This window comes from Chionomys nivalis, chromosome X (assembly GCF_950005125.1).
Source record: "Chionomys nivalis chromosome X, mChiNiv1.1, whole genome shotgun sequence".
Taxonomy (NCBI): Eukaryota; Metazoa; Chordata; class Mammalia; order Rodentia; family Cricetidae; genus Chionomys; species Chionomys nivalis.
Genome location: NC_080112.1, coordinates 20,083,814 through 20,227,992, shown reverse-complemented (window position 1 = coordinate 20,227,992; position 144,179 = coordinate 20,083,814). Strand labels below are relative to the sequence as shown.

The 144,179-nt window shown below is 44.5% G+C and overlaps 1 protein-coding gene across 3 annotated transcripts; it reads left to right on the top strand.

Moving 5' to 3' along the window:
• The first annotated feature begins 64,425 nt into the window (after positions 1-64,425).
• Positions 64,426-143,413, top strand: Iqsec2 (IQ motif and Sec7 domain ArfGEF 2). Of its 3 annotated transcripts, XM_057759015.1 has the most exons (15): positions 64,426-65,379; positions 84,541-84,570; positions 119,209-119,470; positions 120,254-120,655; positions 125,587-126,482; positions 128,019-128,180; positions 128,626-128,748; positions 129,981-130,147; positions 133,588-133,727; positions 134,641-134,766; positions 137,086-137,185; positions 137,891-138,052; positions 139,885-140,058; positions 140,510-140,559; positions 141,133-143,413. In XM_057759015.1, the coding sequence occupies exons 1-15, from the start codon at positions 64,673-64,675 to the stop codon at positions 142,096-142,098; spliced, it is 4,467 nt and encodes a 1,488-aa protein (XP_057614998.1). In that variant the 5' UTR covers positions 64,426-64,672; the 3' UTR covers positions 142,099-143,413. The 3 variants fall into 3 exon arrangements, with proteins under 3 accessions (XP_057614998.1, XP_057615001.1, XP_057614999.1); XM_057759018.1 differs by lacking the exon at positions 140,510-140,559 and having other exon boundaries at positions 141,133-141,290; XM_057759016.1 differs by lacking the exons at positions 64,426-65,379; positions 84,541-84,570 and adding an exon at positions 95,954-96,042.
• The last annotated feature ends 766 nt before the right edge of the window (positions 143,414-144,179 follow it).

The window sequence follows — 144,179 nt, the reverse complement described above, 5'->3', positions numbered from 1 at the left end:
CCCTCATGGTCCTGAGTTTCTTGCTCGTGCTCTCTCTCTCCTTCTGCTCCTGATTTGGACCTTGAGATTTCAGTCCGGTGCTCCAATGTGGGTCTCTGTCTCTGTCTCCTTTCATCGCCTGATGAAGTTTAATATTCAGGAGGATGCCTATATGTTTTTCTTTGGGTTCACCTTCTTATTTAGCTTCTCTAGGATCACGAATTATAGGCTCAATGTCCTTTATTTATGGCTAGGAACCAATTATGAGTGAATACATCCCATGTTCCTCTTTTTGGGTTTGGCTCACCTCACTCAGGATAGTGTTTTCTATTTCCGTCCATTTGCATGCAAAATTCAAGAAGTCATTGTTTTTTACTGCTGAGTAGTACTCTGATATGTATATATTCCATACTTTCTTCATCCATTCTTCCATTGAAGGACATCTAGGTTGTTTCCAGGTTCTGGCTATTACAAACAATGCTGCTATGAACATAGTTGAGCATATACTTTTGTTGTATGATAAGGCATCTCTTGGGTATATTCCCAAGAGTGGTATTGCTGGGTCCAGAGGTAGGTTGATCCCGAATTTCCTGAGAAACTGCCACACTGCTTTCCAAAGTGGTTGCACAAGTTTGCATTCCCACCAGCAATGGATGAGTGTACCCCTTTCTCCACAACCTCTCCAGCAGAGGCTATCATTGGTGTTTTTGATTTTATCCATTCTGACAGGTGTAAGATGGTATCTTAAAGTTGTCTTGATTTGCATTTCCCTGATCACTAAGGAAGTTGAGCATGACCTTAAGTGTCTTTTGGCCATTTGAACTTCTTCTGTTGAGAATTCTCTGTTCATCTCAGTGCCCTATTTTATAATTGGGTTGATTAGCCTTTTACGGTCTAGTGTCTTGAGTTCTCTATAAATTTTGGAGATCAGACCTTTGTCAGTTGCGGGGTTGGTGAAGATCTTCTCCCAGTCAGTGGGTTGCCTTTTTGTCTTAATGACAGTGTCCTTTGCTTTACAGAAGCTTCTCAGTCTCAGGAGGTCCCATTTATTCAATGATGCCCTTAATGTCTGTGCTGCAGATATTTTTCTTTAATGTAGCAATGGCTCTTAGCATTAATCAGAGAAGCCTCTCTGTGGTGGTTTGGGTGAAAATAACCCTCATGGACTCATATGGAGTGTGGCACTATTAGAAGGTGTGACCTTGTCAGAGTAGGTGTGGCCTTGTGGAAAGAAGTGTGCCATTGTGGGTGGGTTTTGAGGTCTCAGAAGCCCAAATTAGGCCTAGTGTCAACTTGCTCTTCCTGATGCTTGCCAATCTGAATGTAGAACTCTCAGCCGCCTCTCCAGCATCGTGTCTGTCTTCGTGACACCATCCTTCCCACCATGACAATACTGAACTAAACCTCTGAACTGTAAGCCAGCCCCAATAAAGTGTTTTTCTTTATAAGGGTTGCCATTATCATGGTGTCTCTTCACAGCAATAGAAACCTTAACTAAACCAGAAGCTGGTGCCAGGGACTGAATGGGGTATTGTTGTGATTGGCCTGACCGTGTTTTCGTTTGGAGGAATATGGAACACTTTGGAATTTTGGACAAGAAAGGCCTTTGAATGCTTTAAGTGGAGCACATAAGATAGTGGGGACTTGAACTGTGGGGGCCTGAATCAAGATGTTTCAGAGGAGAATAATATTGGTATGTGGCCTAGACATCAATCTTGTGATATTTTGGTGAAGAATGTGGCTGCTTTCTGTCCTCATCCAAAAAAAATCTTCCTGAGGCTAAATTGAAGAGTTATGGATTAATAGCTTTGGCAGAGAACATTTCGAAACAGCCTAGCATTGACTGTGTCATGCGGCCAGTCTTATGTGGGTCTATAATGAAAAGGAGCAAGCTGAGCAAGGAAAAATATAACATGTAAAATTCGAGGAGAAAAGGGGCACCAGGAGGTTTAATGGAACTAAATCCTGTGTTCAAAGGGATAAAAAGATTAAAGAAAAGCCTGGTGATAGACGAAGTAAAGGGTCTTGACTTCAGGGCAAGACCACACCCCCGTTAAGCTTCCAATTTGTGAAAAAGAATTAAAGAAAAGCTTGGACTGGATGTGGTGGCAGACATATTTAATCCCATGATTTGGGAGGCAGAGGCAGGAAGATTTTCAAGAGTTCAAGGACAGCCTGGTCTACAGAGCTAAGCTTAGAGAGTGAAGGAAACCATTGATGAGAGAAGACTGATGGAAATATAACTGGACAAGGGAGCCACGTTCCAGCCTCAGCAAGCAGAACTTGACAGCTTCGGCCATACAGTTCTGAGTTTAAGTCAAGGATAGAAGAGAGGCGTTCTGGAATCTCCCTCTGCAACTAAGGGAAGCTGCTGAGGCGTATGCCAGGGCTGTCCCTACATAGAGACCTTAGGGACGCCATTGTGTGAAGCTGTGAAGGTGAAGCTTGCATGCCCAAGACAATGGAAATACCGGAGCAGTGGGATACCTGCCAAGGAAAGCTGCTGATAGGGAGTGGGAACCAGCTCAAGAGAAAGAAGTGTTTTTCAGTCAACAAAGATGAAAGGAGTTGGAGATCTGAAGAGTGTTTTGACATCAGACATGGAGATATAGAGTTTGGAGTTTGTTCAGCTGGTTTTTGTTCTTGCTTAGGTCCAATATTTCCTGACTATGCTCCCTTCCCACCCTTCTGGAATGGTAAGATATATTCTGTGCCATTATATGTTGGAAGTACGTGATCTGCTTTTTCATTTTGATTTTACAGAGGATTACAGTTAAAAGATTAAAAGGTCAAAGTCTCTTCTGAGACTCACGTCAAACAGTGCTGAGACTGTGATAGACCATGGGAACTTTTGAAGTTGGACTAAATGTGTTTTGCATTATGATATGGCTACAAGCCTATAGGAGCCAGGAAGTGAAGTGTGGTGGTTTGAATGAAAATGGCCTCCATAGGCCCATAGGGAGTGGCACTATTAGGAGGTGTGGAGTAGATGTGGCTTTGTTGGAGTAATTGTGTCACTGAGGAAATGGCCTTTGAAGTCTCAGATACTCAAGCCAGACCCAGTGTCCCAGTCTTTTCCTGTTGCTTGCAGATCAAGATGTAGAACTCCCAACTGCCTCTCCAGCATCAAGTCTGTCTGCATGTTGCCTTGCTTCTTGCCATGACAATAATGGGCTAAACTTCTGAACTGCAAGTCAGCCACCATAATTAAATGTCTTCCTTTATAAGAGTTGCTGTAGCCATGGTGTCTCTTCACAGCAAAAGAAACCCTAAGACGGTCTCTTTCCAGTGAACTATGGTGGGTGCAGAGATTATACCACCATCTCTAAAGCTCAGGGAGTCTTGTGGAAGAAGGGATGGAAGGAATATAATAGTCAGAAAATAAAGAGAAGAACTATAAAATGTCATTTTCTGGGCAAGGCACAACCATTGCGGTTACAAACTCCCAGCTGCTGAAGCTGCCGTCACTGATTCTGCACAAATCACAAAAGGAGGAACTCAAGAGGGCCTCAGCCTACACTGCTGGACTATTTCTGACTGATTGATTCAGGGGAAATCACTGCCTTCACTTGTATACCCACTAAAACCTCATCAGACTCCAATGAATAGTTTGAATGCAATGGCCACATAAATGGTCCTGGTTAAAATGAGTCACAAAGAGTTCAAGGCCAGTCTGGTCTACAAAGTGTGTTCCAGGACAGCCAGGACTGTTACACAAAGAAACCCTGTCTTGAAAAAAAAATCAAAATAAAAAAAAAGAGTCACAAAACCAAACCAAGATTCTTGAATCTGGGAAAGGACTAGCGTGGGTTGGAGAGGGTGTTGACAGGGATGGAAGGGAGGTAAGAAAGTGTGTGAGGGGAGCAATCAGAATAGATATATGAAATAGTCAAATAAACAAAATGAACCAGTACAAGTTTTAAAAAATATATTGCAATGAAAATCGTATTGCAAGTTTGGGATGGGGAGTGACTAGGCACACTGACAGTCCCTGTAGGATGAGAAGACAAGTTCTGACTCTTAAGCTGTGGTCCCCAGTTACCAGAACACCAAGATCCTGTCTCTGAGATGGTTCAGTTCCTTCAAAGAGCCCCGTCTTTGTCTAATGAGTAAGACACCCATCTGCTGGACATTGCATAGGGGTAGATAGTTGGGTATACAGTCTTCCCATTACCTCCTTGTTTTCAGCCACACATCTCCCTCCCACCTTTCACCATACCTGGCATTGTCAAGACCCCAAGCTCTTCAAACTTCCTGCAAAGAAAGGGCAACTTCTTTCTCAGAGGCACCACCTTCACACAAGTTCCGGGCTGTTGCTTCGTCTGCCATGCTTCATCAATCACCAACTGTCCTAGGGTTCCCACTGTTGTGAAGAGACACCATAACCATGACAACTCTTATAAAGGAAAACAGTTCACTGGGGTGGCTTGCTTACAGTTTCAGAGGTTCAGTCTGTTATCATCATGGTGGGAGCATGGCAGATATGGTATTGGAGTAGTAGTTGAGAGGCCTACAGCTTGTAGGCAACAGGAAGTTGACTGAGACACTAGGTGGTATTCTGAGCCCAGGAAACCTCAAAGCCCACCCTCACAGTTACACACTTCCTCTAACAAGGCCATACCCACTCCAACAAAGACACACCTCTTAATAGTGCCACTCCCTATGAGATTGTGGAGGCCACTACAAGTCAAACTACCACACCAATTCTCCACTTGATCCCTATCTTCCAGAAATTTATTGAAACCTCTGTTTTGTTGACAGATGTTCTCTTGGACTCTTCCTCATAGTAGTTTATATAGTATCAAGGTGTTTTATACCTTTATAATTCCTTTACTACCATTTTAACAGGCTCTCAGTATAAACACATGGTAAATCTGTCATCTTGACTTAGAAATCTACTTACTAATCCTACCTGTTTTCCTTTTTTCTGATAATTAGCTTCACATCTCCAAATAATGCTGTTTTTCTATTTATCAATTTATAATCAATTTTAGTCATTATCTATAGTCATGTCACCAATTATATATATATATATATATATATATATATATATATATATATATATATATATATATATAAAACCTCTGTACCTCTTCTGTCATCTGTATTTTGTTGTTTGACATAGGTGTCACTTGACTGGCCTGGAGTTGCCTTTGTAGACCAGGCTGGCCTTGCATTCATAGAGATCCACCTGCCTCTGCCTCCAAATGTTGGAATTAAAGTTATGCACTGACAAACCTGGCTTCTATTTTATTTTTATTAACAAGATTGATAAAACTTACAGTCTATTTGTGACCATAATTAACTCATCCATGCTTTGCTGATTGATCGTTCTAAAGAGTACTTAGCTGTCCGTGCTATGTACATAATTTTGTGTGTGCATGTTCGTGTTTGGGTGCATATGTGTGTGTACTTGTGTGTAGAGAGAATAAAATAACCTTTGGTGCTGTCCTCCAGGTACCATCCACTTTTTTTTTTTAACTTTTTTTTTTAAAGACAAAGTTTCTCCCCAGCCTGGAACTCAGAAAATAGGTTAGGCCTACTAGCTCAGGGATCTTCCTGTCTCTACTTTCCAAGCAGTGGAAATGAGCACATCACCAAGCCTAGCTTTTTCTTTAATGTGGTCTTTAGTGATCTAACTCGGATCTGCATGCTTGCAAGGCAAGCACTTTACTGACTGAGCTGTTCTCTCGGGCCACATTTCTTTTCTTATACAGTCCCCGACCTTTGGAGTGCCTTCCAGTTTTTTGTTTTGTTTTAAGACAGGGTAGCCACGCCTGTGCTGGACTCACTACTTAGACCAGGCCGGCCTTGAACTCAGAGATCCACCTGCCTCTGAGTACTGGGATTAAATGTGTGTGCTACCACTGCTTGACCTCTTGGGGTTTCTAATTGCTTTCTTTTCTTTGCATTGTCTGATTTTGGAACCTTATTAAGTTATTCCAAGTTCCCAGGAAAGCATAATAATCATTTGGAGCCCTCCTTTTCTGTAGAAATCCTTCCTCCTGGAGCCTTTCTTCTTTCTGCTCTCGTGCGGACGGTTGCTCTATAGGACTGCTGCAAAGCCGACATCCTGGGATAATTCTTCATTGCTCTTCTAGGTTAGACAAAATCTTTCTTGGACCCCATAGCTTCCTGTTTCTTCCTTACACCTTTATAGTGTATATTGTGGTTATTCTCCAGCATTTATTCCATCTGTCCACTTTATAACATCTGTAGAATTTGGATTGACCCCAGCGCCAGATCTAGGTATCGCTCTTTATAGGTATACCGGCCTGAGTAATTTCGTTCCCCAGTCACAGTGATGATTGGTTCAGAGATGGTCCAGTCACAGTGAGTCTTAGGACTACATTCAGCTCTTGAGGGGCAAAATGGCTCATCTTCCCTGAATAGGAACAAAAAAGCATATAGTCCCTCTGCCACTGCTAGCCTTCTCCTGAACACATGGAATACTTACCTGAGGGTGGTGCTGACAAGCAGAGGTGGCAAAAGTAAGAGAGCCGCAGAGAAATGGCACCATAATCCAGATCGTACCATCCCGATGTCTTCCCGTCTGTGGTCCATCAAGTGAAGCAATAATTTGCATTTACCATTTGAGCCCGAGTGAGTTTTCTGCTGTTTCTGCCTGAAAACATCCTAATTTTTGTTTTTGATTGCCTTCCTTCGGGAAGGAGGCGAAGTGCAATTTTGGTGCTATCAAGTGTAGTTGTACTATATTAATAAGAGAGGTTTTTTTTAGGGTGTAAGTACAGGGAAAAGACTATATATGGATGGTGGAGAACTGAATGAGTCAATTCTAGCAGCTGCCCAACATATAAATTAAGGTACCCTCTAATGGATGGCTTGGTGGGGGCCCCTACTTACTACTATGCAAAGATGGTCAATACTTTCTCTCCCTGCCCATCAGTCAACAAATCCTGAATATTATCTTCATAAATTTGATTCTGGTGCCAGCAATACAGAGGAGCCATGAACATATGAAGTGGGCTAATAATAGACTGGAAAGTGTATTTGTAGTGTATAAAACAGAGGATTAATCAGCAGGCAGTAAAACTAGACATGGTGGTGTATCCTGTAATCCCTGCACTCTGGAGGCTGAAATAGGATGATCTCTATGAGTTCAAGGCGAGCCTGGGTCGCAAAGTGAGAGTTTGCATCAAAATAAGTAGAAAAATAAATTAAAACAAAGAAAATGAAAAAGAAAATTGTCAGCTCAATAGATATATGAATTCAGATAGTGTATTCAGATAGTAATTTACACAACAGGAAACTTGAACATGTTGAGATTTTCAGCTTCACTGATAGATAAATGAAAATGAAAATAGCAGTGAGAAATGACTACAGAGTTGGTAGAAGTGTAAAAGCTTGCGATGCTCTCACGTGCTGGTAAAGGAAAAGGCAACTGTGAGTGCATTGAGAACTGTTCAGTAGTTTTGGAGAGTCCTTTGCTTATCTCTTGTGGAAACATTGTATAACCTGGTGCTCCAAATCCTGGCATATACTCTGAGACATTAACTCCAAATCCTGGCATATACTCTGAGACATTATCACACGTGTCCTAAGGAAATACATATGACCTTTTCATTGTATCAGTTTCTGAGGTGGTAAGTCCTTGGAATCACCCTAGGTGTCCATTGAAATGGAGCTAGAGAAGCAAACTATAGAGGTTCCATAGGATAGAAAGGCATAAAACAAAAATAGTGGCTAGATTTACATGTAATAACATGGACAAATAGTCTCCCAAACTTAGTGTTGAAGGAAAAAAGTAAGAAACAGAATGAGATTTATACCATGATATCATTTATGTAAGTGTTTATATGGTGTATATTTCCACAGGTATTCATATGTTTAAATAAACATAAGAAAGGAAGGATAGATAGACTCACTAACATGATCAAGAAAATGATAACAATAGGGAAAGGAAGATGAGAAAAGAAGGCTATCTTTACTGGATTCGTGTTCTGACTTGATCGTTATGAGTAAGGAATCCCTGATGTCCACAACAGCAGACTTGGGTATGCAGAATTCATTTGCTATGGTGTGAGGTGTAACATCACACACACCGTGACCAACTGTGAGAAGCTGTACCAATGACTGCTTTCCATCCAGTAAGGACCTTAGCTGTGATTCCTCCTGCTGGGCCTTTCTAATTCATATCCTATTGTCAGATTCTTTACACTTGCATCAGCTAATGTCATAACAAGCCTCCCTTTCCTCCTTAACTTTATTGAATTCTATTTCTGTTATTCATATTCAAGAGTCCTGACTGGTCTAAGAATCCTGCGTTTTGTTGGTGATGTCTTGAAGTAACTTTCATTTTGTGTTTGGAGACAGGGTCTCTCTGTGTAACCCTGGCTGTCCTGTTACTCACTCTGTAGCCCAGGCTGGCCTCTAACTCATATAGATCTGACTGCCTCTGCCTCATGAGTGTTGCTACCACAACCCTGCTTTGAAGTAACTTAAGAAAGGTAAATTTTGGGGATCTTTGGGAATCTGAAAATGTAGTTGTTACATTTACCTTCATATTTCAGTTATACTTTGACTTTAGAATTCTGTGTTAGAAATAATTTTCTCTGATTTTTGAAAGTACTACTATTGGCAGAGACTGCTCATTCATTCCTGGCCACCCAGATCCAAAATAATCACACAGAAACTGTATTATTTGCAATACTGTTTGATCAATAGCTTAGCATATTTCTAGCTAGCTCTTACATCTTAAATTAACCCATTTATGTTATTTTATATTTTACCACAAGGCTCGTGGTTTACTGGCAAGGTTCTAGCACATCTGTCTCCTGTGGTGGCTCCATGGCTTCTCCCTGACTCTGCCTACTTTCTCCTCCTCTATCTGCTTGAAATTCCCCACTTGCTCTACTCTGTTAAGCCACTTGCGGAAACAGCTTTATTCATTAATGAATAAAAGCAACATATATGCAGAAGGACTTCCCACACCATTTCCCCTTTTCCATTGAAATAAAAAGGAAGGTTTTTAACTTTAACATAGTAAAATTGCATATAACAAAACAGGTATCAAACCAGAATTACAGTTACAATATGTATATCTACTTTATCTTTAATTATACCTAAGAGAAACTCTATCTATTCTTAACTCGATTAAAGACACCAGAAGAATATAATATTACCTAAGTAAAGAGGAAGTTTATTGTGAGCAACTTCCAAAACTCTAGAATTGACAGAGACATCTTGTTGCCTGGACAGTCACCCAAAGTTCTTTTGTAACATTGGGGCATCCATCTTCAGCCTACGTGCCCATAGTATCCAGCAGACTTTTCTATGAAGCAGGAAATTTCAATGACAGTTCCACCTGCATTGGCAGTTTGTCTGTGGGTTCTGCATGTCCAGTTCATACAGCATAACATTAAGCAGTCCAAGAAAAAGCAGTTTCTTGCCCAAATGGCTAACAAACTCCATAAGGAGCCGCTTTGATGCCCATCATCTTCTTGAAGTAGCTGGTGCTGCTAGGAGCAGATGTGTCTCATTGTCATGAAAAGTCCTAAGTTCTTAGAACATTTTAAATGCCATATTCTGTTAGTCTTTGAAAGGTTTGAAACAAACCTATCCACCTGAAATATATCTCTGTACATCTAGAAAATTAACTAACATGACTATTATAGATGACTATCTATTAAACTGTATTTCTTAATTATGCATTGCATTTTTAAAGGAGCTGTACAAACACAATACCTTAATCAAGAGCAGAAATATACATATAACAAAATTGACCTTAAATTTGTATAAATAAACCAAGATCCATACCAATGCAAAGTATTTATCTCTATATCATATCCCCCTTTAAATGTAAACAAACATTTAGGGAATTTTGGCATAGTTCTCTCCAAACCAGTTCCTGCTTTTTGTTAGGCAAAGGATTTTCTTTTTGGGGGGTTCATGGAGACTTTTCGGGGGGTCTCGTTCCATCAAACCACATTAGTCTGGAAGGAATTCACAGGTTCTCATCCTCTGTGGAAACAAAAGCAGAACTTCTTTTCCAAAGCAATATTTATATGCTTATCTTAGCAGTCCCCAGAATTAAGTGTCTCTCTACAGTCAAAAAATTCAAAGAAAACACAATAATATACACAATCCAGACTCTCTGTGTATATTCCATCTTTACGTGGTTTATTTTTCTTTACTCCTTTAATCTATGACTGTCTGTACTTTGTCTCTTTAAAGACTTTACTTAAAAAAAAATTTACTTCTTTTTATAACTATTTCTCTCTCTTAAGTCCATGTACATTTATCCAACACTTTGTTCCTTTTAGAGGTCTTTTTAATTGAATCTGTCTTTATTGCATATCTGTAATTATTTTTCTGACCAGGAGTGCTTTTTTGTCATTCTAAGTGGGCATGGCTAAGACCAAGGCTTCTTCTTTGCCTTTTGGTTCTGCCCAGACCAACATGGCAAAGGCATGTTCATCACCTCTGCAAGTGGTGTACACCTCCCCAGTTCCAGGTATGCAGCACATCTATGTTGCACCATTAAGCAGTTTGTAACACGCTGCTCACAAACCCCATTTAAGGGCTCAGCCTCCTGAAAGAGTCAGAGTTCATGCTGCCAGCACAAACCAGGAAGCCATCACTACATGTTTTTTTGCTGCTAATGCTGAATCAGGAAGACCTCTTTTTTTGGTTTTTTGAGACAAGGTTTCTCTGTAGCTTTGGTGCCTGTCCTGGAACTAGCTCTTGTAGACCAAGCTAGCCTCGAACTCCCAGAAACCTGCCTGCCTCTGCCTCCTGAGTGTTGGGATTAAAGGCAGGTACCACCACCATCAGGCAAGGAAGACCTCTCTTAAAGGAGCTGCAGCACCTCTGCTTGTTGCCAGCAAACAGAGCCCATCTGAAAAAAAAAATGCAGGCTACCAAGAAGTCCTGCTTAACTCTGTTCTTTTGTGTCTAGAACTTCTTTCCAAGCTTTCTCAGGTTTTATGTGGATTTAGCTAGTACATGTTAGCATGCCAGTCTGTTGGCAAAGACTGCTCATTCATTCCAGCCACCTAGATCCAAAATAATCACACAGAAACTATATTATTTGCAATATTGTTTGGCCAATAGCTTAAGAGTCTTTCTAGCTAGCTCTTACATCTTTTTTATTTATTTTTTATTGCTTTATAAATAATACCAATCAAAATTTCTACTTCCTCCCCTGCTCCCACTTCCCTCCCATTCCCTCTCCCCCCTCCAATCTGAAGAGAGGGCAGGGTACCCTGATCTGTGGGAAGTCCAAGGCCCTCCCCCACTCCATCCAGGCTTAGGAAGGTGAGCATCCGAATAGACTAGGATCCCAAAAGGCCAGTACATGCAGTAGAGACAAATCCCAGTGCCATTATCACTGGCTTCTCAGTCTGCCCCAATTGTCAGCCACATTCAGAGGGTCCAGTCTGACCCATGCTCGTTCAGTCCCAGTCCAGCTCGCTTTGGTGTAGCTCTTACATCTTAAATTAACTCATTTATATTATTTTATATTTTACCATGAGGCTCATGGTTTACTGGCAAGATTCCTGTGAGTCTGTCTCCTATGGTAGCTACATTGTTGCTCCCTAACTCCGCCTACACTCTCCTCTATCTGCTTGGAATTCTTGCCTTGCTCTATTCTGCTAACCCACTGGCCAAAACAGCTTTATTCATTAATGAATAAAAACAATACATATGCAGAAGGACTTCCCACACCATATTACTTTTTAAAACACAGTTACTGATTAAGTCATATGCTAATATTATTATCATACCTTTGATTCTGACCTGTTTTCCCCACTTCTAGGAGCCTAAAGGCTTAAAAACTCTATTGTTTTTTTTTCCTTTTTGAAATGTCACAATAATATGTGCAGACACATTCTTTCCTGCATCTATTTTTCTGGTCACCTGCTGTACTGATGGAGCGCTTTTGTCTGAAGACTCAGTCAAGTTCCTCTTGGGTAATTTTCTCCTTCCCTGTGCTTTATAGATCTGCCATTTGGCTGATGAATCTCCTACATAGTATACTGTCTGTTCTCTCTCCCTTGCTCTTCCAGTCAAAATATTTCTAATTGATACATAATAATTGTACACATTTCTGTATAGAAATTCTTGGTTTATAGTGTGCTGAAGCACTGCATGTACATTATCATTTCTTTCTGTTAAGAACATTAAAAATCTCTTATTTGCAAATTTTAAGCATACAACCGAACGCTATTCTCCGTAGTTCCCCTACTGAACTTTCCCCTACTGAAAATTCTTCCTGCTTCTTTCCCGAATTCTTGTATACGTTCCTTCATCCTTTTCACACATCCCCACCTTCCAGCCTCTGCTAACCCAAAGTGCTTTTTACAGACAATACTTTTTTTTTTTTTTTTTTGAGTTTTTCGAGACAGGGTTTCTCCGTAGCTTTTTGGTTCCTGTCCTGGAACTAGCTCTTCTAGACCAGGCTGGCCTCGAACTCACAGAGATCTGCCTGCCTCTGCCTCCCGAGTGCTGGGATTAAAGGCGTGTGCCACCACCGCCCGGCTGAGAATACTTTTATTATTTTGGAAATAGGTGCAACATCTTCTGTGTATGTATGTGTGTTTAGTAGAACTTTACTAGCGTCTTGGTGATAACAGAAGATAACAGTCAAGAAAAAAATTCTTTTCTTTTTTTTTTTTAGACAGGGTTTCTCCATGTAGCCCTGGCTGCCCCAAAATTTACTTGTAGACTAGGCTGCAATCAAACTCAGAGATCTGCCTGCCTCTACTTCCCGAGTTCTGGAATTAAAGGCATGTGTCACTATGCTTAGTGGAAAAAATTAATTTATGACAGATATTACCTTTATCATCCCCTAAAAGAACTCCACCCAGCCATGTCCGAGGGACACTATCGCCACAAACTCCTCAGCATGGGAGTAAGTTCCAGGACAGGCTACACAGACAAACCTTGTCTCAAAAAACAAACAAAAAATGATACCAGTAATATTTTAATGGTATCAACAGTCAAGTCTCACCCCTCTCTACCTCCAGCAGGCATTGACAGCAATTTTAACCTGTAGGGCTGCTGATGCGGCCCCCCTCTGAGCATCTTCTGTGAGTAATGGTCTGGGCAAAAATATGTATGTACCCTCTCTCAGAGAATAGGAAATTTTCAGGATACTCAGCTCTAAATGGGACATCTGTACCACATCCTATCCTCCCAAGGCTAAGGCATCATTGTGGGAGAGGATACGGAAAGACTGTAAGAGCGAGAAGCGGTGGATGAATAGAAGCAAAGAGTGTCCTTCGTATATAACAGGGCATATGAGCTCACAGCAGTTGAGAAACATGCATAAGCTCCATGCAACCTCAAGGCACACCAAATCTCAACATGGAAAAGGGAGGTGCACAGAGTTCCATGCCCAGCAAGGCGCTATTGTCGATTGATAGGTGCTGAGAGACAGAGAGTCAGTTTTCTTTAAGAATGTTGCCCCTTGTAGGGGCAGTGGTGACACAGGCCTTTAATCCTTACACTCGGGAGGCAGAGGCAGGGGGATCTCTGAGTGCAAGGCCAGCCTGGTCTACAGAGCAAGTTCCAGGACAGGTTCCAAAGCTACACAGAGAAAACCAATAAACAAACAAACAAACAAATAAATAAATAAGAATGCTGGTCCTTGTAAGTTGACCATGCTCTAGGAGGCCAAACATCTAAGAGAGATGGGCAGCAAAATTGGACTTGATGCATGGAAACAAAACAAAAATGAAAGCAAAAACAAAAATTATAAAAGAGGGTACAAAGTTGGGTAGGCAGGAAAGAGTGGATCTGTGAGGAACTGGACAAGGACGATATAATCAAAGCACACTGCATGGAATTCTCAAAGAAATGATTTAAAAGGACCATGAAAATACCCAAAGGTATTTTAAAATAAAATTTGTTTTACCATACAACCTAGTCATTGTTTTTTTTTGCTGTGACGAGACACCATCACCACGGCAATTATTATAAAGGAAAGCAATTAATTGGGGCTGGCTCACAGTTTCAGAGGTTTAGTCCATTATCATCATGGTGGGTAGCATGGCAGCGTGCAGGCAGACATGGTTCTGGAGAAGGAGTTGAAAGTCCTATATCTTGATATGAAGGCACAGAGAGAGGGGTAGGAGCTGGAGTGGGCAAAGCCCACACTCAGTGACACACCTCCTCCAATATGGCTGTACCTCCTAATCCTTTCAAACGGTTCATCAACCAGGGACTAAGTGTGCAAATATATGAACTTATGGGGCCATTCTTTTTCAAACCTCCACAACCATGTGTGAGGAAAGACGGTCATAGCCATGAAGTTAAGATATTTTTATTTATAAATGTAAACTTGTACTCATAAAATAAAAATGTGTTCAGGGGATCCAATGTCCTCTCCCTGCCATTTCAGGTACTGCATGCCTGGGGTGTACAGACACAGGCAGGCAAACACCCATGCCTGGCTCTATGCAGTGCTATATCAATCCCAGAAATTTATGCTTGCCAAGCAGGTCTTGACCAACTGAATTACATACCCAGCCCACATGCCAAATAGCATTTTAAATCAGTGGATAATCTATGCCACAGATTTGAATTGGCATTCATCGAGATGGAAAGAGAGCTGCCAGAGTTCATGGGGCTCACATGCTATTGTATAGGGAAGGTTTAGCAACAGTCAACCTCGAAACTGCTCTGCAGAACCACACTGATTTGCATTGGCCACATTCACGCTAGCGATGACTCACAGGTGAAACCCTGAGATAGCTTAGTCTACATGAAGGGCCTATTCTGCTAAGTTTCCTTCCACAGTGAAGTGACATCCATTGTTCTAGAGACATAGAAATAAAATAGTCCAGCTTTTACTTTTTCAATGTTTTCTTAATCAGAAACCCTACATTATATGTTTCTTTTTCTGAATCAAAGTAATCCAACGCACACAGCTTTTTTGTTGTTGTTGGGATTTTTTTCATTTTTTTAATTGATATTTATTGAGCTCTACATTTTTCTCTGCTCTCCTCCCTGCCTCTCCCCTCCCCCTTCAGCCCTCCTCCAAGGTCCCCATGCTCCCAATTTACTCAGGAGAGCTTGTCTTTTTCTACTTCCCATGTAGATTAAATCCATGTATGACTCTCTTAGGATCCTCATTGTTGTCTAAGTTCTCTGAGAGTTGTTGGGATTTTTTTTGGAGTGTTTTGGGTTTGATCTGCCTTCCTCTGCCTCCCAAATGCTGGGATTAAAGGCATGCACCCCCACAGCCATTGCTTTTGTTTGTTTGTTTTAAGGTTTATTTATATTTTATGTGTATAAGTATTTTTGCTTGTATGTGTGTATGTGTGTATGTATGTATGTATGTGTACCATTTGTGTGTTTGATACCTGTGGAGGCCAGAAGAGGGTGTTGGAGCCCCTGGAGTTGCAGCTTCAGAGAGTTGTTAGCCGTTATGTAGGTGCTGGGAACTGAACACAGGTCCTCTACAAGAACAGCAAGTGTTCTTAACTACTGAGTCGTCTCTCCTGTCAACACACATACTTTTAAAAAGCAAAGTAGTGCTTAAAGATACGGGATAGCAACGTCCCGTTGCACTCACTTCCACTACTAGTCTAGCAGTAACTATTAGTAGAACTACTTTCAACCATGTTACTTGGTTTGACCACTTTTCTGTCACTTACAAGGCCCAATTCCATCCTCTGTGCCAGCTGCCATTCAGAGACGGAAGAGCTAGGTACTTTATTAGCTTCCTTTGCAGCCAAGAATGGCTATATGACATACCTATGACCAACAAGTTATTTTCTTGGGGCTTTCTGCAAAAACCCTTTGATATCCGGACAAAAGAGATAAATGATTGATTCTGTTCTCTTCCTCATGATTTGAATATAATCATATGGCCTAGACACATGACAGCCATCTTGGGACCATGAGGAGATGAGCCTGAACATGAAGACATTATAAAAATGTTCATGTCCTGGTCATGCCACTGAACCCATGACACACTTACAGTTGGAAAAATAACAACAACAACAAAAAAAGCTGTATGTGTTTAAGCCACTGTCAGTCAGGATTTTTGTTACTTGAAACGGAAAGGAGTTTCTATATTTATTTTTATTATTTTTAATTATGTATGTGGGGGTGTGGTGTGTGCGACTGAAGAGGCCAGAGTGTTAAATCCCCTGGAGCTGGAGTTACAGGTGGCTGTGAACCGCCTCATGTGGGTGCTGGTGCTGGGAATTGAACTTGAGAACGGAAAGAACAGTACATGCTCTTAACTCTGAGCCAATTCTCCAGCCCTGAAAAGACTTTTAACGAATGACTCACTGTGATTCCTCATAATGTGTTCATACTATCTGAGCAATTTGAAGCAACATTAGCTGATATATCTCAATATGGTAGAAGCTTTCACACACACACACACACACACACACACACACACACACACACACCTCTTTCTCTTGAGTTAAAACAGTGGATTGATTTGGGGCTCAGTGCAGGTGGCAGGGGTCTTTCAGGTCCACCAATAGAGCTCCTTTTGAAGTGACTTGGTGGGGACCTACACAATCTATTAGGGGACTTTTCAGCATAACTAGTGGGGGCCTTTGCTGTATAATTGGAAAGTCCTTGGTACTTGCTGGCGTTTAGGTGCGGGGTTCTTGTCATGTCTACCGAGGCCATGAGAACATAATAAAGGGAAGGTGCAGGATGGTCAAGAGCCCCAACACGTATCAGTGGTCCAGCGCTTTAACCACTTGGCCACCTTATCCCACTACAGCAATACTTTAAACTAGCCTCCTTGGGACTTGACATCCAGCTCCTGCTGTCAGGGAACCTTTCTGTCCTGTTGGATGTGGCAGGGTAGATCAGCTCTCTCCTTATGGATTCTTACCCAGGTATGGATAAAGCTCACGCCTTTCCCTGCCCTGGCTCTCAGTTACCACTCCTCCAACCCACCTTCTGCTTGCCAGAACGTTGTTGAAATTTCTCTCCCATTGATGGGAACTTTGGAGCTGTGACTTCTTTCCTCATTCTACAACTTTTTGTAGCCAAAAAGCTGAGGCGTGATCTTCTATCCCGGTTTCTCTACTTTTATTTTCTGGAGCCTTGGAAAGTAATCATATAAACTCATCGCATCTTTTTTTTTTTTTTTTTTTTTTTTTTTTTTTTTTTTTTTGGTTTTTTGAGACAGGGTTTCTCTGTGGTTTTGGAGCCTGTCCTGGAACTAGCTCTTGTAGACCAGGCTGGTCTCGAACTCACAGAGATCCGCCTGCCTCTGCCTCCCGAGTGCTGGGATTAAAGGCGTGCGCCACCACCGCCCGGCTCATCGCATCTTTTAAAAATGTGTTTATTTTTATTTTATGTATATGAATGCTTTTGTCTCCAAGTATGTAAGTGTACTGCAAGCATGCCTGGTGCCCATGAAGCCCAGAAGATAATGTCTGATCCCCTGAAACTGGAGTTACAGAGAGTTGTGAATTATCATGCGGGTGCTGGGAGTTGAGCATGAATCCTTTGAAAGAACAGCAAGTCTTTTTACTGCTGAGCCATCTCCTCAGGTACCCCCCCTTTTTCTTTAGATATTTTGAGACAGGCTCTCACTTTGTAGCTCTGTCTGGCCTGGAACTCTATAAATAAACCAAGCTGACCTTGAACTCACAGAGATCCTCCTGCCTCTGCCTCCCAAGTGCTGGGATTAAAGGTGTGTGCCACCATCGCCAAACACACTTTTCTTCTTCTTCTTTCTTCTTCTTCTTCTTCTTCTTCTTCTTCTTCTTCTTCTTCTTCTTCTTCTTCTTCTTCTTCTTCTTCTTCTTCTTCTTCTTCTTCTTCTTCTTCTTCTTCTTCTTCTTCCACTATCTCACTAAATTTTCTAGGCTGGCTTGAAACTCTTGATCTCTCTGTCTCTCTGTCTCATCCTCCTGAGTAGTTAGGATTACAGACATGTATCCCTGTGCCCGGTTGTATTTTACCTTTTTGGGGGGGGGTTCAAGACAAGATGGGGTTTTTCTATGTTGCCTTGGCTGTCCTAGAACTAGCTCTGTAGACCAGGCTGTCCTCGAACTCACAGAGATCAGCTTGCCTCTGCCTCCTGAGTGCTGGAATTAAAGGTGTGCACCACCACCGCCCGGTGTATTTCACCTTTTGACTAAATGTTAAAATTTAGAGTTTTAATTGCCCACAGTTGATCTGTATATGTCAGGTATGTAGACCGACATATGTGTACCATGAGCAAGACAATATGTCTGAGTTTGGGAATCTTATGGGTTTGAGTTTGAATTCCACCTCTAACAGCCATATATCCGTGAACTTCAGTTCTTACCTCTATAGCATACACAATGTCTCAGGCAGCATATAGTCTTAGGTGGGACAATAGCTTCCACCTAATAGAAGTTTGGGGAAGATTTTCATAGATATTGCATATAAAGCATCCAGCGCCAGGCTTGTCAGACAGCAGGTGTCAAAAATAGGAGCGATCATTTCTTAATAGGGGCGAGTGGGAAATAAGACTGGAAAGATTTGAATCAGGTTTTCAGAGGACCTGGAATGCCAGTCTTATTCTTGTGACACTGAGGAACCTTGGCAGGCTTGTCAGCAGGAGAGTAAATTGATCCTAAAAAATTCGTGGCATGGTTCCCTTAGTCTGGTCTGGGAAAGGAACTAGAAGCCCTTGGCCCAGCAGCTCTTGGGTTAAAATCTTTGCCTGCATCTGAGTTATTTGTAACCCGTTGCCATGGCAACAAGTTTGGCAAGCGAGCGAGCCAGTGCTGCAAGCTCCTGACAGTGGGGCGGGGAGGGCAGTGGGAGAAGACAGAAGATTTGGAAAGGGGTTCATCTGTGACCAGTGTCTCACTTTCCTCTGATTTGCTCAAAGCTTTTCAGCTGAAGATGAGGGTGAGCATCCTCTAGGGAGAATTATTGGATGTTAAGGGCTTTTCCTCCCCAATCTCCTGATATTTCAGACGTGAAAATAGGCCGAGGGAGGTCCAGCAGCTGGCTCAAGGCCACAAAGCAAGTCAGGGACAGAGAGAGTAGTAGCCCCCACCCCCTTTTTAAAAGCACTTCATATCATGGAACTGAAGCACCTGGAGTAAGCCCTTGAGAACAATTCATCCACTATCCCCACAACACAACACAACACAACACACACACACACCTGTCTCTTTGTTGTTCTTTTTCAAATGGGAAACTAGGACCCAGAGTGGTTTACAACTGACTGGACAACACACAGCACTTCTGAGATTGAGATTGGTGATCTCTTAGCCCTCTATGCTGACTGCCAACATAGAGCCTCCCATAGTAATATTGGTTCATCGGCTTTGGACTTTGACGGCCTTCAAAGGCATTGTGTGTTCTGGTCACATATCCCCTTCCCCATAGTCTCTTCAATTGAACACAGGGATGTCAAGATTAGCCACTTTTCTCATTGCTATGGCGAAATACCCAACAGAAGCAACTTAAGGTGAGAGGGTTTATTGTGGCTCACGGTCTGAGGGTACAGTCCATCATGGCAGGGAAAGCATGGCGGCAAAGCAGGAGGTGCTGGGTCTCATTGTAGCCACAGTCATGATCCAGGAGAGATGAATGCTGAGATCCCTCCCTTTTCATTCAGTCTCGAACTCCAGCCCATAGGACAGTATCCTCACATTCAGGATGCATCTTCCCCTCCTCAGTTATTCCTCTCTGGAAATGTCCTCACAGATAAACCCAGAGGTGTGTCTCCTAGGCGATTCCAAATCCAGTCAAGTGTGTGAGGGTGATTTACTGTCAACGCACCCTCCTACCTGCAGCAAGGTCAGCACTGTTGTGTAAATATCATGCAATCCCACTCACTCTGACCCAAGTCACCCGCAGGGCTAGGCACTTCCTGAACCCTGAGCATTCTTTCTGTGTGTGGTTGCATGTGTGCCATGGAGCACATGTGGACTTCAGAGGACAATTTCTGGTCTTGGCTCTCTCCTTCTGTCATGTTGATCCCGAGCTCGAGCTCAGATCATCAGGCTTGGTGGTGGCACATGCATGTGCTGAGCCATCTTGCCAGCCCTTGGCATCATCTTATGTAGTGCAGTCCTCACAGTTTTTCTCTGTCTTTGGATTTAGCAGGTGGAAGCCCAAAGGCCCAGAAAAATACAAGGTGACTGGCCCAAAGTCACACAGTGAGTCTTAGCCTGAATCCCTCCTTCTCCAGAAAGGTCTTTCTGCCTGTCCTATTCCATGGCCCACAGAGTTCCTCTGGTGTTTATCTTTATGTTTACACTCGTGCAACACACCCCACTCTCGGTCCTCTGTCTTATGTTCACTACAAATGCCTGTCTCCTCATCGCTGATCCCACTAGATCCAGCGAGTTTCCTCCTGTCTGTCAAATCTACCTCTTATCCTCTGTCACTGCCCTGGTCTAGTTGTAATGTCCCTCACGGAAATGACACTAATTCTGCACCCTAGCTTCTAGACTCTCCATTTTTAGATGAATGCGCTGCACACTTGCAATGAGAGGACGTTGGCCCAGAGCCAGTGCATTCTTTCCATCTATCGTGCCTCATTTGCCGCAGGATGAAGTTCTAGCTCCTTCTTTGGTAGTTAAGGCCATCCAGTTTTTCTATTCTAGGTATCTTTGCAACCTAAGTTTTTAATTAAAGGCCTTTTACGCTGACTCCTCTGACCCAGTGAACTCAGCTGTCCAAGTACAACTTCATCTAGCAGCCAACTTTGATTCCTCCGTTGGATCAGGTTCTTGCCTTTGGGCTCTCAAAGTCTGACAAGTTCCTCTTTACTGCCTACATAGTCCGGCTCTAACAGCCTATCACATTGAAAGCTCTTTGGGGCAATGGCCCTGTTTCTACTGAAACTCGGGGCCTGACTCTATCCAGAGGAATGGTCAATGAATATTCACTGAATGAATTAAAATATGCCAATGATTTGATGACCGGTAAAATTCACATTAAGTTTCATGATTGCTTGCTCCTACTCGAGAGAACCCAGGGTGGTGTCACTTGGTACCTGACAATTTCTCCACTACTCCATGCCCTGGTTTATCTGGAAAAAGGTGTGAAGAGGTGGTGGCGCACGCCTTTAATCCCAGCACTCAGGAGGCAGAGGCAGGCGGATCTCTGTGAGTTCGAGACCAGCCTGGTCTACAAGAACTAGCTCCAGGACAGGCTCCAAAACCACAGAGAAACCCTGTCTCGAAAAACCAAAAGAAAAAAAAAAAAGAAAGAGGTGTGTCTTGGGTCTTCTGATCCAGGGTGGGATGGCTCAGTAACCCAAATCAATTAGATCATAACCAAAACATATTAATGTTTGTCTTTTAAGGAATTAAGAGGGGAATGAGATGTAGGGACACTGCAGGAGAATAAATGACAAAATAAATAAACAGAATGAATTAAAGCAGAAGACACAGGTCAGGCATAGTGTCGCATGCTTGTAATCTGAGCATTTGGCAGAAGGTTGGGGGGGACTGAGAGTTTGAAGCCAGCCTGGTCTTAAAAAAAAAAGAACAAACTCTCAAGAATCCAAGGGCTAAAATATAGATTGATAGTATAGCTCTTGTTTAGTATGCACAATGCCCTTTATTGGGTCCCCAGCACCACCATCTATACTGTCACCACCATCTATACTGCCACCGCCACAACAGAAACAGGTCAAGAATCTTAAACTCATGTGACTAATTGGAGGATCATTAGTAACTGAGCCCTCTGCCCCAAAGTCCCAAAACAACAAAATACCCCATTCTCTATAGAGCTAACATATGTTCATTGGTGAAAACAAATTCTACACCCAAATACAACCAATGCTAGAATTTTGATTGATTTATTTAGTCTTTATTTTAAGCATAAAAAAGTTTGAGACCATGCTGTGTGTTCAATTCTATGCTCCCATTGTCTCACAGACATTTCCAGTTAAATTTCTTTAACTTTTTAAAAAACATTTATTAGTTCATTCTGTGTGTATGGGGCATGCATAGAGAGAGGTCAGGGGACAACTTGTCGAAGTCTGTTTTTTCCCTCCACCATGTGGATTCCTGGAAACAAACTCAGGTCATCATGCTTGCCACCTTTGCCTGGTGAGCCATCTTTCCAGGTTCCAATTCGAATTCCTTATAAAAGCTGGGCGTGGGTGGGGCACGCCTTTAATCCCTGCACTCGAGAGGCAGAGGCAGGCGGATCTCTGTGAGTTCGAGGCCAGCCTGGTCTACAAGAGCTAGTTCCAGGACAGGCTCCAAAGCTACAGAGAAACCTTGTCTTGGAAAAAAAAAAACCCAGAGTTCTTTATAAACATTTAATGAGCACAAAACATTCCATTGAATGGATACAGAATTTATTTCTGTAATGGTTTTGTTATAGTCATATTTTTTGCTATGTTTTTATTTTTCGGAGGAATGAGAAGTTGAGATAAGGGCTCACATAGCCCAGAGTTGCCTTGAACTCAGTACATAGTCGAAACTGGCCTTGATCTCATCTGCCAGCCTTCACTTCCCAAGTGCTGGGGTTAGGGTTTACATCACCACACCTGGCTTTCCCTTGCTTTTCCCTTCTTTCTAAAGAAGATTTGTTTGGCTATGTTTAGGGCTTTTTTTCTTGTATCTTATTTTAGGAGATAGTGCAGAGATTATTGTTTAAGAGAAGGCAGGAAAACCAGTAGTATTTGGAGTATGTAATAAATGCACAAGAGAAGAGTCTTGATTGGCACAAGAAGGTATTCAGTGGCAAACAAGTGCCAGCTTTCATCCTCAGTTCCCCAGTTCTACAGCCAGGATCTCCACGGTTAGCACTTCCTTGTGCCGCTGTTATGTAGATAGGCTAAGCCTACACAGTCATCCCTCAATAGCCAATAGGAACCGGTTCCAGGACTCTCCTTGGATACCAAAACCCACAGACATTCAAGTCCCTTATGTAAAATGATGTAGTATTTGCATAATAGCCTACACACATCCTCCCTATGCTTTAAGTCATCTCTAGATTATAATACCTAATAGAATGTAAATGCTATGTAAATAGTTATTATACTCTGTTATTTAGGGAACAATGACAAGGAAAATTTTTTATATGTACAGTAAAGATACAGTTTAAAAAATTATTTTCAATTTTTTGTTGAAACTGCAGATGTGGGAGTCATGGAGTCCAGTTGCATTTCCAGGTTCTGGGACCTAGAATGAGGACACAGGCTTTTGCGCTTGTGCACATATAAGGAGTTCTTTGGTCTTTTTGGCTTCTTTTTGGTTAGCATTTCTGTTTTTGAACAGGATTTCACTATGCAGCCCTGGCTGGCCCCAGGTTGCTCTTGAATTTACAGCAATCATCCTGTTTCAGCCCCCAGAGTGCTGGGGTTACAAGTGTGAGTCACCACACATTAGCCTGTAAGTTCTTGTAAGATTTTGTAAAAGTAAATATTACATCATTTCCCCCTCCATCTTCTCCTTCAGACTCCTCTCATTTCCTTTCCTACTCCCTCTCCAATTTATGGCTTCTTTTTCATTAATTATTGTTGGTCCACTTGTATATAAATATGACCTGCTGAGTCATTTAGTATTGCTTGTATGCGATTTCAGGGCTGAGCAATTGGTATTGGATAACCAATTAGGCCCTCATCCTGGGGCATTGTACGGCTTCCTTTTTTGTCAGAAGAAAATCGTTTGTATCTCTTCATCTACATTGGGATGCTAACTATTGTTGAGGTTGTTCCGGTTTTGTTTTTTCAACCACGTTGCTGAGATGTCATGGGTATAGCTTCCTGTTATAGCTAGAAGATAGAATGTCACAGCAGACATCCTGGCCTTCTGGATCGTATAATCTTTCTACCTCTTTCCCTGCTCCTTAGATGCCTTGCAGATGTTTCTGTCTATTGGGCTGGGAGCCCCTTCATCAGTTTCTCTCTGCATTCTGACCAGTTGTGCTTTTCCTGAACCAGGCTCCGTGTCTTGCAAAAGTAAGTTTCTTTAATGAGGGCTGAGAGCTACACTTACCTCTGGGTAAAAGAATACATATTTAGCCTGCAGTTAGGGATTCTGCTGGTTTACTAAACTGGTGGTAGTAGGTTCTCATCTGAGATCCATGACCTCACTAGCAGGGGTAGTTGGCTAGGTTTCTGTTGTGCAACAGGGTCTTCTGAGATCAAAACATTTCATTTCGCAGGGGCGCTTCCGAAGCAGGGAGGCGAACAACTGAAAAATAGCTTCAAGAACTCCCTGAAACTGAACAGAGTCATCAGGCTCCTCGCTACCAGAGTAAACAATAAAAGCTGTTAGTCTTTCGCAGAGGAACAACAAGCTGAGCTGCGCGGAAGACTCTCAGATGAGCTGAGCTTCCAAAAGACTCAGCGAACTGAAAACCGCAAACACTCCGAGACCAGACTTTCTACTGAGCTGCCTGGAAGAGGTTTAGACCAACTGAGTTACTTGGAAGGGACACTTTTGAGCTTCCTGAAGACTGTGCAGTGTGCTCCAGGTTTCTCAGCTTTTGTGAACTGTCACCCGTGCTGGCGTGGGACTTGGTGATGCAGTTATCTTTGAGTCATTTCTACTCCTGTAATTAGCACCTTGGGGCCTGGAGAGATGGCTCAGAGGTGAAGAACACTAACTGTTGTTCCAGAGGCTCTGAGTTCAGTTCCCAGCTACCACATTGTGGCTCACAACCATCTGTAATGAGATCTGATGCCCTCTTGAGGAAGAGAACTAGTCCTGGTCAATTGCCCTCATCAACTTAGACTGTGAAACCCAATACAGTTGAGTTCAACAGAACCACTCCCCATATACGGGCTGCCCATGTGTGCTTCAGCATTGCCAGGGCATAAATGTCATTTCAATTTCAAGTAACTCCTCACCTATTATGCTGGCTAGTTTCATGTCAACATGACCCAAGCTAGAATTATCTGAAAGAAAGGAGCTTCAGTTGAGGAAATGCCTCCATGAGATCCAGCTGTAAGGCATTTTCTCAACTAGTGATCAATGAGGGAGGGCCCAGGCCATGGTGGGTGCTGCCATCCCTGGTCCTGGGTTCTATAAGAAAGCAGGCTGAGCACGCGGGAAGCAAGCCAGGAAGCAGCACCCCTCCATGGCCTCTGTATTAGTTCCTGCCTCCAGGATCCCGCCCTGTTTGAGTTCCTGTCCTGACTCTGATGATAAACTGTGAAATGGAAGTGTAAGCCAGATAACCCGCCCCCATTTGCTTTTTCAACTTGTTTCATCCGGCAATAGAAACCCTAACACCCATGTTTCTGTAAGTAACTCCAAGAAAACTTACTGGTTCACCAAGTTGGACTTTGGTGATACCCATACTTTGGTCTCTGGTGGGTTCCCTATCTGGGGTGAGTAGACAGCCGTGTTTCCTATTCCCAGAAAAAGTATTGTCACACAACAATTTCTAGTACCAAATATGATTTCCCTCCAGTTGAGGTGGCCTTACGTCCCATCAGACAGCTGTTAGTAAGCACCAAGATACGAGAGTCACTATGGCACCTTGGGGATATCTTGCCACGCTGATCATTGTTGTGGTTCGTAGCTATTCCAGTGGGGTAGGACTATTGATTACTTTCTTCCCTTGGCAGCTAGCATAGCAACTTCTTTAGGGAAGATGCTACTGGGTCACACCCAGCTGGTTTGTTCCATGTCCTGTATCCAAAGTGTGTGGTTTCTTCAGCAGTAGGGAATTACCTTCAACTTCTGGGCAACAACCACGGTCAAAAGTCATACCCTACTCGGGAGGCAGAGGCAGGCGGATCTCTGTGAGTTCGAGACCAGCCTGGTCTACAAGAGCTAGTTCCAGGACAGGCTCCAAAACCACAGAGAAACCCTGTCTCGAAAAACCAAAAAAAAAAAAAAAAGAAAGAAAGAAAAAGTCATACCCTATATTGTTTCGGGAGTTGCTTGAATTCCCCTGACCAATAACTCAACCAAAGGTTCCTCATACCTGGCAGCGGGGATTCAGTTAGATAGTCTATGGTTCTTAATTAGCTTATTGAGATATAATTCAAATTACTCTTTACAGTATAGAATACCATGGCTCTTAGTATATCCATATAGTTATCTAACCATCACTACAATGTATTTTAAGATATTTTCATATTTCCATTAAGCTATCCTATACTCCACAGATATCACCCATCAGTATCCTCATTCCCCTACCCCAATGTAACCATTACTTTACTGTCTGTCTCTATAGGTTTATTAAAATTTTATATGAAATAGAATAATACAGAATATGACCTCCTGTGACCAACTTCTTTCACTTAGTGTGTTTCCAAGGTTCATCCATATTGTAACATATAGTAGTATATTATTCATTTTTAAAATACATGGAATTGCCGAGGACATAGCTCTTAAGTCAATGGCAGAGTGCTTTCCTGAGGACTGTGAAGAAATGTACTCAACTTCTAGTACTGTGTGTGTGCTACGCATGCACATGCATATATGTAAGTCTACATATATTTTTCAGAGAATTTTCATATTTACAAAAAACTTGAGTTGAAAATACAGAGTTCAAAGTTCACATGTCCTCGCATCCTATCTTAGTGTATATCCCATGGCTCTTTTAGGTTAGGGTCTCACTGTGGTGCCCAGGAAGGTCTCAAACTGCCTCAGTCTGCCATGCGCTGGGACTTCAGTTGTCAACCACCATGCCTAGCTCCTTCTACGAGTTTTGAAAATGCATGGCATAAATGCTCTTTGGTTTCATACACAGTAACTTCAGTGCCTTGAAATTTCTCTGGGTTTGTCAGGTGGTGGTGGCACATACCTTCAATCCCAGCACTTGGGAGGCAGATGCAGGAGAATCTCTGTGGATTAGAGGCCAGCCTGGTCTATAGAGGGTGTTTCAGGATAGCCAGGCCTGTTCCACAGAGAAACCCTGTCTGGAAAAACAATTCTTTGTGCTCAGAGCTTCCTCCTGCAGCAGATGGCAACAATAGAGACCCACAGTCAGATAGTGTGCAGACAGTGAGAGACCTTGGAACGCTCGGGCCTAAATGAGATGTCTCCAGCAAATCCCTCCCTCAGAGCTCAAGAAACCCCATGGAAGCCATGGAAGAGGAGGTGGAAAGAGTGTAAGAGATAGACGGGATGGAGGACACCAGGAGAACACAGTCCTCGGAATCAACTGAGCAAGGCTTGTATGAACGCACAGAGACTGAAGCAGCAGGCACAGCACAGGTCCTGTGCAGGTCTGCACCAAGCCCTCTATATATGTAATGTGGCTTCCAGTTTATTGTTTTATGGGACTCCAGAATGTGCAAATGAGTGGGTCTTTAATTCTTGGGCCTTTGCATGGTTTCTTTTCCTTCTGTTCATTTGTCTTGTCTAACTTTGATGTGATAGCTTTTGTTTTGTCTTACAATATTTTACTTAGTTCTATTTAGAAATGAATGAATGAATGAAAACTTAGCTTCTAGGGTAAAGGTTAATAACTCAATTATTCTTTTATACCTTCTGGGAAAGGGAAAATCAGTTTTCTATAATGGAATGATGACACTCCAGGACAGGCCTCATGCTCAGGGGTAGTTAACCAATATACAATGGACGCCACAGTTTTTTGTGTGCTTTTATTCAGCTACAATTGGTGTTTTGTTTTAGGTGGTGTTTTATCTTGTTTCCTTTGTTTTGTTGTTGTATTGGCTTTTTGTTTGTTTGGTTTTTTTTGGAAGAACTTAAACTTGTGTGGGGGAGAAGATCAGGAAGGACTTGGAAAAGGGGAAGAATATGACCAAAATTTATTTAAAGCTAAAAATTGTTTGAAATAATCAAAATATAATAAAAATTCTCTATGCTCTATTTATCCCTTTTGCCTCCAACCCTCAGTAACCACTAATTTAGAATTTACTACTATTATTATTATTAATTATTTTATGTGCTTGTGTTTTGAGTTGAGAAGACAGCTTTTTTTTTCCCCCCTGAGACAGGGTTTCTCTGTAGCTCTGGTGCCTGTCCTGGCATTTACTCTGTAGACCAGGCTGGCCTCAGACTCACAGAGATCCACCTGCTTCTGCCTCCTGAGTACTGGGATTAAAGGCTGCGCCACCACCGCCCGGTGAGAAGACAACTTCCTATAGCTGGTTCTCTCCTTCCACCTTTATGTGGATTCCAGGGATCAAAACTCAGGTAACCAGGGTTTCACAGCCGAGCTTTCATCCACTGAGGCATCTCACCAGTCCTAATCATGAATTTTTAAAGACAAGGCTGGCCTGGACCTTTGCATCTTGCTGTTTCAACCTCTCAAATGTCCAGATTAAGGGCATGGATTACTCACCAACCACTGATCTTTCTCTGGTGTCACCATAGTTTTGCCTTTTGCATGTTGGAATCATACAGCATGTAGCCACCTTAGGTTGACCTCCTTTGCTTCACAATGCATCTTTAATTTTTTATTTTATGTGCATTGGGGTTTTGCCATGGATGTTGGGTCCCCTGGAAGTGGAGTTACAGACGGTTGTGAGCTACTATGTGGGTGCTGGGAATTGAACCCGGGTCCTCTGCAAGAGTAGCCACTACTGTTAATCTCTCCAGTTCCCCACCTTTAAGGTTTATCCATGCCTTTTTATGACTTGGCCAGCCATTTCTTTTTATTGTTGAATTAATACTCTATTGTACGGTTTATTCTAGTACTTCAGCAGGTGAAGCACATTTTGGTTGTTTCCAATTATGGGCAGTTATAAAAAAAGCTGTTATAAATGTTTATATGCAGATTTTTGTATGGATTTATTTTTAAGTCATTTGGGTGAATACCCAGAAATACAATTATTGGATTATGTGGGAAGATGATGTTTATCTTTGAAGCAACTCTTAAACCATATCCCGAAATGATTGTTCTGGTTTGCATTCCTATTAGCGCTTAATGAATTCCTCTTCCCACATCCTCATCAGCATTTGGTGTTGTCAGTGTTTGGAATGCAACATTTCTAATAAGTGTGTGTTGATAATCATTTTAATTTCCAATTTCCTAATGACACATGATGTTGAACATCTTTTAATGTCCTTCTTCACTGTCTGTATATTTTCTTTGCTGAGGATCTGTTCAGGAATTTTGCCCATTTTAAAGCTGGTTTGTTTCTTTTTTGCCTTTGAAAGGATTTTTTGTTGCCGGGTGGTGGTGGTGCACGTCTTTAATTCCAGAGGCAGAGGCAGAGGCAGGCAGATCTCTGTGAGTTCAAGGCCAGCCTGGTCTACAGAGTGAGTTCTAGGCCAGCCAGGGCTACACAGAGAAACCCTGTCTTAAAAAAACAAAAAAGGTAAGGTTCTTTGTTGCATGGGGGTGTGTCTCTGTGGTGGAGTCCATACTTACTGGGTGTGACACCCTAGTTTGTTTGGTCCCCAGCACCAAAAAAGCTCATTGTATGTTTTGAATACCAGGTCTTCCTGTATTAGAGATGTGTTTTGCCTTATACATGTGTTCATGTGCATGTATGTGTGGGGGTGCAAATGTACATGTATGTGGATGCTAAAGGTAAACCTATTGTTATTCCTCAGGCGCCATCCACCTTCTCCCTTGAGGTGGAGTCTTTCATTGGGGCCTGGGTGGGCTGACTGGCCAGTGAACCCAAGGGACCATTGTTTCTCCACCTCCCAATACTGGAATTACAAGGGCATGCTTTCTCCATGGGTGCTGGAGATTGAACTTGGGTTCTCATGCTTGCATGCCAAATACGTTGCCAACTGAGCTCTTTCCCTAGCCCCCAGCAATGTTCCTTATAGCGAAAGATTCCTCTGAATTCTTTGTATTTAGTTATTACGTCTCTTTAGTCTCACTATGGTAGAATTCTTCAGTCTTTCTTTGTGTTTCGTGGCACTGATATTTTTCAAGAGTACAGTCTAGTTATATTTAGACTGTCCCTCAATTTGAGTTTTTTGAGCAATTTTCATCATTCCATTTGGGTTATGCATTTTGGTCGGAAGATCACAGGAATGATGATGTGTTCTTTTTGGTACATGGTATCACGAGGCAGGCGATGTCTATTTGTTTCAATAATGGTGATCGCACAGTTAAAGAATGCCTTCCAGATTTTGCCACAGAAAACTTCCTGTTCTTAATAGTATCTTGTGGAAAGATGTGCTTACTGTAATTATGTCTTTACTCAGACTTGAACCTACTAGTTTTTACATTCACCTGTAACAATTATCATTACTGGGATTGTCAAATGGTGATTTTCAAATGGCAATTTTCAAATGGCATCATTCTTTTGGCATTTTTTTTCTAATGTAGAGGATAATGGTCGTTACACCTGGGTAAGGATATGTATGTATATATATATATATATGTGTGTGTGTGTGTGTGTATAAATAAATATATATGGATATATATATGAATATATATATGGATATATAGAACTCAGTTAGTTATAGCATATTAGTATCATTCTTTTTGTTTTGTTTGGTTTTGTTTCTTTGAGACAGAGTTTCTCCATGTAGTCCTGGCTGTCCTGGAACTCACTCTATAGACCAGGCTGGCCTCGAACTTAGAGATCTACCTGCCTTTGCCTCCAAGTGCTGGGATTAAAAGCATGCACCACCACTACCCAGCTCATTCTTTATATTAACATTCAAATGTCCCATACTGAACTAGGAGGAAACCTTTTGTATTAGGCAGGATCCTCCATAGGAAAAAAAATTAATAAAACACATATAGGGAGTTTTAATTAGATTGGCTGACAACACCATAGAGGCTGAAAAGTGGTCATTTTTGGGTAGCAGAGTGGAAACTCTAAAAACAAGAAAAGCTCATGATATAACCCTTCAACCTTGGCCCAGACCAAAGAACCAAGAACCCACCAGTACATAGACATGTGCTGTACCCAGAGTTCAAACACCTGGAGCTCAAAGTACACGGAATCCAATGTCCAAGGGCAGCAATCACAGGAAACATGTTCATTCTAGAAGGAAGAACTGGAGAGACAAAGATTGTTCCCCTCCTCCTCTCCATTCCATTTGGGTTCTTATCTAATTAGATACATGATTCTCAATCTTATTTAGAGTGGGTCTTCCTTCCTTATTCAGTTTGCTGACCTTCTCTGGAAGCACATACCTGGAAGCGGCGATTTCCCGCTTCCCTAGCATCCGCCAGTCTAATCAAGTTGATGGACAAATTTAACCAATACTCCATTCAAGCTGGTACCTGCATGCTTTTAGTCTTTGTGACTCCATCATTTTTTGAGCTGTTCTTTATTTTCTCCCACCAGAAGATGTTCCAGACCTTTTCATTTCCTCAGCCCTGTAATCAGCCAACTTTCCAAGAAGCCTAGCTGTTTCGGCCAGATAATGACATTTAGAAACAAAGACTTGGATGCTTGGTGTTTATTATAATATTTAAGAGTCTTCTTTTTCTATTTGGGAAGAAATGCTGAAGCCACACTGCTGACAACTAAATGCACTTGGTTGGAAGTGATGGGAGATTGACAGTGTCTTCCTGTTTTGATATTTTCTAAAAGCAGCTTATACCTGGTGACATTACCATAGAGATTAAGGTGGCATTTGAAGTGTTTGGCAATGAGGTTGAAAGGATGCTAACACCTGATAACTTCCATTTAGAGAGAATTTGCTGAGTGTCATACAGTGTGCTGGGAGCCTTATAAACATTTGCTCAGATTCCCTATGGGAATTATGGAATGAGACCAGCCTTATTGACAAGTTAGAACTGAGTCAGAAAAGAACTCCGAAAAATCAAGCTACATAAACTGTCACACACTTGGTCTACTTGGGGGACTCCTAGAATTGGGAGTGGGGCCTGTTCCCTAGTGCTTTGGCTGGCTTTGGGGAACCTATTTCTCATGTTGGGTTGCCTTGTCCAGCCTGAATAGGGTGAGGAGAGGGGAGAATCTTGGTCCTGCCTCAACTTGATATGCCATGCTTTGTTGACACTCTTGGGGGGGGGCTGCCCCTTTCTGAGCAGAAACAGGAAGGGTGGGTTGGGGATGGAGGGGAGGTGCTGGGGAGAGTGGGAGAGAGGAAGGGAGAGGCTACAGTTAGTATGTGAAATAGACAAACAAATTTTAAAAAAGCTCAGAAAGATCAGGTGGTAAAAGACCGTATGTACTGTGGGGGAGAAGCAATGTATCTTTGGTATTTGGAAAAGGCACTCTAGTGTAATAAACTGCGAACTAAAACCTTGACATTCTCAGACTAATTTTACCACCCACTGATTGGGAGAGTTGAGGTAGCTATATATTCCTTTTAAACATTAGTGTTCCTATCTGGCTACATCTTATGTTTGTTAAGGAAATCAAATTCAAACAAGACTGGAGAGCAGTTTCATAAGCTCTGAGATGCTACAAAAATGGATGTAGCCACTATTTATCAGGCTATATGAGCCTGGAGTCTCTTTTGCCAGAGATCATAATTTTCACAGAAATCAAAATTGGGCTGCACATAGTGGCACATGCCTGTCATCCCGGGACTTAGAAAGTGGACACAGGAAGATGTTCCATATGGTATAGAGAATGGCCTGTGACAGCCGCATTTTAGGGTCTGAATGAAGTTTATAGTATAGAGCAAGCCAAAGTAAAAGCAAATCATTGATGGATAGATAGATAACAAAATAGCATCCAATTAGATACACAAAACATTATAGAGATCAACCGAGGAAGCCTCTCCAAGGCAGTCAGCTGAACTTCGCCATAAAGAGATTCCCCTTGGAAAAAGAATAGAAAGAGGTAATAACACCAAATTGGCTCATGACATTCAGCAGAAAATGACCGCAAAATCAGGCAGTCAACTGAAGCTCCTCATTGCGCTTTCTCTCCGTGGCTGTGCATGGCTGAATCACAGCTTCACTCTTCCGCTGTCGGCACATTAATACCGCGGGATGGATAATAGTCACATCTGTTGACACATGGCTCACCCTGTAGCTGTTTTTAAGGGCACAATATATTTTGTTTGTTTGTTTTTCAAGACAGGTTTTCTCTGTGTAATCCTAGCTGTTCTAGAATTCAATCTGTAAACCAGGCTGGCCTTGAACTCAGAGAAATTCACCTACTTCTGCCTCCCTAGTTCTGAGATTAAAGGTCTGTGTCACCACCGCCTGGCAAGGGCACAGAATTTTAACTCTTTGGATGTTTTGTTGTTGCCCCTCTCTGTCATAGAGTTGGCCAGGGGAGCCCATCCCCAATCAAGTGAACGTGGAGGACACTTTGAGACAAACATGAAATGGGTTGAGGAAAGTCCCAATTTAAAAATTAGCTTCTCAGTGAACTCAAACAAATAACACATGACAATTTAATAATGTACATTATAGAAGGTAGAGAATTTGAGGACGCTCTGAACTATATAGTGAATTCCAGGTCAACCTAGGATGAATAGTGAGACCTTGCCTCAAAAAAAAAAAATCAAAGAAAGCTGCCTGTGGTGCAATCTTAGTACTAGGTAGGTGAGGGCAGGATGATCAGGAGTTCAAGGTCACCATTGGCTAAACAGAGCTGGGGCCAGCCTGAGCTACAGGACTTTGTCACAATAAAGAAAGGGAAGTATAATTTTGGCTTCTTTATTGAAAATCAAGTGTCTGTAGGTGTTCGAATTTATGTCAGGGTCTTCGATTCAATTCCATTGATCCACCTGTCTGTTTTTAATGCCAATACCAAGCTGTTTTTATTACTATAGTTCTGTAGTAGAATTGAAGTCAGGGATGGTGATACCTCTGAAAGTTCCTCTGTTGCACAGGATTGTTTTAGCTATCTTGTGTTTTTTGTTTTTTCCCCCATATGAATGTGAGTATTATCTTTTCAAGGTCTGTTGGAATTTTAATGTGGATTGCACTGAACCTGTAGATTGCTTTTGGTAAAATGGGTTTTTCACTATGTTAATCTTACTGATCCATGAGCATGGGGAATTTTCCATATATTGATAGCTTCTCCAATTTCTTTCCTCAATGATTTGAAGTTTTTATCACACAGGTCTTTCACTTGCTTGATTAGAGTTACACCAGGATATTTTATATGACTTGAGACTATTGTAAAGGGTGCTGATTCTCTGAATTTTTCCTCAGCCCATTTATTGTTTATATAGAGGAGGACTACTGACTATTTTTTAGTTATTCCAGTCACTTGGCTAAAGATGTTTATCAGCTCTAGGAGTTCCATGGTAGAGTTTTTGGGGTCACTTGTGTATCCTATCATATCATCTGTGAATAATGATACTTTGACTTATATAATGGAGAAAAAAAATCTTCCAACAAATGGTACTGGTCCAACTGGATGTTAGCATGTAGAAGAATACAAATAGATCCATATCTATCACCCTGCACAAAACTCAAGTCCAAATGGATCAGAGACATCAGCACAAATCTAGATACACTGAAGCTGACAGAAAAGAAAATGGAAAGTAGCCTTGAATGCCTCTGCACAGGAGACCACTTCCTGAAAAGAACATCAATAGCACAGGCACTAAGATCAACAATTAATAAATGGAACCTCTTGAAATTGGAAAGTTTCTGTAAGGCAAAGGACATCATCTATGGGACAAAATTTCAGCCTACAAAATGGGAAAAAGATCTTCACCAACCCCACATCAAACAGAGAACTACTAAAATACAGAAAAACTCAAGAAAGTAGACATGAAAAAAATAATCCAATTAAAAAATGGGGTACAGATCTAAACAGAGAATTCTCAACAGAAGAATGTCAAATGGTTGAGAAACACTTAAGGAGATATTCAACATCCTTAGCATCTGGGAAATGTAAATCAAAACAACTCTGAGATACTGTCTTATACCAGTCAGAATGGTTAAGATCAAAAACAGTAATGATAGCTTATGCTGGAGAGGATGTGGAGTAAGGAGAACACTCCTCCACTGCTGGTGGGAGTGCAAACTAGTACAGCCACTTTGGAAATCAATATGACAGTTTCTCAGAAAACTGAGAATTGATCTACCTCAAGACCCAGCTAGCCCTTTCTTGGGCATATACACAAAGGATGCTCAATCATAACAAAAGGGCACTTGCTCACCTCTGTTCATAGCAGCTTTATTTGTAATAGTCAGAACCTGGAAACAACCTAGATGTCCTTCAACCAAGGAATGATAAAGGAAATGTGACACATTTATACAAGAGAATTACTCAGCTGTTAAAAACAAGGACACAAAGAAATTTGCAGGCAAATGGATAGACCTAGAAAAAAAAATCATTCTGAGTGAGGTAACCCAGACCCAGAAAGAGAAACATGGTATGTCCTCACTTATAAGTGGATATTAGCTGTAAAATAAAGGATAACTATGCTGTAATCCACAGACACAAGGAAGGCTCGGGGGAGGGGGAACACCTGGATCTCCCTGGGAAGGGGAAATAGAAGAGATTTCGCTAGTGGACTGAGGGCAGCTGGGGACTGGAACATAATCAGGCTGTAGGGGATGGGAGGATGGAGGGAGAGTACTGAAAGAGGCCACTGCAAAAGAGGTCAGGTAAAGACCTGGTACAAGGAAACCTCCCAGGAATCTCTGAGGAAGACCTCAGCTCAGACTCCTAGCAATAGCGGATATGTAGCCTGAACTGGCCACCTCCTGTGACTACATTAGTGCTTAGCCCAATTGTCATCAGAGAGGCTTCATCCAGCAAGGGATGGAAACAGATGCAGCCCCACAGCCAAATATTAGGCTGAGCATAGGGAATCCTGCAGCAGAGGGGAGAAAGGATTGTAGGAGCCAGAGGGGTCAAGAACATCACAAGAAAACTCACAAAATCAACTGACCTGGGTTCATAGGGGCTCACAGGGACTGAATTGACAACCAGGGAGCCTGCATGGGACTGATCTAGCACTCTGTATGTGTGTTACAGTTGCATAACTTGGTTTTCTTGTGGGACTCCTAACAGTGGGAGCAGGGGCTGTCTCTGACTCGCTTACTGATTTTTGGGACTCTACACCTCATGCTGGGTCGCCTTGCCCAGCTCTAATGCAAAGGAAGGTGCTTAATTTTACTGCAGCTTGATATACTATGCTTTGCTGATACTCATGGGAGGCCTGCCCCTTTCTGAAAAGAAGTGGGGGAGGGACCGAGAGGAGGGGAGGGAGGGAAAACTTTACCCAGGATGTAAAACAAACAAACAAATAAATAAATAAATAAATTCATTTAAAAAAGAAGAAAGTAAAGTAAGAAAAGAAAGATGAAAGAAACCTGGCCGCTGGTGGCGCACACTTTTAATCCCAGCACTTGAGAGGCAGAGGCAGGCAGATCTCTGTGAGTTCAAGGTCAGTCTGGTCTACAGAGTGAGTTCCAGGACAGTCCAGGCTACACAGAGAAACAAAACAAACAAAAATCCCCAAAGAAATTAAAGTTTATATTGAGAAACTTGTGTTTTTTTTTTTCTCCATGTATCAGGGATCTCTAGAAAATTCTTTTGGCAAATTTTGAATTAGCTAATGATTTTAAAGTTACCAAACCTTATATTTCTTAGTAACTGTGATAAGTAGCCTTTAGGATGACCCTCAATGAGTCTTACTTTACAGATTGATGTGTAATGCTTCCCTTTGGGTATGGGTTGACATACAGATTTGTGTACAATTCATGTATATGATAAAGGTGATGGGATTTAATTTAAGTGTTTAGATTACCTAGGATTGAGACTTCTATCTTGCTAAACAATGATCCATTACATTGTTGGGTGTGTGTGTGTGTGTGTGTGTGTGTGCGCGCACACGCGTGCATGCATGTGTGTATGTCTGCATGTGTTAATGGATATCAAACCCAGGGCCCTGCACATTCCATCAATTACTTCAGCTGTGATTTACAGTTCTAGTCCCTTTGTTGGCTTTGATGAAACAAGTTGCCATGTTAGAGAGGTCATGTGTCAGGAAATTAAAGTCCAGAAACTGAGGGCTTCTCAGTCCAACAGTCACTGAAAAAGGATTGAAAATTTGACAATAACCACGTGATCTTGGGTGTGGGCCCTTCCTCTGGCACCTTTATTGTGGTCTTGTGAGGCCCTGAAGCAAAGGACTTGAGCTAAGTTGTGCTTAGATTTCTGGCCCATAGATACTAGGAGATGAATAAGGTTGTTATTCTAAACCACTACATTTGTGGATGCTACTCAGCCACAGATAGCTGCCACTACTCCAGTAACTTCTGCTCTGTTCCCTCCTGTGCTTCCTACAGTTCTGTATTTCCCCTTCCTTGAGCCATACTTGAATTTCTGCACTTCCTTCTAAACCTTGTCATTGTATCTTTCTGGAAACCCCGCTGTACAGTTAAGGGGCTCCCTTATAGGTTCTAAAATCTGTTCACAAGGCTGGTGAGATGACTCAGCAGGTAAAGGCATTTGCCACCGAGCTTAGCAATCTGAGCTCAGTGCCCGGTGCACAACATGAAGGGAAAAAATCAACTCGTACAAATTGTCCTCTGGCCATCACTGTGGCACATGCACACACTTACACAACAATAAATGGGTAAATACTGTAATAGAATAGAAATGTGGGAAATGGTCAGTACTTATAAAAATGTTAAGACTCTTCAAATTGATTCATACATTTCACAAAATTAAAATAAGTTTAAATTGATCTTGCATCTATAAATTGTATTCCTTTAGAACAATAAAGATCCAGAAATAACAAGGAAAATTCTGAGATGACTAATGAGTAATGAGTAACCACAAGTCTTAGCACTTAATGAAAGAAATTGTGAGGCTGTAGGAGTTGGAATATAGTGGTACTGGTTCAAAACTGAAAACTAGATTAATGGAATATAGCAGAATGCTTTTTAAAACTAGGTTCATGAAATTTCACATATTAACAATGACAGATTTATTTGTGAAAAGATGAGTTGTTCAATTCCCTTGTGATTTGGCAAAAATAAGGTCATGTCTCCATCTTATTGCTTATGCCCAAATAAATTTCAACTACTCAAAAAAGTATAAATACTAGGGACTGGAGAGATGGTTCAGCACTTATGAGCATTTATTGCTCTTGCTGAGGACTCAGGTTAGTTCTCAGCACTCACATGCTGGTTCAAAACCATCCGTAACAACAGTTCCAGCAGGTACAACACCCATTTCTGGCCTCGGTTCATGGTGCACACAAACTTAGGTGGGCTCACACATATACATAGAAATAAAAAAATTGAGTAAGAAATATTTGTAAGCACTCTCATTTTATTGAAAAGGGGAAATGGAAACCCCAAATACCCACCAGGTGAGTGGATAAGCAAATGAAGACACAAACATGCGCACACGAGGGAACTGCTCAGCGGGAGACGCGTGGATTCCTGATGCAAACATCTGGGATGGATCTCAGAGGATTGCGCTGACCGAGTGAAGCCAGACAGCAGCCCCCAAGCACATCCTGGTTGACGCAATTTATTTTATTTATTTATTTATTAAAAATTTCTACCTCCTCCCATCCTCTTATTTCCCTCTCACTCCCCACACTCCCCCTCCCCCTTGCTCTCCAGTCCTAAGAAAAGTCAGGGTGCCCTGCCCTGTGGGAAGTCAAAGCCCCCCCCCCATCCAGGTCTAGGAAGGTGAGCATCCAAACAGACTAGGCTCCCACACAGTCAGTACACGCAGTAGGATCAAAACCCTGTGTCATTATCATTGGCTTCTCAGTCAGCCCTCATTGTCAGCCACATTCAGAGGGTCCGGTTTGATCACATGCTCCATCAGTCCCAGTCCGGCTGGCCTTGGTGAGCTCCCATTAGATCAGCCCCACCGTCTCCGTGGGTGGACGCACACCTCTAGGTCCTGACTTCCTTGCTCATGTTCTCCCTCCTTCTGCTCTTCATCTGGGCCTTGGGAGCTCAGTCCAGTGCTCAACGTGGGTCTCTGTCTCTATACTCACTCATAAGTGGATTCTAGCCATAAACAAAGGACTTTGAGCCTCTAGTTCGTGATCCTAGAGAAGCTAAATAAGAAGGTGAACCCAAAGAAAACCTTCATCTGGCGATGACTCAATTTTTGTAGTTTTCAGGATAACATGGAACATTGGAGAGAAGAAAGAACAATAGCAGTTTGGAAAGAAGGCTGATTTTGAAGGGTCATTAGGAGGATGGAAATAGTATGTATCTTGATAAAGATGTGAATTACAATGGGTTCGTGTTTTTGTTGAAACCGATTGAACTTTTCACTAAGGTCTGAGCATTTCATCTTATTTAAATTATACCCCAATAAGAATTAATGTTACTATTATTAGTTATAGCAGTGCTCAAAGTTTCAAAAGAAAGTATGAATAGATGTTTTATAGTCTAGAGTGGGAAAGGGCTTTTTCATGACTTAAAACCCAGAAACTCTAAAGGAAAAGATGATGTTTTCAGCATACTTAGTTTTGTTATTTTATTGAATAGGTAATTTATTTATATAGTGTGGAATGCTAAAGAATTACCTTTCAAGATTGTGCATATCATTCTCAATTACTTGAAAATACATACTTTGCATGGCCTCCTAACTATTTCAGGTGCTATAAGAACATGCTTTGCGCCAGTAGTTCTCAATCTTCCTAATGTTGCCACCCTCTTAATGCACTTCCTCATGTTGTGCTGACTTCAGGCTATAAAATTACTCCATTGCTACTTCATAACTAATTTCGCTGCTATAATGAATTGTAATGTAAATATCTGATATGCAGAATATCTGAAATGTGACCTCTGCAGGGGTCATGAAACACAGGTTGCGAACAGCTTGCTTTAGATGGTTAATTTTTTTAACATTTTTAAAATTAAAATATAATTGCATCATTTTCTCCATCCCTTTCCTTCTTCCAGTCATTCTCATGTATGTTCTTGCTCTCTTTTAAATTTGTGGCCTCTATTTTTTTAGTACATACACACACACATACACACACACCTAAATGTATAAATGCAATACGCTCAGTCCATATAAAGTTACTTGTATGTATATGATTTCAAGGCTGACCATTTGGTATTAGACAACCAGTTTGGAGGGTCTTCCCTGGGGAAGACTATTTCTCCTGCTCTCAGCATTCCTTACTTACCTATAGTTCTTTGTCTAGAATTAAGGCCCCATGCGTTTTTCCCAGTCCATAGTAGCACAGCTATTACAAGGCTATTGTCCTTGTCCAGGTCGTGTTTAGGAAGCTATCCTGTTGAGGCGTCATGGATGTGGCTTGTCTGACATTTCTAGCAGACACAGCCGCACAGTAAGCTTCCTGTTCTTAACAGTCTTTCCACCTCCTCGTGTGAAGGAGTTATGCTGTAGATGTACCAGTGAGCTTCCCCATGTGAAGGAGTTATGCTGTAGATGTACCAGTGAGCTTCCTCATGTGAAGAAGTACCAGTGAGCTTCCTCATGTGGAGGAGTTATGTTGTAGATGTACCAGTGAGCTTCCCCATGTGAAGGAGTTATGCTGTAGATGTACCAGTGAGCTTCCTCATGTGAAGAAGTACCAGTGAGCTTCCTCATGTGGAGGAGTTATGTTGTAGATGTACCAGTGAGCTTCCCCATGTGAAGGAGTTATGCTGTAGATGTACCAGTGAGCTTCCTCATGTGAAGAAGTACCAGTGAGCTTCCTCATGTGGAGGAGTTATGTTGTAGATGTACCAGTGAGCTTCACAGCTCTGCATGTTGTTTGCTTGTGGTTTTCTGCAATGCTCTCCATCTGTTGTAGAAATGTTTCTTCGATGAGGGATGAGACTTAAACTTCTCTGTGAGTATAAGGACAAGTATTTAAATGTAGCTCAGAATTATGCTGGTTTCATAAAGTCGTGGTAACACGTTCTCTTTCAAGATCCATGACCTCATTAACTCAAGGCAGTTGAGCAGGTTTCCAGTGCCAGGCATGATTTCCTTCTTATTGAGCAGGCCTTAAGTCCAATTAGCCAGTGATGTTGGTTACTGCCAAGGTGTGCAAGCCAGTCCTGCACTCTTACAGATAATGTGCCATGCTGGTGATTGTTTAGTTCATAGGCTAGATGGGTACCGTAAACAACGCAATTATGTCTCATACTTCTGAAGGCTGAAAAGTCTGAGCTCAAGGCACTAGCCGACCCAGTGTCTAATGACAGTCTGTTCTTGATATGTGATGCTTTTTAAAAATGGATCCCTACATGATTGATAGGCAGAAAGGAACTAACAAGATTTCTCAGTCCTCTCTTGTAATATCACTAATCCCATTCATGAAGGTTGAGCCTCCAAAAGCCTTACTTCTTTATACTAACACAATGTCGGTTAGGGATCAACCCAGGAACTTTGTGAGAACATATACATATAGACTGTAGCCCATTGCGGAAGGAACTTTGTACATGTTAAGGATCTTGATAATAGGAATAATACTCTGGATTGATTATGTAGAATCAATCTAATTATAAGGGTACTTACAAGTGAAAGAAGAAATAAGAAGGAGAATCAGAGAAGTGTAACAACTTGTTCCAAAAATGAGAGAGGAGAAAGTAGGAAAAGAGGAGAAAGAAAAGAAACAAACACTATATTTCTGACTTTGAAAGCTGTGGTCATAAACCAAGGAACGTGAAAAGCCTTTAGAAGTTGGAAATGACAGGGAAAGAAATACCGAAATACTCCCCTTAGCACTAAAGAACATGTCTTTTGCTTTTGGCCCTGTAAAACCCATTTCAGACTTCTGACCTCAAAAAGTAAGGATTGAACCCATGGCCTTCTGCAAGCTGAACATGTTATTTTTTAACATCGATTTATTTAGTGTGTGTGCACGTGTGTGCATGTGCCACGGTGCACATGTGAAGGTCAAAGGACAACTTGTAGGAGTGGGTTCTCTTCTTCCATTATGTGGATCCCAAGGATTGAACTCAGGTTGCTAGGTTTGGTGGCAAATGCTTTTACCTGCTAAGCCATATTACTAACCCCCAAGTATGTTACTTTAGCCATGGTTGTGGTAATTTGTTATACCAGAAACAGGAAGCTAATACAAAAAAATTAAAAAGTGAAACTGTATGTGAAGCATACCCTGGAAATTATTGTCAACAATCTGTCTTCACCCAGATATTCCCCTTGAACTCTATATAGTAACTAGTTTATTAACTTCCAGTGTGTTCATTCCTTCTTCTTTTCCTATTGGACTTATATATGTATGCATCTGTGTATATGTATGTACTTGGAGGCCATAGGAAAACCTTTGGTGTCATCCTCAGGAGAGTCACCCACCTTTTTCAAGGCAGTTACTCATTGACTCAGAACTCATCAATTGCTGGGCAGAGGTGCACACCTTTAATTCCAACACTCGGGAGGCAGAGGCAGGCAGATCTCTGTAAGTTGGAGGATAGTCTGGTCTGCAGAACTAGTTCCAGGACAGACTCCAAAGCTACAGAGAAACTGTGTCTCAAAAAATCAGAAAAAAAAAAAAAGAAGAAAGAAAGTGAACTCTGTAATTACCCAGGCAGTGATGGTGCACGCCTTTAATCCCCGCACTTGGGCAGCAGAGGCAGGAGGATCTCTGTGAGTTTAAGGCTAGCCTGGTCTACAGAGTGAGATCCAGGATAGCCAGGACTATGCAGAGAAATACTGTCTCAAAAAACAAACAAACAGAAAAGAATGTGTCAATTAGGCTAGACTGGTTGGTCAGTGAATCTCAGGGGTTCACACATGTCCTGCAGCACTGGGATTAAAAGTGTAGGCTACCATATCTGCCATTTTATGTGGGCTCTAAGGATTGAATTCAGGTGGTCATGCTTGTAAGGCATACACTCCGGCAACTGAGTAGTTCTTCACCACCATTGTTTCTTTATGTAAACATATTTTCTTACTTATTTTTCTTTTGAGGCAGGGTTTCTCTGTGTTGCTTTGAAGCCAGTCCTGGAACTTGCTCTTGTAGACCAGGCTGGCCTCGAACTCACAAAGATCCGCCTGCCTCTGCCTCCCGAGTACTGGGATTAGAGGCGTGCACCTCCTCTGCCCAGCTTACTCTCTCTTTTTGTATATACAGACTTCTGCTCACTTTTTTTTTCAGCTAACAATACAAGGTAGATAAATTCAACTGTGTAAAGTTAAACATTTGTTAAATAACATTCCAAGGGAAATCAAGGGAGAAACTTGGGAAAATATTTGCATAAATCCCACACTAAAAATCAGAAGCTGATTATTCATTGATAGAGAATTGCTCAAGTAAATTATGTTGTATTCATAGGATGATTTCAATACACAGTAGCAAGTAAACAAGCCACTTGCAAAATACTTTGAATATACAAGTCTTTTGTTTGTATAGCATAGAAAATAGAAAGAATATGTAACAAGCTATAAATAATAGTTATCTTAGCGTGCGAGAATATAAGGGACTTTTCATTTTCTTCATTAAATATTTGTGTAATATTCAGTTTTTAGCATGTGTTATCACTTTAATTATCAGAAAAGGTTAACTCCAATATTCTTGTGTCCAAATCCTTTACAAGTCATGGATCTATTTTGCAGTTGTATAAGCAATGTCTCTGGTTAACTGTAACAGAAAATGAATTTGGACGTGTTGGAATTTCACTATTGAGACTGGAACTATTGGAATTAGAAGTCTGGCCAATAGGTTGTGCATTTAATAGCTGGTACTCAACCCACCTACTCTCTCTTCCTCTATTGTGGCAACCAAAAAAGCTAGATGAGTCATCCACAAGATGGTGGGACATTCATCTGCCTGTACCTCTGAGTTACCATGTGGAAAGGAACTATTCCAAAAAGCTGCTAGATCTGCAGTAAATCTTGTGTAAACAAGAAATATATTTGATTAGGTATGATAGGGCATGCCTATAATCCTCGCATTCAGGAGGCTGGATCAGGGAGATGATGAGTTTAAGGCCAGTCTGGGCTGTGGAGAAGACCCTGTTGAAGTAAGGGGGTAGGGACCTGTATGTATGAAGTCATTTCAAGATTTTGCTATGTTTTTTTTTCTTGGCTTTGGAGCCTGTCCTGGAACTAGCTCTGTAGACCAGGCTGGTCTCAACTCACAGAGATCCACCTGCCTCTGCCTCCCAAATGCTGGGATTAAAGGCGTGCGCCACCATCGCCCGGCTGATTTTGTTACGTTTTAAAAGCTTAAGGCAGCCTACCTCAGCTAATAGAAAATAATGTCCTGCAATCCACATGGTCCATCAAGGTCCTGGAGAAAAAGGCGAGGTCATAAACCAAGCATATCATGATGTAAACCTAAGAATAGCATGGATTGGTAGAATAATTCTTTCTCATCCATGAGGAACATAACACTTGCCCATACAGCTCTGGGCCCTGATATCCCCACAGATTTTGTTTTGAGACCAGGTCTCTTTGTTGCTCAAACTGGCCTTAAATTCATGATTATGCCTCAACTTCCTGGGGGCTAGGATTTTATGTGTGTGCCACCATGCTTAACTTTTATGAAGATTCTTGACTTCGGTAGCTGCCTTGAAAAATCACTAAATGACCCTGCACACTTTTGTGTTATTCCTTCAGCATTCAGAGTTGTAGGCAATATCATGTAATTGGCCATGTAGAGTCCCCAGGGAATGGAAGGAAGAAATATTTCGTGAATTAGAAGCTTCATTAGGAAAATTACAAGAGGGCTTGGGATACACCTCAGTGCTTCTAGAATTCCCACGTGCCTGGGTTCGATCCCAGCCACTACCCCCTCCGAGCCACAAAACAACCTACAAACTAGAAGAAAACAATACAAATAATATGTCTGATAAGGGGCCTGAAGCCAGAATATTTAAAGAACTCCTACAACTCAGTGTGAATAAGACGCACAATCCAATTGAAAAATGAGCAAAGGACTTGAACAGAAAATGAATGCATAGAAATGACCTTGAAGTACCTGGAAAAATAAATTCATAGCTGGATGTGATAACACACACCTTTAATCCCAGCACTTAGGAAGCAGAGGCAGGTGGATCTCTGTGAGTTCAAGGCCAGCCTAGTCTACCTACTGATTCCCAGCAAGCCGTGGCTACGGTAGTAGTTTGAATGTATTTGGCCCCATAATTCCAAAGGGAGTGGCACTACTAAGAGGGGTGGCCTTTTGGAGGAAATGTGTCCCTGAGAGGGCAGGCTTTGGGGTCTCTTTATTGCTTCACTCAGTATCCCAGCCCACTTCCTATTTATCGCCTTCTGATTAAGATGTAGCCAACACCACGTCTGCTTGCACACCATCGTGCTCTCTGCCATGATGCTAATGAGCTGAACCTCTGAAATTGTAAGCGAGCCACCTCAATTAAATGTTTCCTTATGGGAGTTGCTGTGGTCATGGTGTCTCTTCACAGCAATAGAAACCCTAACTAAGACAGCTACCTAGAAAAACCCTGATTCAACAAAGAAACAAAGAAATTCATAGTACCATTAGGAAAATGCAAATCAAAGTCACTTCACACCTACTAGGGTATGTATAATTTTTAAAAGGGAAGTGTTGACAACTGGAATTGTTATACATTGCTCATGTGGATGCAAAATTATGAAGCCCTTGTGAAAAATTGTTTGATATTTCTTTTTAAGGGGTAAACAGGATTACCATATAAGTCAGTAATTCCACTCTTAGGCATGTACTTGAAGCAACTGAAGGCAAGAATTCAAACAAATATACATACGCAAACATTCCTAGGAGAGTTATTTACAATAATAAAAATCAGAAAATGCACAAATGGCCATAAATTGATGGATGTATAAATTAAATGTGATATATGCAGTAAAATTTAATATTTTCAGCCATAAAATGGGACGAAATCCTGCTATAGACTACAATGCAGATGAACCTTGAAAACACAATGCTAAGTGAAAGAATCCTGACACAACAGGCCTCCTATTCCATGGTTACATTTATATGACTATTCACACAAAGTCAATGCATCTAAACACAAAGCCCACTAGTCGCTGCTTATAGGCTGGGATTGGGGAGCAGCGAAGAATGACTGCTAATGAGCAAGAATGGGAGTTTCTTTGGGAAGTGATGAAAGTGATTTAGAACCACTACGAGATGATGCTTGCACATTCTATGTGTACTAGATACCATTAAATTATACGATTTTGCGGCTTTTAATCAAGTAATGAAAGCATTGTCTGGGCCAGAGAGATGGCTCCCTGGATAAAGATCTTGTTGCAAGTTTGATGGCCTGAGTTCAGTCCCTAGAACCCAAGTGATGGGAGGAGAGACCTGACCCCGCAAGTTGTCCTTTGATCTCCAGTGTGGAGATCACACGTGCACACGCCCCACCCCAATAAAAATGTAAGTTAAAAAGTTTGAAAGCATTGCCTCCTAATCTTTTAAGAATCTAATCACAGTTTACCTCACAATCCCATAGTCGTGCCTCTAAATACCCAAGAAAATGAAAACGTTAATGTGTAAAAGAAAATTATATTCAGAGGTTTTAAAGCCCTTTTGTTCAAACCAGCCAAAATGTAGAAACAGCCCAATTTTCTACCAACTGGTGAATGCCTAAGCAAAACACGGTGGAATCATGTTATTCAGAAATGGAGCAGTGATACATGGGACAGCATATATGAACCCCCAAAACATTTTCTCTGTCAGAAAACTCAGGCACAACTCCCCATACACATCCTATCATTCTGTCTATAGAAACGTTGCGTGAAACACAAATATATAGTAACACTAAGTAGATAAGCAATTGACGAGGGATGAGGTGGGGATAGGAGGCAGCTGAATGGGCAGGAGCGATTCTTTTGGAAGAAATAGAAATGCTTAAAAAAATGGATTTTGGGTTGGAAATGGTGGTTTGTGCCTTTACTTCCAGCTATTAGGATACCGATGCAGGATGATTATTTGAACCCAGGAGTTCAGGCCAGTATGAACAACTCCTATCTCAAGGGGAAAAAAAGGTGAATTGTGATGCTCGCACAATTTTGTAAACAAGGTAAAACTAATTTAAGTGTGTACTTAAATCACATGAAGTTTATCCTCTGTAATTCTGTGTCAGTAAAGGTCCATAGAAACCAAAGCACTGCTCAGGGCTCATTGCTCTCCAGCCTCTGCCCTATTCCTCTCCTCCCTGTCGCAGACAAACAGCTGGAGGACGGTGTTAGCACAACTGTCCCACCTCCTCACCTCCCCTTCACTTTTTAATCTTTTCTCCCCAGTCACTTCTTAACCCCTTTTCATTTTGCCGTCGACTCTTTCCTTCTTAGCCCATTGTAATTTGCCATCCACGCCCACTACTCCATGGAAACTGCTCTCTGCATGCCTGCCAATGGTCGTGTTTCTAAATCTAGTTGATTCAGACCTTGTTTTGTGTAATACTTGGCACCATAGACCCCTCCCTCCATTTGGTTTTGGTGACACGAACTCTTCGTGGGTTTGCTCTTTATTCCTTGATCCCTACCCCTGTCACTTGTGGATCCTTCTTTCTCTGTTCCTTTATTAAATGCTTTTGTTTAATAAAGCTATGTTCAAGCCCTATTCTCATTCTTGGGAGGGGGAGGGCAGAGACAAGCCAAATGAGAAGAGTAAAAGCTATTATTTAGAGCTTGCTATAACAAGGAAATTCACCACCGTTTTGTTTTGGTAGAGACTTGGAGGCAGGTAGAGGAGGAGCGGTTCAGAGTAGAAAAGAGACAGCTATTTGACCTGGGAAGCCATCAGCAGCTAGAAGCAGCTATGTGATCAGTTAGGAGTACATATTTGCCTTTATGGGGTCGTTAGTTCTAAGTTGAAAAGGGGAGAGGGGACGACAAAAACTCGGGAAAATGTCAGTCCTAATCACTTTGAATCAGTTGTTATGGAAGTTGTTTATTTAGCTTCCTAGAAGGTCACTAGAGGTAACCATCTAGCTTCTTAAAAATCTCACTTAAAAATCTCACCGGGAAGCTTGCTTCCCAGGCTGTTTACTGGAGGTGGCGGGTGAGTTTCCTAGGCAGGTTGCTGCAGATTGTATAGCAGAGTTCTGCTTTATATGGAGCCCTGCATTGCCCATCTGGATGTTCAGTGGCTCGCTCTGTGCAGCTTTTGCAGGTGATCCATCCATCCCTTTGTACTTACTAATCACCTACAAGATGGCTCCCAGTTCTGTAGCATCTGTCTTTCCTGAACACCAGATCCTATATCCATCTCATGGATGCCTTCCCAAAGGCAGAGAAGACATAGCAGGCCATTTGATAGTTTTTCTTCAGACACCTGTTCCTGTTTGGGTGTTCTCCTTCTCAGTGAAATGTTTCATCATCCATCTAGTCACCTCAGCCATAAACCTGGGCTTCCTCTTTGACCAAGCAGATTGCATACCATTATAATCCACTTGTTGGTCATGCTGCTCCCTTTTATTTTATTTACATGGGTCCCTGCTATTTTGTACAGGCTAACCTCGAACTCCTCTAGCCAAGAGCTCCTCCTGTTTGAGATTCTTGTTGCAGCTGGGACTACAGGCATTTACGGCTGCACTTGGCACTCATGCAGATATTCAAAATCTCTATGTTCTCTAACTCAGAGATCCCACACAGATGTTCATGGACTGAATGGTTCGGAACACACTCAAATATGCTGAATTAAAGGCAAAATTTGGTATGCTGTGTGATTTGCAATTTTCTGGGGACAGTATGTAGGCTGGAGCCTTTACCACATTCTCAGACAGATGAGTAACTCAACAAAGAATTAAGAAGCAGCTCTCTGCATTTATTCACTTTACTTATTCACCTTTCCGATCCGACAAGGTGTACTCCCCATATGGGTCATTTCCCCATACAGCACCTTTCCCTTTCCCTTACAGCTGCAAATCAAGAGATTTTGCTGAGATCAAGGATCAAAGTGTTGGGTATAGTCTGCCCAAGGGGGCTCCAGATCCTGGCCTTTCTATTAATAGATCATTCACTTGGTTTCTGTTTCCTCTCCTCCCCCATCAATCTTCTCTTTTTCTCTTTCAGTTTATTCTCTTCCCCTTTTTCAATTTCTGTCTCACGCTTCATTAACACCCAAATTATGGGGCAAAGAGATCTTTAGCACACAAAGCTTGGAACTTTTCTCTTTTTAAAAAAAACTTTCATGTTATGTACGTGAATAGTCTTGCCTACATATATGTTCATGTACCACATGTATGCAGTGTACATGGAGGCTAGAAGTGGATATCAGGCCCCCTGAACTGGAGTTACAGAGGGTTGTTAGCCACCATTTAGGTACTGGGAACTGAACCCAGATCTGGAAGAATAACCAATGCTCTTAATCACTGAGGCATCTCAGCCCTGGAACTATTCTCCTCTCCCCCATTCTCTTTTTCCTTTTAGGTAGATAGGATTTCACTATGTATTCCAGGCTGGTCTTGAACTTATTATATATCCTAGGCTGGCCATCAACTCTCCCCTGCCTCAGTCTCCCAAGTACTGGGATGAAATGAACGCACCACTATGCCTGGCAGTACTTACTAACCATGCCCCATCCCGCTTAACTTCCGAGATGATGGGGTGAGGAACATTCAGGGTGCTATAGCCATAGATTTGTAGCCTCTTAAAATTAATGCAGCATTTAACTTCCTCGTGGACTTTCACTTACAGAGTCTCTGGCATCCCCTCCACAGAGTAGGAAAAAGGAGTAAGGTTTTGATTGTATGTGATGCATCTTTGATCTAGCCTGAACCCATTCTGTTTTATAACATATCCCCCATTGCTCACTTGTATGGGCTGTGTAACAAGAAGCGTGTTTTAAACAGGAAATGTGAAATGTGAGACTGTATCAGCAACCTTCTAGTTTACAGAGAAGTTTGTGTAAGATCTTGACTTGATTCTTCTTTTTTCTTCAATTCCTATTTCCTGTAAATTCTGTTGCATGTGACTCAGAATTTGTTCTAGTCTGCTTTATTGATCTATATATGTATTCCTTCTTTAGCTCTTTTGTGTGCTGTAACTCACTTCTATTGTCGTTGCCTTGAAACTGGATAGTGTGAACCCTCCAATTTTGTCTTTTTTAAGTATTGTTGTAATTGTACCAAGTCTTTAGCTTTTCTCCAACTTCAAAATCATTTTGTCTATACCCACAATGAAAGCTTGCTGGGTATTTGGTTGGAATGACATTATATCTAGGTATTAGGTTGGGAAGGATGGATCTTCACAATATCTAGTCAGCTTATCCATGAACATAGAATAATTCTTTCTATTTAGATTTATCATCAATGATTTGTTTTGCACACTAAGATCCTGTATCTATTCTGCTGTATTTATAACTAAGTATTTCATTGATGCTATTGAAAATAATTTTGCTGCCTTAAAATTTTCAGTTTGAATTGTTTATTATTGGTGTGTAAGAAGCAGTTGATTTTTGCATGTTGACTTTGTCTTATGGCTATACTCTCTCACTAGTTTCTGGGGATTTCATTTTACTTAAATTTTTAAATATAGATTGTTTGGGGGGGTTACAGATTGCTTAGAATTTTCTATGACTTATCATCTGAGACTTATGTTTTGAGACAGAGTCTCCCTCTGTATCCGAGGATGGCCTGGAACCCCTAGGTATTCAAAAGTATCCTTGAATTCACATAATCGTACTGCCAGAATTACATGTATGAGCCACCGTGCCTGGCTATGCACTTCTATTTGAACACTTCCAGTTTTCCCCCAGTCACTTTTGCTCCTAGGTTAGACAGTGTATTCTTTAGGGTAAGTTTGTATATTATATAAGTTATCTATTTCTTTTGAACTTGTTTCCTTTTGTTAAAAAAAACTTTTGGAAGGGAGATCCATTGCCATAGGGTTCATGTGGAGGTCAGTGGACAACTTGTGGGAATTGGTTCTTGTCTTCCACTACATGGAACCCAGGGATCAAACTCAGCTTATCAGGCTTGGCCACAAGCGTCTTTACTCACTGAGCCATATTGCCATCCCTGAGCTCATTCTTAAACATTTGTATAAAAGAAGAAAAAAGTAAAAACGTGGTCATTATAAAAAAATGCTAAGGAAGCTAGTATTCAATAAGACAAGCCATATTCATAACAAACTTCTTGGCTACTAGGAATAAGAGGAAATTTCCTTAACCTGATTTTTAAAAAAAGTACTCCAAAATCCTATAGCAAGAATTTTGTAATCATATGTAATGGTAAAACATGAAGCTCTTTTTCCTTTAATTGAATAACAAAGATGTCTATTTTATCTCTTTTGTTAGCTGTAGCTACAGTAAAATACGTATCCATCTCTACGTTGTAGAAATCCCACACAGTAAGACAAGGGAATGAAATAACAAGAACAGGAATTTGGAAAGGAGAAACAAAGCTGCCATTTAAAACTCCTGTCTCACATCTTTCATTCACCGTTCCTTCTGCTCCCTGGAGTGTGTGTGTGTGTGTGTGTGTGTGTGTGTGTGTTGGGGAAGCATCCATATAATAGTTCCATCTGGGGTCACCTCATCTGGTAAAGTTAACCCAAAAGCTCTTTGCAATTCTACTTCCTGTGCTTCTCTGAGTTCATAATCTCATCCCCACAGGCGTTCCCTCTTTCCTCAATAGTTCCTGCTGGAGAAGGTTTCCGGGTGCTCCCTTCCTAGCAACACACTCCATGTTGTTTTGTTCTGTTCTATTTTGTTTTCTAAATGGTGCCCAGAACTCGGAGAGAAGGTGAAAAAACGGGAGGTCACGAAAAGACGGAAACACATGAAATCAAACCAGAAAGAGAGCTTGAAAAGGGTGGTAAGGAGGGCTGAATAGGTAAGGGAGCTTTTGAGAGCCAAGTGGCCTGGCAGGGAGAGCTTGTGAGTAGGGACCCATCTCCCTGATTTATTTCCGCGGGACAAGACGAAGGTCCCATATGCTTTGGGAGCTCAGGGTCAAGCACTTGGTGGTTCTGTATTGCTCCTTTCTAGCAGCCCGAGCCTGGATTCCAGGACTCTCTCGCTGGTAGCTGGGGTGCGGTTGGAGGCAGGGGATATTGACAAAAGCCAGCTTGGAACAGGAAAGGAAGCTGAACAGATCCAGGTCTCTGTCCAGGAGGCAGGAGCAGCCGCCACAGTGGGAGGGAAAGGCAAGCCAACAGCTGAGTGAGACAAGGCCTGGGTTATTTTTTTTCCAGTTTGTTGGCATGTGGGTGGATTTTTCTCCTTTTTTCTTCTCTCCTGCTCTCTGCCGTTTCCACAGAGATGTGGGAGTTTGCAAATTTGTCTCAGTGGAGGGGAGAGGCAGGAGCTGATTTTGAGGGGGGTCCTTGTCAGGGACCAAGGGAACAAAGAAAGCCATGTAAATTTAGGCGGTCAGGAAACTAGGACCTCTCTCCAGACAGACTTGCTAGGGTAAGGAAGTCCGGCAAGGTGGCTCCTTTCCCAGTGCGCCTGGCTGCCGCGATGCCTCCTTACCTCTCCTCAGCTCTTGATTCTCAAATCCATCCCACCTGGTGATTGTGGAAATCTCCCTCCTCATTTCTCCTTTCTCTGCGGTGCCAGATGCCCTTCGGCAGGGCCACTGAGACTTCCCTAAACTAAGGTTGCCCTCCTCTCAAGTATTTCTGGGGATGGGAGTTGAGGCGGGGCTGAAAAAAAAAAAAAAAAAGAAAAGAAACCTTGAAAAAGATGGAAGGGGGAGGGGTAAAGAAGCAAGGGAGGGGAACATATGAGGGCAAAGTGGTCGGTCAGGGCAAGCTTGTGGCCATCTTCTTGGCTTATTTCCCTGGGAAATATTTTCCTCATTACACATTTAGAGGGTAAAACAAAAAACAGTACCAATTTTTAAACGGGGAAGGGTTTTGCGCGGCTGAAGGAGCAGAGCAGGTGATTTAGGAAATCCCTCTTAGAAGACTGGAGAGCCTCACACACTGACACGCAGCCTCGAAAGTGCTAGGCAGGGGCGAAGAGCATGAGCCTGAGGGTCTGCAGCTTAGATGCTATTCTTGGTTCTAATGTTAATTTGTAACGAGGAATCAAACACGGAAGGCTCTGCCATTCTTTCAGACTCTGTTTCCTCATCTGGAAAATGGGCTGGATCTTGAAAGCTCTGTCCAAACTGAATCCTGATTCCCAGCCTTGGGAGTAGTGAGATCATGCATATGCCGGGTATGTTGAACATTGTGGAGAGGTAGTACGGCCAAATGTCCTGTTTTAACCGGCATTCAGAGCCTTCATGAGATCACAGGGTCTTCAGTGATTACAAACAATTCTGGGAAAGCTGGAAAAGTTGGTCATTCTAGCAAAGCTCATACCCACTAATGATCATTTGATCATCATTATCGTTATTATTACCACCAGAGGGCAACACTCTTCTGTCTGACAGTAGGTCTTACCCTAGCCAAAAGGTGCAGAACTGTCTCCTAAATGCAGAACCAATCATTCCTTCTAGAGATGAGAACGGTAAGGAACAGGGCAAACTCCAACGCCCGAGTCTCCTAGCTTTGTGGAGCTGCTCTCTGTGGTCTGATTGCCAGCTGTGCTCAGTTTAACCCACTCTAGCGGAACAGTCTGCTTCTTGGGGAACTGGGAAGATAAGGAATCGTGAAACGTATGCGAGTTTGTCTGAAGAAGAGGCACTTTCACAAAGCCGCGCTGTTCTTCCTATGGTTGCCTGGAAGCATATACATTTCTGAGGTCATCCTAGAACTGGCCATCTCCTTCCTAAGGAAGTGATTTTTATACACTGCCAAAACCCTTATCACACCAAACTGTAATTAAGATAGATCTGTCTACATACCATAACATTAGGGTGTTAATTCAGGCATCCAGCAGGTAGAAATCGCTTATTGCTTACCTACCATGTACCCAGATTTTTACTATACCTAGGACATTGAATGGGTAGTGCAACAATAGCTAGAGGAATACCTCCCCTTGGAATACTAACAGTCCAAAGGAGGAGGCAGATGGAAAGCAACAACGAATTGCACATGTCAATATGCAATTACAAGCTCGCTGTGCTGGGCAAGGAAAAGGACTCGCAGACAGCATCTATGAGAGGGACTGCCTACATTGGGAATGAGAGAAGGGACTGCTGATGACATGAGATCTGAAGGATAAACAGGCAGGAAGTATGCAAAAGCAGGGAAGAAGCTTTCCATGACAGCAAGTGTGCAGACCATTGGCAGAGCATTTGCTCCTTGAGGGCACAGCTTATCTCATGTCTACTCTTGTATGACTCCAGGTTCCTGACACAGAGATGTGAAAATCTGTTTGTCTGACTAGAACTGAATGGTATTTTGTCATAGATCACATCACAGATCATGTTAGCAGGCCCAACTTCTAGTTTCAACAATTTGGGACAATTCTACGCACTTCAATTCCCAACTGCTAATTGTGTATCCACCGTGCGCAGGGATCCAACACCAAGCCTTGTTGAAGGATTGAAAGATGGAAAAATTGATTTTTTTTCCCCTGAGAAGATCTTTGTGAGATGAAGTGGGCAATGATGTATCATCTACCTACCTACCTACCTACCTACCTACCTACCTACCTACCTACCTATGCTGTAGTATGAAAGATTTCCACACTAACCCATAATGGAAGTTTATTTATAATAATAATGGAGGTATATTTATTATAAACAAAGGTTTATTTGTTTGGTGATAAACTCACAGAAACGGTAGCAATCTGCAGTCCTCTGCGTGCGCGGGAACTGGAACTGGATCCAGCAGCCAAGAGGCCTACATATGCCTTTTGTCTGCATATATAGTACATGAGACCACACCCAAAGTGGGCCAGTATCTTAAAGGCTATTGGCTGAAGGAGTTCCTACAACATATTTATATATAGAGAGATGGAGTCTCACTATATCAACCCAAGCTGACTTCAGACTTTTAATACTCCAGATGCTGAAATTACAGGCATGAGCCACTACAACCAACTCCCTCTGAGTCTCTTTATTGGATCATAACATGAGGAATTTGGATCACATGATTGCTAAAGTCCCTTTAAACTCTTAACAGCTTTGGTCTATTCTTCTTTTTTTTTTTGGTTTTTTGAGACAGGGTTTCTCTGTGGTTTTGGAGCCTGTCCTGGAACTAGCTCTTGTAGACCAGGCTGGTCTCAAACTCACAAAGATCTGCCTGCCTCTGCCTCCCGAGTGCTGGGATTAAAGGCGTGCGCCACCACCGCCCGGCTGGTCTATTCTTCTTTGAATAACAGCCTATGATGTTAGGAGTCATGGAAAGGGCTTTTCAGTTTCTTTTCCCCTATAAGGATCACATGGAATATGACTGGGTTAGTGCAAGCTTGGGTTCTGTTTATAGCCCGTTATCCCACCTATGAGTGTCTCTGAAGTGGTCAAGAATCATCTTGGCTAGAATATCTCAGTATTTGGTGAATCTTTGTGTCTTTCCTGTTCTCCCTTCATGCTTTCCTCTTTGCCCTCCTGCCTTCTAATTCACAGCTCCGATGATGTCTTTCACACGTTAGAGGGATGTAAAGGGACGTTTAAACCATCCTATCTAGTATGTTTCAATTCTCTGTTGCAACCGACCTCCGAATGATAGCATTCAGTCACTATTTGAAGGCCTCCAGTGACAGTGAACTCGCCTTGTTGATTAAGCCTCTCTGGAAAAGGTTTCTTTCCTTAGGCTCTGTCTCCTGGTAATTTTCACCCATTACTTCTGGCTGTGCACTTTGGAGCTATGCAGAATAATTCTACTACATTACTCTCCTGGTAGCCTACTGGATATTTGAAGACAGTAATCATGTCCTTAGAAGCCTGCTTTCCTTTAGGCCAAATATCATCTGTTTCCTCAAATGTTCTTCATTGTTTTAAATCCCCTTAGCATCTGTAAATATAGTTTAGTTTATGTGAGATTTATATCTCGCCTACTTTAAAGAGGATATTAGGCGACTCATCAGTTTATAACATGAACGAAAGACAATTGGGGATAAAAATGTGGAGGAAAACACACCAGAGACTAAGGAAAGGAAACACAGATAGATGTTGCCAGGTACCTAAAATGAACTGGATTATAATTGGACTCTGAATTTGGCTCAAAGTTTTATGGCAGCTAGGACAAAATTGGAAACGCGATGGGTTATGTGGTTTTATGTTCTGACAGGATCAAGCTTACAAATCATCTTCAGAGAGAAAATTTCTCCTAAAACGAAACTCCACAGCAGCCTATTAGGCTTGCTCTCTGCAGTTGTTAGAGGCTGACAAGTACTTTGGTTACATATCATCCCATCCCCACTAGGGGGAAGGGGACTGGCGGCGTAGGTAATTAATTAGCTAAGAGCTGTCTTAGTTTTAAGCACCGCTATCTCTGTAAGGATACCCAAGAGAAAAGCGCAGTCCTTTTCTCTCTAGCTTTCTTTGTGTTCCACACAAATGGTCCCTTTCCTACCTTTTTGCTCTCTAAACTCTGATGCTTCATGTCTCGTTGGAACAGCAAACCCCAGGAAATAAGCCCAAGAAGCCCAAGGAAAGCACCAAAGTAGTAGTCTACTAGACTAGCCGTCACTGGCTACAGCATTCAGTGCAATCAGCCTCTCTGGTTCTCAGTGTCTTTGAATCGAAAATGAGTTCCTCTGGACACTAAACTGCCCGAGGGAAAGCTTTTCTTAAAGATGGGGTCTCAATCTATAGACCAAGTTAGCACTGATCCTCTTAACTCTGTCTCCCGAGTACTGGGATTAAAGGTGTGCAACACTATGCCTGGCAAATCCAGAGATTTGCACATGTTAAGAGCATCCTCTACCATTGAGAGACACCACCAGATCCTGATTTTCTTTTAGTCTTGATATTCCCATTTTGTGCTTGGCAACTAACAGGTGTAGGAGAAGGTCTGTGCATAGTTAGAGTTGTGAGAATCTAGTAGACAAGACCCAATTTGAACAGATGCCACCATCTGAGGAGAATGTTTCATGGCTCTCAACAGCACGACAATTTATTATTGACTGGATACTGGCAGTGGTGAGAAGTGGTTTGGGGGACTCTTTTCTCCTCTAGCACACATTCTTGCAAAGGCGGCCCTTGGGAAGGAGAGTTGAAACAGTCTCACTGGCTACAGAGGCTTCTGGGAAATGACTCTGGGAGGTGGCAGGCAAAAAGAGATGTAGTACCACGGGTTCTGCTGAAGAACAGTAACAAAGCAATGCTGAGGTCATCTTGTAGTGTGGCATGTTTGCTGCCTACAGTACCCATGTGGGTGCCCCACCTAACATGTTCAAAAACTTTTCTATGCCTATAAGAGAATGTCCAAATTTTTTCACTTGGCAATAGAATTTTCAAGGTAGTTGGGCAATGTTTTCCCATCTCTTCTCCCTTACAACACTCGTGTCTCCTTCCCCCTCAATACATAGTTTCCAAAATACTTGTGTTTTCTTACTCTTCCTCTCCTCCCAATGGCACACAAAGTCTTGTTCATTCAATTTTCTTCCCTAGTTGTATTTGGTCCGGTCCCCCAGCCCATGGAACAGTACTGCCCACATTTGTGGGGTATATATCTTCCCTTCCCACCTCAGTTAACCTAATAACCATAATCTCTCACAAACATTCCCAGAGATGTTTTTCCCACAGTGCTTCTGAAACCTATTGAATTGATAATCATTAGCAACAGTCACAGCCCCACCCCATGTCTATGAGAGACCTAAGTCATTAACCCTGCACCTCTTTTATTCATAGACTCAGTGTCCTATAATGCAAAACACACCAAGTCAAACTTCAAGAATTCTCACAGTGTTCAATAATCCCAACACTGTTTAAAAACCCAAAATCAGGGCCCGAGAGAAGGCTCCGCAGTTAAAAGCACTTAGTGTGCTTGAAGAGCACCTGGGTTCGGTTTCCAGCACACACATGGTAATTCACAACCATCTACAGTTCCAGGAGTTCTGATCCTGTCTTCTGGCCACTGCAGGTACCAGCATGCTTGAAGTATACATACATACATGAAAGCAAAACACTCATATACACAAAATAAAAATAAATTCTAAAAATAAAACAATAAAAATCCAAGTCTCATTTGAGACTCCAGGCAGTGTTTTAACTGTGAGTCCCTATAGCATAAGAAAATAAAGTACAAACTTCCAACGTACATAATGGCACAGAACAAATGTTCTCATTCCAAAAGGGAAGAATGGGGACATAACAAGGAATGAATGAACTAAAGGAAAACCAAAATCCCAGCAGAGATAATATCAAATGTTGAAGCTCCTCATCTCACATCTGGGGTTCCAGATGGAATCATTCAGACTCTAAATGGTAGCACTGCTTCTCCAGTTTGGCCACATGCAGAACACATAGCCTCTCTTTTGGGTTAAGTCCACCCTATGCCTGCGGTTTTTCTCAGCAGCCATTTGGGCTTTGGCCCCTCCAACATCCTTGGGTCTCCATTGCAACTTGGACTTCATCTTTTCAGCTTCATGCAATAGCCTCTCGGAGTCTCCTTGATGGGACTCCAACCCTGCCCACATTGCCTGACCTCCGAGGCTCTCTGAAACCATGAAATAAAATTCTAGGACCTCTTCGATCTTGCATTTTTTTATGCTTTCAAACTAGTAGCACATGAATGCTTCCACTAAGTTCTGCTGACATATCACTCACTTGGACCATAGCTGTATCATCTCCTATGTGCTGACCATTGGGAAACTCTTCCTTAGACTGTTGCCTTTGAGGAGCTGGGAATCCATTCGCTTTAGACTTTCTTCCTTCAAATGAATTTGTGTCTTTATAAAATGGAGCCCCCAATGAATATTGTTCTGTCTTCATGACATCATTCCTACTGTCCTTGGGTAAATCAAGGGGTTTCTCTTTAATGATGCTAGTCTCTAACAGTTAGAGCTACTTGTACACCTGCCTTGTCTATAAAGTTAAATTTACTTAAATTCTTTTCCTCATTAAAATACATTATTTTGATATCTTTCTGCTTCACTTTTTTCCTTTCTTGGATCAGAACAATAAACAATAACCATGCCATAGCCCAAATGCCATTTTGTCTTAAAATTTCCTTCACCAAACAAGTTAGTTCATTATCTTTAAGTCAAACCTCATTCGTGTTCTTAGGACACAGACAGAATACAGCCAGATTCTTGACCAAAATATCGCATGAATGGCCCTAAGCCCACTTTTCTAAGAGATTTTGTTCCCCTCTAAAACCTCATGAACTGGGCTTTCACTGTTCACGTTCCTCTCTGCTCTCTCGCCTTCCAAGTTCCCATGAGAATGGCTCACTAAGTCCTACTTCCAGCAGGTTAGTTTTTCTAGCTCCAAATACCACACTCTTCAACATTCCAGCCACGAAACAGTTCCAAGGGCCTAAGAGCTACATACTCAGGTTTATCATAACAAAAGCCCCATATTAAGGTTTATCATAGCAAGAGCCCCACTTCATCTGGGTGTGGTGGCGCATACCTTTACTCCCAGCATTTGGGAGGCAAAGGCAGGCAGAGTTCCATGAATTCAAGGCTATCCTGGTCTACACAGTGAGTTACAGGACAGCCAGGGTTATGTGTAGACCCTTTCTCAAAAAAGCCTAACCGAACCAAACCAAACCAAACCAACCAACCAAACAAACAAACAAACAACACCCTAACAAACAACATCACAAAACAACAAAAAAAAAAAAGAGTTTCATTTTTTTAACCAATTTTATATATTAGTTGCTTTTTCTGTTGCTGTAATCCCTGACAAGAGCAAGTTAAGGGGGGATGTTTATTTTGGCTCATAGTTTTGAGCATGCAAGTCCATCATTATAGGGATGTCAAGTCAGCAGGAGATTGAAACATCTGGCCACATCGCATCCTCAGTCAGAAAGCAGAGAGAGATGCATACTTGCCCTTAGGTCACCTTCTCATCTTTAGACAATCCAGGCTGCCAGCCCATGGATGATTCTTTCTACCTCAGTTGAAATAATCCGGATACTCCCTCACAAGCATTCCCATAAATTTGTTTCTGTTGTCATTCTAAATCCTGTCAAGTTGGCAATCATTACTGGATTAGAACACACTAATTTCACAGGACATTATCTTAACTTGACAAAATCGGCAGGAGCCATTATTTCGAAATAAGGTTACTCACAGTTTTTGGGTGGACGTTGATTATGAAGGAACTCTATTCACCGCAGTTCTACATATTCTATTTATTGTCTCTCTAAACTGCTAGAATGTTAGCACTGTAACATTACGGTTTATTGTTTGATTGGGGGTTTTGTTGAGATTGTAGTATGATTATAACATTAATTGTTATCATATGCATGTGTATACATGCATACATATATGTTATTCTATAAATGTTTTCAGGGCTGACGATTTGTCAGTAGCCAACTCATTGGTGTGCTCTTCCCTGGGGAAGGCCACCTCTTCCACTCGCAGCTCTCCTCAGTTGCCTGTACTTCTTTGTGTATGGTCGAGGACTCGTGGGTTTTCCCCCATCCACTTTGGCTGTACTTTTCATCTCACGTTTGGGCAGTCATGCTGATGAGACTTTACAGTGTAGCTTCTGACATTTCTAGAAGATTGTTGTCTGTTTTATTTATTGTTATATCTTCAGTGTTCAGAGGAATGTTTGCTATAGTAGACATCATATTTTGTGAATGAACCTTAGGACTTATCTACCTCCAACTCCAGAGGGAATTTGAATGCAAGTAAGGATGAACATGCAGGCATTGCCTGGAATATGGACAATGCTTTACAAATGTTTGCTGGATGAATAGAAATATTCACTAGATATATGATTTTAACATTTACAGAGTGCCTCTTCTGTACAAGGCACTGGGAGGATATGTAAAGAGGTGAGAAGGAAATTGTTGATTAGGTATTCTGGTTATCCCTCTGAGTGACTATTGGCAAATCATTCAGTCTTTATTTTATTTTCCTTTTTATTGAATGGAGGTAATAACAGAACCTACCACATAACATTGTCATGAGGATTTTGTTAGATCATATGGTTAAGTTGTTTGACATAGTACCCAGAACATGGGAAGCATCATAGCAGTAATAACTGATATTATTATAGCTGGTATTGTTTATGTGCTAGTTTTGTGCAACACGTTTCTTTTAAAAAATGTACATGTGATGAAACTGCCCCCCACACACACTTTTTTTTTTTTAAGACAGACTTTCTCTCTGTAGCCCTGGCTGTTTTGGAACTTGTTGTATAGATCAGGCTGGCTTTAAACCTGGAGATCTGCCTGCGTCTGCCTCCCAAGTGCTGGGATTAAAGGTGGAAACTGGACCTTTTAAAAAGTACCATTTAATGGCTTTTAGTATACAAGCAATGTTGGACTATCATTACCAAAGTCTACTTTTAAAGATCTTTTTTATCCCCTCCAATAAAATCCCATTCACATTACTAGACACTTTCTTTTTAATTAATTAATTAATTTTTAATTTCATTTTACATTCCAATCACAGTTCTCCCTCTCACCCCTCCTCCTACCCCCCCCCGCCTCCCTGCCCCCCAGTCTACCTCCCATCCACTCTTCCCAACGGGTAAGAGCTCCTATGTGGAGTCAACAAAGACTGGTGCATTAAGTTGGAACAGGATCAAGCCACTCGCCCCTGTATTCAGGCTGAGCATGGCATCCCACCATAGGGAATGGGTTCCAATAAGCTAACTTTATGCGCAGGGATAGATCCTGGTCCTAAGTAGACACTTTCTACTTCCTCACCTAGCCAGCCTCTACTACTACTCTAACTTTCTTATCTAGAAAGTTGTCTATTTTGGAACTTCATATAAAAGGAATCACACAATATTTGTCTTTTATGATTGGCTTATTTCCTTAGTATAATGTTTTTACAATTCACCGAGTATATATATATATATATATGTGTGTGTGTGTGTGTGTGTGTGTGTGTGTGTGTGTGTGTGTAAATATGTTTTGTTTTCAATACATCTGACTCTAGTTTCTCCTCTCTTCACTCCTTCCAGTCCCCCTCCAATCCCTCCCAGTTCCCACCCACCTCCCTTCTCATTCACATTTTTTAAGTATCAATACTTTATTATTTCTGTTGTTGTTTTGAAACAGAATTTCACCATGTAGCCTAGGCTAGCTTGGAATTCACAATCCTCCTGCCTCCCCATCCTGGGATTACAGGCATGCAACGCCACACTATAATCTTCATTTTTTTTTTAGTGGTCAAATAACATTCTGTTTTTCATTTTAGATTTATTTATTTTATGCATGGGTGTTTTGCCTACATGTATATGACATGTAACATGTATGTGCCTAGTGCCCACAGAAGGGGTTGAATTCCCTGAAACTGGAATTATGGATGACTGTGAGCTGCTTTGTTCTGCTGGGAATCAAACTCAGGTCCTCTGCGAGAACAAGTGCTCTTAACTACTGAGCCATCTCTCCAGTCCATAGTTCAATTTTTTATTATACTACATTTTGTTTATCCATTCATCAAGTGATTTGTTTGGATGTTTATACTTTGGGGTTGTTGTTATTATTTATAAGGCAACAATGAATACTCCATGGGATTTTTATAGTTGTACATTATCATTCCTCTTGGACAGATACCCAGAAGTAGAACTATTGGCTCTATTTTTTTCACCTTTTAAGGAATAGCCAGACTGCTTACAAAGCAGGGACTCCATTTTACATTCCTGCTCGCAGTGAATGATGGTTCCAATTTCTCCATGTCCATGATAACCTTTTTTTTTTATTGTAAATACCTTTGATTTAGTCATCATAGAGGATATGGTATTTTATTGTGTATGTTTAAGAAATTGATATTTAGGGACTCAGAGGTTAAAAGTACTTGCTGCTCTTCCAGAGTACCCAAGTTCATTTGCCAGCACCCACATCAGCACCCACCACTCACAGCTATCTGTAACTCCAGCTCCAGGATAGTCGCAAGCGCACCTGTACATACATAGCATACACTTACACACACACAATAATAATAATAAACCTTTAAAAAGAAATTTCCATTAACTTTATTTCACTTTCTGTTCAACAGCCTGTGGAAGAATAGCTTAGGAACATTCACTCTATCTGTTCCTATACAGGCAATCCTGAGAAGTGGAAGCTTAAGCCCAGCATTCAGTGGCCACGTGAGCACACTAGAGAACTGCTGCATAGGCTCAGAAAACATTTGCCATGCCTTCAAACCATTCCGGATCCAAGATCGTGTCAGAAAGCTGGCTCTTCTGTTGTCACTGAGCTTCCTCCTTAGTCCCAGTCCTTTCAGCACCTTTCAGTCTGCCATTCCTGTTCAGTCTCAACACAGAACATTTATCATTGGGAAAATCAGGAATGACTTCAGAAAAGTGGCATTTGACTTAGGATTTTCTCCTTCTTCTCCTTCTTCTCCTTCTTCTCCTTCTTCTCCTTCTTCTCCTTCTTCTCCTTCTTCTCCTTCTTCTCCTTCTTCTCCTTCTTCTCCTTCTTCTCCTTCTTCTCCTTCTTCTCCTTCTTCTCCTTCTTCTCCTTCTCCTTCTTCTTCTTCTTCTTCTCCTTCTCCTCCTCCTCCTCCTCCTCCTCCTCCTCCTCCTCCTCCTCCTTCTCCTCCTCCTCCTTCTTCTCCTTCTCCTTCCCTTCCTCCTCCTCCTCCTCCTCCTCCTTCTTTTTCTTCTTCCTTTTCCTTCCCTTTCTTTTTCTCTACTCCTCTACTCCTCTTTGTCCTTCTCTTTCTTCATGTGTATGGGTGTTTTGCTAGCACTTATGTAGAGTACATGGTGCATAGAGGCCAAAAAGGGTGTCAGATTCCCCTGAAACTGGAGTTACAGATGGTTTGAGCTGCCACTTGGGTGCTAGAAATTGAATTCAGGTCCTCTGAAAGAGCAGCCAGTGGGCTTAACTTCTGAACCATCTCTCCAGCCCCCAAAGTTTCTATTGTTGTTATATTTTTGAGATAGCATCTCATACTGTAGCTCAGGATGGTGTGGAACTCATTATTGAGCCCAGGTTGACCCTGAACTCTTGGCAATTCTTCTGCCTCAACCTTACAAGTGAAGGCATTATAGACCCGTGGTGAATATTTGATTTGTCTTGATGGATAGATAAAACTTCATTGGCTGGCAGTAATGGAATGAATGAAAATACCATTTCCATGGGGAATAGAAAATGATGGTTGAAGAAAGATGCTTTGAAATCAAGTCAGACTCTGATGGGGAGTCCAACGACTGTTTGGAATGGATGATCTTGAGGTTGCCTTGGTCAGAAGTGACTGGCTAACATGGGGAATCCTAGCGTTGGATAGGATTGGGAATATGAGCATTGATCTAGATGGAGAATTTAGAGGCTGACTGGAGGTAAACGCCTATGAAGTTCCATGTGTGGTGATGGTGGTGGTGATGGTGGTGGTGGTAGGAGTAGAATTCCAGGGGCTGCCTGGGATAGGGAACTACAGACTGGGTGGGCTGTAAGATCACAGAGCTAGGAAATACAGAAGGACAGGGATGGAGGAATGGTCTATAGACAAGTTGGAATGAAAAATCAAGAGATTGTCATGGGGCTAGAAGGATAGGGAATGGGATATTATTTGGGGTTGGCAGACTAGAAGTATAGAAGTCTGAGTTGGCCAAGTCTTGAGACTGCCTGGGATGGGTGCTCTGATGGTTTGGATCTTGGGCCTGACCAGCGCACGTTAGAATAGGTTGGAGGGCTTCGTTAGACTGTTAGGTGAGGCCCCCAGGACGGCCGAAATGGAGATATCTCCTACAGACTGAGCTAAGGCTGGCCACCAGCTGAGGTGCCAGTGCCTTGGGACTGGTCCAGCTCGGGTGCTGGTGGCTACTGCAGGTGGGGCGCGCGGGGGCGGGTCGGGAGAGATGGGTGGGGGCAGGGGCGGGGGGCGGGCCGGGCAGCCGGGGCGGTCCCGCGCGGCCGCGCTGCGCAGTGACTCCGCAGCGGGCGGAGCGCCGTGGGCCGCGTCCTTCCTAGCCCTGGTGGTGGTGGTGGCGGTGACGGCGGCGGCGGCAGCAGCCTCAGCTCCTGCGCCCCGTGCCGCCGGCCCCAGCGCTGTCTCCCGGGCCCCCTAGGGCCCCCGGGCCCCCGAGCCCGGTGCGCGCCCTCGCGTCCCGCCGGCCCCCTCCCCCGGCTGGGCCCGGGGGAGGGTGGCGCCGTGAGCGAGCGGGGACTGGGCTCTCTTGCCCGTTCCCCTGTCCCTGGGCCGCCAGGATGGAGGCGGGGTCCGGTCCCCCGGGTGGCCCGGGATCTGAGAGCCCCAACCGGGCGGTGGAGTACCTGCTGGAGCTGAACAATATCATTGAGAGTCAGCAGCAGCTGTTGGAGACCCAGCGGCGGCGAATCGAAGAGCTGGAGGGCCAGTTGGACCAGCTCACCCAGGAGAACCGCGACCTGCGGGAGGAGAGCCAGCTGCACCGCGGGGAACTGCACCGGGACCCCCTTGGCGCGCGGGATAGCCCTGGCCGCGAGAGCCAGTACCAGAACCTGCGCGAGACCCAGTTCCACCACCGCGAGCTGCGGGAGAGCCAGTTCCACCAGGCGTCCCGGGACGTGGGCTACCCGAACCGGGATGGCGCCTACCAGAACCGGGAAGCTATCTATCGGGACAAGGAACGAGAAGCCTCCTATCAGCTCCAGGACACTACCGGCTACACAGCCCGCGAGCGCGACGTGGCCCAGTGCCACCTGCACCACGAGAACCCAGCCCTGGGTCGCGAGCGTGGCGGGAGGGAGGCTGGGCCAGCGCACCCGGGCCGCGAGAAGGAAGCCGGCTATTCCTCTGCGGTGGGCGTGGGGCAGCGGCCACCGCGGGAGCGGGGCCAGTTGAGCCGTGGCGCATCCAGAAGCTCCAGCCCTGGCGCGGGCGGAGGTCACAGCACCAGTACCAGCACCAGCCCGGCTACAACCCTCCAGAGAAAGTAAGAAATGTGTTTGCAACCCTCACCCCACCCTTCCCTTTCCCTCTAGATTCCTCTCCAACTTATCTGGCGGATAAAGTATATGAAGCCCATGCCTGATTCCATTTCCTGCTTCTCCTGTCCCAATCGGGAGAAGCCAGGTCCTCCTCAACCAACTAACAATGCTTTCGGTAGCCACCACACACTGGTTTGAGCAGATGAGTGCAGGCTGCTGCTTCTTCTTCTTCTTTTTTTTCCTCCAGAACCAAGACAGTTAGAGACTAAAGCAATCCCCATTACCTCCCTCCACTTCTTCAATCCCCAGCTGTATCCTTTCTGGAGGATGGATTAAATATTTCTTTTTTAGACAGAGGTGGTATCAACTCAAAGCCCTAAAGGAGAGAAACACTCCTACACACCTTTTTGGGATTTTTTTTGGGGGGGAGGGGGTGTCTAGTCTTGTCTAGAGGCAGATGGGGACCAGAATGGATTCTGACGGTTGAGATATCCCTCTGAGGGGAACTGCAGCACATCTTGGCACGGGGGGGGGGGGGGGTGATGGTGGCAAAGATGGGGGAGCAAAGATGGAAGCTAGGCCCTTGGTTAGTTTCTCAAAGTCCAGCTGGTCTCCACCCTTCAAGAAAAACAACACCCATTTAAAGAGCCCTACCAGGAAGGGAAGTCCGTCGATCTCCCATCTGTTGGATCAGCTTCAGTTCTGGTGCTGGGGTCTGTACGTGTGTCCGAGACAGGATAGGACTATTTTCTGAGTTGATGGGACATGGGCAGGGTCCACTTTTCCCATAGAGATCCCATTGTGTGCTGATTGGGATAAATGTATTAGGCTGTGAGTCAAGGGCATGAAGACTCACAGGGATGCCCTAAAGGCTCTCCTCTTGCTTTGCTGCTACAGTGGAAAGAACACTGAACTGGGAGATAGAAGAACTGGGTTTCCCTTCCAGCTCTGTTGCAGATTGGCTTTGTGACCTTGACTGAGTCCGTTCTTCTGTCAGTCCATCATTTCCCCTATGTTTCTTTTAAAGGCAAGGTGTGCCAACTGAGATTCAATGGGTGTCTTACTAACCTAGCCACACCAAAGAGCAAGTCTGAAGTCCTTTAGCAAATGGCCAGGCTTCCCCCTCCTCTCACTGCTCAGCTGGTCCTACCATGTGCCACAACTAGTGGAGTGTCTCTTGGAGGCTGGGCTGGGGGTGGGGAAGCCTTCTGCCTCAGGAAATCTGCCGGGAGACAGCTCTCTGCAACTCCCCCATGGTGAGGCAGCAGGCTGGGGTGCTGGGTTGAGATGGCTGGGCCCCAGGAGCAGCAGCTGCAGCTTGAGGGCTTGGCTGGGCTCCACTGCAGTGCACCCTTAGCTGAGTGTTGGGGTGGAGGGACAGCCCCAGAATGGGGGCAGAGAAAGACTGGATGGGGCATTGTGGTCCTTGAACCTGGTTGCAGACTTCTCTAGAGAGGTCAGGCCTGTGATGGAGGGAGCAGCCCCATTATATATGACTCCAGGAAGCAGATCCAGGAGCAGTGGGAACATTTGAGATAAAAATCAAGAGAACTTTTCAACCTAGCCAGTTGTGATGCAGTAGGTTGCCTCAAGGGATGGGGGTAGTAGCTGGCCCGACATGTCCAGTCGAGGCCCAAAGTGGGTCCGAGAGAGCTGGAAGAAGCATGTAGTTCCTGACTCTGGCATTAAGCCAGAAAAGACCGGAATCTTCCTCAATTTCAGAATTCCGTTGCTTTCAGATTCTCCATCCTGCAGACATAGGTCTGAATTTATTGGCTGGCTGGAAGCCCATTTGCCCTTCTGCCATCCTTGCAGGCCTGCTTCGGACTCCTTCCTTCTTTTTTGTGCACTTTCCAGGTCGCTTGTTGGAATCCCTTGCATCACATTTCCTACTGGGCTAATAAAGAGGTTTAAATGACACTTTGAATGTCTCTCAACTACGTATTAACTGCTTGCCTATCTGTGATTACTTCATTTGGGCTTCACAACAGAGCCCACTCAGTGAGCATCAGCAACTCCATTTTAGAGAAGGAGAAACTGAGGCTTCAAGTCGAAGGGGCTTTACTCAAGGTTAAGCTACTAGTTGCTAATGGAGCTGGGACTAGAATCGAAAACTGCCTATCTTAAAGGCACCTTACTTGTTCCCTAGCGCTTAACCCCTAGGAGTCTTGGCCTCAGGACCTGGTGGGGTACTGAACTCAGAAAAACCAAGAAAGCCCTAGGTATCTCCAGGTTTTGAACTAGAAGAGATGGGTCTGGGGTGAGTGGAGGAGTCGATGGGGGAGAATAGAGGGCTACCTTCCTCTTTCCCACCTTCCTTATCACCGGGTGTCAGGAGAACCTGTAGCCATTGCAGTAACCAGTGCTGCTGCAAGCGACTCCCCTGCTAGGCCTGTTCTGGGTTTGTAAGGAGTGGGTGAGAAGGCTGCTGTTGGAAGCGCGGGCAGGCAGGGTGGGAGTTCAGCAGCTGGGGCTGCAGCATTGGGGGAGGACAGGCAGAGCTGCTACAGGCTGGGCTCTGCTGGGCCCCAGGCTCCCCCTGGTGGCAAATTGGGGAGAAATGGGGCCTGGGTCAAACTGGAGCTTGGTGGGAGCTCGGTCTGCCTAAGACTCAGTTCTCCCAACCACCCTGTGCGCCTGTCACTACCATCATGTCACAGCATAAGAAGCTGGGGGCTCCGAGAAGTAAAGTGGTCGTATCGGAGGTCACACTGATAACATAACGTACACAGCGTATTCCTGTGAACTTTGCCTTCTTTGCTTTGGGTATCCTCCATCCACATCCGTAGCATATACCCAGAACTCCTATATCCTTTCATACTGCTCTCCTGGACAGGTTCCAGGATGCCAGAATCTATTCTGGCGTGCTCTGGGTGTGGTCTTCCTAGTGTGACAGAAAGCGACATGAATCCCTACCTCCTTCTGGTCACTGGTACATGAGGATTTAGTTGTTTGCTTACTAGTTGTTGATCCTGACTGATGGTTATCTTTTCACATGGAACTGTCACCTCCTGCCATGATTTTAAAAGAGATCTTTTTTGTTACTAAGCTTGGTCTGACCCCCCCCCCCCCCCCCCCCGCTAGTTCTGACACCTAGAATGAATGATTTCTAGAGGCTTGGAGCCACTGCTGAGTAACCCGTGCTGAAGAGAGCTGTGTTCCTACATTGTCTGCATGGGCCTAGCTCCACCTCTGCTGTATACAGTGGTGGGCTTCATGGTGGTAACTGTCTATCCTCAGCCCCCACCCACCCTGCAGACTGGCTCACATTTTGATACTGAACCTAGAGAGGCCAGCCTGCTGTTCTTGACACCCAGGGCGATGCGTGGTCTATCACATCACTGCTGAACTATCGTCGGCTGCAGGTGGTGGGGTGTCAGCATGCTCTCTACAGGAGCTGAGGCCAGAGAGAGAGAGAAAGACACAGAGAGAGAGAGAGAGAGAGAGAGAGAGAGAGAGAGAGAGAGAGCAAGTGAGCGTGAGCGCAGGGAGAGGCTCGGGGGAAGCCTGGCTCCTTTGGCATGCTGGATTCTTTTTCTAGGGTGTCTCTCCATCCTTTCAGGAGGGAAACTGCTTATTGCTCCCTCCACTGTGTTGTGAGCATTATGCTGGTGTGGGAGAAAATGATAATGTTGAATTTTGTGAGAATTAGGAGTCTTGCTTCTCTGTCTAGATCTGGGGCAAGAATGGGGTTGTTGTCATCCACAAATATTTCTTGGCTGTATTCACAGAGCAGGAGGGGCCACCAGGCTGAGCAAACACCATGCTCTTGGCACTTGCAGAACTCTCTTCCCACCAGCCATGAAGACAGGGTTGTGGGCTTAGTCAGGGCGCAGACACAGTACTGAGGAGGACAGAGTAAACAGAAGGGGTGGGGTTTCTCAGAGGATAGAAGGATCAAGACAGACAAGGCTGCTCACTGCTTGAGGACCTGGGCAGTAGAGGAAGGTGCTTTGAAGAACCAGCTGGGCATAGTCCCTTGGTGTCCAGTTGAGATGTGTGCCAGAAGGAAGACATCAGACTTGGTGTCTGCTGACTGGTCTTCCTCTGCCCACCCCTACCAACTATGGCCTCTGCATTTGCCGGGGGCCTGGTAAAGCCTGGAGCTTGGTGAAGAGGCCATATGTGTATTGATTGAATGAATCTCAGCGTCCTGTGTGATAGGCACTATTCTATGCAGCTTTATGTAATAATAGCTAATATTTTCCTACTGCATTTACTGTGTGCTGGGCACTTCATTCTAAGTGCTTCCTATATAGTCGTTCTTTCTGTTTTCACATGAATCCTTTCATGTAAATTGTTATTAACTCCATTTTATGGGGGAAGAAACTAAGGTCTAGGAAGTTCAGGTAACATAGCCAAGGTCCCTAAGTGGCTAAGGGGCAGGACTGCAGAAGAGCTAGTCGGAACCCAAGCGGCTGGGCTCCAGGGTCTGTAGCATTCTTGGCATTTTACTCATCCGGCAGCCCTGTTTCTTATCTCATTTCCCCAGAATCCTTGCCAGGTGGGTGTTATTGTTCTCCTCATCTTTCAGATGAGGAAGTGGGGATCGGAGAGGAGCAGCGAGTTACCCAGCCGACTGAGACCTAGAGCTGTATGGCTTCCAGTCCTTCAATGTGCTGTTCCCTTCTGTTGGTGGGGGTTAGACATGAACTTTAGGCACGACTCTGGCTTTCCTCCCACAGAGGTTCCCTCTCACAATCACCCCTGATTTTTTCCATGGTGTCCTGAGAGATTACTCCTCTTTTTCTGTCAAGCCTCTGATAAATCAGCTGGAGCCAAGCCATGTCTGCAGTCTGGCTCCTATGTTTTCGTTGTGTTTCTGTTTCTATCCACAGATTTCCCCTTCTCTCATTTTTATGAATCCCTTTTCTACAGACTATGCTTGAGTTACCCTGGCCTTGTATTGTCTCATTAGCCCACCCAGGCCTTCCTTCTGATGGCCTCTGTGGCTTGGCTAATACCCTTCCCTTCTCCTCGGTTGCTTACTATTATGTCTAAGGTTGAATTAGCTGACACCTCTCCTGTCTTTATTTAAAAACAAATACTTTTATTTTATTTTATGTGTATGACTCTTTTTGCCTGCGTGTATGTATGTGTGCCACATGTGAACCCCTGGAGGCCAAAAGAGGCTATTAGATCCCTGGGAACTGAAGTTGTGATCTACTGTGTGAGTTGCTGGGAATCAAACCTGAGTCTTCTAGAAAAGCCTCAAGCACTCCTAACCACCAAGCCATCTCTCCAGCCCTTGTTGGTCCTTTGTGATGCTCAGTTTAGCCTTTTTATTTTATTTTTAACTTTAATTTTTAATTTATGTGTAGGGGTGTTTTGCCTGATTGAGAGGGCTTTGGATCCCCTGGGATCACAGTTACAGATTGTGGGTTCTGGAAGTTAAACCTGGGGTCATCTGCAAGAGCAAGCAAAGCTATCAACTACTGAGCCATCTCTCTAACCTCAAGTCTAGCATCTCTGTCTGTCTGTCTGTCTGACTCTATCTATCTATCTTCTTAGTTGTTTATATCTTGTGCCTCCTACTAGCCTCTAAAACAGTGGTTCTCATCCTGTGGGTCTTGACTCTGTTGGTGTTGCATGTCAGATATTGATAGTATTACAGTTCCTAACAGTAGCAAAATTACAGTTATGAAGTAGCAACTAAAATACCTTTTTGGTTGGGGGTCACCACAACATTGGGAACTGTATTCAAGGATCACAGCGTTAGGAAAGCTGAGAACCACTGCTCTAAAAGGAGTCAGACTTAACTGACATGTATTGAGTACATATTATAGATCCGATTCTGTGCTTGGTGCTGGGGGCATAACAAAGGAGTGAAGACTTTGGAAGGACGTCATATAGCACGCAGTTAGCTGCTCAATCAATTCCGAATAGACATAAGAATGTTTGGTTAATGGGGCTGGAGAGATGGCTCAGAGGTTAAGAGCACTGCCTGCTCTTCCAAAGGTCCTGAGTTCAATTCCCAGCAACCACATGGTGGCTCACAACCATCTGCAATGGGGTCTGGTGCCCTCTTCTGGCCTGCAGGCATATACACAGACAGAATACTGTATTCATAATAAATAAATAAATATTTAAAAAAAAAAAAAGAATGTTTGGTTAAGTCCTGGTGAACTATTGGCCAGGTCCCTCAGTTTTTCTTTATTCTGGACTCCTGTTGAGAGAAATGTCAACTTCAAAATCCTCTTGGCTTTTTCCTCTTGCTCCCTGGAGGCATTTGACTTGGGTTTTTCTTCTTCTTACACCCAGTGGTCTCCCGATCGATACATGACAGAGAAGCCGAGTTGGATAAGACTTTAGAGGTATAGTGGCCGATTTGCTCATCACCATCCTCCCAGCATGCCAATTCCTTGTCACGCCACATTCTTGACTCTTGGTGCAAAATCTTCTCTCCTGAGTGAGCCAGGGAGTCCTTGTCTGTATGCAGTTTGCCCAACTCCAGTGATGGGTTGTTTACTGGCACCTTTTCTTCATTTCTTTTCCTCTTTTCTCTTCCTTCCTTTCTTCCTTCCTTCCTTCCTTCCTTTCTTTCTTTCTTTCTTTCTTTCTTTCATTCATTTTTTGGAATCCATCCAATCTTTACTGAGGTTTTACGCTAGGCCAGGCACAGCATCTTGGGAGTGGGAGAAGACTTGGCCTCTTTGGCTCATTCCCTGGCAGGATCATGTGCATCGGTCACAGGGGAGAATGAGAACTAGATGTCTTATTTCCTCTTTGAGGGGGGTTGTTGAGGGAAGGATAGTTTGCCAAGTAGTCTAGTTTCCTCCTACTCTCTACCGTCTCACCAAGTGTTCAGTTTTTCGGACCCTTGAAAGCACGTACACAGGAAACCCTTCTCAGATACTTAGGAACTGAAGCTTCTTGGGACCTGGGAACCCTGAGTACTGCCTGGGCGACTCTGAAGGGAGTGGGATGTTCTGGAACGTAGACTTTATGTGAGGCTATGAGCATCATTTCACTTGCAGGACCTATTTTTTATTTTTTATTTTTCCCTCAGCAGGATATGGAGATAAAACTGTATTTTCTAACAAGTATGATTCATACTAACCCCCATCCCCCCACCCCGCCTCCACCCCTCAGTGTGTCAGAAACTTTCCTGCATGCTCTTCATATTCATCAAGGTCCTGATCAGGATGGAAAAGCAGAGAGCGGTCCATAGAGAAGAATAAATGATACTGCCCTGCCCCCTAGAGGCGAAATGTAACAACCAACAGGAAAACAGTCCCGTCACATCCAAAACAAAGCCAGAGCTACACGGCTGATCAGGATTGTTCTTCTGATGCTTTAGATATAAATTAATCACCACCGTCTTCTAAGAGGTACCCTTCACTCATATAAGATACATTTCTATAGCATAATCTGATTTTTTAGACTATAGGTTTTATTTTCTTTTAGTTAGCACATAAACATTGGAGTGAGGATTATGAATTTTATGCTTTTTAAAGGGTTAAAATGACTGCGCATCCAGGCCTTATGATTGTCTACTGGATCCCAAGATACAGTGCACCACACTTCTCTGAGTCAAACCAATGTTTTCTTTTATATAACCATGTTCAAATTATTGTCATTAGGGACTCGTCCCTGATTAATATGTGTAAGGCCCTGGGTTCATTTTCTGTTGTAGTCCCTGAAGAATAATAAACATTGGTCATGAGGAAGAATCTGAGGAACTCAGTTTATTCCCAGCACTGAAAAACATAATAAATAATGCCATTTGTAAGAAAAATGGATAGAACTGGAAATCATGCTAAGCATAATAACCTAGACTCAGAAAGACTAATTTTATGTTTTTCTCATCCACATGCAGAAATCTACATTTCTATATACATATGAGTCAGGGAGATGGCTTCCTGGGTAAAATGTTTGTTTACAATCATGAGGACCTAAGATAGAATTCTCAGCACCCACTAAAAAAGCTGGGTGTGTTAGTGCGCTCCTGTAATCCCAGCGCTGGGGAGGTAGAGACAGGGTTCATGGCCCTTGCCAGCTACTCAGTCTAAGCAGTCAGCGAGTTCTAGATTCTATGAGAGACCTGTCTCAAGGATAAGGTGGACAGCTGTTTTGGAAGACACTCAACATCAACCTCTGGCGTGACCACACACAACACACACAGAGGAACAGATACATACGTAATGATATATAACATGACACAGAAATGGGACTATATGGAGGGAGAAGGGTACCAGTGGAGGGAGGAATATGAACAAACGATAAAAATGTACATGTATGAAAATGATATAATGGGCCTTTAATCCCAGCACTCAGGCGGTGCACAGATCTCTGAGTTCTAGGCCAGTCTGATCTACAGAGGGAGTTCCAGGACTGCCAGGCTACACAGCCCTGTAAGCAAAAAGAAAAGAAAAGAAAGGAAAGGAAAGGAAAGGAGACAATGAAACTAATTTTAAAAAGAAAACGATTTGTTGAGAGAGTAGATCTCATTTAAAAAAAAAAAAAGAAGAAGAAGAAGAAGAAAAGGCCAGCACACATGGGTGCCGGCGAGAGAATGATGATGACAATAAACTCAAGTGCCATCCTAGAAGGAAATGCTGCACACCGCGGGAGCTCAGAGGAACAGCAGCCATTCATGAGCAGCAGGGTTGTAAATGTCAACCGTTTGAGCTGGAAGGGCCTGAAGTATGCAGCTGAAGGCGATTTGCTTTGCAGGTGAGAACATTGCGGCCAGAAGCGACAAAAGACTGTTTAAGGCCCTGCAAGTGTGTGTGGAAGAGAGCATTCTGACTGGAGGAGTCGCCCTAGTACTAACGCCCATGCTCAACACAGCAGCTTTCGTCGAATGTGCTGCTTCCTGCTCTAAAATCTTAGGATTGTTTTGTGTTCTACTTATAGAAAACCCAAATGAAAGAAAGAAGAAACTAGGACTCCAAGAGATTGAGTGGCTTGTTGAGGATGAAGCAACAGAAAGGATTCATCTCCTAAAGGGGCTCTTGTTTGAATGGTGGACTGGCCTCCTGCTCTGATTTGGCTCCTCAGAAACCAAGGTGCTTGATTCATAGCTGGGATAGGAACTCTTTCTTCTTTTTCACCACCCAGCTCAGGACCAAACTTCTTGCTGCTGGTTTTTGTCTTGCTAGGACTTGTTTGATGTATCTGAGGCAGCTCAAAGGCAATTTCTGGCTTGACAGCCAGGCCTGGCCACCCCCTGCCCCCGTTTCAATTTTCATATAAAGGAGGCCTGTGCTTCTAAGAAAGACAGACTTGTGTTTGAATATAAACGCTGCCTTAACGTGCTAGATGACCTCAGTGAAGCCATTTTATGTTTTATAAGCTTTTAGTTCCTGGTCTTTAAAATGCAATAACAATGCCTACTGCTTAAGATTAACCAAGGTAATTTGAATTACACTCTCTGATGTTTGTACTCAATAAACAATCATTTTTGTTCTCTTTCTAAAATCTCCTGTGGACAGTGATTTGAAGAATCCAGTGCTAAACCAAGCTTCGCTTTTTCTGAAAATGGTGTATTTTCTCCTTGCTAATATGGAGCTTTCATAGTTCATTGTATCTGCCTCAGTGACCAGTTAACTTGAAATATAACTCTAGCATCTCCATTCATCTCTCTTCCTGAGTTCTTATTTTTTGGTTCAATTTCTGGTCTGTCCTTATCTGTGCTCTTGGAGTAAGTAACCTTAAATCCTTCATGACTCAGACAGGTATAAATAATTATTGGATGTAAATAGTTGAGTAAATGGAAGGCTGGAGGGGCTGGAATGGTAATGGTGACATTTGCAGAGGACTGAAGGTGGTGCAGGCTGATCTGGTTGAAAAGACAACTGTATGGATTTCTGTAGGGAGGCAAAGTATTAGTTTAGAGCATTGGTTCTCAACCTTCCTAATGCTGCAACCCTTTAGTATAGCTCCTCATGCTGTGATGACTCCCAACCATAACATTATTTTCGTTGCCACCTCATAACCATAATTTTGCTACTGTTATGAATCGTAATGTAAATATCTGATAGGCAGGAAGGATATCTGCTATGTGACCCCTGTGAAAGCGTCATTCCACCCCCACAGGGGTCACGATCCACATGTTGAGAACCACTGCTTTAGAGTGTGTCTACCCCTGTACTTGACCTCTCTTGCTCCTGCTCTAAACAGAAGCAAACACTGGAGACTGGGACCTCAAATTAGCAAAATCATCACACTCTCTGCTTGGTATGTACAGTGTGGAAGACAGAGAACCCAAGACAGAAAAGGGACTTGAGTTTAGAATTTTAAAAATTTTATCAGTCAGTCAAGGTGGCAACCACCTCAGCTGGAAGGCTGAGGCAGGAGGATCCCTTGAGCACAGGATTTCAGAACCAACCTGGGCAACACAGTCAATACCTCACCTCAAATACAAAAAAAAGAAAACCAAATCAGCACAAACCGGAGCAGTGTGTATATGCAATATTATATTTTATTTTTAATTGGCATAGTAATTATACATGTTTATTAGATACAATGTAGCATTTTAATATAGGTATACAATATGTGATCATCAGATCAGGGTGATTAAGCTATACGCAAACATTTATCATTTCTTTGTATAGTATAGCATTTAAAGGCCAAAGGCCAGCTCTTTAGAATCGACTTTGCCTTGGATTGAGTCAGGACATTAGTCCTGGTGGCAAGCACCCCAAACCTCTGAGCCATCTCACCAGCCTCGTGACTTCATGTTTCTAAGTAGCATGCTTTTAACCGTTATTCCCCCACTTAGCAACTTAAAACATTATCCTTTTTTCTATTTAATTTTCATTAATTTAAAAAAAATGGTACTCAGAGTAATGGATTTAATTATGGGACTTTTATACATGCTGTCAACAAATCAGTGGGTAAAGAAAAAGTGATGCATGTACAAATGGAATTTATTTAGCTGTAAAGAAAAATGGAATCATAACATTCCCAGGAAAGTGGATGGAACTGAAAATTATGAATTTACACAAAATAGCCCAGATCTCGAAAGGCAGATCTCACACGTTTTCTCTCATATGCATGCCGTATATATGCATATGTATGTGAGAACGAGTATAAGTCATGAAAGGGGGACTGTGAATAGTGAGAAAGATCTTGAGGGAGGAGGTCGGGAGAAGACCATGAAGGCTGAAGGAGGGCTAGCTGAGGTGTGAAGAGGGCAACGGGGTAGCGAGGGGGTGGGGAGGGGATTAAGGAAGAGGATCAACAAAAACATTTGCTAAAATTTCTTTTATTTATTTTTAGCACTGAACTGCTTCCCCATCTCAAATCGTGATAGTTTTCTCTCTTTTTTGCTTTACAGACTATGACTGGGTTAATAGAAACTCTTACTGAGATGTTTGTATATCCAGAATTGCTTGTGTGCTCTCTGGTTTTATTTGGTGATCTAACAGGGAGATGATTGTTATAATGGGTGTCCTTCAAATGCCAAAATAAAAAGCAGTTTATTTGGAGCCACTAAAATGTCATTAGATACTCTAATCCATTCCTCATAGTTTAATTCCTTTCTCCAGCAGCCCTGTGACATTTCGCCTGTGCATGAATGCCAGGCAGCTTATGTTCCGAGTCCAGCACTTAGGGTGGCAAGGATGGCAGGGATAATTTTGTTTTTATTACTCTGTGTGTGTGATACGTGCGGATGTGGGCCCAAGTACTCGCATGTCACGGTGCGTGTGTGGAGGTCAGAACACAATTTCAGAGTCAGTTCTTTCCTTCCACTGCGTGAGGTCTGGAGCAACTGTTCTTAGGCTTGCTTGTGCAGCAGGCGCCTTCACATGCTGAGCCATATCTCTAGGCTGAAAGGGTTTTGTATGGTGTCCGTTTATCCCTTGTCTTTTGCCCCCTGGTAATGTTTACCCTTCTCTTGGTCCATGCCAAGGCTAAGTCTGGGTAAGGCCCTCCTGGCCCAATGGGCTCCCTCCTCAGCTACACCCCCCTACAAGGATTGGCTCTCTTTCAACTCTCCCAGCCCTCTGTTTATTTTTTTTTCTTTCAGAAATTTGTTGAAATCTCTTACTCACTGATGATGCCATTCTCTCCCATCGTCTTTCCTGATACAAGTATGAGTTCATATTTAATAACCTTATTCCTTTCCTTTTGTTTTACTGCAGGGAGAGATGCACATTTATAGGCTTTGGCTCTAGCTAAGCCTGATTGGAACTAGAAATTATCAGTAACTCCACATTCCTAGTAGCTAAGCTTGGATGACCTCGTTTTGACCCTGCGTTACTGTTGGCCCCAGCCAGTGTCATGAGCGTTCCTCTAGCAGCCCTGGCGCATCCCTTCCCTTAACCTCCCCTGCCTGGACTATATCATCAAGGAGCCTCAGCTGCAGAACTTGGGCTCTGGCTCCGTTCAAACCTCTCCTTCACCTCCGTGGGCGCCCTGTCTGTGACTTGATAGGCTTCTGGTCTGCCGTAAGCCAGGCTTTTCCAGGATGGGCTAGGTGCTTGAAGGGCAGCCTGTCTTTTTTATTTAGGCAGTGAAAGCAGGTGAACCAGAGGTGATCCCCCAAAACACTGGAAGGGGCGTGGAGGCCAAGTTTAGGCTTATACAACGTAAGGCTTGCTCTAGTTGCTCCCCCTTCCACCCACACTTTCCCATCATGGCTGAACCTCCAGCAGAGAGGGGACAAAGTAAGGCCAATAGAAGCAGTTCCTTTTTCCTGCCCCTCCATCTGTAATATCTGTACCTACCCCCACTTTTTTGGAAAACCCCTTTTCTGTCTCTTCTAAAAGTGCTTGCTGGGGCTGGAAGGATGGCTCAGGGGTTAAGAGCACTGGCTGCTCTTCCAAGAGGACCTGGCTTAAGTTCCCAGCACCCACACGGTGGCTCACAACCATCTGTGCCTCCAATTTCAGGGGCTCCAACCCTTTCTTCTGGCTGCTGATGATACCAGGCATGCACGTGGTGCATAGACATATATACAGGCAAAACACCCTACCCACAAAACAAAAATAAATCTAAAATTAAAGCATAAATAAAAAAAATGAAAGTGCTCGTTAAACGGTCCTGATATAGGTGCCTTGGGCTAGGCATGTGTGGAGGGGAGATGGGAGACAGGTGAGGAAGGTAGATCAGGTCTGCAGGCCACATGGGAGAGGAAGTGCCTCTTGGCTCTGCTGTGACAGAAAGGAGCAGAAGTTGTGGCAGTTAAAGGCATTTGTTGTCAGCATGTAGGATGACACATGCTGACTCAGGAGGCAGAAGCAGGAGGACCACAAGTCCCCCATAAGCATGCACTGCATAGCAAAATCCTGTCTCAAAAAGCCAAGCAATCAAAGATTTTCAACTCGTATCCTCCGCTTATTGGCTGGGTGATTGTGGGTAATTCACATTGCTCCTCCAAGCTTCAGTTTCTGTATCTGTGCGATGAGAACTGCTACCTTGCACAGATGTTAGGGAGCTAGCATGATCCTGGACCATTAGAACCACATAATAAATAGTACTATTGTTATTATTTGGGTTATTGTAAGTTTGGCTATGATAAAGACCAGTAATACCTGCTTATATATTTATTATGATTATATAATACCTGTTTAGGATTTAAAGAAGGCATACCTTGGGTGAAGCCTCCCTGGTGCTTCCTAGCAATTTTAAAGCAAAATTTATATACTGTTGCCTGGTCTTTAAGTCTTTGGTTGTGGTGTCTTGGTTTTCTTCAAGATATAAACACAACGTGATCTTTGCCTCTTTAGTTCTGGAACAAGACATTTAAAACGTGATAGCCTTGTATATGCCTATAATCCCAGCATTTAGAAGGCAGAAATGCCTTCTAAGATTCCCTTGCCAGCCTGGACTACCTGGTGAAATCTTATCTCAGAAAAATAATAAATATAGACAGATATTTAGTTGTAAGTGTGACTCGATCTTTGCCATCATCACCACCACTAATACCATTCTTTTATTCCAGGATTGTCCGGAGTTATGTTGAACAAGGACTATAGAAAGACTAATGACCAACAACATTCTAGAAAGACCTTTTATACATAATGTATCTTTTCTGTAGAAGCATTTAGCATCTTTCTTTATTCCTCAGTGTTCTGAAATCCCATAGCAGCATATCTCGATGTGGGTCTCTGTGTTGTTTGTCTTTGAGCGCTTCCTTCCCGCTGTTTCCTCCATTCTCTATTTCTGGACCCTATTGTTAGATGGAGGAATTCCTCAATTAATCCTCTAATTTCCTCATCTTTTCTCTGCCATCATCCTCTTTATTGTGTTACTTTCTTTCCTAGGATATCTCTTCACCTTTTATTTTCTAATGGCACTGACATTTTTATTCTGGCTCTCACTGTTTTTCACTTCCCAGATTTATTCAATTGTGTTTGTTCCTTCCAAATTCCGTCTTTGGTTTGTTTTCTTTGTCCATCTGCCTTCCAGGTTGGTGGTCTCCCCCACATAGCTTTGCATCATAGTGTAGGCTTTGACTGCCTAGAACTTCGTTTCCTTTGAAAATAATGAATTCTATTAAGGTTTATTTAACATGAAGCAAAATATACCTAAACTGGGGACTGGAGAGATGACTCAGCAGTTAAGAGCACCTGTTAGTCTTTCAGAGGCCCCAAGTTCAGTTTCCAGCACCTGTGAGGCAGTTTATAACCACCCACAACTACCGTTCCAGGGGATCTAGCTTCCTCTTCTAGCCTCTGCTAGCTCCAAGCACAAACGCAGTGCACCTACATGCAGAGAAAACATTCATACACATAAAATACAACTAAATACACCGTAAAAACAGAAGTCCTAACTTAAGTGTCTTTGCAGTAAGAAAAGCATCCGTAACACTAGACAGGTGCACAGAAGTCGTGCACACTCGATTTTGCTGTCGGAAGTCGGAGAGTAGAAGGAAGTTAGGGTCCCACTATTTTCCAAGGAAGATCCCTTTGCTTTTAGCTCTGTTTTACCCCATCTGCCACTGCACCTGGTGTTCTCAAATCCAAAGCCTCCCATTGCTGGGATGGCGCTGGAGGTGGAGAGCCCCTGACTGGACCGCATTGAGGACAGCATTGCAAATCACTATTTTTAGCTTTATCCCTCACTCTGCCTTCTGAGGTGTACAGCACCTCCAAATCGTGAGCCCTGAAAGGGTTTTCTAAGTGGAATAGTTACTTCTGGTCGACACCGCAGACTTTATCTTTCTTTTCTTTTTTTAATTTATTTACTTACATTTTAGTGGGACTTGAGGAATAACAGATAAATCAGTTTATTCAACTCATTGTGTTTAAGTGAACATTCCCTTTCTTATTCTAACCAACTCATATTTATTCGTCTTCCATGACCATATGCTCAAAGAGTTTATGTTTATGTCCATAGGGTGGGTTAAGGAGACCCTTCTCTGTTTTCCCTTGATATCCGCTTCTTCCTTCCCTCTCAGCCATAATCACAATGTTCTGAAATTGCCTTTTGAAAAGCGTGATTGACACATCTTCTGGTGGTCTGGAGCTCTGCCTCATTTCTTCCCATAGCCCTAGCTCGGGATCTGGTTCATAGAAGTACAGAGGGACTGTGTGCTAATGGAATGAATGCATGAGTGTAAAAGCAGACCTAGCTAGCGGGAGTGACAGTCTAGAAAGAGAACTAAGCTGGATGCAATTGCTCCTATAAGGTTAGTTTCCTAAAAGTCGAGTGTTGCTTTAAAGCTGTGTGGAAAAGAAAGTCTACCAAAGCACAATTTTAGCAATGAGGAAAATATACTTACGTCTGTTCACTACATTCAGAGGATGGTTAACTGTGTCTTGACAAATCAAAGTAATGGTCATGACGAATATGCAGTTACATGGGCAAACATGTAATGTAAAAAGCCATGAAAATCATATAGTGCGAAATCATTTCTACTACATAAAGAACTGCAGAGAATGAGAGGAATAGAAACTGTTCAGAGTGGTTGCTGCCTCTGCGATGTAATTTCACACATTTTTTTCTCCTTTCCTTTTCCAAGGGTTCCTAGATTTTCTAATGTAAGAATGCATTCAGTGCACAATTTTTGCAAAAGCTGTTAGGAAGTGAATATCAGTATACCGAAAGAGCTACAAATGAAATGCCCCAATGGATAGCCTGGGAATCAATGTGTTTGTTTAGCAGGGTTTGCAGGCCTTGCCACTTGGGGCATCCCTACTCCCTAAACTGCCAAAGCAGGACCTAGCTAAGGAATCCAAAGGAGGAGAGGATCTTGGGCTCTGTGTATTACAAATTCCAATATCATGAACTATACCAAGAAACAGAGGCCTGGGCCCTAAACTTCAAAGACCTCCTCCCTACCAAGCAAGTGTATATGGGGTCAAGAAGCCATGCTCATTAGGACCCCATCCCTTCTAGACCATACTCTAAGTATCTGGGACTCAATTCCTTGTCCAGATTTCTTAAGCTTACTTTTAGGGGTTGTAGTCTTATTATCCAAGTCTACTCATTAGGCCCAAAGTTAGCCTAAGGAGAAAGGGGGGCATGCAAACAGGGTATGAACATATGGGCTGATATGGGTGTGTGTATACACACATGCATACATATATACAGATAGATAGATAGACAGACAGACATATGGACAGACATTTCCTTCTACTGAATTTAATAAAAGTAGTGGAGTATGATTCCTGGGTCTTTGGTTCCACATGTGGACGGACAGCTGACTCTAATTGATAAAAGCAATAAACCTTGGAGTTCTGAAGAAAGTAATTTTTGTGGTTTTTGTTTGTTTGCTTGTTTTTTTTTTAAGACAGGGTTTCTCTGTGTAGCCCTGATTGTCTGGAACTCACTCTGTAGACCAGGCTGGTGGCCTCAAACTCAGAGATCCACCTGCCTCTGCCTCCCAAGCACTGGGATTTAAGTAAACATGTCAAAGCCTAAAGACTGCTTAGAACGCAACTAACACAGCTTCATCATTTTACAGGTGAGGAAAAACATCCAGCTAGCAGGACATTGATGATCATTCTCCTAGAGTTTCTGTTGGTGTGATAGAACACCATGACCTTTGGGGGAGGAAATGGTTTATTTCAGTTTACCCTTCTACATCACAGCCCATCACTAAAGGAAGTCAGGGCAGGAACTGAAGCAGAGGCCATGAAGGAACACTGCTTTCTGGCTTCCTTCCCCTGCCTTGCTCAACCTGCTTTCCTATATATCCCAGGACCACCTGCCCAGGAGTGGCATCACCCCCAGTAGGCTATGCCTATTGGCCTATAGATCGATTTTATGGAGGCATTTTCTCAATTAAGATTCTCTCTCCCCAAATATGCCTAGGTTTGTGTCAGATTGACAAAAACTGACTAGCATTATTGTTCCCCATATACAACATACTAAATGCTTAGTGATAGACCTGTGAGGTAGGATGCACCTCCACTGTGGATCTTATGATGCTATGTTCTCCCAAACTAAGAAGAATCAGTCTAATGTGAGAATTGGCTAATACACTCTGCCTCAGGACTTGAACATTTCCCCTAACCCCACTGCCACCTTAAGAACAGTGACACATCCGAGGAATGCTTTGGAAGCAGAGATACTATAAATTGGTACATAGTAGATGTTCAATGATGGTTCATGATGATAACGATGAAGTTGAACTCCTTGAGTAGGTAGTTGTCTTCCCAGGTTAGAACCTACAGTATAGCCAACTGAATAAATGTGTGCTTGTAGACCAGCCTCTCTGGAGCAGGAGATTAGTGTTAGAGGGGCTGAAGGTTCTGGCTTCCATTCTGTAGGCAGCTGGGGAGTCATTCAAGTTTGGTTCCTTTGACTTGATACCTGAGAATAACTGAGCTGGGATTCCAGAAGCCATCTTGTTGCTATAGTGTGATGGAAAGTTTGAATAACTGTAATAAGTTGTGTTGTGGCCTTGGTTTTTCTATCCCTTTAAGGGGACAAAAAGGCAACAGATTGGCACCAGGTGTCAGGCACTTTGAGCCTCAAAGCCATTCCATGAAGGGAGGGTTTCTTGTCACTGCCCATTTACTGAGTGAAGACTTTGAGATTCTAGATAGCAAGGTGACTTCTTCAGGATAATGTGGCTAGGAAGCCATCAGACTCACTTACCACCTCGATGCTTACTTGCCCTTCCTTGCTGGAGTAAGTGTGTGTGTGTGTGTGTGTGTGTGTGTGTGTGTGTGCATGCTCACTCTCTCAACAGATGCTCTTCTAAAATCATCCTCTCAATGTACATATAGATCACAGCACCCCCAAAGAAACCCTGAGATTGTATCTTGGCTCTCTCAGCTGGTGACAGAGTCTTATGTGTTCATCTCTGTGCTTTTTTCAGTTCAGCCTGGGAGAGGATCAGAGGTGTGGGGTGAAGAGGGAGGAAGACTACGTCCCAATATTCTCCCAATTCTAGGGTCCCTGATTCTCTTTTCTCTCCTCTTCTGCTCCCAGTATAACAGCTTCTCTGTCCTTACCTCCACCACACAAGCGCATGTACACACATACTAGCCGTGTGGCTGCTTGTACCGGCGTGTGTGCCTGCACAATGAACATTCTTCCCAAAGAAGAGTGAGGGGGAGGAAAATGGTCCTGGTTTTGCTCATTTCCTGGCTTTCCTCAGAGCTGGCCTTCACTCCATTCAATTTCACCCTTCTTTTGCATCTGAGGCCATGCATAATGAAAAAGGCAGCCCAGCATAGTAGAAAGGAGCACAGCGGCTGACTCATTTACCCGCTCAGCTTCATTCTCTTCATCTGGAAAATAGGCAGGTCGGACTAGGCAGTTGGCAAAGCCTCTTGTAGCTTATTAATAATATGTGGCATTTGCCTGCTCGGTTCCAAAGAGCTTACTCATCCCGACAGCTCTGTAAGGATCAATCTTGTATTATTGGGGGACTGAGGGAAACTGAGGCTCAGACTTAGAGAGATGAAGTAGCTTGCCTAGCTCACAGGGATGGTAAGTATCAGAGACAATATCTGAACCTGGCTGTCTCTGGCTGCTTCTCAGAGACAGGGAGATGCGCACTCACTGTGACTGCTGCTCCCTTGTTGACCTCACACCCCTCCAGTGGCCCTTGCCTTGCTTGCCTAACCAACCAGTCCTTCTCCCTGTTGCTCCAACTGACTAAGCACTCACTGCCATGGCCTTTGCACTTGCTGTTCTCTGTACATGAATGAAACACATGTCTGTGCTTTCATGACATATGTTGGACTTCAGGGTAGGGTAGGAGAAAGAGTGGTACACCTGTGCTGACTGTTGTTTATTTCCTGTTTCTCTTGCAGATCTGATGGTGAGAATTCCAGAACAGTCAGGTCAGTACCTCGCTTCTTTAGTAGTACTTGGGGGATGGGGATGGGCTTGGGGTGGAGGGGTTTTCTGGTTATTACTTTGGGATCCATGGGCAGGGGTCAATGGCAGGGTTCTTTCCCCATTGGTAATAGAGGCGGTGTGGAATGGATGAGAGGACAGGGAGAACATGGCAGGCATAGACATGGTGTTAAAGACCGTTACTCAGTCTTGCGGTCCAGGGGACTTGAGAGCTTTGCTGCTCAGTGCAGGGCCATGTAAGAGGCTGATCTCAGTCAGCTCCAGACCCAGGAAGTTTTCTATTTCCTTTTTCCAGGAAAGAAGGGATCAATGGATGCTGGGCTTGCCTGGTCTTATTTTCCCTCTCTATCCTGAATTCTGCCAGTCTCAAGTAATGGGCCTTAGATTGACTTTAGATGTGACACGTTCTAGATGTTAGAAATACATATATGATGACAGGGAAACATTTTTTTCTTGCATGCTTGGTTAAAGTTTGTAAGCTTTGATAAGGTTTAAAGGTTACCAGCTGAGGAAGCAGAAGTAAAGCGGGACTAAGACCGGAGCTCTTTGTGCATTCCTCTGGCCCTCACCTGTCAGAAACCCCACTAAGGCAGAAGTATCAAAAACAGGGATAATGTGGGGATGGTGAGGGGGTTCAGGGTGTGGTTTAATCTTGGCACTGGGACTGGGAACTATGGATTTTGAAATGAGATGGTCCCAGGAAGTAGAGGCACACAATGGGTAGCCAGTGCTCTCCAGGCCTGCACTAGTAAACATGACATCTTTGTCATGAGTAGAAATGGTTCACTTAAGGACCGCTTCTTCTTCTGAATGGATCCATTGGAAGAATGGGCCCTTTCCTGTGAACCTCGCTCACCAGGCTTTCCGGGTTGGTGAATACAGCACAAACGGACACAACCCCCCACTCACTGCCTCTCAACTGTAAACCCTTGGGCGGGGCACAGATTGGCCAACCATGTAGAACAGCACAGTTCCTGTCATGCAGGTTAGTGGGCTGACTCAGAAGTTGCCTGTGCATAGAAGTCTGTCCTAGCATCTCTTGTAGGAGGTCTGGAGTGACCACATTGGTGCCCAGGTCCAAGAAGAGGGCTGTGTGTGTGGCGGGGGAAATACATACTGAGGCCAGCATTGAATCAGTGAGAATGTGATGGATATAGTCAGCCCTGGTGTCTGGGCGAGAGGTCTTTGATGGCACACAATTAATCCTTGCATGCTGCCAAGGAGCATAGCCAGGCACAGCTTGTTCTAGCACTTAGGAGGCCACTTCTCTAAGAAAGGACATAGGATCTCAATGTCCTTCTTGTGGGTTTGGAGAAAGGCACCCGGTATGACCTCAGGCCCAGGCCTCCCATAGGCGTCTCTGTGGATGTGCCTGCTAACTTGTTGAGGAACCAGACTGAGCACATCTCTAGATGTCAGCTCCTCCCAGCTGGGGAGTTCCTGGAACCTTTAGCTCATGGTATTTAATAATAGCCATAATCATGACTCACATGATGGCATATGTTGGGCCTTTATAACTTACAGAATTTGTCAAGGATTTGTTTTATTTGATCCACCCAGTGACACTGTGGATGGAACCTGCGCTGGCCTTATCGTCTGTGTTTTCCAGTTGAGGAAACAAGCCAGGATTCAAACTCCAGTCTGCTTGGCCCTAAGCCCAGATTGCTGCCTATACTGTCATTATAGGCCTTCTTGACAGCTTTGTAGATGATAAGCACCCATCCAAATATTAGTAATCATAATAAATATCATTGATTCTTCAGATACTAATCACTCTAAATATGATCTTTTAAAGCTCACAGCAGCTGCATTAGGCATGGATTATGATGTCTGATTTACAAATGACGAAAAGGAGCTGGGTGGTGGTGGTGCACACCTTTAATCCCAGCAGTTGGGAGGCAGAGACAGTTGAATTTCTATGAGTTTGAGGCCAGCCTGGTCTACGAGAGAGTTCCAGGACAGGCAGAGCTACATAGTGAGACCTTGTCTCAAAAACAAAACAAAGATAAACGAGGAAGAGGAGATCCCAAGAGAGTCAGTGCCTCACCCAGGGAGAGAAGATCAATGGCATAGGGTGGAATTTCTCTGATTCATATCCTGAACTCTCTGATTCTGAAGCTGGTGTTGATTTTACTCACATCTGCTTCCTGGCATGTATGCTGGGTTCATATTCAAGGAGGCTATAGAAGTGTTGAGGAATCAGCAGGTAGATCAAACTCAGACTATAGTAGTCGCTACAGGGCAGCGGAAGAGCCTATAGCGATAGCACATATACAACAAGGTCTTGTGGAACCACAGTTGGATGGGGCTCTCTGAGGATACTCTTAGGCCCCACATATAACTTCTCAAGTTCACTACAGTTAGGGAGTCTTTCTTGGAGCAAGCGATGTTTAAGCAGGCAGGGCTGCACAGGACTGATTTCACATACAGAGAGTCCCTGGGTATAGAATCAGCATGAGTAGGAAAGCAAGGGGCGTGTTTAAAGCCATGGTCCAGTCAGTTGGACTAAAACAGATGTCGGCAGGAAAGAACAACTTCTAGATGTCAGAACCCTCTTTGGGTCAAGAATGCATCACAAATCTCTTCAGGCACGTCCAGCCTTGTGACTTTATGACATGATGCTGTCATCTACAAAGGTCGCACACGAGAACTGTGTAAACTGATGTCTACTGTGTAAACTGATGTCTACAAAACAATGCAAAAAATCTCATAATAGCAGCTAGGGAGATGGCACATTTGCTTAAGTGCATGCTATGTAAGCGTGAGGGCCTCGGGCAGACGCCTAGAAGCCATATAAAAAGCTGAGCGTGATGGCGTGGTCTGGTAAGCACAGTGCTAGGGAGACAGATCCCTGGAGCTCGCTGGCCAGCCATCCTAACAAATCAGTGAGAGGCCCTGTCTCAAAATAAAGAGCAATCGAAGAAGACATCTGTTATCTGCCTCTGGCCTTCACACACACACACACACACACACACACAAACACACACACACATGTCCTTGTGTACCCATATGCACACATATCATCTACAAACACATGCACAACCCATCTTCTGTTTTAAGTAAGTCTATAATTTTGTGTTGGCACCATTTATAGCTATCCTAGGGTGTAGGCGGCCTATGGGCTGCAGGTTAGACACACCTGAGTGACCAGGAAAGAAGGAAAGTAGACTTTGTGGCATTAAAAAAAAAACAGTAGAAATTTTTGGATCCAAATTTAAGGGCTCCATTTTGGGCTATGTTGCTTTCCAGTGATTTGACTGGGCAAATCTGTTTCGCTATTGTCAAACTCCAATTTTCCCATCCAGGAAGCAGCTGCATTCATGAGTGTGTGCATACCTGGGTACATGTGTGGCTGGAAAAGAGTTAGGTGAGTGGAAGAAATGCCAAGAAGAAGACTAGGCCTCAGCTAGTGTGAAAACTGAATAGCAAGGCGTGAGTAGAATACATGGACTGCAGACCACCCATGTTAGGGCCCAGGCTTTAGGACCAACCCCTCAGTATTGAATGCAAGAGTATAATTAAAGCTGAACAGCCGGTGATGGGGCAAGGGGCAAAGATAGATGTCTGGGTTTCCTGTATATCCATCAGAATTTGTCGACCCTAAAGGTACCTTAACTGAAGTCCAGAGTAAGACTAGCAATAGCTAAAGATCACAAAGCTTGTCAACACAGCCTGCTTCCTGGCTGTCTGACTTTTGCCATCACCACTTAAATTCTCTGGCTCTTTGTTTCTCTTTTATAAAATGGAAGCAATGGTTCTCACTTCTCTGAGTTGAGGGAAGTTGAAGTAAAGCTGTGTTCAACATCAAATAGCGACTCAACCAGTTGTGCTCCAGTCTCTCTTAAACTGACTCGTAGCTGTATGATTTAGAGTCACGCTGCAAAATGTGGACGGGGTAGAACTTAAAAACAGGCTGTCGGAAGAGGCTGAATTGTTACTATCAGCAGAAGACGAGGGAGTCACAGCTGTCCCAGAGGCAGTCATGGTTGTACGAGGTCAGACTGGAACTTCATGACCCTGGGGACCAGCTGAGGTTGCTAGGCATGCAATGATAAGAGCAAGAGGAGGTGGCCTGTTGCTAGGGAAGGAGGGAGGGGGTAGGGGAGCCACTGACACCCTCTGAGCCAGGGACATCCCCATGGCAACAGAAGCCACTGATGTCTGGGGAAGTGGGAGGAGGAGCAATGGCTGGCTCTGTTCCCAGAGGAGGCCTCCCACTCCGGGCCTCAGTGTCCCTATCTGTCCCACTGAGAATTTGGTTTAGGTAATTTTGAAGATTCTTCCTTGTTTTGACCTCCTAGGATGACTAAGACCTTACAATCCTTCCTTGGCTCCCCCATTCCCATATCTGAGATACTGTCAATCCCCCAGAGTGGCCCCAGCTGTGCCCAATTCTTCCCTCCCATATGCTTCCTGTTCAGCTCTCCCTGCCCACCCTCTCTGTTCCTACTGCTTCCTGTGCCTCCAGCCTTGTTACTTACTGCCTGCAACCTGCTCTCTGGCTGGGAGAGGGGACGCAATTCCCGTCCTGTCCAGTGTGGGAAGCCTGGCCCTCATCCACCCAGACTGCTTCCTCCATCCTAGGCTTCCTAAGCGTCCAAGGTCTGGGCCCCTCTTGCTAGCTATCCTTTGTGATCACTGCTGCAATTACTGAGCTACTTCTAAGAGCTGGGCTCTCCACATGATACTTGGCGGGTACATTTATGGTGACGTATTGTGATTCCCCACTTTACATAAGACTGTATTCAGTAAGCTCCTGGGATTTGTCTGCGGTCCTTCTGGTAGCTTGTGGTGGATGTAGGTTTAGAGCTTGCCTCTGGAGCATTCCTTCTACTCCTAGCCTGGGGTGCAGGTGTGACTTCTCATTTTGAGCAGCAGCCCTACCAAGTGATGGCACTTTACGTGTAGCCTCTCGTTTCGTCTTCACTATCATCTTAAAGGCTGTATATTGTTGTTGTTTTGCAAAGGTGCTAAGGCTTCCAAAGCTAAGATAATTTGCCCCGTGGTAAAAGTTAAGGTGGGAATCTATCTCATCCGATTCTGTAATCAGCACGGTGTCATGGGTTTTACCCAATTGCTTTCCTGAAACATGTTCGGCATTCATTCAACAGGCCTGTGTTGGACAATCTGGGAGAAGGGGGACACAGAAGGAGGTAATTGCGGACCCCTGCCCTTGGGGGCTCTTAGTCTAGGGTTGCTACAGACAAAGATAAGCTAAGAATGTGATAACGAGGTGGACGGCGAGTGTATAAGAACAAAAATCTGGAGGGAGTGATCTGGCTTCAGATGACAAGACAGAAGGTAGGACCAAGGGGAGCTGGGTAATTTTCCCAAAGGAGGAAATTTTTCTGGAAGCTCCAGAGATTTGAGATAGGGCAAATGGTTCCTCTTCTCCCCTTCCTCTCTGGGTTTCCCTGCCTCCTCTTGGCCCAGCCCCCGGAAGTGGGTGACCCCTAAGCTGGCGAAGTGTCTGGTTGGCACCAAAATAAACTTGCCTTCCCTCTCTTCCCCTCCCCTTGCCTCTGTCCCCTCTGTCCTGGCTTTAATTAGCAGCCCTAGGGATGAGTCACTTGGCAGCTGGGGAGGGAGGCTATGCAGAGCCCAGTTAAGCTTCAACTCTTGCCCTGAGCCTTACAGGCACCACTGTGTTCATATGTGTGGGTGTGTATTGCTGCATGTCAGGGAGGCTCTGCGTCATTGCTGCTGAGATGAACAACTTTGCATGCTGCTTCGAGGCCATGCATGTCAGGATGTCTGCACGTACGCATATCTGGTGGTTGCTGCATTTGTCTCTGCGTGTCACTGTCTGTGTGTGTGAATGTCTGCCTGTAGTGTGTGGCTGTGATAGCAAGTGTCAGGAAATGAGGAGGAGCTTTTGGGCAAACAAACACAAATTTCATAATAATTGCAGTCACTTATCCTGACATAAGTGTTGTTATGTTTTCCCTTATACAAGCTCTGCGCTTGTATCCCCAAATTTCACTTGTCTTAGTTTGGGTACATTTTGTTGCAGGGAACAGAATCTTACCTGTGCTAGCTCAGAAATAGAGAGGGAGGGGTATAATTGGTTACTTCTCACAAAATTAAGAATAGTAAATGAATGATAGCCATGCTTTTCACCAGCCAAAATCAAGACCAGAAGTCAAGGACAAGATTGCTCTTTGGTAGAATACAATTAAGATTTGAAAAAAAAAGATTGCTCTTTGGATCACTTGTGGATCTCTTGGGCCTGTGTCTTGTCTTTATCCCTCATAGCTTGCCTGACCCCTCTCATCTCTTTTTTGGTGATTATTCTCTGTAGCTTCCTCTGCTGCTGTGCACCCTAGCATGGTCACAAACCTGGAAGCTTTGTGACTTAAGGTCCCTATCATCTAACTGCAGAGATCCTTTCCAGCCTCTGGTAATACAAGACAGCAAGGTGGGTTTCTATTCTCTTGGAAACGGATGAGGGTAGAGAGGTAAAGTACTTAGAGCTTGATGTTTCTTCTGTACTCAGCAGAGTTCTTATGTGCACAAAAGTCAGGTCAGGAGCTGGGCATGGTGACACACACTTTTAATCCCAACCCTTGGGTGGCAGAGGCAGGTGGATCTCGTGAGTTCGAGACCAGCCTGGTCTACAGAGTGAATTCCAGCACCACTGGGGCTACACAGAGAAACCCTGTCTCTAAAAACAAACAAACAAACAAAAACACAAACAAAAATCTGAGATCAGAGCCTGGGGATACTCCATGCAGGCGCCTATGATGTTAAGATTGCCTATCCACCCAGTTTTTGGTTCCTACTTATTTCCAGGTGACCTTTGTTCTCTGTTTTCAAGTTCCATGTTCTTATATCAAAACACACTATTTTATCTAAAACCATTTTTCACTTTTTCCTGTGATGTTTGTGTTGAACCCAGGACCTCATGCATGCTAGGCATATGCTCTATTCCTGAGCTATCTTGTTTCTTTATTTTAAGTCAAACACCTTTTAAAGCTGTTTTGTTTTTTGTTTTGAGACAAGAATACCACTATGTATCTCTGGCTAGTCTGGCACTCTCTATGTAGACCAGGTTGGTCTTGAACTGAGGTTGAGAGCACTTCTGAGTGCTGGGATTAAAGGCATGTGCCAGCCCAAAGCACCTTTTAAATGCATGGTGCAAATTACCATTGCTACCAGTTTGTGGCAATTTTCATAGCCTCAGAACAACTGGCATAATGTTACTGATGGTACAGTTGCTACCAAGCTTGTGGTTGCTTTAGGGATTTTTCTGTTTTATTAGTTCAGTGACTAAATTTATGGTTATTTGTAGTATATAATTACAGAGATACATTATCAATATTACCAGCGTGACGCTTGAACTTACTTTTCCATTAGTACAAACCCTGCAGTTTTTACATTAATTACAGAGGGAATTAATGACCCCTTGGACAAGTTTTCATCTATTAGTAAAGAGTTAGGAACCAGCTGTGCCAGTAATGACTGGTCTCTAGATGTGAGGGCAGTGACCACAGCTCTGGACTTGGCCCTGACCTAGCATCCTCTTGCTGAAACTAGAGTCTTCCTACCACCTCATCTGGGGCCTTCTGGTTCGATTCCAGCACGTAAAGGATGCTGTTGTTTTTCTAATAAATATGACCATCCTATTATTACTGGTAAGTCTAAGTGACAGAGATTATCCAAGGCTCAGGCAGAGTCCATTTCAACTCCTCTTCTTCCTTTGTTTTCTTGTTCCAAATATTAATTATTGCTTTGGTTCTGAAAATATCTGCTGAATTTCGGGTAGTGTTAGGGAAACTTGACATTATCTTTAATTTGTGTGGCCATTATGACAGGTGGGAGACATAACTAGAGGAGGTAAAGTGACTTGCCCAAATCATTAATCTATCCATTCATACATTTTTTTGTATGTCATTGGAGGATAATTTATCTAGTACCTACCGACACCAGTTGACTGATAGGATGGTGCTGGACCCCACTGTCTAGTTAGGAAGCATAGGAGTACCCACAATGATAAGAGAAGTGTGTCCCGTGGGAGCATCAGGGAAGTGTGCCTAACCCAGCCTGAGGGTCAGGAAAGATACCCAAGCTGACATCCAAACTGAGACTTGGAGGATGAGTAGACGTTATCTGAGAGAAGTTGGAGCAGTGTGAGACAAAATGGACAGCATGCAGGCCAGGCATGTGTGAGGGCTGCTTAGCACCTGCCTGGGCGAGGGACTCAAGCTTCATGTGCAGTGGGAGTGAACTGTTAGGAGAAAGGGTCTGCAAATAGAAGTTTACCTGAGGAGGCCGGCACTGAGGCCCTGGTCCAGTTGTACCCACTGAATTGCAGTGACTTCAGTGCCCTCTAGTGTCCACTGGCCCATCTTGCAGCTTCCTGGGCTGTGTTCATTGTCTCCCAGCAACATGTATAACCAGGTCGACCTGTGCTAGGTGCTGGGGACACTGGGCTCAGTGGGACACCTATTCTTGCAGATTTCCCAGTTAAGTAGATGAAGCCGTGAGCAGTATTGTGAGGTGAGCAGGGTGGAAGGACACTAGGGAGGTGATCCACCCTGCCTAAGTGGGACCAGGGCACGTTCCCAGAGGACACAGCTTCTAGCTGACTTTAGAAGAACAAGGAAGTGCTGTTTAGGAGGAGAGGTGATTGTGGGGGTCCAGAGGGAGAGTACTGGTTAAGACAGGCATGGAGCAGCTGCATGTGCCTGAGAATTAGAAGTGATTCTGTCCAGGGGAGGTGCAGGTGGGGACAATGTGGTCCATATCTCTAATCACAGTACTGAGAATGTGCAGGCAGCAGGAGCTCAAGTTTAAGGCCAGCCTGGGCTACGAGGCAAAACCCCATCCCCCAAATGGAGGAAGAGAGGAAGACCCAGATTAGCTGATGGTGGGAGAGAGGTGGGAGAGAGGGGCGAGGTCACTGAAGGATCCACGGGACGTCCCCCACTTCCAGCTCATTTGCGAGGTATTTAAAGCATGGGATCATGGCCAAAGCTGACAAAAGCTGCAAAAGTAATGACTGTTTCCTGTAGACTCCTTCTCATCCTATTCCAGGGGCTTTAGAGATACTCCATCCACGCCTATCCATGAACTACAGACTTCCGAAATAACCCTAGTATAAGCAAGAAACCCCTATCATGGCCTCCAGGGATTTGCAAGATTGAACCCTTTCTGCATCTCTGGCCTCATATGTATCTCTCAATGAAGTTTTCACTCAGCCACATTGGCCTCTTGGAAGTTCCTGGAAGTGGCATCTTGGGCCCTTTCTTCTGCATAGAATTCTTTCTGCTTCCTGTCTCCACATAAACATAATGTCTGTCTCCTCTCAGTTAGACATAAGTGTCCTGAAGACAGGACATACTGTACTTTTAGAACCCAGCACCGTGCCTAGTCCATAGTATGTATCTGTCAAATGAAGTGCTCACCAGTGCCCTGTGGTTGGATTAAAATCCTCACTCTGAATTCGTTCAGCCCCTGGTGAGTCATCATATAAATTTATGTAACTTGTGTAGTTAGGTCTGAATTACACAAAGGCTCCAGTACATTAACAGGTGTTTTCCTAGAATTCTTCCTCATCTCTGAAGCAAACGGGCTCTGGCCAAGTCCCCCACCCCTACCCCATGGCCATTGGGAGAAGGGTCAGATGCTCTTACGCCAGCAGCGACTCTTTATCTTCATGTGCATACTCGGGCTTATGGAATCTTGAGAAGCACCTGGGAGGTAAGCCAGGTGTAGTGGCACGTGCCTATAATTCCGGTACTCAGCGAGCTGAGACAGGAAGATTGGTGTGAGGCTGAGGTCAGTCTGGGCTACATAACGAGTCGCAGGCCAGCCAAAGGCTATGTGGCAAGACCATGTTTCAAAAATGACAAATGAATAAACACCCTTGTGAGGTAAGCAGAGCATGGCAGGGTAGCACATACCTGAAATCCCAGTACTTGGGAGACTGAAGCAGGAGAATTATAAATTTGAGGTAAACCTGGCGCACATACATAGCAAGACTGTTTCAAACAAACAAAAGCAAACCTATGGAGTAGGAAATTGTCATTTCTATAAAAGCCAAACTGAGTCTCATGGGATATGCCCAGGTAAATGGTTACATTGAACTCTACTAGGCTCTACAGTGAAGACTCTTGGAATCCTCAGAGAGAACAGGCTTTCCTGAGGTCACACATTATCAGCCTTACAGACTACAATTTCTTGTCCTCAACCCCTGTCAGGCATGAGGAAGAACTGGGCCAGATGTGAAGCAGCTGCAGGAGCTGGGAGAGTTGTCCAAGAAAAGTAGACGAAGGAGAGGTTGTGACGAGGGCTTGAGATGGGCAGAGAGAGGGGAGGCCTCAGAGGTCCCACAGATGCCAGGTTCGTGGTGGTTCAGAGGGCCTCTCTCTTCCTAGCAGCCTTGGCGTTCTTCAGATGAGCCAGTTGTCCTGGTAGGGAGGCAGGAAGGTTGGCCTGTGGCCTGTCAGCTCCTGTTTCTTCTAGATCACTGAGCACACTGGCGCTCCCCGGGAGCCTTCTGCTCAGAACAGCCAGGAGCCTGGGCTCTGGGGCCATGAAAGGCTAGGATGCTGTAACTGTTACCCTTTTTTTTTTAGAACACACCCATCTTTCAGCCCCCCCAATTTTGTTTCTCCGGCGCTCCCCATGTACAAAGTAGAGAGTGCCGTGGTGGATAGGCAGGTGCCAGACGCCCAGCTGTGCTCTCTTGTGTTGACTTTGCTGAGACTGTGCTCCTCTCCGGGTTTCTGTTGTTGGACCTGTAGATTCAGGCTGCATAGTCTTGATGGAGGAGCAACCTCTGGATTATAAATGGCGGGTGTACGGTTGTGCTTTTCTCTTTGGGATTTTTTTTTATTTTGAGAGTTTACTATAGTCATAAAGAATATTCAGGGCCATATCCTCATATCCGAAACTGGGTGATTTGAATTTTACAGTAAATGTGCTGCAGTGGAGATGTTTGTGAGAAGCCTCTGCTGAAAGATCTCTGTATGCACAAAGTAGGAATGGACCTGAGGTTCCAGGTTCCAGCTTTTGGAATATCCAAATTAAGCCCTAATCTTGGGGTTCTGCCACTACTGCCAAGCTTCGTGTCTCAATTTTCTACAGAGGGTATTCAAATAGACCTCGTGACACAAACTTCTCAGGATGAGACAAGTTACCTGTGGGGATAACAGAGATGCACAGAGGGGGCCCAGCCCCAAGTTTGACCATGAGGACTAAGACAGCTCTCTAAACTGCTTCCTCTTGTGAGGAATTCCCAGCCCCTGGAGAGCAAGGAAGGAGCAAAGTTTCCAATTGCAGCCTGGCCTGCAGCCCAGCTGGCCTGGCCCCTCCTCTTTGACTCCTCCTTTTAGGGAAGGGCTGAGGAAGAAGAGGTGGGAATAGCGACGGGGTGGCACTGGCAGGGAATAGGGAGGGGGCTGCCCCTGGGACTGGTCCAGACTCATGGAACCCCCCTGGAGGAGCAGCAGGTAGGAACCTGGGCCACTTAGCCTGACCCCCCCTCCCTTCCTGCTCAGACCTGGCCTGATGATTCAGCCGCCTTCTGGCTTCCTGGTTTCTGGCTCCCTTTTTGTATTCTAGAAGGCCTTTGGTTTAGGAGAGGGAGCCAGCTTGAGTGGGTGAGTCTGTGGGCATCTGAAAGCCAGCTCGCTCAGGACCTTGGAGCACCAAAAGTAAGTCAGTGGTCCGTGAGAGCTGACCTCCGTGACTGTCCCGACGTTAGCTGCCCACACCCGGCAGCCTGTGTACTTCAGCCACTGACATTCTGATGCCAACATTCCAGCAGCCTAAGGGTGTCTGAGGCTGGCACATAGAGGGTACTTGAGAAATGGCCACTCTGCTGATGATGGCTATTCAGAGGTCAGATGAGACTTCTCACATGGGAAGCTAGAGTCTCTGTAAAGATGTGGGCACTCTCTGACTTGTACCACGTTAGAGAATGGGCAGCTGGGCTGACTTTTACTGGGGCTCTTGAATGGCCAATACTGACCATCTACCTTTAGGGACTTGTGGAGACAGAGGCTGGCTGACTTGGAGGGGCAGGCTCCACTTTCAGCTTGTCCTGGCTGTGGCCACTTGATATGACCCCCCCAGAAACCACACTGTGTTAGACAAGGCAGGGATAAGGCCCTTAACCCCCCTACTTACTGTCCCTCCTCTTCCCTCTTGCCATTCTCTGGACTTTAATCACATCTAGCAGGTGCCAGAGGGGCCTTTAGACTGTGCACTGGAGGTGGGGGGTGGGGTGCAGCAGAGGGGTGGAGTGTGGGCCCAGCCTTGGGATGTCTGGGGGACAATAATGGCCTTGGAAGCAAAAGACTCCTTGGAACCACCCTGTCCTCTAGCTTGCCTGCCCTTTCGCCCCCAGCTCTGAGTCCTATCCAAGACCACTGAGATCCTGTCAGCCTTCTCTGCCCTCAGCACCCCACCCCCTTGCTCTCGCACTCTCTGGCTCTCCCTGTCTTCTTTCTGTGTCTTTTGTCTAGCCCTTCCTCTTTCTCCTTTTCTGTCTCTTTCGGTTTCTCTGTCTTTTCCTCTGCTCCTTCAGTGCTCCACCCTACCCTAACCTACCCCAGGCCCCTTTTTTGGGGTTCCCGTCCCCTCCCTTCATGTGAGGGGCTTCCTCTAAGGGAAGCCCTTGCATTCCCCACACATCTTTTCCTTCTCTTTCACCTCTCTCTGCTTTCCTTCCTACCTTCCCCTGTGCTGTCTGCTGTGAGGAGGGCTCCTTTTCCCTTCCCTGCTGTGGTGTCCCAGCGTCTCTCAGTGACCCAGGTTCCCACGGAGTCACCTGGAACACAGGAGGCCCAAGCCTGGCTCTTGTCTCTACTGCCCCCCCCCCCCGTTGTCATTGTGTTCTGTTTGTGGTTGAGTGCTGTCCTCTCTTTCTTGACTTTGTGGTTTTTTTCTTTTTCCTTCCTTCCTTCCCTCCCCCTTTCTTCCCTCCCCCTTCCTCCTTTCCTCTATTCTTTCCTCCTCCTTCCCTCCCTCCCCTCTCCTTCCATGTCTCCTTCCCTCCTTTTCTCCTTCCCTTTCTTCCCTCTTCCTCCTCCCTTTCCTTTTCTTCCCCCTCTCCCTCCTTCCCTGTCTCCCCATTTCGCATCATGTCTTCCTTTCTGTCCTCCCTCCCTCCAACCCCCCTCACTTTCCTCTCCTCTGAACCTTCCCTTTCTCCATCCCCCACCTACTCTTACCCCTTGTCCCCATTGCCCTCCCTGCCCCTCCCCTCCTTCCCGGTCTCTTTCTCTGTCTCTCTTTCCCTGTCTCTCACTGTCTCTCAGGTCCACAGCGTCTCACACTCTCCACCAGTATTGCTGTCCTACTCAGGCCCTTGACTCCATGAAGCTAACCCCCTCAGGCAGGCTGGCAGAGAGCAGGTAAGAGCTAGACCTAACTCTCCCCCAATCCTTCCCCTCCCAAACCAATATGCACCATCATTGCCAGACACCCCCAACCCCTGCCCCGTGTCCCTTAGTCCCCGGAGTGACTGTCGAGTGGTTGTCTGAATGTCTGAGAATATCTTAGGAGAGCAGGTCTGGAGACTAAAGAGGACCTTTGGAATCTATTTGTACTTTATTCTTTTTTAAAGAAAGAAAGAAAGAAAGAAAGAAAGAAAGAAAGAAAGAAAGAAAGAAAGAAAGAAAGAAAGAAAGAAAGAAATTCATGCCTAGAGGCCAGTCTCCATAGCTGGGAGTGGTTGGTCTTGGAATATGTGACATTTGAAGAATGTTCTGAAGTATGAATAGGAGTTTGCCATTTGAGTAGACTGTGGAAGGGTGTTTAGGCAGAGGGAAGGATCTGCCTACATTTTTGGAGAAGAGTATTATTTCCAAGTTAATCTGAAATCCTGTTTTATATCTCTGATTAGAATTCAAGAAGAGGAAGTATTAAGAGAAAGGGAGGCCCAGCAATGTGGTGCCTTACACCTTGGTCCCAATACTCAGGAGGCAGAGGCAGGCAGATCTCTGTGAGTTCAAAGCCAGTCTGGTCTACACAATGAGTTCAAGACTAGCTGGAACTACACAGTGAGATCACACCTCAACAAACAAATGAAAGACCTTACATTTAAAAAGATGTAAGAATGGAATTTATAGATTATATACAATAAATTAATTTAGGAGACCATTACATTTCACAACTTATGAGGTATGTCCATAGGGGTTCTGGAAAAACATAGTTTCCAGTGCCATTTATTTATTGACTGATTGATTATGATGCTGGGAATCAAACTTAAGACCTCACTCACGAGTGCAAGGCAAGCATTGTACCACTGAACTGTAGTCCCAGCTCTCCCAGTGCTTTAATTAGAGAGCAAGGCAGGTTAAATTACACTAACTATTCCACTTAAGACGCTAGAAGAAGGGGGCTGGAGAGATAGCTCAGTGGTTAAGAGCAATGACTGCTCTTCCAGAGGACCCGGGTTCAATTCCCAGCACCCACATGGCAGCTCACAACTGTCTGAAGATCCAGTTGCAGGGGGGGATCTGACACCTTCACACCAATGCACATAAAATAAAAGTTAAATAAGCCCTAAGAAATTAAAAAAAAAGACGCTAGAAAAAGAACAACACAAGGAAAACAGAATACATTAATTACTGTAGATAAATCCAGAAATCAATGAAAAATAAAACAAAAGTTTTGATCCTCTGGCAGATATGATTGGGGAAAAGGCAAAGAAAACATAATCAAAATAAGATTTTTATAAAAGGGTTTACCATAAATTCTGAGGAGATTTTTAAAAAATTATAAGAAAATGCTATATGTGTTTGTGTTTGTATGTGTGTGTGTTTATATGAAGAAACATGAAAATGTTATTTAATTGGGTGATTTTCTAGAAACTGTAAATTACTGAAACTACCTATAAAAGGGCAAAAAAAAAATCCCACCTGGAATAGAATGGAAAAGTGAGAAATAAAATGAAAAAAAGTGGTCAATTTTTTTCTCTTGAGGAATAATACCATGTCCAGCTGTTTTTTGTAGGTCCTGGAAGTTCTATTAAATCTGGCAAGTTCAGCTAATAGGAAAAGATAGCCATCTTCCCAGTTCATGACATAAGACTAGACACCTGGCCGTTCAATGGCATACCTGCAGTCCCCAATACTCAAGAGGCTGAGGCAAGAATGTTGCCTTAGCCTAGGAGTTGGAAGTGATCAGCCTGGGCAATATAGAGAGACCCTTTCTCAAAAACAAAGCAGAACAGGGCTGGAGATAAAGCTAAATGGAAGAACACAAAACTCGGGGTTTTAATCCTCTCTCCCACACATACACAATTATATGTCAGTGAGCAACTGTTTATTATTTGCTATCTATCAGAACTAGGAATTAGATGCAGGGATTTATGCGTGTTAGATTGAACTGTGTCTCCAACCAATTTTCCCTTTATCTTACTAAGTTACTCGAGAAATCCTAGAAACCACGAATGTCCAGGCTGCCTCAGTCTTGTGTTTCTACTGCCTCTACCTCCTGAGTTCTGGGATTTCAGACTTTTGACCCCAAACCTGATGTAACAAACATTGTAATAGAATATTATTAAATAGAATCCATTAGCGTATTAAAAGTAGATCTTTCTTGCGTTGGTGGCTTAGGTTTTTAATTCCAGCACTTGGAATGGAAGATAGAGGCTCAAGGTCAGATTTGACTACATAGCAAGTTTGAGCCCAATTTTAGAGAGGGAGGGAGGGAGGAATGGAGGGGGGGGCAGAGAGAGAGAATATCTTAACAAATAAAGGCTTCCTAGGATTGTAGGGATTGTTCAGTGTTCAACATTAGGAACCCTGGCGGCTGGCTGGATGATCCAGTGGTTAAGAACAGTAACTGCTCCTCCAGAGGACCTGGGTTCAATTGCCCATACCCACATGACAACTCACTAATTTCTGTAACCCACTTCCAAGGGATGCAGTGCCCTCTTCTGGGCTCCACAGGCACCAGGCATGTACTTGGTGCACAGACATACATGCAAACAAAACACCCATATACATTAAAATAATGATAGTATAATGACAATAACAAATGATAATGATAAATGTTAGAAACTCTGTTAGTGTAATTTGTTGCAATATTTTTCCTTTATAGGAAAGATGATTTCATTTCTTTATTAATGCTGGAAAATGTTCTGATAAATTTACATTATATTCTCTTGCTAAAATGGAATAATTTGTTACACAGCAAAAGATAGCTAATACATTAAGCTAGGAATTAGTGAAAACTTCCTTAACTTGGTAAAGGTTTGTTTTTATCAGAAATCAGAGATAATCATCAGATGTAAAAATCAAGCACTTAATACACTTCCATTAAATTGAAGAACAAAGTAAAAATGATTGCTATCACTATTATTTAATAATTTTTGGAAATTTTAAATAGTGGGATTTCTTTCATTGAATTTGTTATTTGACAAGTTCATACATGTGTATATTTCTTTCTAATTATAAATAATGAGATTTAAAAAGAAATGAGTAGTGTAAATATTAGAATGACTCATAATTAGCATTATCTGAAGATGATATAATTGTCTAATTAGTCAAAGAGAATAAAATAAAAATTTCTTTCAACTACTAAGAAATTCCAATGTGATAGGTACGTACAGGGCAAATATGTACCCCAAACATTAGCATCTCTAAATAACAGTAGATTCTAAAAAATGTAATAGAAAAATATACTTTTCACAGTATTAAAAAACAATCTACAAACTCCCTAGAAATTTACATGAAACAGGAAATTGTTTTGGAGAGGGCTATAAATTTTTATTGAAGGCTGTAAGACTTGACTACATCAAGGGTTATCTTCTATTTGAGGAGGAAAATGTTCAGTATGATAAACAATCATATTTTTCCCCAATTTGATCAAAATGGTCAATGTGCTTGCCATAAAAATTCAGTGATATTTTATTTGGTATTGAGCAATTACATTTTAAAGCTCATTTAAAAGAGTAAATATTCATTAAGAATTTTTTTGGAAAAGAGGACTAATGTAGGACATTCACCCATTAAATGTACCCAGATCTTACCAACGAGTGCATTAATGGACTAGAAAGATGACTCAGTAGGTAAGAGCTCCGGCTGCTCTTACAGAGAGGGCCTAGTTCAATTGTGAGCACATGGTAGCTCACAACCATCCATAACTCCAGTTCTAGGGGGTCCAATACCCTCCTCTGACTTACATAGGCACCAAGCATACATGTCATGTGCAGTACACATAAAATAATAAAATAAATAAATCTAAAAGAAATTTAAAAGACTGCAGTAATTACAAATATTTTATCTTCACAGAAATAGAGGAATATATAAATAAGACAAAGTAGGGAGTTTAGATGCAAACCCACATGTTGAAATGTAAGATTCATTTTTGATGAAAAGACATTTTAGACCAGTAACACATATGAAAATATGCTTTTAGAGTTAACAGAAGAAACTCTGGAATACTTTAAGTATAATATTAAGATACAGAAGGTCTTGCAATTTGAGACTTTAAAACCTAGAAGACAAAGCCTGGTGCAGTGAGTGGTGCATGCCCTTAATTCCAGCACTTGGGGGGCAGAGGCCAGCAGGTGCGTCTCTGTGAGTTCCAGGTCAACCTGGTCTAGATAGTATGTAGGACAGCCAGGGCTACTTAGGGTGACCCTGTCTGGAAACAAACAAACAAACAAAAAACCAAAACAGAATCTAGAAGCTAAGCCAGCTGTGATGGTGCCTGCCAGTAGTCCCAGATACCCAGATACTCAGGAAACTGAAGCATAAGAATTACTTGAAAAAAAAAAAAAAAGAATTACTTGAAATCAGGAGTTGAAGGCTAGCAGGAGCTACACAGTGAGCTACCTTCTCAAACAACAACAAAACCCAGAAGCCATAAAATAATGTTTTTCTTCAATAACATTTAAAACTGTGATGAAAGATACTGTATCCAAAGTTAAGACAGTAGAAAGAAACTACATAGATGTAGATATCAGGTAAGATGCTGTTATCTCTGTCTAAATCTAGGTTGTGTCCTGAAAGTCAGTAAGAAAAAGATAACAACCTATTTACAATGGAGAATTAGGTCAGCCAGCCGTGGTAGATTTTTACCTGTAGTCCTACTGTTCAGGAAGCTGAGACAAGAGGAACTGTATGAGTTTGAGACCCAGCTGTGCTACCTAGTGAGTTCTGGGATAGCCTACACTGTAGAGTGAGATCCTGTCTCAAAGCGAAAGAAAATATTTAAATAACACCACCTGATGATTCAACAATGAAATAGATAATAACCGAATAACTATGAATAGGCACTTAACTTACTACTTGTTAATAAACTGTAGGTGAAACCATAACGAAGCACCATTTTTTAAAATGTGAAAATTTAAAAAGATCAGAAGGATTGTGGCAAAACACAACCTCTTGTATACATTGGTTGGAGTACGGATTAATATTGATTTTGTTTGTTTGTTTTATGGGACCACTTTATCAGTTGCCAGGAGAATTTCTCTCTTCCTGTTTGGATTTATAAGGCAAGGTCTCACTATATATCTCTGACTGTCCTGGAACTAACTATGCAGACCAGGCTGCTTGCAGGTGTCTTTAGAGGCCAGAGGCATTAGATGGAGATCTAGGAGGTTATGAGCTTCAGCCGTGGGTACTAGGAGTCAAACTCAGGTCCTCTGCAAGAGCATGCTCTTACAGATGAGCAGTCTCTTTAGCCTCCAATACCACTCTTGACCAATTCTTCTCAATTTTTTATTTATTTATGTGCATGGGTGTTTTGTTTGCATGTATGTCTGAGTACCACATACATGCCTGGCACCTATAGAGGCCAGAAGAGGGTATCAGATGCCTTGGAACTAGAGTTATAGATGATATGGATTCTTGGAATTGAACCCAGGTCCTCTGGAAGAGCAGGCAGTGCTTTTAACCACTGAACCATCTGTCCAGCCCTTTGACCACCTCTTAATTAAACAGCTATATAATGTATGCCTCTTTCAAATAAAGACAGGAATTATGACTAACCTTTACCTTTAGCTAGTCTATACACTTATTAAAGTGATAGAAATAACTTTTATCTACACTTTAAATAAAATATGTATTCTTGGGACTGGAGAGATAAGTCAGTGGTTAAATGCACGTGCTGCTCTTTTGAAATGGAGTATGTCTGGTCCTACTTTCAGGGAGTTCTAGTCTAGCAGGGAGAAAAGAAGCATAGTGTACTGTGGAATGGAACTCCATTAGGCTGAGCTGGCTGCCAGAGTAGAGGCATGTAACTCCATCTGGCACCTAGGGAGGCTTCCTATAGGAGGTGACATTTTTAATGAGTTGGGGGGAAAAAACTCTCTTCCATCCTCCTTTATGAAGAATGACCTTGTCATCTTTTTCACTCTTCCAAACATGGTGACCTATTGAGGAAAAATAGTTGAGTCAATTTAAGTTCAAGATTTTCCACTCTCTGTGACTTTGGGCAAGTCATTTAGCTTCTCGGTCTCTCTTTCCTCAATCTAGTCATGAGGCTGATGCCTGCTTACCTCTCAAGGCTATTCTTAGGATTGGAGATGGTCTTGTGAAACTGCAGGTAGCTGTCACTACAGAAGAGGAAAAGGACTTAGACCTTGTTTTCCTAACAAATGCATAACCCAATACATGTGTGAAGATGGTTCTGAATCAAAGACTGGCCCTGACCATAGCAGGCAGTATTTGGGGAAATACTGTCACTTAAACAACTTACTTCACACATCTTTTGATCCCTTCTTCTCTGTTAAAAAAGACAGAATGCGCCGGGCGGTGGTGGCGCACGCCTTTAATCCCAGCACTCGGGAGGCAGAGGCAGGCGGATCTCTGTGAGTTCGAGACCAGCCTGGTCTACAAGAGCTAGTTCCAGGACAGGCTCCAAAACCACAGAGAAACCCTGTCTCGAAAAACCAAAAAAAAAAAAAAAAAAAGACAGAATGCTACCAACAGCATCATGGATTTTATTGACTAAGGAGTGGGTGGTTCCATTCAAATGAATTCATTCAGAGTTCGTATCACTAAGTACCTGGAGCCCAGTGGGTACTTTGTAGAGTCGCTGTTGTTGGTACTTACTTCGGAAGACACTTACAGAGTACTGCCTATGCAAGGTTGCTGTTGTCCTCCATGAATCCCCAGTTGGTTGGGGGAAGACTGTGAAAGGCCTGTGACAGAAAAGAGCACCATGGGGTAGAGGGTAAAGAACAGGATCGCAAGAGAGACTCCAGCCCTGCCTGAGGCTGGCACAGGTGAACTCACCCTGAGGTTTGGGTCTTAAAGAATAAGCACAAATTAGCCAGATGGGTGAAGTACTGAAGAGCATTCTAGGCAGAAGGAATAACATATGCAAAAGAACTGGATGTTTTTAGATAGAGCAAGAGAGTATAGGCTTCAATGAGGCCCACGAACCTCCTGAAATTGGATCAAAATGCTACATGTGTATAACTATGCACATAATTTTGTGAGGAAGATACTTCATAGCTTTCATTAAATGCATAAAGGGACTTGTATCCCCTCAGAAAGGTTGAGAGCCAGAATTGTTGGTAATTGTTGGTGAAGGAATCTGAGGTGAGAGTTTACCTGGATTAAATTTGTATTTTGGAACTATCACATTACCAGTCAGTAGGACAGACGATTGTAGCTGGACAGGGTGGGGCCTGCCTGCAATCTCAGCACTTGAGAGGTGGAGGCAGGACGATCAGGAGGCCATCTTTGCCTATATGAAAAGTTAAAGTCCAGGCAGGGATACAGAAAGCCTTGTCTGCAAAAAGTGGATTGTGTGAGGTCTAACTTGGGATTGGGGTCGAAAAGTCAGGCAGGGCTAGTTACACTTAGTACGTTTCATGACTGTGTTGGGTGATATACACTGTTAGAGATTGTGAAGCTGAGGGATAGGAGGGCAGAAATGAGTAGACATTAACAGAATGCCAGAAACCAGTCAGGGTAATAGTATAAGCAACAAGAACCTCCACCAATGGTCATCCACCATCCAAAGTCCCTGGTTCATATGTAATTACTAACTTCCAACCTATTCCTTGTTCTTAGAGATCCCAAATAACACCAGAGACACTTGATTAAAGAAGGAAGAAGGGGAGAGAGAGGTATATTCTAAGTTGTGAGTCAGACAAAGTTTGCCAAAGAAAGTAACATCTAAGATAGTTACTTAAGATCCACAATGATGTCAGGAGCTAAAGATAAGTGATGGAGTATGCTCTGAGGGTCTGCACAGAGTTTGGAGGTAAGAAAGAGCAAATAGAAATATTAGATGGGGCAGAGGTTAGACATGCCTCAAGCAGTTGTCCAGGGAGTCTGGGCATGTTATATTTTTCAAGGGAGTGGACAGCTGAGGTGCTTTGAGCAGTTCTTGACTAGGAAAGTAACACTATCAAGTTAACATTTTAGAAGGAAGGGAGTGGTTTGGGAAGAGGCTGATGCCATCATCCAAGAGAAGAAAATGACAGCATAGAGCAGAGGAGATGGACTGAGAAGTGATTGGGCAAAAGAAAGGACCAGAGTCAGAGACTTGGTGCATAAGGAAAGATGGAGCAGAAGGTGGACATGATTGAGAATGTGGTTCTCAGTAAGTTGGAGTCTTCAGGCTTGGCGATGGATTCATTTATTGCATGCCCACTGTTCTGGGCGTGAGAAATGGAGTGCTGTCCTGGTGGATCTTACTGTAGATAAGACAAATAATAAACAACAGGATGTGTGTGGTGAAGAGGTGCCTTTTGAGGAGTTCAGTCTTTAATGGTGAATTGCTGATCAGAGACTTGAAGGAAGTCAGGCAGCAAGCCATGCACAAATTTAGGAGATGATCCTTCAGCCAGAAGATGCATGTGTTTGAAGAACAGTCACAAAGACAATGTGATTTGAGGAAGGTTGAATGAGGGGCAAAAGGAGTAGAAGATAAGGTGGCACATGCAGAATGTTAGAGCTATTTAGGAGGTAGAATGAGCAAGCTGTAGTGACTGAAGAACCACACATGTGTGTCCAATCTGCAATCTTTAGGCCACGTTTAGTCAATAATAGCTATGGATTTGGTCTAACACAAATACTTGTACTTAAAAACATTGTGAGACCTTTTGCATTTTTTCTTATAATGTGATTGCACAATTAAGAATAAACTGTGTAGCCAGGCGGTGGTGGCACACGCCTTTAATCCCAGCACTCGGGAGGCAGAGGCAGGCGGATCTCTGTGAGTTCAAGGCCAGCCTGGTCTACAAGAGCTAGTTCCAGGACAGGAACCAAAAGCTATGGAGAAACCCTGTCTCGAAAAATCCAAAAAAAAAAAAAAAGAATAAACTGTGTAGAGGTCATCATGTCAAAATGTCAAAAGGTTGGACTTACCTGGCAAGGTAACTCCAAGGTGTATGTTTTGGGCACAAGTGACCAGACGTATGGCAGTAACTTTCACTGAGGTGGGAAATGCAAGAGGCAAGGCTTGATTTATAAGGTTGTGGGGGAGGTCCCTCTGACATCTGACGGCTGTCCAGTCTGTCCTGTTGGAACTGGCTCACAAGTACTAAGTTTGATGGGCCTCGACCCAGCAGAAAGATCTGTGCTGGATAGAACCACACCTGAAGTTATGAAATGGAATGACATCACTGAAGGAGACTGAGATGAAAGAGTGCGAGAGAAAAACTGGGGACCTGCAGAATGGGCCCAAGAAGAGGTGGAGGGGTGGACCAGAGAAGGAAAACCAACTGCAAGTGGGCTCGCCAAGGAAGGAAGTGGCCTTGTTAAGAGTGTTAAATCTTGTGGGCAGGAGGAGTTAAGTCCAGGGCAGAAGTGAATGTATTGCTTTAACCATCAGGAAGTCCTGGGCAACCTTCCTAAAAAAACATTTTCCATGCAGCGATGAGTGCAAGAGGCAGATTGCAGTGGGTTGAAGAACTCGTAGGAGGTACTGAAGTGGAGATGGCCAGTGTAGACAATTTCTCAAGCTTAGCTGTGAAGAAGAAAGAGGGACAGAGGGAGATGTGGAGGCAGGTAGAGGCTTTTGATTCCCAGATGGGAAAGACTTGAGCTTCTATAAATGGGGACAGGAAGGAGGCAACAAAGAGGGAACAGTTAAGAATGTGGGAGATAGAAGGAATGGTTGTTGTGCACGAGAGAGCAAGGATAGACCCCAGATCTCGGGTGGAAACTGGCCTTAAATAGTATAGGGGACCCCTCTTCCTCTCAGAGAGGGAAAGCACTGATGGTAATGGACAAATAGGTGCATTGATATTGGTGAAAGGAATGCTTCAGGGAAGTTGAAAGAAATCAACAAAGATCTCTGACCGAGCACATAATTGCTGGAGCCAGGTAGAAGCAAATAATACTTATGGCTGGGAGTCAGGGAGGACAGCTCTCAAGAAGGCAGCATTTGATCAGGAGCATGAAATTCAGCATGAATAAAATCAGCAAAGGCATAGAGGAGTGGAAAGGCTGGGTGTGCAGATGTAATAGTGAACTCGCTTGACAACAGCTGGACAGGAGGGAGAGTAACAGTGTGGATACACTGGCGTTGGCAGCCATAATAACTTTACCATGTGTTTGTTAAGCCCCAAACCTCTCCCGGTAGATGCTTTAGCATTCATGGATTCATTTAATCCGACCATACCCTATAGGGTGGATATTTCCTCATTTTGCAGATGAGGAAAATGAGTCCCAGATTGGTAAAGAAATGGATCCCAGCCCAACAAGCTGGTAGGTGGCGGGGCCAGTATTGAAACTCAGGCCTGTTTGAGTCCATCTGTCCAGAAAAGCCAGCTGAGCCCATATGATGAGGGAGCCTTCAGCGCCAACTTGGAGTCTTAACTTTATCCAGCAGACAATGAGGAGCCAAGAGCCAGTGACCAAAAAAGATTGGTGCTGAAAGGTGAACTTTAGGGGGGGCTAAAAAGAAAAGAGAAGGGGGTTGTCAGGAGAAGCAGCAGGAGCCTGTCCTTGGTAAGAGACTAGACTGTCACATTTTCCTCATGACAACCTTAAGAGTTGTGGCATTTTCATCACGTTGTAGAGAAGAGGAATGGAGAACTAAGGCTCAGGGCTTGAGACCTGGGTCATGTGATTTCAGTGTGTCTGTGGAACAGTGCGTCAGAGGGATCTCCAACTTGGAAAAGGGTGTGTGCCCGTATGCGTGCGTGTATTCAAGCATGTGCTTGTCTGCTGGGTGGACCACAGTGCCTTCCCCTCCTGTCATCTTTCCTTCTCATCTCTTCCTGATCCCTTTCATTCCTGGATTCCATATTTCTCACAGTCTCTGAACTGAGGAGTCTGGGAATGGGATATTGCCATTTCCTTGGCTGTCCCCAGAAAAGTCGCCTTTCCATTTCTGAAGCATCTGATCCCCTCCCAGCCCTACTGTCTATCCTTCTACTCCATGATACTGTAGCCCCACGTCAGTGACTGTCTGTCATATGCAGACTGGCCCCTTAGAAATGAGATGTAGGAGCAATTAACAAGATCCCCATTGCTCTTATTTCCGTTTGATTGTTTGCTGGGCATTTGATGTATGTTGCAGATTTTGCAACAGTCCTGGGAGTTGGCAGCATGAGCCCTTTTTAACAGATGAGGTAACAACTCCCAAGAGGGACAATACAATGCCCAAGGGCACATAACTAGAAGCACATGTAAAGCCTGGGTTTAGGCCCAGGTCTCCCTTCCCTTCCCTCCCTCTCCTCCCCTCTCCTCCCCTCACCTCTCCTCCCCTCTCCTCCCCTCTCCTCCCCTCTCCTCTCCTCTCCTCTTCTTTCTTCCTTATCTTTCTTTATTTCCTGTTCCTTTTGTGGTTCTAGGAGTGGAACCCAGAGCCATCATGTGATAGGCTAGCACTCTACCGTTGGGCTCCATCCCTAACCCACGAACCCAGGTCTTTTTGCTTCTAACGCTGTGCACTTCTCATGCTGGATTTCTAAGCATCATTCTTGGTTTTGCTGACCTGGAGTCTTAAGGAAATACAGGTCTGTCCTATAAGGACAGAATAGATTTCTAGCACAAAACCTGGAAGGACTGAGTCTGAGACCTGAAACTCTAAAAACTCCTGATTTGGGTCCTGACTGTATTTTATACCCAGTTGTGTGACCTCAGTCTGCGTATCTAACTTCTCTGAGATTAAGTTCATTTTTAAACTGCCACTTCTGCAGAATTGTTGCAGGGGTTCGATGAGATGATACATACAGAGTTCTAGCAGAAAACAGGTTGCTGTTATTATTTATAGGAAAATGAAGGTTGGGCACCTGTCAGAATAAAAAATTGTGTTTCTGTACTGTGAAGATGACCCTAAGATTAAGGCTGGGTTGGGGAGGGCTATCCACAAGTGTACAGCCTTAGGCTCCTTGGAGACTGTGTTGGGTGTGGCCCTGGATAATGTGTCACACTGGCTTCCCCATTTGGACCCCATCCTAGCCCAACCTCCCAGTTCTGGCCCTTCATGTATCTCCCCTTCTCTGCAAACTAATGTCTCTGCCTCTCTCTGTCACCCCTGCCTGTGGCCTCTACCCTGCCCTACCTGGCCCCAGGGAAGAGGAGGAGGAGGAAACTGAGGAAGAGGAAGAGGAAGACGCTCACCAGTTCTGCTGTCCGGCCTCCGAATGCAGTAGTCCCTCCTCTCGGTAACTGAGAGGACAAGGGCCATTTTCTATGCAGAAGCAAAAGCCTTAACCAGCCCCCAACCCCTGCCTCTGTGGATCCCTCACGGGACCCTGTCCCCCTGCTTCAGGAACCAGATGGGCAAGCATCATACTCTTTCTTCCCTGACCTCCTTCTTGGAATTTCTCCCCACCCCTGCTGTCTCCCTTAGGCTCTAGCCCTTGAATTAAAGAGCTGGAGTCCTAGATTTTACTAAAATGTGGGAGAAGCAGAGCTTGGAGCTTGAAGCTTGGAACCTGGACCCTCTTGCACCCATACCCCCACTTCCCAGGCACCCTGGAGCCTGTTACTACTGGAGAGGTCTCCAAATGACACCCCAAGGACCTACCTCTGTCCTCTGTGAGCACAAACAGAGACGCAGGGTGCCTAGGGCTCAGAGGACCAGACGGGAACAGGAACCCAGCCTGCCTAGTTCCCCGTCACTCATTCCCTTGCTGTGGCCATAGCTGCCATTTTCTCCTCTGCTTGAAGGCCTCACCTCATACCCTCTCCCCAACCCCGTCACGCCCATAGCGCTCTGTAAACATGGTCAGGAGGAAAAGGCCTTTCAGCATGTGTGTTGCTATGTATAAAGAAATTTCCATCAATAAAAGCTGATCTCTTCTCTCTGTCTGATGTATGTTCCACCCCACCCCATCTCCCTGTCTCCATTCCCACCAGAACTTTGCCTTCTTTCCTCTCCGGGGCTGGTAATGGGCTGGAAGACAGAGTAGGGTCTGATTTGTGGCATTGTCAACACCTAAAAGTCATTCAATAAATAAATGTGTAAATGTCTCCCAGCATGAGCACACTTGTTACTGTCTTCAGGGCACTAGCCAAAGGCATCTTTGAAATGGCTAATCTTGGACATAGCCCTTGACTTCTGACTTCTGTGATTGATTATATATATATATATATATATATTTTATATATATATATATATATATATATATAATCTCCATCCCATGGAGAAGGTGGTTTGCCTAGGGTCACTAGAGTTCTTCCAGCTCTGATGTTCTGAATCTGAGCTGCTACCACTATTTTAAGAAGCTGTAATTATGACCCTTGAAAATATGATTTGGGGACATATTTCATGCAATTCTATGATTTCATGAAATTCTATGATTTTTTTCTACAGTTTTATGATACTTGGGTTCTCCAATCCTATGATCTTAGATTTCATAATTCTAACATTCAAAAATTCTGATGATATGATTTTAATATTAGGAGTCCTTGTTTCTGATATTGTAACGTTAGGATCTCTGAGAGGAAGCCATTTCTCCAACATGATTTGTAAACATTTCTTTCACTTGGCTGGAAGTGAAGACTCTTCAAAGCAGTGGTTCTCAACCTATGGGTCACCTAAGAGCATTGGAAAACAGAGATATTTACATTACAATTCCTAATAGTAGCACAATCACAACTAGGAAATAACAACGAAAATAATTTCATGGCTGGGGTCCCCACAACATGAGGAGCTCTATTAAAGGGTGGCAGCATAGGAAGGTTGAGGACCACTGCTTTAAAGGGTGCTATGGGGAAAGAAGACAGTGGCCCTTATGGATCTGAGCTCCCCCTTCCACGATGTGTTTATATTAGGAAATGGAAAGATGAGTGGGGAATGGTAGGATCCAGCAGGGCTTGCTGGAGGATGAAGGCTAAGAATTGGGCCTCAAGTATTGGCAAAGATTTGATTAGATGACAAGAGTAAGAAGACATTACAGGGACCACATGGGGAAAATGCCCACCGGGGTGCTCCAGGGTCAAGTTGAGGAATGGTGAGTAATTGCTGTGTTCAAATGTTTCTCCAGGGTGTGTGAGTCTAGGTGACATGTAACTGGGAGAAGGAGATCATCTATGCTTTATTTGAGTGGAAATAGAAGGAAGTGGGCAGGGGTACCTGAATGAAGGAAGAGGGTAAGTCAATGACAGACAGTCATCCTGGGAACTGTAAGAGCGGTCAACTCCTATTTAGACAACTGAATTGGCTCGATCCAACAGGGTCTGTGCTGTGGGAAGGGAGCAGGCTTAATATCTGTTGTGAGAAAAATCTACCTCCATGTGTCTGTGCGTGTGTGTGTGTGTGTGTGTGTGTGTGTGACTGCACAGGTCTCACAGTAGTGAGAGTCTATGTGAGGTTTTACTTTACTAAGGAATTCTGAACATATGAGGTTTCTGACCAGAAAGTCTCTATGTATGTGCCCAGTGAATGTAATCATAAGGGTGAGATATGGTTGACTTTTAAACATGGCACTGTTGCTCTTGGGGTAAGTTTATCAGTTTTTCAGGCAGATAGTTACACACATACAGACATACGTTACCTGCAGATTTAGGGAACAAGGTGACTGAGCAATAGATGTATGCTAGGTCCCGACCTGGGCATGGTAACTCCCATGAAAGTGAATCACGCCAGACCACTACTCTTGGAAAAGAGACACGGTGATCAAGAGTGTGCAGTGCGTACTTCAAGAGAGAATTACGTTAGCTGGTGGTAAGGGTCACCAGGAGATGGGTGAGAACGAGACACAAAGGAGACAATACCTGATTTTGTTGGGTTCTGGGTGGGTGAGAGTGAGTCAGAATTGAATTGGCTGGAAGATCTGCCTGCTCAGGGTACACAAAATGAAGATGAGCTCATCTAGGACAGTTAAGTCCAAAGGTGAAATGAAGAAAAGACATTTTGGGCAGGAAAAAATAAAGCAAGTCTGTGTGTGAAAGCCCAGAAAGATGATGGATGAGCTTGCTATAGAGGAATTGCAAGTAGCCTTTTGTTCCCTGTTTGGAACATACAGGCCAGAGTGAGAGGCAGTAGGAAGTGCTGGGTTGGGGGCAGCGTGGATCTTTGTAGCATAAAGTGCAACTTTTGCGTAGGAAATAGGGAAGTTTTCAAGAGAGACTCAACTTTCACTGCCCAGACTTCACCTGGATCTGGGATTGGATGGTTCTTAAAACTTGTTTATAAAGTTCGCTCCAGCTCTGTGGATCTCATGTACAAATACATGAGTCATTGTTCTTAAATGGAGGAGATTTTCCCATCTAACTTCAGGCTTTCCTGCTTTCACAAATGCTTAACTGATGTCTAGTCCCTTGTGTGAACTGGAGAGATGGATGGCGCAGGGACTCCACAGTGGAAGGGCACAGGAAGAACGTGAGCTCTGTATGCAGACTTATTGTTTTCTGTGTGTGGAGGTGGGGATTGAACCCAAAACCTGGAGATGCTAGGCAAATGCTCTGCCCCTTAGCCATACTACCTGCCTCGCGTGTTCAGATATGGTTTGAGTCTTGGCTCCACCACTACTTACAGGAGACTTTTTTACAACTGAGTTCATGTCTCTGGACCTCAGATTCCCATCTATGCTATATCCCCTTCAGGGAGAAAACCCAGAATTTGCACAGTTGCTAGACCTAGTGAAAAGAATAAATAAGTTACAACTAATATGTTTCTAAGGTTACGAATGAGCAGATCTAGGATTCCAACCCAGTTCTTTGGGCTCCGGGAATCTGCTTTCCCACTGGTTTACCTGCTCAGCCCTCAGGTTAGCGGTTAACTAATCGGGATGAATTTGGGATTGGATTGGACTGGACAGCAAAAACATCTTGCAGAAGAGCTTTGAGAAGCAGTCACCGCTGCTCCTTGGTATCCCTTGCCACTCTGTTAGCGCCAACCTCCTTGCCCAGTCTTTTCCCTCTAGAACCTAAAGCCATTGGCTCCATCTCCATACCCTCACCTCCTTGCTTTCTTGTCTCTCACTTCAAGTCCCTTCTCTTTCCAACCTAAGTTGTCATGGGGATAGTTTTCAGCAACCTTGCTTTCCTCTTGCCCTCATCTTATGGTATCCATAGCAACAGTCTCCATTCATTTCCATGGCAACTGCATTCTGATCCCATTCCCTGCTGAATTCCTGGCTCTGGGCAGTACCAATAAAGAGAAGGAGGGAGAGAAGACATCCCCACAGTAAACAGTAGTAGCATCTGGGAAGGGTCAGTGCCCAATCCTTTGTCGTGGTCAGGCCAGCCTCGAATCCCTAGAAGGCATCCTATCCTGCTTCTCCATATCTTAGAGCCATGACTTACAAAATTCCCTTACTTTCATCTCTCCTAGTTCCTCTTAGGCAAAGCACAGTCCATGAGCTTCCTCTCCCAGGAAGACTTCAAGACAGCAGGAGGGCCAGCCCAGGCTTTGGGTCTGAATCTGCATCCTTCCATTACTAGCTCTGTGACCTTTGTCAGTTAGTTTCCTTCTTAGAGCTGTTTTCTTCCTCTGTAAAACAGGAATCCTAATTCTCCCCTTGTGTTTGCCATGCAGATTAAATAATGTGTGGAAAATGCCTGACACACGGTAGGTGCATAGTTAAGTGCTAGTTTATTTTTATTCTGCTCAGCCACCCCCAAGCAGAAGGAATCTCTCTCCTTTACTCCCCCATCACTTCCTGTATTCCCCAGCCTTGATAACTTTCCGCTTTGTTCTGTGGTTATTTGTGTAGCGTGGCTTATTCCCCCCTCTGCAAAGAATGCTCTCATTTCCCCCTACAGAACAGGCCAACAGGCAGTGTGTGTTTGTGTCTACATGTATTCATGTCCACTTCCGTGTGCCTATGGATGTGTCTGTGATGTTATACTTATCCGTGTGTGTGTGTGTGTGTGTGTGTGTGTGTTGTGTAGGGAGGTAGTTTTCAGGTGATTGGTATGTCACTAAAGTGTTTTAGTGTTTAGGGGCTCTGGCTTGAGGGGTTCCACACCTCCAGATTCTTCAGCAGTATGTATGATAGCAGGAGCAACCCTTCAAGCAATTTTCATTTTTTTGGCCAGTCTCTCCAATGGGAAGCTGCGCTGCCACCCCACGACTCCTGCCACTGTTCCCTTTGTAATCAAAATGGGGCTAGTTCTCAAGAGAGGAATTACCAAGGAGCAGAGAGCCTGGAGCAGCACAGGGCTGGGAGTAGGAGAGGCACTGAAATATCATTAGAAGGCAGTCTGATCTCTGAGTTTGCATCCTGGCCTTCTTAGTAGCTATGTATGACCATGAGTTACAGTTATATCAACTCTACCTTTCTGCACTATGAAGGGGGCTAACAGTGCCTGTCGCAGGGGGGCAGAGATGGCTGCAGAACTCTGCAGTACCATGAAGGAGGGGCATGTCTGTAAGGTAACCTGTGTGAAGGAGGAAAGCTGGTGTAGAAGGGCACACCTGAGCTAAATACTGAAGCGTGAGCAGAAGGTAGCCAGGTTTAGGTGTGGTATACAGCTCAGGCCAAGTAAGGAAGATGGAGGTTGTACTATTGATAAGTTAGGTTCCATCCTTTCTATGTTCATCTCAATCAGATCAAAAGCCAAAATCTTTATGATAGGCTCAATATCCCTTGTATTATTTTGCTTTTTGTTGCTATAATAAAACACAAAGCACAAGCAACTTGGGGAGAACAGGGTTTATTTCCTCGTAGACTTCCAGGTAACAGTCCATTATTGAGGGAAGTCAGAGCAGGACCTCAGGGCAGGAACCTGGAGGCAGGACCTGAAACAGAAACTGGCTTGCTGTCCATGGCTTGCTCTGCCTGCTCTCTTATACACCCCAGGACCACCTGCCCAGGGTGGCACCATCCACAGTGGGCTAGGTTCTCCCACATCAGTCATCAACCAAGAAAATGCCCACATATATACCCACACGCCAGTCTGATAAGGGCAAATCCTCAGCTGAAGCTCCCCGTTTCCAGGTGACTCTTTTCTTGTGTCAAGCTGACAAAAACTAGTACAATTCTCGCCTCCCGTCTTAGATCTCTCATTACTGTCTTGTTCACTGTGTTCTGGCAATACTGTCTTTTTTGTTGATCTTTAAGCATGTAGACATGTTGTACTGACTACTCTCTTGCCTAAGACAGTGACACAGCTCACTCCCTCATCTCCATCAGGGTTCTGCTTCTATGACATTCCCTCTACCCTGGGCTTTCCTGGACACCACATCTAAAATAACACATTTGACTGGGTTTATGGCTCAGTGGAAAGAGTTTACTGGGCCTGCGTAATTCGCTGAGTTCTATCCCTAGCCTGTCTCTGCTGTCTCTTTGTGTCTCTGTCTGTATCGCTCTCTTTCTCTTTTACACACACATGCACACATGATTAAAACAGCACCTCTTTTTTTTTTTTTTTAGTAGTTTGTTGAGACAGGGTTTCTCTGTGTAATAGTCCTGGATGTCCTAGAACTCGCGATGTAGACCAGGCTGACCTCGAACTCACAGAGATCCACCTCTGCGTCCCTAGTGCTGGGATTAAAGGCATGTGCTGCCACCACCACCCAGCAAAACAGCACCTTTTTATACTCTGCTTTATTGTCCATCTTTAACACTTAGCTCTACTTGAAATGATAGAGATTTGTTTCTTCCCTCCTTCCCTCCTTTCCTCCCTCCCTCCCTCCCTTCCTTCTTTCCTTCCTTTTGTCTGTTTTCCTCACTATAATATTACCATCCTGAAGAAATAATTTGATGGCTTTGCTTTTTAATTGATTTCCGGTGCTTAGTGTTGTGCACAACACGTGGAAAGTGCTTGGTTATTGTTTATTGAGTGAATTATAGGGAGCTGTGGCAGGGTTTGATGAGAAAGCAAGATGGGCTAATTTGTACGTTTCAACATTCTCACTGTCCACAGGTTAGAGAAGAGATTTGCAAATAAGACTGGAGTGTGTGGTGTAGATTCGAGTGAGAGTCTTGCTGGAGCAGCCGCCGAGAACATTCATTCACTGACTCCCTCATGCCAGAAACACCTTCTCTGGTCTAGGCCCCATACCCTTTGCCAGCCACATAGGAATTTACCAAATTTTCTTCCTATGCTGAGAGTTGTGCACTCTTTGCCAAAGCTAATCTGTGCCAGCAGTCTGTGTCCCATGCAAAGGTAGGGGCTCTGAGTGAGGTCAAGGTCAGTGGTCATTTCTGGCTAGTGGCAAGATGCAGGCGGCATCTCAGTAGATTCATGACTTGAATCTTAACAGAACTAGCATGTGGGGCATTTCTCAGATTGCATTAGCAGAAATGATGGGGATGGCCTTGTGCGTGGAAGATAGTATATGAGCAGTTTGGGAGGTAAGGGGCTGAGGAACATTTGAGAAAAACAGAATCTGGGCCTGGGTGAATTAGATTAGGGGTGACTTAATGACTGAGAGCGTGAACAGCTGGGCTGTGGTGTTGCACGCCTTTGATCCCCACACATGGGAGGCAGAGGCAGGTGGATCTCTCTGAGTTTGAGGCCAGCATGGGCTACAGAGAATGTGAACTCTGAAGTCATGCCACTTGGGTTTGAATCCTGCTTGTATTGTTGGTAGCTATCCTCACCGGGCTTTGTTTTCTATATAAAATGAAGACAAAAACAACTTTATAGGATTGTTAGAAGGAACAGCTATACTAAGTATGAAGTGGTGAGAACCTAAATACTAAGTGTTCTAGAAGCATTCATCGTCTGTTGAACCTTGGAGAGGGCTTCAATGCCAGAGTGATTGGGAATTGGACTACTAACTCTTAGACAGTGAAAACTGTGGATGTTTTGTGGATAGAGGAGGTGGTCGAACAAAGCTGGGTTTGAAGTGTGTACTGGTAAGGGAGAGGCTTGAGAAGTTGGTGAGCGGGATCCTGCCATCCTGAGAGAGACAAGAGGAGTATCTATGATACTGGGTTGGGTCTGACTAGTGGAGGGTGGCATCAGGGGTCTCCGGGGTTTGAGAGGAAGGAGAGCTTGGGGTGGAAAGCAGTCCTTGTTCTGACTAGTACTTGGGAGGGTGGAGGATGAACAGTGAGCGAGAGTTCCCACCAGGGCCGAGCCCAGCTCCGCTGCCCTGACCTGAAGCACAGGGAGCTGGCAGGCCCCAGACAGCTCAAGATCTTGTGCTAGTAGGTAACCAGTTCCATCTAGCCAACTTGCCCTAGCCTTGCACCCTGACCTCTGCCAAGAGAGGCTGAGGAGAGGCCCTTTAATCGTTTTACTAGCCAGGAGATTCTACAGCCTGTGATACTTTCCCCAGATTTAAAAAAAAAAAAAAAAAAAGATCATTCTTTTAGCCCAGCCACACCCATTCTCCCACAACCTCCTCCACCCCTCAGCCTTCCTGGTTCTCCCCACCTCTGTGCTCTTCACCATGCCCTGGAGCTCTGCCGCCACCTGGGTTCCCTGGCAGCCTGGTTGCCATGGCACTGTGGGAGCAGGTCTGGCAGAACAACAGCTCTAGGTAACCCCAGCAGGCAAGACCTGGGACCCAGCTCCAGCCACCTTTCTGCTTGAGAACCCCCTGCCCTCCTCCCCCAGCTGAGCAGAGGAGGACATGAGGAGAAAAAGGAAGCTTCCCCGCAGGGCAGCTCTTTACCTGTGAGGATGCTGAATGGGAGGCACTTCCCACTGTGGCCCAGCCTGTGCCTTCACCCTGCCCTCTCACCAGCAGCAGCAGCAGAAGCAGCAGCAGCAGTAACAGCAGCAGTAACAGCAGCCGCAGCACCAGCAGCAGCCTGGGAACCCTGGGAACTGGCCAGGCCTGGACTCCAGGCTGCTAAGGGCAGGGGCAGGGCACAGGGGCAGGGCTGGGTGGGGGAGGAGATAACCTGGATGGGCAGGGTACAGGAATCATCAAAGAGGGCTGGGAGGGGGCTTTATGTCAAGGAAACTGGTCTGGAGTAGTTCTGGGAAATCACTGCATGGGGTTAGGAGGGGCTAGAGCTGGGAGGAGAAGAGGTCTAGGGAGAGGGCAACTAGGCCATCAGGGGAAGGAAGATTTGAGATTGGAGCTTCTAGGGACAGGAGCGGGAGGAGACTAGGTGTAAGGTTGTGACTGAACCAAATTGTGAGGAGTCTGGTTAGGCCTGAGAACAAACTGAGAAAACCCCCTTGAGGGAATGGTGTCTCAGAACGAAGTTATGGAAATGGGGCTCTAAAGGGAAGGAACTGAAGGTCTCTTAAATGTTCGGGTCCCTAGGTATCTAAGGAAATGGGAGAAGGTGGGGTTGGGGCAAGATCTAGTGTACTTGCTCAGTTGGGCCTAGCAAGCCTCTCTCCTGTTGCCACATCCTGGCTCATTTTATCTCATCCCCACAGTGTGGAGGGTGATGCCCCAGGCAGTGACCTGAGCACAGCGGTTGATAGTCCTGGGAGCCAACCCCCCTACCGGCTGAGCCAGCTACCCCCCACCAGCAGCCACATGGGAGGCCCCCCTTCTGGGGTGGGCCTTCCTTGGGCTCAGAGGGCACGCCTCCAGCCAGCCAGTGTCGCCCTGAGGAAGCAGGAGGAGGAGGAGATAAAGCGCTCCAAGGCCCTGTCAGACAGCTATGAACTCTCCACAGACCTGCAGGACAAGAAGGTGCAGAAGCGATGCTTCGGTTGAAAATGGGAGTGGGATACAGAGAGAGCCGAAGGAGGGGTTTGGGGTGTGGTACTTGAGGGTGGTATTCAGGGAGGAACAGTAAGGTTGGGCCTGGAGAAGACTGGCTCCGGGACCTGTCATTCACATTCATTGCACATACACTGAGTCTTCTCTTCACTTAGCAGACATTATTGCGCTCCAATAATGGGGTCCAAAAGATGAATGTGACCTGCATCCAGCCTTCAAAGGCATGCAGTCTAAGGGGGAGGCACACACGTAACTTGGCAATTTCACAGTGTGATGCAATACACTGTCTGGAGGGCCTGGGGTGGGGAGAAAAGGGAGGGAGGGAAGGGAGAACAGTATACAAGATTTCAGAAAAATAGAGCCTGGAAGGGCAGTTATCAACACGTTAATTATGACTATGCCTAGATGTTTGGGCTGCAGGTGAACCCTCCCTTACTCCCTCCTGTCTTTCCTTCCATCCTGCTTTTCTCTTACTCTGATTCTCTTTCTTCTTTCTTCAACGTCCTACTCTTCATTTATTGTTTCCTTTCTTTCATTTTTTTTTTTGGTTTCTCTAAGCTTTTTCTGATTTCAAATAATATACATTTCTTTTTTCCCCTGTGATTACATACACCTTGGGATTATAAGTGAGAAAACACTGGGCACACAGCCTGTCATGACTTCTTCCAGCAGTTGGTTGTGGCTTGAGCGGGGTATGGTTGAGGACCAAGGCCATGAGGCTCTGGCAACTTTCTGAACTTGTTCCTCTGACAGGTGGAAATGCTGGAGAGGAAGTATGGGGGCTCCTTCCTGAGCCGCAGGGCTGCCAGGACCATCCAGACAGCTTTTCGCCAGTATCGTATGAATAAGAACTTTGAGCGGCTGCGCAGCTCAGCTTCAGAGAGCCGCATGTCCCGCCGCATCATCTTATCCAACATGCGGATGCAGTTCTCTTTTGAGGAGTACGAAAAAGCACAGAACCCTGCATACTTCGAGGGCAAGCCTGCCTCACTGGACGAGGGTGCCATGGCTGGTGCTCGGAGCCACCGGCTTGACCGGGGTCTCCCCTATGGAGGCTCCTGTGGTGGGGGCATCGATGGTGGTGGAAGTTCAGTCACCACATCTGGAGAGTTTTCTAATGACATCACAGAGCTCGAGGACTCCTTCTCCAAACAGGTCAGGAGCCCTGAAAGGGGCCTTTCTTCTCCATTCCCAGGCTCTGACTGCTTCTCCTACTTCTTTATCTATTTTCCAAACTGCAAGAATTTGCACTACTGAGCACTTAATAGCAACAAACAGCAGCGATTTTAATTGAGACTTTGAGAGTGGTGAGGGAGAATTGTTAACATGAGAAAAAATTACAGCTGAGTGTTTACCTGTAATTGAAGCATTGGCAGGACTGAGGCAGGAGGATTAGGAGCACCTATGTTAAAACAAAACAAAACAAAACACCAAAAAACCCCTAATGCAGTGATGTAATTCAGTAGTAGGAGCACTTATCTGGCATGTCCCAGGTCCTGTGTTTCATCTCCAGTACTGTTAGGAAAAAAAATTATGCTGCTAAAACAAGCATGTTAGGATATGGGTTCCAATAAGATGGCTCAGCGGGTGAAGGCGCTTGCTGCCAAGCTTGCTGCCCTAAATTTGGTCTCCAGAACTCCTACTGTGGAAGGAGAGAACAGATCGTTTATTTTGATTATTTTTATGTTTGTGTATCTGTCGTGTGTGCCAGGTGTGTACAGTTGCCCAAGGAGGCTAACAAAGAATGTCAGGTTCCCTGGAGCTAGAGTTAAAGGCGGTTATGAGGTATCTGGCATGGGTACTGGGAACCAAATTCCAGTCTTCTGCAAGAGCAGGTATATATTCTTAATCACTGAGCCATTTCTCCAGTCCATAAAAACGGATTTATAAAAAGATTTATTTATTTTCCTTTATATGTTTGGGTGTTTTGCCTACATGTATGTATGTGTACCATGTGCACACCTGATACCTGTGGCGTTAAAAAGAGGGTGTCTGATCCCATGAAACTGGAATTATGAATGATAGTGAGCCACCCACCCATGGGTACTGGGAACTGAACTTGGGTCCTGTAAAAGACTAATGAGTGCTCTTAACTGTTGTGCTGCTAGTTTTATATCAATTTGACAGATAGAGTCATTTCAGAAGACGAAACCTTAGTTGAGAAAATGCCCATATCAGATTGGTCGGTGGGACCACCATGGCACCCTCGTCCAGTGAGGCATTTCCTTGATTGATGAGTGGTATTGGAGGGCCCAGCTAATTGTGGGCTATGCCACCCCTGGGTTGGTGGTCCTGGACACTATAAAAAAGCACGTTGAGCCAGGAGGTGGTGGCGCATGCCTTTAATCCCAGCACTCAGGTGGAACTCCAAGTTCAAGGCCAGCCTGGTCTACAGAGTGAGTTCCAGTACAGCCAGGGCTACACAGAGATACCCTGTCTTGAAAAACTAAACCAAACCAAACAAATAAACAGAAGAAAGAAAGAAAGAAAGAAAGAAAGAAAGAAAGAAAGAAAGAAAGAAAGAAAGAAAGAAAGAAAGAAAGAAAGAAAGAAATCTGAGCCAGTCATGGGGAGCAAGCCAGTAAGCAGCACTCCTCCGTGGCTTTTACATTAGCTCCTGCCTCGAGTTTCTGGTCTGACTTCCATGGATGATGGATACAATGTAAAATGAAATAAACCCTTTCCTCCACAAATTGCTTTTGCTCATAGTTTTATCACAGCAATAGAAACCCTAACTAAAATAGAAATTGGTACAAGGTTCATGAGATATTGCTGTGACAAACGTGACCATATTTTCGGGAGGATTGTAGAAGGACTTTGAAACTTTGGGCTAGAAAAGTAACAACAAATGAGCCAGCGCTCTCTCCAGCCCTAAGAAATGATTCTTGAAAGTTTTCCTCTCACCTGCATGTATTCACATGTGCATGTACATGGGCACACGCACACACTCACACACCTTAAGTGCAATAAAGCAATAAAAATGAGTATATAGAACAAATAAGAAAACAAGCCAGGCGGTGGTGGCGCACGCCTTTAATCCCAGCACTTGGGAGGCAGAGGCAGGCGGATCTCTGTGAGTTTGAGGCCAGCCTGGTCTACAAGAGTTCCAGGACAGGAACCAAAAACTACGGAGAAACCCTGTCTCGAAAAATTCAAAAAAAAAGAAAAGAAAAGAAAACAAAAGGTTCCCACTGTTTGAAATTTGATATAATAGCAAATAAAGAGTTTACTGACAGATAGTACCTGCGCGATGCCAGGTACTCTGTATACTTCACAACAGATCTGTAAGGTAGAGGACACTAGGCTGAGACTTGAACTCTGGTCCATATTTTCCAGGATCTTCCAGTCTAGTAGACAGCAGAAGACATATAGGTGCATGGTCATCTCCTAAAACAGAATGTGTTCAGTACCAGCAGGGATTCTGGGAGGCCCAGAGAAGTTTCTTGGAGAAAACAGCATTGTAACTAGGCCTGACAGGACTGAAAAGATGTAGCTTGTTAGAGATGTTGAAGGGGGCACTGTTTGTTCAGGTATTGATTGCATCAGCAAAAACCATGGAGCTAGGAATGGGCATGGCAGTGAATGGAATGGGAGGTCGTTCTAAGCTGAGGATATTTTAGCATGGCTTCCCGGGTAAAAATCCCAGTTGTGCCAATTCCCAGCTGTATGACCTCAGGCAAACGGTTTTACCTTCTGAGCAACAAAAAGGAGATAAAACTTTCTGTTTAGTGCTGTTTTAGAGCTGTGGTGAAGAATGCATCTCAACCAGGTACCACAGGGAAAGCACCTGGCATGTGGTAACTGCTAAGTTAGTTGGTTTTTTTTCTCCTAAAACTGAGGAGGTGCTTGGTTGAAATTGTTGAGTGAATGAAGCTTTATAAAAGAAATCCCTGTGACCTAAACTCTGTTATCTGACCCTATCATTGGCCTATGCATGCTTCTCTGAGGCTAGTGAACAGATGGAGAGAAGGAAAGAAGCACAAAGGGAAGAGCTGTATCACCCTCCCATTCATTTCTATGATAATTAAGCACCTTTTCTGTGTCAAGCAGTAGCTGATCTAAAATAGAAACTGAGCTTGCACCTATTCCTCAAGGGGAGAATAGAGAACAGGAGAATACCACCTGATGGAAGATGCAGAAGAACCAGGCCTAATCCTAGCACTCCATGCTGTCTACATCAGGGGTGGGGAAAATGTATTACTTACCTATTTCTGTACAGTGAACTACCCCAAAATTTAGTATCTCTAAAGTGACCTTAGGGGCCAGTGAGTTTGCTGTGCAAACCTGTTGACTAGAATTCAATCCCTGGAGCCTATGTAAGGTAGAAAGAGGAACCAGTGCCACAAAGTTGTCCTCTGACCTTTACATACATGCTGTGGCTTACATGCCCGCACCCATATAATATGTGCTTACAGACACATTGATAATACATTTTTAAACAAATTTTAAAAAACTGACATTAGAACTGAGCTGAATAGAGTCACATTGAATAGCCTATGTTGGCCTCAGGCTTGAGGTCCTCCTGGCTTAGCCTCTGGAGTGCTATAATTACAGATGTGTAACACACACACAAACACACACACACACACGGAGCGCTATAATTACAGATGTGTACACACACACACACACACACACACACCAAGAAACATTTATTATGCAGTTTCTGAGGGCCAGGAAACTGTGAGGGGCGTGGCTTGATGATCTGCTTCCTGGTCTCTCTGGAGGCTGCTGTCAAGCTGTGTAGGACAGTCTCAGAAGACTGGACTGGGGCTGGCAGGGTAACTCCTTTGCTGGCAGTTCCTCTCCCTTAGGACTGTTCACAGTGTGGCTTCCCTTAGGCGAGGAGTCTGAAGGAGAACAAGTCAAAGGGAACATGCAAGACAGAATTTGTAGTATTCGACAGTCTCCTTATAGAAATACCATAGGTCTATTGTGAGCCACACAGACCAACTCAAGGGCAGTGTGGTATCTAAGATTATGAATGCCAGGAGAAAGAGGTCATTAGGGGCCAGTTTGGAAGCTAGGTGTACAGGGAGGTAGAGTTACTAGGTGTACTTCAGATTCTCAAGAGTAAATATTGCGGATTTCCTAAGAGATATTGACACAGAGAGCCCTGGGAGAAAGCTGAGATTTGGGGCTTTCCCTGCATGGGACTTGAGATGGTATTGACAGAGGTAAGAGTGTGGCTTGAATCGGGGGGAAGTAGTATTTAACTTGGGTTGACATGAGATCGACATACTGAAGTGTCCAAGAAGGCATCTTGTCATTGTTAGTCCTAGCCCTGTGAACTCACAGTGACTTCCTGGGAGTTATTTTGTAAATTATTAAGAACCTATGGGTTTCTTTGCAAAATAAAGGGCTGGACAACACACAATGAACGCAACGGTATTTTTGTAGACTTCTTGTCTCATATTGCTCTGTTTGGTCTTTTTTTTTTTTTTTAACCTAACTGGTCTTTTGCTTGTATATTATGGTTTCTGATTTTGTGTTTTTATGGGCTTTGATTGGGCATGTGTGTGTTTCTTGTGTTTTTTCTTTGTTGTTTTTTAAAATTATTTTTCTGGTTTGATTTTTGGTTTTCTAAAGAGAGAAAGAAGGCATGGAGTTGGGTGGGTAGGGAGGATCTGGGAGGAGCTGGCGAGGGGAAACTGTGATCAGATGTATTGTATGAAGATAAATTTATTTTCAATAAAAATATACATACATATGAAATAATAATAAGTGGCTGGAGAGGTGGGAGGTTTGATTCCCAGCACCTCATGGTCAATCGTGACCCTGTATAACTCCAGTTTCAGGGAATTTGATACCCTTTTCTGGCCTCCACTGGCACCAGGCACACATGTGATATACAGACATACATGCAGGCAAAACACACATACACACAAAATAAATAAATAAATAAAATTTTAAAAGTTTAAAATAAAGAGCCTGTGGGCGGGGAAGGGGGGACGCAAGCACCTGTGTTCTTGGCTGACCCACCAGGGAGCTTTCCATGCCTTTCCTTTTCTTCTTCTCTCCTCTGGTCCTTGTACCATTCCTCCCTTTATCATTCCTCCCTTTCCCTCTTCACCTTTCACTGTGTGCAGGTTAAATCTCTGGCTGAATCCATCGATGAGGCCCTGAACTGCCACCCATCAGGGCCTATGTCTGAGGAGCCAGGGTCAACCCAGATGGAGAAGCGGGAATCAAAGGAACATCAAGAGGACAGCTCAGCCACCTCCTTCAGTGACCTTCCCCTCTACTTGGATGACCCAGTTCCTCCTCCATCACCTGAGCGACTGCCCAGCACAGAGCCCCCACCCCAGAGCCGCCCTGAGTTCTGGGCACCAGCTCCCCTCCCACCAGTTCCTCCACCGATGCCACCAGGGACCCGGGAAGATGGTAGCCGTGAGGAAGGCACTCGCAGGGGTCCTGGGTGCTTGGAGTGCCGGGATTTCCGGCTCCGGGCCGCACACCTTCCCCTCCTTACCATTGAGCCTCCCAGTGACAGTTCTGTAGACCTGAGTGACCGCTCAGATCGCGGCTCTGTCCACCGCCAGCTGGTGTATGAGGCTGATGGCTGCAGCCCCCATGGGACCCTGAAGCACAAGGGGCCACCAGGCAGGGCCCCAATCCCACACCGCCACTACCCTGCCCCTGAGGGTCCAGCTCCAGCCCCACCAGGGCCCCTGCCGCCAGCCCCCAATAGTGGCACTGGGCCCAGTGGTGTGGCTGGGGGTCGGAGGCTGGGGAAGTGTGAGGCAGCAGGTGAGAACTCTGACGGTGGAGACAATGAGAGCCTCGAGAGCTCCAGCAACTCCAATGAGACCATCAACTGCAGCTCTGGCTCCTCGTCCCGGGATAGCCTGAGGGAACCTCCAGCCAGTGGCCTGTGCAAGCAGACCTACCAGAGGGAAACAAGGCACAGCTGGGACTCGCCAGCCTTCAACAATGATGTGGTACAGAGGCGGCATTACAGAATTGGCCTCAACCTCTTCAATAAGTATGTGCTCTCAGTTCTAGCCTCCTAGCCTCTTCCCATCCTGCCTAGGCACCTTGTTTGAGGACCTAGCTCCAAGCAGTGACATTGGTTCTGCCAGCCTGTCATCTGGTGAAATGGTATTTCTCCCCAGATGCCCAGGGATGAGGACTAGAAGAGTGGCAGAAGGGAACAGTAACTCTTGCCTGGGAATCTTAGCACTCAGTAGACTTTAGTCAAAGGGGTTGCCGTAAGTTAGAAGACAGCCTAGTCTCTGTTGGGAGCACCAGGCCAGCTTAGGCTACAGAGTAAGACCCTGTCTCAAAAGACAATTAACCAAACTAAGAAACCAAGGGGGAAAAACAAGGTTACCCAATAGAGAGACACCCCCCCACACACACATGCCTGTGTTCGGGTCCTGTGCTTTCAGTATCTGTTTGTATGATCTTGAGCAAGATGGCAAGACGTTTCCCCAAAATGACTTCCAGGTGTTATCATCCCTATATTCCCCTTCCAGAGGGGAGGCCGTCTAGAATATAAAGAACCCCAGACTAAAACCCCTAATCTGCCTGTTCATTCACTGTCTAGCCTTAGGTAACCTATGGTCCTTCTTTGGGCTTCAGGTTTTCTCATCTTTCTGTAAGTAGGGTTGTGTATTTGGCAGCAGGCTGGAGTGATTAACAGTGACTAAGCTCTTTCTGGGTGCCTGGTCCTCTGCCAGGTGCTGAGGAATGGGGGTAAGAGTGTGGCATTTGATTGGAAAATAATTAGAAAACATAATATGTAATTAGACAACATTAGATATAATGGAAGGCATTTGATGTAATACCTCACATCTTTATAGTCTGTTAAACACTGCCACCTATGTTTAATTTTCACAATAACTCAGCAAGGCTGGTAGGAGTGTTCTTATTTTAGAGATAAGGAAGTGAGCCCTGGAGAAATATAAGAGGCTGTCCAAAGCCATGCAGAAAGTGATTATTCAGAAACTCCGGGACATCAAAGTCCAAACTTCCAATTTTTGGTTTCATGGGAGTCCTAAGACATTCAGGTTCTGCACGTGGGATAATTCCAACCCAGATGTTTTGGTCCCAGTCTCTGTAAACATTGGAGGCGCCTCATCTGTAGAAAAAGCCCCAGAGGCTGGGTAGGATGTAGGACATGGAACAAGTAACCTCGTCACTTCTTCCCTGTCCTGAGGGTCCTGAGAAGCAGCCTTGGTCTAGAGCTCAGGCCTTTTCTCAAGACAGTCTGACGGTTGCTGGGATGATCCTGATGAAAGTAGGCTCTCATTTCGATGCTTCTTTCCCTCCACCTGTGGTACGCCTCCAGTAAAAGAGGAACGTGGTGTGAGGATGGATGGATACCTTGGAATTTTGAGACTCTGTGAGATGGAAAGTAGTTTACTCTTATGTTGTGATGTTTTTATCTGTACCCGAGAGGAATTGGGCCACATTATAGACCCTCGGCTCTCTGAAGCCTTGCTTAGTTCTAGAAATGGGACCAGGTGCAGTTCTAGAGGAACAACTATCTGATGACCTACCTCTTCTCTTTTTGCAGGAAGCCAGAGAAGGGTATCCAGTATTTGATTGAGCGAGGTTTCCTGTCAGACACTCCTGTGGGGGTGGCTCACTTCATTCTGGAGCGGAAAGGCCTGAGCCGGCAGATGATAGGGGAATTCCTGGGGAACCGGCAGAAGCAGTTCAACAGAGATGTGTTGGAGTGAGGACCCCAACATGGGGCAGGCGGGCTAGGGATTCCTGGAAAAGGAAGGCAGGAGGGAGAAAGGAGGCAGTCTGTCTTTTTTGCTCAGATAAACTTTTTAAAACAAGATGACTAGATGTTCCTGTTTCCATACCCCTCTGCTCCTAAAGGGTCTTCTCTCTCTTGACCCTATTCCTAAAGTCTTCTAAGAGTGGCTCTCCACAGGGCATGCTCACCTAATAGTTTGCTTTGGGCCTCAGTTTCCCATCACTGAAACGAATAGACTAATGGAAAGCACTCTAAGTGACCATGTGCCTTCAGTTTTCTTACTTCAGCTTCACTCGGTCCAGAGTTTGGAAGCATGTCAGTGGGAGTGCGGGGCTGCTTATGCAAGTGGGTGGGCCAGTGGTTTATGTAGAGAAATGAAGAGTGCCACCACCCACCCTGACTCTTTACTTTTCAGCTGTGTGGTGGACGAGATGGATTTCTCCTCTATGGATCTGGATGATGCACTCAGGAAGTTCCAATCCCATATTCGAGTTCAGGGTGAGGCCCAGAAAGTGGAGCGACTCATTGAAGCTTTCAGGTGTGCCGGCTTCCCACTCCTGAAGCTGCCTTTTTCTTCTTTGGGGCCCTATTTCCACAAGATGCTTCTCTGCATTTTAATTTTCTCCCACTAAACAGAAATGAAGGTCAGGTGTGGAGAGGGAAGAGACAGGAGGATCTCTGAGTTCAAGGCCAGCCTGGTCTACATAGTGAGTTTCAGGACAGTCAGGTCTACATAGAAAAACCCTATCTCAAAGAAGCAAAACAAAACAAAAACTAACCAAATAAGCAAAAATCCAGAAATGATAAGTCTCATCTTGAGAGGCATTTGTAAGGTTTGGAGATAGTTAATATAACTCTAATATATATATGTATTAGATATATATATATATATTAAAGTATCTAGCTCTAGCACATTAATAAATGTAACATCAGTAGTAAATGGTAACATTCGTGGATCTGGGTGTGTAAATCAGTGATCGAGCATTTGCCTGTTGCATGGCTATGAGTCTTTGGTTTCTGTGTCCTGTACTGAAAAAAAAGGGGGGGGGGCTACCATTCTATGAGGTAGATGCTTCTATTGGTATTTCTATTTTGTAGATGACAAATCTCAAGTTTAGGGGGCATTAGAGTAAGTTAGCTGAACCAGGATTTGAACTTGCGTGTTTCTAAAGCCGTGGTATCTATACTCAGCTCTAAATGCTTTGAAGATCAAACTGAGCTGGGTCTAAATCTTCCTTCACTGCTTTGGAGCATTTACAGGGGAGACAGAAGAATTGCTGAGAACTCATTTTCCATTATAGGCGAAAGATTTCCATTGGCAGATGATCTGTTTCATCCCAGCTTTACCACTCACCGGCTCTATTGCCTGGCCGAGTTACCTCACCACTCTGAACCTTCATTATATCCTGTGTAAAACAGGACTGCTTGGGAGTTGGAGGTGTGGTTTAGTGATAGAGCAAATGCTTAGCATGCTCAAGGCCCAAGGTTCAACCTCTACTGCTACATAGCCAAAGAAATGGGGCACTAGCATTCATGCAGTGGTGTGATCAACTGCATGGGACAATGTACATTAAGTCTCCTGGAAAAGTTCCAAGAAGTTAGTGATTATGGTTTTTCATGGTACTATTGGGAAAAATTGAAGAGGAGAGACTTCAAGTACTAAGGGAGTGTTTCTTGAAGGAAAGGGATTATGATGGCAACTTGGGCAAATGGTGGGCAGGTGGAGATTGCTGGTACCTGCGTCTAGACTTGACCCTTGTTGTCTCACAGCCAGCGGTACTGTGTCTGTAACCCTGCCCTTGTACGCCAGTTTCGGAACCCAGACACCATCTTCATCCTTGCTTTTGCCATCATCCTCCTCAATACCGACATGTACAGCCCCAGCGTCAAGGCTGAACGCAAGATGAAACTGGATGACTTCATTAAGAACCTGAGAGGTGAGCAGAATTTCCCATTTACTTTTCTTGCCCGTCATCAGAGAAAAGAAATTAGGGTGGGGATGGGAGTGCGGTGAGAGATCCCAGATGTCATTGTAAATTAGCCTTTGTCACTTTATCTCATGGCTGGATGTCCCCAGGCCGTTCACTTATCAATTCACTCCAACAGTTACTTGCCAGGCTGTGTGGGTAGCTCAGTAGCTGAGTGCTTACCTAGCATGTGCAAGGCTCTGAGTTTGATTTCCAGAACTGCGAAGACAAACCCACTCTCCGAGCAGCTATTTCCTAGGTATTGACTCAGGTTGTAGAAGATGACTCTGTCTCAGAAAACAAAGAAATACAGATAGCCTGACTCTTAAACTATTTTATTCACTCAAGTCCTTCACCCATCCCTTATTAGCGCTCTCCTTGTCTTTCCTACTTACACCCATAAAGACTTATTTACCTCCATTCATTTATTCATTCATCTATCCAGTCGGTCAGCCAGTTGACACTTACTGGATGTTTAATGAGTACCTAGTAAAATGAGTACCAAGGACACTGGAGGGGAGTCTGCTATAGGCTCTGTTCTTAGAGCTCTTCCATCGTGAGGGAGAGACTGCCATGTAGTGCCTAGATAACCACGATGAGACAGAAAGTGAACAGTGATGTCAAAGAGGCCAAAAGACAACCAGAGCTCAAAGGAAGGAGCTCTTACCTCCTACTGACTTCCCAGAGGAGTTGTATTTTAAGGTGAGCCTTGAAATGACAGACTAAAAATAGAGGAGGGCTTACCTGGCAGAGAAAACAACAAAGGCCCAGACGGAAGAAAATGTGAGGTTGTTTAGAGATCAACTGAGATGAGCTAGACGAACACTTGGGAAGGTCAGGCGGATCCAGTCTCTGAGGTCTTCCAATGCCAGATAAATGATGCCACTTTGATCTGTGCTTTCAGTTTATTGTAACGATGTCAAGCCCTAGCTCTCACCAAAGAGCAGCCTACTAAAATGGCACAGATACTATGCTTATTTCAAGAGCAATGAAAGGAGGGAAATAGAGATGGAGAGAGCAAGACAAAGTTGCTGACTGTCATAATTTATGTTGCTGGAGGCTTTAAAGCTGTCTGGCAGCTAAGATGAAAAAAAAAAAAAACAGTGGGGAGAAGAATGTACTTTTAGCACTTGTGCAAGGAAGAAGTATGGTATTTCCCAAACAAGAAGTCATTTTTTCCTAGCAGAAGCTTTAAAGAGAAGAGTGAAAAGGTTTCACTCAGCACACAGTCGAGAGTGGAGACAGTGGACTTAAGAGCAAGTTAGATTTGAGGGCACCCAGAGCTGTTTCCCATAATCTTGCCATTATTCATTCAACCATATACATATGCTCACCATGTATACAGTCAGTCCTCCATACCTGTGGGTTCTTCATCCATGAATTCAACCAACTGTAGACTGAGAACATCTAGAAAAAAACTTGTGTCTGTACTGAACATGTGTAAACTTTTTCTTGTCATTATCCCCAAATAATACAGTAAAACCACTGTTTACATAGCATTAACATTGCAGTAGATATTGAAGTAACATACAAATTATTTAAAGTAACAAGAGAATGTATATAGGTTATATGAAAATACCACCCCATTTTAACAAGATCAACCAACACCTTAGCACTTAGCAACCATACTTGACTGTCCTATTTTATATATGAAACATGAGCATCCTTGGATTTGGGAATTGATGGAAGATCTTGGGACCAATCTCCCATGGATATGGAGGGATGATTTGTGTGTGTGTGTGTGTGTATAACCATGTATTTCCTCCAATTATTGAATAAATAAGCAAACAAACAAATGAAAGTAATACATGTCTATTTTAGGAATGTGGGGCATGAGGCTATATTTCAGCAACAGGCTGTACTTAATATTCATGAGGCCCCTCCCTGGGTTTAGTGCTCACCACTGCCAAAATTATTTTCTCCTTACATTTATTTGTTTATTGGTGTGTGTGTGTGTGTGTGTGTGTGTGTGTGTTACATGTGGGTATACACATGCCATGGTGTTCATGTGGAGGTCAGAGTACAGCTTGCAGGAGTTTGTTCTCTTCTTCCACCATGTGGCTTCTGGGGATGGAACTCAAACCATCAGACTTAGCAGCAGGCATCCCTACCTGCTCAGTCATCTCTCTGGTCCTCATGTAGTTTATTTTATTTTTTATTTTTTTGGTTTTTAGAGGCAAGGTTTCTCTGTGTCACTTTGTTGCCTGTCCTGGAACTAGTTCTTGTAGACCAGACTGGTCTCGAACTCACAGAGATCCACCTGCCTCTGCCTCCCGAGTGCTGGGATTAAAGGCATGCGCCACCACAGCCCGGCTATTGGCTGGAGGAGTGGAAGGACCTCCCGCAACACTTGTAGACCAGGCTGGCCTCGAACTCACAGAGATCCTCTGCCTCCCGAGTGCTGGGATTAAAGGCGCGCGCCGCCACCACCCGGCTCCTCATGTAGTTTATTATCTTACTCTTTTTACTTAACTTGCTGCAGGGATTGTCTCATATTATTGAAATATTTTGATAAACATCAAGTTTATAGATAAACTATTATTTACTTAGCTATTTCTCTATTGTGAGAAATTAAGCTGTTTCCGAATTTCTCCACAAATAGCACTTGGTGGACATTCTGTGCCATCAGTCTCACGTGTATTTCTAAATAATTCCTTACGATAGATTCTTTGGAAAGGAATTGATAGGTTTGAGTATTTAGGCTCTTGCTAGATTAGTTTCTGAAACTGTTATATCAGTGTACATGCCAAATTCCTCACATTCTTACTAACTCTGGATATTGTTTTCAAGTAATATTCCCAGTTAAGAGAGCAAAAGATAGCCAGGTGTGGTGACACACTTCTTTAATCGTAGCACTTAGGAAATAGAGGCAGATGGGAGGGGGGTGGGGGATGGCTGGAGAGATGGCTCAGCAGTTAAAAGCACTGACTGCTCTTTCAGAGGACCTGAGTTCAATTCCCAGTACCCACATGGTGGCTTACAACTGTCTGTAACTGCAGTTCCAGGGGATCCAATACCCACCTTTGACCTCTGAAGACCGCAGGCCAACATGGTACACAAGCATGCGTACAGATAAAACACTCATATACATAAAAACCAATAAATAAATCTTAAAACAAAAACCATGGAAGGTAAAAGGTAGTACCTGCTTGTCTTAATTGCAGTGTGTTATAAGTTGTTTAGACAAAATCCCTACCCTGGCTAAAAAAGTAATTGGCTGTTTTGTTTAAAGGCACCTTCCCTGTCCCATTCATAGCTAAAAGACTAAGAATACTCACTGGGTTTTTTGGTTTGTTCTTTTGTTTTGTTTTCGCTAAGGTCCATGCTGGGTATGGGATATTATGGAGATCCCCCTACTGCCTACCCTCCATATTGATGTGACATACTCCTGTGTTACACTTTCCATATAGGGGTTGACAATGGTGAAGACATCCCCAGAGACCTCCTGGTAGGCATCTATCAGCGCATCCAAGGTCGTGAACTGCGGACCAATGATGACCATGTGTCCCAGGTGCAGGCTGTGGAGCGCATGATTGTTGGCAAGAAACCGGTGAGTGCCTGGGGAGGGGACAGTGTTGTGTGGTAAGTTATTCTCCCCCCCCCCCCCGCCGCCCAGGTTGCCCTTACCTGTAAAATGAAGTGGAAGATATTATATTCCTTAGGGATCATGATACAGATTATGGGAGATTCTCCATGTAAATGCATCTAGTATATTGCAAAGTTCATAGTAGGTGCTGTGTAAGTATTTTCTTCTCATCTATGGTTTTGTCTGCCCATCCCAAGTAAGAAGAGTCAAGCTAAAATTTCCTTTTTTTTTTTTTTTTTTTTTTTTTGGTTTTTTGAGACAGGGTTTCTCTGTGGCTTTGGAGCCTGTCCTGGAACTAGCTCTGTAGACCAGGCTGGTTTTGAACTCACAGAGATCCGCCTGCCTCTGCCTCCCGAGTGCTGGGATTAAAGGCATGCGCCACCATCGCCCAGCCAAGCTAATATTTTCTAAAAAACAGATATTTTAGCCAACAAACATTTATGGATGCCTTATCCTTGATTTTTTACTGAAATCTAGAGACATAGATATGAATCAGACACAGTTTCTGTCTTTAGGGGCACTCAGAGATTAGTGAGGTTCCAAGGCAAAGACACATAATGCTTCTGCCTCGTGGTCTAATTTAGAGGAACAGAAATCAGGGAGAGGCCATTTTAAGGCAAGGGAAGTTAAAAAGACTTCTTGGAAAATAACTTTGGAATTGTGATTTGAAAGAGCTGAACAGGAAAAGCTTTTCAGACAAAGGGTGCTATTGGGACAAAGACAAGGTGGCAGGAAAGCTTAAAGGACTTCGTTGTTGATATTCTTTGTGTCAGGGTGACAGATATGTATCAGGTGTACATTCTGTCTCGTTAAGATACCAGAAGCCTAAAACCGCTGGGATGGCCTTGCTGACAACTATTTTTCCACATCTATCAAGGTCCTGTCTCTTCCTCACCGTCGACTGGTTTGCTGTTGCCAGCTCTATGAGGTGCCAGATCCAAACCGCCCCCAGAGACTGGGGCTGCATCAGCGGGAGGTTTTCCTCTTCAATGACCTCCTTGTGGTATGGGCATTGGGCAGAAGGAAATGGGAGGGAGATAGTCAGCACAGCTGTTGGCTCTGGTGCCAACCGTGCTATGTGGAGTGTGGTTGGAATGCCGCAGCATGCCATCTGCGCGGTCTCGAGTAAGGCACAGCCCTTCTCTGGCCCTCATTTTCTTTCATTTTGCTGTGGTGACAGCCACACTAGGGCAGACAATGTGAGGATTGCGGGGAAATGATAGACCTATAATCTGGGAGGTGGTAGGAAGTAGAGGGTTGTGAATCTGCGGCCCTGCGGACCTTTCTGTTGTCTTGATGCTGGAAGTGATTAAAACACGTGTGTCACTGGTACAGCGGCACACCACATCTTTTAGTGATGGATTTGTTGGATTCTGTGGATCTGAAGGGATTTTCAGGATTTCCTGGACAAGAACCACTCTTCAAGATGGTTTAGCCCTGACTGCTGGAATCCGTTGTGGGCTTTTAGGGGAGAGGGGGTGGGTTTGTTTTTATTTTGTTTTGTTTTTCTAATACAGGGTCTCACTGTACAGCTCTGGCTATCCTGAAATGCACTATGTAGACCAGGCTAGCCTCACACTCACAGAAATCCACTGGCCTCTGCCTCTGGAATGCTAGGATTAAAGATGGGCACTGCCACACCAGGCTAGAATTTGCCTCCTAATGGGGTTCACCTCCTACTCAAGTTCCTCACCGTTTCTTGGGAACACAATAAGTATTCCCCCCTCTGTTCTGAGACAGTAAGCCAGGGATTAGAGAACAGCAACCCTGTTCCTTCCTTCGTCTTCTCTCATTCACAGCAGCGTTTCTCTTGGCACTGTTAATATTTTGAAACAGACAATCCTTTCTTGCAGGGGCCTGTCTTGTGCACTGTAATATTTTAGCACCACTTTGGGATAGCTACTAGAAGCTAACAGCAAACCTCCAACCAAAAAAAAATGTATTCTCCAGAGAAAAGCAAAAGAGAGAAAGATGGGTGGGAGAGGTAGAGAACATCTTCTTCAGGGAAGAAAAGAAAGGAAGGCAGCGTCTTTTTCTCCAGACGTTGTTCTGTACTCTCTCCAGTTGAGAATTATCACTCTAGACAAAATGCCTCCAACATCCTTTCCAAACCTTAGTTGCTTGCCTCATGAAATAGTGCTGACCCTTATTTCCCGGAGCTGTTGAGAAGATGAACTAAGAACTCAGTGCCTGGCAACACAGTTCAGTAGTAGAGCGCTTGCTTAGCATATGCAAGGATCAGGGTTCCATTCCCAGCCCTACAAAAGAGAAGCGGGTTTAGAGACAATCACACCGTTCAAGAGGTGTGCCTGGCCCACACAGGTACCAAGTCACTGTTAGATGCCCTTCGTGCACTGACACCCCTCTGTGTATGGAGCTCTATGCTGGCTATTGAGCACATGGAGAGAAATCAGACTCAGTCCTTTTTCTTAGGGACTCACTAGGACCTAAAATGTGTTTTACAACATGGTGTGATGATAAACCCCTGTCACCTAAAGCATTTGGGATATGGAGGCAAAAGGAACAGGAAGCTAAGGTCAGACTGGGTTATGTGATGGAGGCCTTATCTCAAACACCACACCACATCCCTGCCAAAAAGTGTTTGACATCATTGTGCACTGTAACCAACCTAAAATCAAACGCTTGTTTTAAGAGCTATTTGTAGAGGAAGGGGCTGTAGTTTTGTGATAGAGTTACTTGTCTGGCTCCAAGTTTCATCCCCAGCATACAAAATAAATGAAATAAAATAGTCACTTGCAAATTGTCTGAGCTTATGTTAGTGTAAAATCCAGAAAGCCCAAAGACTTTGGGTTGGCGAGAGATTTTTAAGTCTGTTCATAGGCTAGGCAGGAGTTGCTGTTATGCACTAGCTCTTGATGATGGAGGTTGGGGTAAAGTGAGAGAACCTGAAAACTAGAGCCCCTGCCCTCTAGGCCATCAGGGAGCAATCACATATTCAGAACTACCATAGAGTATGACAAGGGAAAAGGTATAGGACCAGAAGCTGCACCCTGGAAGCTCAGAAGGTGGAAACAGAAGTCTGTGTGAGGTATTGGGACGAGCTTCCTAGAGGGACCAGCATTCATTTAGTTCCTTTAAAAGTTGCGGGTGTTTGTATATGCTCACGATGTCACAAACTTGCGTTTTCTCCCACCTCTCTCTTCCTCAAGTTTCAGTTCTCCCTTGTGGGTATGTGTGCTCATGTGTGCATGTCTGTTACGGAGAATGGGTGCGGAAAGTGCTTACTAGAAATGGGTATCACTTGGAAATTCCCCACCCTAAACCCAGCCTCTTATCTTTTTCCCACCCTTGTTTGCCAAAGGTCACCAAAATTTTCCAGAAGAAGAAGATCTTGGTGACATACAGCTTCCGTCAGTCCTTTCCCCTGGTGGAGATGCACATGCAGCTCTTCCAGAACTCATGTGAGTCCCCTTCTGAACCTAGCATGCATCCCAGGGTTTATCAGAGCCCATGCTCACCCTTCGTCTACACGAGCTTCCAGCCTTTGAAGTCCTCCTCTACAATTGCATCAAAGTCTCCAAAGTATCTACTTGTCCAAGGATGGAAGGAAAACTAGAATGGAGTATGATTTGGGTGTGGCCCCTGGAGAACCTGGAATAGCAATGTTTTATATATTCCTTAGTGAGCAGATGTGGCAGCCACCCCGTGCTTGAAGTGCTGAACTGAGAACAAGAGCATGCTTGAGTGTCACTCAAGAGAGCGAAGTCATTGTGAGAGGCAGAGGGACAAAGGAAAAGGTTTCTAGAAAGCAGTTTAGAATTATGTTTGCCTTTCCATCCTGGAGTCTGGTATAAGGTTGCCAAGGCTACCAGGAGTTTGGGGACAAAGGGAAAGCACTGAAGATGCTTGAGGCACTTCAGAGTTGGGTGTTACAGAAATAATTGCCACGGTGTACAGGGTGATGTGTAAGGAAGTATTTGAGAGGCAGAGACAGAAAAGTTACTTGAGCCCAGGAGTTTGAGACTAGGCAAATAGCACGACTCTGTCTCAGGTGGTTGGCAGTAGTAGGGAGTGGGTTGGATCATTTCTCAGTTTCTAGTCTTAGCCACTTTGCTTCAAACCTGACAGAAATACCCAGCTTCTCCTGTCCCCTCCCATTGCCGCAGATTATCAGTTTGGGATCAAGTTACTGTCCGCGGTACCTGGAGGGGAACGAAAAGTCCTCATCATCTTCAATGCTCCTAGCCTCCAAGACAGGTTGCGCTTTACCTCTGACCTGCGGGAGTCCATTGCTGAGGTGCAAGAGATGGAGAAGTACCGTGTGGAATGTGAGTAGCTACAGCATGACTCCTTCCCCCGTCATGATACAGTGCCCCACACCACCAAGAATCCTGTCTTCTGACAACCGCGGAGTTAAGGGCTAGCTTGCCCAACCTTCCTACCTTCATTCCAGGAACCTCTCACCTTCTGCCTGAATACTTTCAGAGACAAGAAGGTCATTACTTCCTTACCTCAGATTATTATTCCAGCCATTGTGAGTCTATGCCGGGGCCTCCACACCCATCCTCTAATCATGGGCCAACTTTTCCTTCTATTGAAGGGAGACTCAGGGCATAAGAGTTAGGACTGTAGCTTCATACTTCATGTCTGCTATTTGTTAGCTGGGCAAACTTGGGTGAGTTCCGCAGCCCTCTGAACCCTTTGTTCAGATGAAACAGGAATAAAGAAATCTTCACAGTTCTTTCCCACTGCTCTTCTGAAGAGACAGGCTGGTCCTTACCTCCTCTTCTTCTTTCTCTCTGTATCTCTCCTTCTCCCTTCCTTCCCCCACTCCCTTCATCTCAACAAAACTACCACATGAGCTCAAAAAAGAAAGAAAAAAAAGAAAAAGAAATCTTCAGTGAGTTTGACAAAGAGCCAGACACAGTGGTTGCACATCTGTAATCTCAGTACTGGAAAGGCTGAAACAGGAAGATTTCAAGTTCCCAGGCCAGCTGTGGCAACGTATTGAGTCTCTGTCACAATGAGAGGAGAGGGAGAGAAAGTGGGAGAGGGGAAGAGAGGGAGAAGTTGAAGATGAAGGAGAGGAAGAGAGGAGAGACCAGTGCATTGATGGTGTTCATTCCTGTCTCCTCTCTTCAATATCAGCTCCCAAACTGAGGTCCAGCTCAATACCCGGGACCTACACCAAGTTATTTTGATCATGGGCTATAGAAAATAATGATTATATCTCATTCTTCTTGATGCCCTCCAGGGTTTCTCTTCTCCAAGCTAAGCAGTCATAGTTACGTAACATGGCATTGAGGAGAAAGAAGGCAGAGAGAAACAGACCTTGATAGGTCTACAGCCAGCAAGGCAGAGTATCAATTCAGTAGAGACCTGGAGCCGCTGGGCTGGGGAGATGTAAGGCAAGAGATTAGCCATATCAAGATAAGGAGAGGCCCACTAGACTGGAGTTTTCCTGACTTCATTGGAGGCAGGGGGGGAGCAGTAGAGCAAGATAGACCTGCTTTTAGAATGTTCGCTTCACCGATTTCAACTGTCTAACCCTGAGCAAACTCTATAACTTGTCAAGTTCTCAGGTTCTCCTGCATAATGTAGACTATACTCATAATGTGGAATGAGTGGGATCAGGTATGTGCTGTCCCCAGCATTCTGCCTAGCATATAATAAAGGCTTTGATTCCCGGCAGTTCCGTGCCCTTGCTCTTCTGAGAGCTTCTCTGCTATGAAGCAAGGCATTTGAGAACTGCATGAACGTTGAAAGGACTGTCTTTCACCATAGGCTAGAAGGGCCTTCCCATCCTTCCTGTGAACCATCTGTTGCAAAGCTCTTGTTTAAAGGGCAGGGGTGTTTAGGGAGGCCTATCTACAACAGGGTAAAGAAATGACGGACAAGAAGAAGGAGAGGAAGCAAGAAGAGGGGGCACTTATAGGGAGGAAAGCAAAAGAAGGGCTCAGTGGCATAGGATGGGCTGGGCACCTAAGGAGCTTTGAAGATAGAGTTGTAGTTTAGAGGGAAAAAGTACTACAGGGATGGGGGTAGGGTAGAAAGCTTGGGGAGCAGAAGGAGGGAGGAAAACCGAGGTGGGCTGCTAGTCAATCAGGCGGGTTCTCAATGTTATTCCTGACCTTTTCCCATTTTCTCCACTGCTACCCAGCGGAGCTGGAGAAGCAGAAAGGTATGATGCGACCTAATGCCTCACAGCCTGGAGGAGCCAAGGACTCAGTGAATGGGACTCTGGCCCGCAGTAGTCTGGAGGACACTTATGGGGCAGGCGATGGGCTCAAGCGGGGTGCACTCAGTAGTTCCCTGCGAGACCTCTCTGATGCAGGTAAGTGTTTTGGGCCCCTTCCCTGGCTGGGGAGATGTGGGACCAGGTGTCCTCTTTGCCTCCTGTCACTGGCCTTCCTCCATCACACACACACACACACAGCCTTCATTCAGAGCCCTGGGCACTATGTCACAGGGGGCCTGGTAGCCAGGTCAGAACAGGTGGGGCCCAGGGTTTCTGCCAGGGAGTATAAAGTGGGGCCACAGACTCTGCCCCTCTCCTCTTTTCCCTCTTCTGTCTCTCCTTTACTGCCTCTCCTCCATATTTTCCTCCTCTCTTTCCTCCTTCTCAACCTCTCTTCCTCCCTACCTCCCCCTCTTTAATGGGGGAAAGGGGTAATGGGGTGTCTGTCCCTGGGAGGGACCTAGGCCTGGTGCCCAGCTCTGGAGCCCAGCAGGGTGGGGAGGGAGGGTTGCTGCTCTGACGCTGGGCTCCTTGCTTGTGGGTGCAGGGAAGCGGGGGCGGCGTAACAGCGTGGGATCGCTGGACAGCACCATCGAAGTAAGTGTCAGCTCCTGCCCCACTCATTTTCTGCATGAGCCCTGCCCTGGCCGTGGAGCCCCAGAGGAGGAGGGGACCTGTTGCCTACCCCTCTTCCGTGCTGGGTACCATATGGCTGCCTCTCCCAGCCAACCACTTTCTCCATCTGTCCTCACTCTGTCTGTCCTCACTCTGCCTGTCTCTCAGTCTGTCTTCCACTCTCCCATGTCCCTTCTTAACCCCAGGGCCAACTCCAAATAGGGATGCCCTTGGACTTGGGCCTCGAGAAACTTTAACCTCCAAATCCTGCTCTTTGACCCCGAGCGAGTCACTCTGCCTCTCTAGGCCTAACATTTTCTTGACCTGAGAAATGGTCATGAGAAGGAGGTCCTACTGATTCTTCCTCTGCCCTCTGAGATTCAACCGAGGTAGTGGATGTGTCTGCAGAGCTGACCACAAATACAGGACTGCTGTTTGGTTTTTGCTGTTACTTTGGGGGTCCTTGTTGCTCCAGCTTCAGGGACAGGGGTGGAGTTTAGGGCTGGGGGTTTAGATATGTAGACTGGCCTGACTTCCCTCCCTCCCCCGTTTCAGGGGTCTGTTATTAGCAGTCCACGCCCTCACCAGAGGATGCCACCTCCGCCCCCACCCCCGCCGCCAGAGGAGTACAAGAGCCAGAGGCCAGTCTCGAACTCCTCATCTTTCCTGGGCTCCCTATTTGGAAGCAAGAGAGGCAAAGGGCCCTTCCAGATGCCACCACCGCCAACAGGCCAGGCCTCTGCCTCGTCTTCATCCGCTTCCTCCACCCACCACCACCATCACCACCACCACCATGGTCACAGCCATGGTGGCATGGGGGTGCTACCTGATGGGCAGTCCAAGCTTCAGGCCCTGCATGCCCAGTATTGCCAAGGACCGGGCCCTGCCCCACCACCCTACCTCCCACCCCAGCAACCCCCTCTGCCTCCACCCCCTCAGCAGCCTCCACCCCTGCCCCAACTGGGCTCCATTCCACCACCACCTGCCTCAGCCCCACCTGTGGGGCCACATCGACACTTCCATGCCCATGGCCCAGTTCCAGGACCCCAGCATTATACCTTGGGCCGGCCAGGCAGAGCCCCAAGACGAGGGGCTGGAGGACACCCTCAGTTTGCTCCACATGGCCGCCACCCCTTGCACCAGCCCACATCCCCATTACCCCTGTACAGTCCTGCTCCACAGCACCCGCCTGCCCATAAACAGGGCCCTAAGCACTTCATCTTCAGTCACCACCCACAGATGATGCCAGCAGCAGGTGCAGCTGGGGGCCCTGGGTCCCGGCCACCAGGGGGATCCTACTCCCACCCTCACCACCCCCAGTCACCACTGTCACCACACTCACCCATCCCCCCTCACCCCTCCTACCCGCCCCTGCCCCCACCCTCCCCTCACACCCCACATTCACCCCTCCCACCCACCTCCCCCCATGGCCCACTGCACGCCTCTGGGCCCCCTGGCACGGCTAATCCACCCAGTGCAAACCCCAAGGCCAAGCCAAGCCGGATCAGCACTGTGGTCTGAGGAATGGAATGAGTGTACTAGGGAACAGATAGTCTGGGGAAGTCCACAGGAGAGGGACCTTGCCCCTCTCTTCTTCCTCAGTTTTTTTCAAAATATATATACACTCAGCAGTGTCCTTCTTTCCACATCCTCCATCTCTCCAGCCCCTTCTTCTAACCCCTAGCTCTTGTCATGGGGTTTCCTTTCAGATTGGAGGGCCCTTGCCACTTGCAGCCTGAACTTAGGGCACTGCAGTGCTGGCAAGTGGTAAGGGCCTCTCTGTAGTCCTTGTCCTCCCTTTCCTCTCTTCCTCTCTTCTCTTTCTGGTCCCTGGAGGCCTAGTTGGTGGTCTCAGACCTCTGGGCAGATGGGAGCGTCCTTACAAGCTGGTGGAGAAGGCAGGCTTCTGTAGCCGTGGGGGTGAAGGCTTCCCCAGAGCTCCTCTGGCTGTGTGGGGCTAGGAGAGAGCTCTGTAGAGCTGTGGCCGAACCTCAGGGCCTAGCCACACACCTCCATGTGTCTTTCTGCCTGCTGGAGGACACAGACTGTCTGTGTACTCCGTGGGTGGAACCCCGCTTGTGCTGGCCCCCACTGAGGGCACTGCTTCCCTCTCTTGAGCCAGTCTGTGTGTGCCCTCCTAGTAGGCCCCAGCCCAGACCTCTTTGGCTTCAGGAACTTGCCTTGCCCTGCAATGTTCTTATCCTGATCAAAGTCCAGACAGGTTTTTTTGGAGGTGGGGGGGAGGCTCAGGTCTGGGATGAGAAGGGTACTGCCCTCCCTCACCCATATTGCATGCCCCCCCCCCATTCCTTCTTCTTTTCCCACCTACAACTGAAGACAATGCACTTTACAGATATCACCCACACATATCTCACTGGGGCAGGGCACCCAGCATCAGCCCTGGGGAAAGACTCCCAGAGGACCACCAAGATGTCCTTCCTGAGGCAGAGATTGAAGCCATCAGAGCTGGGGCTGCGAGCCAGAATGCCCAAGCCCCTCTTGTTCATCAAAACTCCACTGCCTCGCCAGCCCCTCTGCAGTCCTGTTTATTTATTATAAATATATTTTTTACAAGTCCCAGCTCCTCTTCTTGCCCTACACATCCAGCAGCTCCTTTCACAGTCCCTGCCTTCCTCTCCCCTGTCAAGTATGGGCTGCAGTACAGACAGACAGATGGACCCTCTATGTCAAAGGGTCCCTGGGGCTTCAGGTTGTGGGAGGGCGTTGGTGGGAGGGACTATATGGAGAGGAGCGGAGCAGGGATTCAGGCATTGTCTTTTTCCCTCCTTGTATATAAGAATGTATATTTGATGCCTCATAAAAGACCTTGTGCTCACCTCTGGCCTCTGCTTCCTACTTATGCCCCCTTCCCCACTGTGGAGCCCATGGAGAGAGGTGCTAGTTCGGGGAGGTGATGTGCTAATCGTAGTTCAGACAACTGGGCAAGCAAAATGCTGTGGTTGGGTAGGGGGGTAGATGAGGGTGGGTTTTCTGTCTGCACGACAGTGGCAGGGGTGTGGACTTTAGAGTTGCTCTAGTACACATCCTGAGGGTTTCCCTTAGGCACAAGAGTTTCAGAGAATGATCCAAGTCTTTGTCACTTCAGTTTACAATTTGGGATGACCATACATTGTTATGCTATCGAACTTGGCGGTCACAACCTGTGCCTCAAGTCAGGTTCAGCCACTTGTCTTCATTAAGCCAATTAAAACAGCCAAATTAAAAGTGGAAAGCAGAATGAAAAAGAGATTTATCCAGTGTGACCATATTACAAAGAGGGACAAAGAGACCCCCCCCCCCCGCCAAGTCTATCTTCAGGGTCCTGAAGGGAGGTCAAAGTTTTATTTTTATTTTTTATTTATTTATTTTTCGAGACAGGGTTTCTCTGTGGTTTTGGAGCCTGTCCTGGAATTAGCTCTTGTAGACCAGGCTGGTCTTGAACTCACAGAGATCCGCCTGCCTCTGCCTCCCGAGTGCTGGGATTAAAGGCTTGCGCCACCGCCACCCGGCGAGGTCAAAGTTTTAAATAGGAACATGGATAGGCACAAAACAGTCCAGGTCAAGGTGTGGTTCCAGCCACCATTGACCCTTCCTTGTCTGGG

Excerpts from the sequence above, each read along its gene's own strand:
- Iqsec2 (XM_057759015.1), top strand. The coding sequence starts at position 64,673 with ATGGAGGCGGGGTCCGGTCCCCCGGGTGGCCCGGGATCTGAGAGCCCC. Across the intron at positions 126,483-128,018 it reads GGCCTCAACCTCTTCAATAA|GAAGCCAGAGAAGGGTATCC; the intron begins GTATGTGCTCTC and ends CTCTTTTTGCAG. Across the intron at positions 128,749-129,980 it reads CGACTCATTGAAGCTTTCAG|CCAGCGGTACTGTGTCTGTA; the intron begins GTGTGCCGGCTT and ends GTTGTCTCACAG.